The sequence below is a fragment of the Coloeus monedula genome (genome assembly GCF_965178545.1).
Source record: "Coloeus monedula genome assembly, chromosome: 14".
Classification (NCBI taxonomy): Eukaryota; Metazoa; Chordata; class Aves; order Passeriformes; family Corvidae; genus Coloeus; species Coloeus monedula.
Window position 1 is genome coordinate 7,693,978 of NC_138794.1, and position 144,179 is coordinate 7,838,156.

The 144,179-nt window shown below is 41.3% G+C and overlaps 1 protein-coding gene across 1 annotated transcript; it reads left to right on the forward strand.

Annotated features, from left to right (window-relative positions):
* Positions 1–19,417: 19,417 nt before the first annotated feature.
* On the forward strand, positions 19,418–120,106 carry MCTP2 (multiple C2 and transmembrane domain containing 2; the record flags this gene model as incomplete). The annotated part of the gene is made up of 23 exons (XM_082290357.1): positions 19,418–19,437; positions 20,205–20,792; positions 25,961–26,023; positions 27,149–27,257; positions 38,209–38,351; positions 39,160–39,236; positions 40,371–40,482; positions 42,344–42,379; positions 50,772–50,936; positions 52,292–52,422; positions 58,920–59,106; positions 59,851–59,944; positions 63,684–63,786; positions 65,488–65,590; positions 74,717–74,818; positions 75,736–75,810; positions 76,576–76,695; positions 99,604–99,726; positions 102,562–102,603; positions 112,744–112,853; positions 115,213–115,322; positions 117,713–117,810; positions 120,038–120,106. Exons 2-23 carry the CDS (start codon positions 20,268–20,270, stop codon positions 120,104–120,106), a joined length of 2,697 nt encoding a protein of 898 aa, XP_082146483.1. The 5' UTR covers positions 19,418–19,437; positions 20,205–20,267.
* Between the last annotated feature and the right edge of the window lie 24,073 nt (positions 120,107–144,179).

Sequence of the window (144,179 nt, forward strand, 5' to 3'; positions counted from 1 at the left end):
TGTCACTGGTTTGTCATCTAACCCTGAGCCAACCATCAAACAGAAACTTTGCTCCTATCAGCCTTTTTTCTGACAATACTTCTGAGATGCATGAGGATGCATTGATTAATGCTGGTAAATTCCTTGGAGATTCCTGGATACAATCCCTTATTTAAATCCCTGACTACACTTTTGTTCTACAAGTTGTCAGCTGGTCTCAGGAGCCCACAGCTCTGCTCTACTCTTGGGATGAATCAGAAGCTGAATTTTCAAATGCTCTAAAAGCTCACTGTTTGCACAAGAAACAGTCCCCAGCATTGCTCCTCAATGGATTGTCAGGAAAACGACTGCATAGATTCTGAATTATAAGTTCTGTCACAAAATACAGCCTGTTTAAATGGCTTTTAAAAGCTAATAATGAATCCTGAGTGGTTGAAACAATTGTCTCACATCTTTTTTCTTTCTCACCAGGTACAGCTGATGGAAATGTTGTCAGTGCTGTTCAAATGGTGAAGCTGCACACAAACACAGTCATGGGATTGAACAAGAGAGAAGAGGAAGCTTGAGGCTGTGATGGTTTCATTTCTTTGAAGTTTAAGCTCAGGTTTGCCCATGTGGCATTTCCTCAGTTCAGACAAAAAAAATGGTTAGTGACATTTCAGAGCAGAGAATCCAGCCCTAAAGAATGTATCACGCATTTAAGTGATAAGGTGAATCATAGTGACGTTAAGTGGGATTAAAAATATCTGGTTTTTCAAGGTAACCTGTTGGAGCTGAAAGCAAGTAGTCAAGCCATAACTAATTATCATTATTTATTTATTAATTCCAGACTAGCAATGTGCTTAAGTCTCCTAAAGTCTTGAGTGCATTTATTTGTGCAATTGCACAGAAAGGCTTAAACCTTGCAGTTGGCTTAGTTTGTGTTCTGGGAATGGCTGAACACTCAGACCTGGAGAGCAAGCACACCCTTGGTCCTGCTCCAAATTCTGCCTGTAAACCAGGTGCTCAGCTGAAAGGAAAATGAGCTGCAACTTAAGGACTTGTAATTCTGTGTCTTGGGGTCACCAGGTCTCTGGGACCCACTTGTCCAAAAGAAATAAGACATAACTCTTGCAGGAGATTTCACTTTGGGGTTTTGAAAAGTCTTTATCAGTTGCATACCTGAGAGGGGTTGTGTCCCAGGCTCAGAAATATCCCAAGCAATCTGTCAAGCCAAGTGCTGTAAACACATCAGTAAAGCTGGTGGTGAACAGGTGGGTGCAAACAGAACAGCTCAAAATCCTCATAAGGCCATCTTCAAAGCTTCTGGTGGTGCTTCCAGTGAACACCTTCTACTTGTAGGTGAGATAAGAGGAGGAATTACTGACAAGCTTTTAACTTGATTGAGCTCCAAAGACTTGTTACCAGATACACTACCAGTGAGGTCAGGAAAAGGAGTTTTAACCTACATAGCAGGGAAATTTAGGTTAGATATACAGAAGAAATTCTTTCCTGTGAGGGTGATGAGGCCCTGGCACAGGGTGCCCAGAGAATCTGTGACTGCCCCATCCCTGGCAGTGTCCAAGGCCAGTGTTGAAGTGGATGGGGCATTGAGCCACCGGGTCTAGTGAGAGCTGTCCGTGCCCAGGGCATGGGGCTGGAATTAGGTGTGCTTTCAGCCCAAACCATTATATGACTGTTTTCTTCTGTGATTTGATCTCCCTGTGCCCCTGTGCTATCATGTCTCTTCCTCATAATCCTGAAGAAGTGCTGCTGCAAACAGGCTGTGCAGAGGGGTGGGCTGGATATTAAAGCTTCACTTGGTGCCTCTCTGAAAGGTTGAAGCTGAACCTGTAATTAGGAAAGGAGCTAAAGCCATTATTTTCAGCAGCCTCACATTGATCCACATTGGCCAGCTTTTGGTAAAGGCTGATTAGGTCATTTTTTCTTTCAGCAGTCAGAATACAGGGTGAGAAAATGCAGGCAAGGAAGAAAAGTTGCGAATTTTTCTTTGCTGAGAAGACAGCTCTTCTTTCCCTTCTGAGAAAATGAGATATTCACACAAAAGATGAGTAGGATTTGATAACGCCAACTATGGTTCTTAATTATATATTTTCTCTTCCCTCACAGGAATTGATAATGACATCCTTAATAAAATCCAGAAGAAAAACACTTGTGTGCATGAACAGAAAGTGTACAGTGGCTCCTTGTGAGTATGGAAAGCTAACAAGAAATCTTGTTTAGATATACACATTTAACTTTCTCATGCTGAAATGCTTCTGTTTGCTGTATTTTTTACTGAGCCTTTTTTTTTTTTGACAATGTGTTCTACAGGGGGATTTAATTAGTGCTCATCTTTAAGTCATATTTAATGACTTACTGCTATAATAATGCATATCTTGCCTCTCAATGATGTCAGATTACATTGGATATGTTCATAGAATACCCTCACATTGATGTTTTTGTGACATTTCCAAAGTTTCACATTTCCCCCTCTCTTCTCCTTAGCCTGCCAGTGATGTAAAGTTCCTATCCCAAGCATCTTCCCAGTACTCTCCTCCCTTTCTTTTCTTGGTTAGCAGTGAAGTAACAAAGAACTTGATATTCAGCATTCTGCAGCCTTATCAGCGTCCTTAATACAGTTACATGATGCCTAAGACAAGAAAATTTCTCAAGCTAATGTTTTGCAGAGCCCATATTTGGGTAATCTTGTAACAGTTAATCAATTTATCTCTTTATTGCCACTAAGTCGTGGCAAGCTTTTCTCATTTGGGTGGATATTGGCTATGAGAATTTAATTTCTGTATCTCTTTCTCCTGTTGCATCTAAGGAGCACTGTTTCATTTTGGCAGAGGCACACACAAGCTGCTTCCCTTTTTTACTCCAGAAATCAGCAGCCACCTTTATTAGATTGCCTTTGGGTATGTTTACAGTTTTTTCTCTCTTGGCTGCAGCCTTTGATAAAACATGCACAGAACTCTATTTGATACACATTTTGTGGGATCACACACCTAAGAGAAAAGTATTTTAAAGACTTTTTTGCTTTAGTTCTAAACTTATCTAATTACCCGGAGCTGATATTTTTCTTGGTTTAGATGAAAGGAAGACAAAAACATTAGTGGCATAAGCTTGCTTTCTTCTCTGTTTTCAGCTGAGGTTGTTGATTAGTTTTCTGTTCTCAGTCAACTTCCCCTTAGATTTTTGATTGCATGAGCACAGTAAAACTGTCCTATTCAGCATTTATACATACTTTGTGAAGGTTTCTGCACTTTAGGAGTTGCTGTATACTTATAACACTGTCTGCAGTAATCAGTGCTGTTGTCGAGCATGTGCTGGAACATCAGGATCTGGCCATTCAAACATGACCTTTAAGTCAGGAGGCAAAATAAAGCATTGCCAGTTTTTTTTCCTGTTCCTCTAAAATTGCTCACGTGTTCAAGCAATAATCTCCCTGATGTCCTGAACTGATGGCTCCTGGTCCTCATTTTGTGGATCCATACAGAACTGTGCATAGGTGTGAATTCTTCATCTCCAGATCTTGTTGAAAGGATTGGAGTAATGGCTTTTATGTATGAATAATCGTTTTTATTTGATTGTTAGTGAACAATTCTTTGCACTGTGACAAACCCTTACCACGTGTCCATGACAATTTCTGTTTTGCAATGGCACAGTGTGGTTGCACCACCAAGTTTCACTCAATGGTGAGAGATGGGTGTCACTACGTCAGCTACGCTCGTAGACAAGGTGTAATTTCTGATCAGAATGATATGCATGGAATGCAAATATGTTCCATCACCAAGCTTGTCTTTCCCCTTCTCGTTGCTCTGCACCTCCTGTAGTGATACCACGCTCAAGGGAAGTTGGACACTGCAGGTGGGAGTGGTGGCTGGGTGAGCTCCCCGGGAAGGCGTGCGACCCGGGGTGCTCCAGAAACAACCTGGCACTGCAGGTGCTTTTGGGAGGTGTTTGCCTTTCCACGCTGTGGCAAACTCATGAAGAAACATGCGTAGGACCATGTTTCGGCTGCAGCCATGCCAGGTAAGCATGTCACCTTACCCAATCCTGCCTCAGTTTCCTTGCCTGGAACGCGGCTGCAGACCTTGGCTCCCTCGTCAGGCACCTGGAGATGCTGCCAATAAAACGTGTTGGGAGATGCAGCCAAGAACAAGTGTTACGTGGCAGCAGTGCTGCTGTTGATTATATTTCCCTTGGCCTGTCGCCATTCCCATAGCTTCCTTCCTAGCTCCACCCTCACCCAGGGCTCTCCAGGGCAGCGCTGCCAGTCCCCTGCCCTCTTCCACCACCATTCCCGATGCCCCTGGGGTTTTGGGTTTGGTGGGAGTGGGCGGTGGGAGTTCGGTGCTTTGCTCTTGGTGTGGAGTGGGCGGGCAGGATGCAGGTCCGAGAGGGGATGGTGATGCTCCGAGCCATAGGACCCGAGGAGGGATACTCCAAGGGGATGCCCCAGGAGGATGCCCAGGGGAAGCGGTGCGGAGCGGATGCCGGCGGGGGCGGGTTGCGGGAAGCCCCGGAGGTTCGGGGGCGGGCGGAGCGCGCAGGGAGGTGCCGGCGGCGGCACCGCCCCGGCAGGCGGGAGGGGACGGGGACGGGCGGCGGTGACAGCGGGCACAGCCACACGTGCCCGCCCGGGAGCGGGCGGCGGAGCGAGTCCCCGGCGGCGGGAGGCGATGGGCGGCTGCGGGCGCGGCGCGGCCCCGGCCCGGCCGGCAGGTAAAGGGACCGCGCTGCGTCCTCCCTGTGCGCCGCGGGGAGCTGGACAGGGCAGCCCGGCGCGTTCGGGCCGGGTGCTTGTATAGTTTGGGGGTTTTGTTTTGTTGTTTGTTTGGTTTTTTTTTTGTTTTTTTTTTTGGTTTTTTTTTTGAGATCTGGCGGGTTTCGCCCGTTTTCTGCCAAGTTGCTCCCGCTGTTTCGCTGTTCGTGCATCCCCAGGCACGCCACAGAACTAACTTCGCCGTGGGAGGCTCGGGGTTAGTTCGCTTTTTGCTGTGTGTCGCTTTAGTGATGCTGCTCCAGGGACTCGCACCTTGTGTGAATAATTCTTTTTGTTGCCGTTGGCGTGAGAAATTCTCTCCTTCCTCAGCCAACTCTCACTGAACCGATGCATCCCCATGTGCACTTGCTGACTGAAATTCAGTTGGTCGGCTGTTGACTTTGACTAAATAAATAAGCCACTTAATAGTAATTAAAAACAATCCCTAAACTAAAAACAAACAACAGAGTGGAACATTCACACAAGTGAATTGACATAGAGAAGTTGCTTTAAGGGTACTTTGAGGGAAAAGTGGTGTGTAAGGCGTAGTTCTTTTTTTCAAAAAGAGCTGTTCATGCGGTTGTAATGAGAAATAGTGTGAATTTTCATTGATATTCGCCTAGCACAACTATGACAACTGGCAAGGATCCAGTTGGTGCCCGGAGGTTTATGATAGTCAGTTGCGTAAAGCACACTGAAAGCCGAATTGCTGCTACATGGCATTAAGAAAATAGAAGTTCTCACCTGGATATCTTACTATTAATTTACTGTGATTAAACTGTAGAATTTGTCATGTATTTTGCAGTAATTCTCAGAAGATGATACTGTTGAGTGAGTCGATTTAGCTGTCAGGATGAATGGGTGTATTTGGGTAATAATCTTACTTGTTTGATTTCTTGCTGCTGTTCAATGCCATCATAAAATAGCTTATCACAAAGCAAATAAACCTGCATGTGCTGTAGCCTGAAGATGGATTCAGTATGTGAAGTTTCACTTTGCTGTACCTGTGGAAAGAAAAAAATCAAATAGTGCAGATAGGAAATTTTCATTTTATTTCTTAAAATTTTTTGCACTTTTTAAAAAATAGGAATGGTAAATTTTGTGCTGTTAAGACAAATTTAACTTTGATTATATTAAAGAAGCTATAGGATAGTTTGTAGATGTGTGGATTTAAGGTGTCAATTATAAACAAGGGCATGAGCAGGGGCATCGCTGTCAGTGACAGGAAGGTGGGTGTCGAAACAGCCCAGGGATTCCTGTAATCATCCCCTCCCGGGACAGTGTATGAGGCTGTAACAGTGCTAGAAGTGTTGCTTATCATGGCATTCAAGGTAATTAGAACCATAACTGGCTCAATTTCACTGCAGGCTTTTTTTCCCCAGTGTCTTTTGCATTTGGTGATATAAGCAGCTGCTTTTGGACAAACTGCACCTCCTATTTGAACAGATGATTGTTAAAAAATGTACCTGCTCAGGCAAAAAATACTCCTGGGGAGAATAGTGATTGCATTTTGGATGTTGAAGTTCATTGGGATTTGGGACTGTCTGTGGTGAAGCTGGAGTCCTGTTGTGTGTGTAGTTGGAGTGGGCTTGGAACAGGGGATAAACCTCACCCCAGAAGCTTCTTGGTTGCTCCCACTGACATTTCCAGGCAATACTGAGTGTCTTCTTCTGCTCCTTTAGTCTACACTGTGCAGATTTGCCCATCTCATGTTTAATTTCTCATGGATAGCTGAAGGCTGCCATGAGGCCCCCATGAGTGGCTGTCAAATTCAGGCAGGATGTGGGCACTTGTGCTGTCACTTTGTTGCGAGAATTTTGAGTTTTATCTGTTTGTTCACCATCACCTATACCATGCACTAATTTTAATATAGGGGTTTGAATTCCAGTCTCCCAAACTGCAGAGAGTGGGGGGGGTCTCACCACCTCCATTTGGCTGGGGTCCCTCTGCCTGGGCATGGGGGAGAGGGAAGCTTTACCTCAGCAGAGGAGAGCAAAGCATGCTAAGTATGCTCTGCATTTCCTCTGTGTTGTTTCCACCCTTGAGTGGAAAATTGCTCCCAATTTCCTCAGATTTGGAGGATTTACATTGGCACTCTTCCCACATTCCCATTTTACTTCCAGTTGTACTTATTAGATAACATGCTTGCATAGAAGATTATTTATAAGAAAAAGAACATTTTTCTTCAATCTATTCCTATTTAACTTAAGCAGTTAAATGTTCCCTGGGTCCAAGGGACCTGTTTCTTAAGGCTTAATTGGTCATTGCAGGATTGTGAGGATGTTGGAACCATGAGTGCCTTGAACTCTGATTTTAAATTGCATATCAGCATAACAGCTGATCCTGAGTGCACCTCTGTTGCCTAAGCTGTTGGTGCTGTAAAATGAAGTCATAGAACCAGATGGAATATTCATATTCAGGCAATTTATGTGTCTCAATATCAAGGCTTTGTGTATTCCACTGTGATCCACGTAAGGATTTAGTCCCCATCATCTTGTGTGTGAGGGTTCTAATGAAGACCAAGAATGATAAGAGAAACTGGGCCAAGTGTCCCACGTTAGATTGAATGATTGATCACCTTTTTATATCCCTGGCAATTTCTGCCTTGGAGAAATTAGCTTGGGTGTAGCTACAGGTTTGCCAGCATAGCCACAGACTGGGTTGACTACTGCGTGGGCAGATGTGTTTGGTCCAATTTAGGGATCAGTAGTAAGGCATCCTCATTGATAGAGACTGTTTCTGTTAGATGTTCTCAATCTTCCCTGGATGTTGGGTATCTTGTGAGCTGCAAGGCACTGTGGATGTGCAGTCTGTCTGTCCTGCCCTGAGTGTGTCACCTCCTAAGGCAAACTTGACTTTTGGCACCCCTGTGGCCACGTGCCTCACTGTGCCAGGGTAAACACTTGCAGGAGTATAATTGTATTTATACTAACTCATCAAAAAGCTCTTCTGGAGTGATATAAAGGAGGGTCTTGATATAATTTTTTTTTAAATATTTAGGAATTACAAATTTTTCTTAATCAAAAACTTCAGTCCTTTAAAAAGCTACACAGCCAGAGGTAATTTTCAAACCCTTTAAACTATTCTTTCAACTTAGAAATCACTTGGTAAAATATTTGTAAAGACTGTAGAAAATAAGATGTTAATTACCTTTTCTTGAAACACTCCTAGATGGTTTTGAACTTAGGTTGTTTTGCACTACATTATATATTCAGACAAATCAATTATCTCGGGGGAAAAAAAAGCCTGTGGTGTGTGCTAGTTCAGATGTTTGGATGGTGTAACATTAACCAGGTTCCTTGAATGAACCTTTCTTTCAATTAAGAGAGATCATTAGAGAGGAGAATGCAGAAGTGGGAACAATCTGAGTGATGTGGAGTAAACAGTGAACAATTATTTATAATTTCACATAACTCAAGATGTTAAAGAGGTGAGAATAAATGAGCAAGATTCAAAGATTTTTTTTTTCCTAAGGTCCTCTTCAATTAAAAAAAAAAAAAATTCTACCATAGCTAAATTATGCTTCTGCTTCACACAAGCATAATTTATCAGTGGAACTCATTACTCCAATGTCTTCCTGTTGTTGAAGATATAAATGAACTTTAAAAGTTGTTTGGCGAATTAATAGAGAAAAAGTACACCAGGGCTGTTAATCACAAAGATGCAGATACAATTTCTAGCTAAAGCAGCTCCTAAATCAGAGATTCCTGGAAACCAGGAGATTATTTTGCAGGCAGAATCACGGCATGATTTCCTGACCTTACAGTCTTTCCCTGAGCATCTGTTTTTGGTCAGAGTTAGAGGCAGCTTATTGGGGTAAGTGGATATTTGGAGTGATGTGATCCCCTTGCGTACTGTGTGTGATGGAAATTTGGATGGGTTTTCCTGGGATCACTGCTGTTTTGTCTGGAATAGTTTCAAGCAGGTGAACATTAGATGCAACTTCAATTTTCACACTTGGGGAAAAAACCTGAAGTAAGTTCCTTAAGTTTTGATTAACTGACTATTCATAAGCATAATCTGTAAAGAACACGGAGTTGACCTCTTGCAAGGCTACACTACTGCTGCAAAGCTCCACTACTGCTGCAAAGCTCCATTGTAAAATAATTGGATGGTTGTGGGAAAATCTGGAGCACGTTATAATTTCAGTTTTCATTTCTATTTTCTTAAATGCACACTGCTTTTCTAAGAAGACTCTTTTTGTTGTTGTTTTCTTCACATAAGCAGCCTGCTGACCTTTAGGCATTTTTTTTAACCCTTGCTTCTGATTCTTTTACAGTCTCCTGTCAAACCCTGATGGGGACACATTGTGTGTCTGTGCTTTCCTATTGACTTCAGCTGCTGCTTGTCTGAGGAAAACAGACCCCAGTGCTGGGAGTTTTCAAGACTGCCTTTGGAATTGAAGCTGGGACTTCCAGTTTGATCATGTAGGTGTCCAACCTCCCCTGCCACCAGAGAGGCCCTCCTGTGGGGAGGTTGGATGGACTCTGTGACCACCCTTGGCCTTCAAGGAGAGCCTCTTGGTAACAATTTCTGGTGGTCTTTAGTTCAAACGAATTAATTTGCTTGCTTGCTCCTGGTGTTTTGGTCAGTGCATGGTGAGAGCTGGAGCACAGTGACCCAGGGGGTGACTTTTCCTCCTGCCGTGGTGGGTGCCTGTTTCATGTGTATTTACACAGATGCTCCTTGACTGGCTTGTTTTCACTTTCCCACAAAAACAACTTGCTAAAATGCAAGCTAAATACTAACGTAGGTTTTGAGATCTTTGTTTGGTTTTGTTGGCCTTTTGGGATGGGGAAAAATAAAGGCTGATCTTATTCATATCCTTCCTTTCTGGGAAGTACTTGTACCCTTGACAATTCTTCCTGTTGCCCACTCCTAAGAACTATAGATGTAGTCTGTGGAGTAAATTTTGCTTTACTGGAAACCTTAGGTTTGGGGCAATTTCATTGTTTTGGGAGTTCTTGGAATTGTATAGCTTTGCTGCCCTAAGATCAGAGATCAGAGCTAATTTAGAAACAAATTTCTGCTTTTGCGTAACGCCATAAATTAAGACACAGAAGCAGCTCTGTTGTCTTTTCAAGATTTATGAGTGTGCACTTTCATTCTCTCCTCCCAGATAGATAAACCCTGCTCTAGAAGTAAGTTTCTAGCCAGGACAGGGTATATAATCTATATTGTCTGATAATCTTTTAATGGGGGTGAATGGAAATGAGGGGGCCATGCTAATTTATTTGAGCAGTCATTTGTCTGTGTTGCCATTGATGTGGAGGTGGTGATGATCAGGAGCTGTCAGCAAGGATGGGGCAGTCTCTCTCTCAGCTCACTTTGTCATGGTTATGAAAGTTCTTTTTTTTTTTAAAGTCTGACTCATTTGGGTTTAAGTGAGGAGGGATTACAGAGCTCAGTTCTTTGAAATTTTATTGGATGCAGGTTCCCCTTGAAGTAAAATCTTATTGAATCTAATGGTTTTGACAATTTCAAATAAAAATATCCAAATGAATGAACATAACTCATCCCCTTGTCGCTGCTTCCCTGGGTTTCAAGAGGAATGTTTTTTTGCTGTCTTCCCTCATGGGAAACATCTGCAGAACTGAATGGCAGATCATTAATGCTCATTCAATAGCAGGCTTTGTTCCCAGTTTCTTCGACTTGGAAACAATTAACTGGAGAGTTTTGTTTTGTCTTGTTTTTCTTTTTCAATGCAAACATCTAATTCTGGTTATATATTCTAGTGGATTTAGGAGAAGTCCTTCTATTTGGAATTGCTTGTAATTATTTTAGAATAGATGCTCCCTACCCAAATTCAGATAGTGGGAATGGTGCCTTTGTGGTTGGGGTGTGATTTTAATTTATTTTATTATATAAATGGCTGAATATTGTTCAACTCTGTAAAACTATTAGATACAAATCTCATTACAAGCGTTTGTGTTCAGTTCAGGAAGGCTTCTGGTTCCTCACATTCAATGCTTCATAGTAGCATTTAGCAAAAAATCTGTCTGGCCTTTGATAGGAAGCAAATGAAAACTGAAGAAGATAAAGCATTCACTTACTTGGGTGCAAAAATTGTTTAAACCAGAAAACCTCCAGATCTGTTTAGCTGACTCTGAGCAATTTGTATTCCAAGACACTTGCCAGATTGGTGACTCCTGTCCATATCTGCTAGACAGGGGAACTGCCATGTGAATACTCTTAAATCCATTAAAAAAACATTACTACATCTTTAAAGGGTTTATTGACACCTGTTGAAAAGTTCTGGTTTTGAGCTTTATTTGATTTTAATCCATGGGCCAAACCAGGAAATTGTATAATTAGGACAGCTGAATTAAAATACCTTTTAGTCAGTATTCACCAGAACTAAACATCCATGATTAATAAACTCAGTGTTTTGTTGGTTAATTAAGGGCTAAGTAGTCATAATTTATGTGCTTAGCATTTACTTTGAGAATATGTGAATGGGGCACGATAATGACAAGTGGTCAGCTTGATCTGTTCTAAACTATCCTGCCTGGAGCTATGTATGCATGAAAGGAGGATTAAAACAAAAAAACCAAAAACCCACTGTGGTAGCAGTGTACAAAGGAGCAGCCAGTGTGGTTCGGCAGCTGAGCAAGAGCTGTAAATATGCTTAAGGGAAGGTATTTAAAGTTTAGCGATCTACCCCACCCGCCCTATGGCTAATTTGGCCCAGATGAGTCAGGGGCAAATAGTTTTTTAAGAACTGCATAATGTGCCTGCAGGTTTTCACTGAGCGGGTTTGTCGTGTAGAATCATAGAAAAATTGAAAGTGAATTTTAAGTTGTTTCATCAGGTGTCATCCTAGCTCAGCAACACCAGTATTCCTGTTTTGTGGAGCTTTTCTGATTGGATCATTTCCAGGAACCAGAATTAACAAATCAGGCTTCACTATAGTTGAGATTCTCTGAATTTCTGCAGGTAAAATCCTGAGCACGTCACTTATTATTCACCCCAGCACAACATTCCTATATTTTAATTTTTGACCCTTTTATTCAAGCTTAAAATAGCTACTGGAATCATAGTTTGTGGTTTTCTTGATGATGATGGTGCCGGTATTTAGGGATTTCAGCTTTAGCAAACCAAACCCCCAGTGTTACGGCTTTGGAAGTGCCAAAGTGTAATTGCCAATGCACATGAGTTAAATTTACCAACTTCACCTGATCTTCTCACTGGGAAAATAGTGCTGTAACAGAACCTGGAGACAAGGTGCAGATTTCTTAGTGCCAGGAGGCTGAAAACTCAGATGGTGAATGGAAAGAGAAACCTCAAAGCCGGCTCCTTCCTGTGAAAAATGACTGGCATTTAGAGATGTGTGCTGGCATATGTTCCGTCTTTACAGTTGGAAGAAAAAGGAAGTTTAAAGGAGTTAAAGGAGTCTTTGAGTTGGTGCTGCCGTTTGTGTGCTGAACACTTTGCTGTCATGACTTCAGGGGAGCCATGTGACTGGTTTTAGTTGTATGCTTTGGCTTCTTCATACTTAAAGTACTGAATTATTGTCCAGGGTGAGACCCTCAAACACTTGACTTTGCCAAGAGATTCCTCAGGGCTTTCTCTGTCACACAGCTCCAGATATTTAAGTGCTGTTATTTTCTACAGGGAGACTTTTGGCTCTTGCAGAAAAGCAGGGCTATTACTGGTGCAATTCCCTCATTCAGTGCTGTGCTGCAACACGCCAACTTCTTTTCTCTCTTCTTTTCTTCAGCCTCCTGCCTTTGGGAATTAAAAGACTGCAGAAACACTGGTTCACTTTACCTACAGATCCACCCAAGCTATGTGGAGATGTTAAATGTGAGAGGACATTTAATCATGAAGGTCAATATAGATTCAAATTAATCTCAACTCTCCCATGTGCCCAGCTCTTATGGTGAGCTCTGAGCCTGGCTTCTGCCATATTGCTGTTGGGAAGAGGAACATGCTGTAGTAAGGAGGAAAAAAAAGGCATACCAGCAGGTTTTTGTCCTGCTCAAGTTGTCATCAGGCCATTTTTATGAATCAAAAGTGTTCTGTTTGGGATATTTTGGTAAATTGTTAAATAAAGAATCACACAGAGCTTTTAATAGATCTTTCTTCTATAGTCACTGAATTTTGATAAGAAGTATGACAGTAATAGTAGTTATTTAGGGAGCAATGCTGGCACATGGACAAGTAATTTGCATATAGTCACAAGCTTCTTTTATTGAAATATATGATTTAACTGCTAGTAAAAGGCATGGGTTGATTTGGCCTCCAGTGGAAATGAGTCTCTGATTTCCTTCCTAGGTTTGTTTTCTCTGAGAGCTGTGGAAAGGGAGGATCTATTTCTGTGCACCTCTTGTTATAAAAATAAACCTTTTGTTGTGCAGGAGGTGAGCAGGGGCTTGAAGGAGAGAGTGAGAGGAAGGAGGCTGCAGGGCTGAATTCCCAACAGAGTTCCTCTGACGAGGACCAGCTCCTTCAGTGTGTGTACCTGTCTCTGTCCTGGTTTTGTGTTGTCCCTCATGTGAACCCTGATAAACCTCAGTGATTTTAGAGCTCTTTTTACCTCATTCTTACTCTTCTTGTACCTACACCTCTCCTTCCTCTTGCTGCTCATCAGCTTTCCCTCTCCCCCTGCTCCTCGAGGTACCCTGCTCCAGGGTACCATTCCCAGGGATCTTCTGATGTGATTGGGAACAATGAGGCAAATTATAAACCAGATACAGTCAATGGTGATATCCCAACTGCTGGTGCAGCACACAGCACAGTGCCTTCCAAGAGCAGGATCTGTCCCTCCAGGATCTTTCTGGGAGTCTGGTTTGAGGTGCAATCATCACTGCAGGAAGCAGATCTTTGTGCATAGGCGTCCCTGGAGAGTTCTGATGCTCAGCAGGTGTTGTTTGCACTCTAAAGATCATATTTGATTGTCCCATTCTGGTACAATCCCATGAACTAGACTGAAAAGGTTGAAAGGGCCTTCTGGCTTGCACAGGTACAATTGCAAGCCACTATATTTTGAAGAAAGCTGAAGGAGTGGCAGGAACTTGTGAAATATGTTTGTAAAAATACACTCAAACACTTCCTCCCTCGTTTCCTCTATACATACTCATCATTTTTCTTCTGTTTTAGAAAAGACAGAAGCAAAATGAAACCAGTACTTTCATAAGCTGGAGGCAGGTGCAGGGTATTTTCTCAGTAACTTTCACTATCAGATGCTATTTTGAGATACTTGTAGCAGCTGGTCGCTCTTACTTCTCATAGTTACTGTCTGCTTATAAATGTTGAGAAAAAAGCCCTCCAGATTGTGCAGAAGAGCCTCTAAGGAGTTAAAGTGTCCCTGTTCCTCTCTTGTGTGCTAAGTGGAGAAAGATGTATGCTTGTTTCATGTGTTTGTGAAAGATGAAACTCATCCCCTTTGAGCCAGTTAAAAATCAAAAAGCCAAGCACAGGATCTAAAAGCCCAGAGGACCCAGGGATCTGTGAAAAAAAACACAAACCCAACCCAAAACAACAAACTCCAAACTTAAACCAGAAAGTCTTACTTTAGATGCCTTTATTATCTGCATGTAACAAGCAGGCTTTTCTTTAAGCTTTGTATTCACCCTGGATGTTACTTGTGCTCTTCTGCAGGGGCCGTAGATTTCTTTCACCCCACATCAAGGAACTAAAGCTGGTTTCTTTTGGTTATCTTGTTTCCATTGTAGCATATAAAATTGTCTCTTATGAAGCACTTGTACTAATTTGGCTGACAGCAACAGGTCAAGTTTCTATTATATTTTATACATTTGAGTTTAGCATCCACTACACTTTGCAAATGAATCTGTTACAACAGAAGAGCAGGATCTGTATCCACAGGCTGACATCATTTGAAGCCCCACAGGGAAGCTTAAACTCAGTGGGAAGATTTGGAAGCTGGCCAAGCCATGACCCTGCTTTAGCAGCAAATCACCTGTGCAGTGAAGTCTTTACCTGCTCTGCATCAGTGCACTCCCTGTGATGCTTGTTAGTGCTAAAAATAATTCTAACACTGATTTCCCCAGGGTAATTAGCCTGTTCAGAATCAGATTGAGATTAGACTTTTTTTTCTGGTGCCCTATCAAATTTAAGTCCAGGTATTTGCCATATGCTGCAGGGAGAAAAGGCTGTCTTAGTTTCTCCATATTGAGCTGTATGGAATTCAGTGTCTCTTGCTGCCTTCTGGGATCATACCCAGGGAGGAATGGTCTCAGGCCCACCCACCTCAGCCTTTCACTTTGGACTTGTTTTTTTCTGCAAAGGAAGCACAATGCTTGCTTGAAGGTGTTGATGGTCCAAGGAACATCCTGCCCCTGGTAAGGTATTCCCTCTTCTTTTAATAACTGGTGCTGGGTTTGTAAATCTCCAGGGCAAACTGGTAATGCTGAACAAAGGGTTACTTTATTCGGATGATATTTGCTTATCTCTGTGGCTGTTGGTGCTTAGCATAAAGCATTTCCAGATAAGGTACTGAAATAAGCCATTGCAAAGGAGGAAGTGTTGGTTTCTCTAGAAAAAGTCATTCCATTCCCAGTAATGGTTTGTATTTGGCTGTGTTTGAGCTATAATGATATTAAAAACCTGGGCTACTTGGTATGTTCTGTTATAGAAATAACCACCCACATACAGTGGTTGTCCCACCAGCAGAGAGCTATTTCCCTGATATCTTGCTTTCTCTCCCAGGGAGGACTGGTTTCATTTATGGCTCCTAGAACCAGAAGACTCAATTTCTAGCAAAAAGATAAAAGAAAAATATGAAAAAAAGTCCTCAGTCCCTTATTCCCCTGCTCCCTTATCACCTTCTTGTCAGCCTTGTCTCTCAATGCAGCAATATCAAAAATTATAAACCTAAAGGGGTTGTACTCATATTAGAACTTCTCTTAGCCAAATACTGTGTTGCATAACAGAAAAGTAATTATCTTTTCTTGTAATGTGTACAATGTCTCATGCATTAGGTTTTAAGTCAGTGAATGTGCTAGACAGGCAGAGATTGGCGTGAATATTCTATTCCAGAACAGCCAGAATCTATACAGGTTTTACCCTGAGCGAGTTCCTTTGGTTCCTTCCAGTTTGAACCGTGTTAATATGCATTCAAGTGAGGAGCATCTTCCTAACAGCCTCTAATGCATGTCTTAGTAATTTCAGCTGTGGTGGATTTAGGTGTTTATTAGCATTTAGTTGTGGCTGAAAACACACTGAATTCTACCTTAGAGGTGGCTGGCACGCACAGTGACCCAAAGTTTTCACCTTCATTGGATAAACAAATGAGTACAAGGATTAATAGATTTATGGGCACTGTAATAGTGGTGGCATGGTGCTCAGCTGTGTTTTTGTCAACTTGGCTGACTTTGAGGATGATACTTTAAAAGTATTAACAGGGAGTGTCTCAGGGTGCTTCAGTGAGCACTGTGCACTTCTGGGTGTGCAGGGAATGGTTCCATAGTGAAGAAAGACAATTTATTCCATAATTTCCAGTGTGTAAATCAATTTGGGTTTGTTCAGTTTATTTGTTTGGTTATATTGGACACTTCTATAATGTTTGCAGAGTGTCTTGCAGTGTTTCTCACTTGTGGCTTTGCTGGCTTCCTGTCAAGATAGTAAGTAAAGTGGAATTGCAGGATGATTTCTCTAAGCTTTCAATGGCATTTGAAATATCTCTTAGAGGCACCTGTTCAAACATCTAAAACAATCATTTAGCTCTAAATATTATATGAATTTAAGGGAGTACATAGTGTTTTACTGAAAGAAACCAAAGCACATAAAAAAAAATTTAAAAAGTTCAAGGACCATAATTAGAAGATACTTAAGGGAGGATAAAATGCTAGAAATATTTGTTCAGTCGCAGTGAGCTGTGACCAACTTTTCTGTCATTAATCCTTTCTTTCTTGTCCCTATTGCCCCCAAAAGAGGAGGAGATGGCAAAATAAAAGGATATAATAAAAATGACAGGTGCAATCAAAAGCAGTCTCTCTGAAGGAAGAGAGTAAAGTACATGGGTTCTTCTGAGCATTTGAGATTTGGCAGTGTATTAAAAAGAAGGCTCAAGGAGATAGACTGAAAACATTATTTTTTTCTTGTTACCTAAGAACAAGGAGCCATTCAATTAAATCAAAAACAACAGAGTTAAATTGATAACAGGAAGTGTGTCTCTGAATGGTTTCTGTTTGCAGATTTTTGCTACAATGTGCCACTGAAAGGGGAAGAATAAGGAGGCCAAGCTTAGACCAAGAATTTGGCAAAGTATGTTTTTCCCCCGTGGTTGCTTAGGGAATATTTGGCGATACAGTTGGCCATGAACTTCTGAGGCTGGGGAAGGAAGAGGGAAAACTTCTGGCCTGTGGAGGATAAGGACTACATGAACATCATGTTGGTACCAAGAACACACTTTCTACATGCAAGGGGGAATTTCTCTCTCTTCAAAATAAAATATTTCTATTGATGTTGTTCAGTGTGGAAGAGAAAAGCAGAGAAAATTGATGTAGGAAGAAAGAAGAGCTGTATGTGTGAATATGTGCTAGCCTGGCAGGGGGTACCCCAGTAATCCTGGCACCCCTGGCTCTAGCACCACGCTGGGGAGGAAGGTGGTCCCCATTCCCAATCTTCCAGTGACCTCCCCAAGGAACACATTTCTGGTCATGGTGGTGATCTGTGTCTTCTGCTTGAGCTGAGGGAGTGAAAAAAAGGCCGCCAGCAGGTGGCTGATGGCAGAGTGAATTTGCCCTTCAGACTGTATTTACCCTTTTCTCAGAACACATTGTGTATTTGTTGTTAATTGTGTATCACAGCCATCATTTTGGTGGTTAATTTATTTGTAAATACAGTACTTATATAAGAGAAGTTGTAGCTGCAGCAGGAATGTGGGTGTAAAGGCTCAGCGGCAGAGTATGGCGAAACCTCCAGGCAGTCCAGTGACCAGGGATGGGCTTATTTCTTCTGTGGCCTCAGTTCAGGCAACCTGCTGCTCCCTGTGCAGCAAATATCACTGATGTGTTGCCCCAGTGGAGGAGCTGTGAGGTGGCAGCTCAGTGGAGCCATCCCTGCGGTCTTGACAGAAACTTTTCCCCCACGTTTTTTTCCTTTTTTTATTTATTAATTTTTTTGATTCCACTGTGTTTCTGTTGGGCTTAGGGAGGACTTTGCTCCCTCTGGTTTAGATGCAAGTGGGTCTCAGAGACGCAGTGTGGTCCCTTCACCATCCTTGCTGAATGGGCATTTCTCATCAGCAACATGAGGCGATGTATGCAACTGGGAAAAAGAACATTTGACTTGGGGGAAGCAACTGGAAAAAGCTGCAGGAACAAGTCTGCTCCTTGGTAACAATAACCTCAAAGCAAACAAAATAAAAACAACGGCAGTGGGTCCTCAAAAGGAGAGGGGTGGAGAATAACAGGAAGGGAATAGGAAGCATTAAGTGCCTTGGGAAGTGGATGCTGAGCTGGGCTCTGCCTTTATTTGCAGCATCTTGGCTCCGGCAGGTTTCAGTACAAGTAGGCAAGCAATGCAGAGAGCACTAGCAGAAGATGAGTTGTTTAAATGACTCCCAACAGTGTGTTTCATAATGTTTTGTGCAAATGTGTTTAGCCTAATAACTTCTGTTGCTGGCACGTGATGTAACGCTACCAGGGAGGCCTGTGGCTGCCTTATCAAGATTTTATGGAAAGAGGGAAGAAAGAGCCTAAGTGAAAGCTCTCAGCTGATATGAGCAAATCCAGCCATGTCTTGCGAGCTTGTGCAGGGCATCAGGTGCTGCTCCAGCACGGGCATCCCTCCATCCCCAGTCAAATTGGGCTGGCATTTATGTCTTTTCCCCTCCCTCTGTAAATCTTGTGCTCCAGCCTGAGTTCAGTGAGAAACACAAAGGCATGGTGGGTCTTTCTATGGGAAATCTTCCTCTGTGAGGTTCAGAAAATTGTTTTTGCTTCTTAGTGGTGCTGTGAGGGAAAAACACAATTTCAGTTTATCCATGAGTACTTTGATATTGTGGCTGTGTTAAAATGATGCATCTACACTAACACACCTTCCTATTTGGACAACACCTGTTATTGCCTTGTGAATGCATGCAATGCCATTAAGCTTATTAATTTTTTGTATGGAATATAACAATGCTGATATTATTTATTTGCCAGTATAAATGGGGGAGGGGAGAATTGTGCAGCTTTAGTTACACAGTAATGCAGTTAGAGAATTTTTTTGTAGATTCCTGAACACTCTGCAAGTGTGGCAAGGTTAGTCATAAAGTGATTTAAATAAGTTATTAAGTAACTGATTATACAGTCTCATTCAAATTAATGAATGCAAGAGTAGATTTCTTTGAAAGCAAGCAGTAATTTCTCTGTGTGGATTAATCCAACAGTTGTTTTTCTGTTGCCTGTCTTGGCGTTTTTCCTAGTAATCAGGAAAACAGCAGGAAGTAATTTTTTTGTCAACTGTGTAATAGTTAGAAGGTAAATATGCTGTGAGTTTTGGAAGCAGCTATCATGTAGTTAATGGGTGTATATTTCTGAGGACATGGGTATGTGCTGTAACCTCTGTGTGTGTCACTGTAAAGGGGTAAATCTGCAGGTTTCACCAGCTTTTTCCTTACTGAGTTTTGATGATGATTTGACCACCTCTTTTCACAGAATAAGGATGATTGCTCAGCTGTTAACCACGGAAGAGTCTGTCTGTGAGGATATTCCTGTGCACAGAGGTGTCCCCTGCTCCCTTACCATGCACATACAGTGAGTGATTTTGTTTTGGTTCTTTTATTCCTGACTCTCCCAGCTATGTAAATACTCACTATGAATCAACTCAAAGGTGAGTCCACCAATAGGTTTTCAAAACTGATCCACCCATCCATTTTTGTATTGTTTTACTCTCAGTTGCCTACTTTACAAGGAAAAAGAATTCTGCAGTTTTCACTGACAGTGGGTTAATGTAAGGGAGTGTTTTGGGGTCCTCATGTTCAATATGCCCTGTTCAGCCTCAGCTGCTTAGTTTGTGGAGCTGTTTTCCGTATGTGCCAACAACACATCCTGTAAGAATCCATGTAGCCTTGGAAAAAGCCAACAAAACCTTACATGGCCTGGGAAAGTGGCAGCAGAAATGTCAGTGCCAGCTTTGCTAGCGTGTGTCGTGGTGTTGCATTATCACGATTTAACTCCCATCAGTAAGGTTTGTACAGAAACAGTTTCAAATTGGATAAATATCAAGTTTTCACAAATGAGGACTTGACAGAAGAAGTATAATGTCCCCTCTTAGCAATCATGAAGTAGTGGGCAGACATTGCATTTTTGTGTAGGAATAAATACTTGCTCTGGCTGTTTTCCTCCTAAATAATCAAACCTACCCACCAGATTGTATTTGGAAGCACTTAGTAATGTGACATGCTCCGTTTTAACTGTTCAGAGAAATGACTGAAAGTTTTAAGATGAGACAACATGAATCATAGTCTTGAGCGGCTGTTCACTTTTGTGATTGACTTGCCTTCTTCCTACGTTCCTTTTAGTCACCCTGGGAATCGCTGAAGCTGTTCTGTGCAGGAGGCATTGCTGAGATTCCCCTTGCAGCAATGGACTTGGATAAACAATCCGTATGGGGATCCCTGAAGCAGAAGACCCGGCCATTCCTGCGAAACCTGAGTGTGAGGAAGACGAAGAAGAGGTCTGGCAAAATGCTGGAGAGGAAGGGCCACTCCTTGGACCGCTGTCTCAGTGTGTCGGTGCCTGACATGCTGGAGGTGGAGACTCTCATGGAAGAAGAAGAAGAAGAAGAATCGACTTACTTGAGTACTCAGGTGTTGTCGAGCTGCTCCTCCAAGAGCTTTTCCAGGTCTGTGGTGTCCCTGAAAAGCAGAAACACTTCGGTGAAGGCAGTGGGAGAGGACTGGCTGTGGGCGGCACAGCAGGGGACACAGACGGAGGTGACAGTCACCCCCCCGGACGCACAAGCTGTGGGCATTCACCTGATGTCCTCCCGAGGAGGTGAGGCTGTCGGCAGCCCCGTGTCCCAGGGGAAGAGGAAATCCAGCGAGGACCTCTTTGACCTGCTGCAGAGCTCCCGCCTGAGTGCCGCGCTGAGAGACGAGGGGACAGAGGTGGGTGCTCGAGCATCGGCTCAGTGACCACCTCCTGTGGGCTCCTTGTGCTTCTCCTTAATTTTCTGGGTTGTAAAGGGATGGAGAATCCAACCCAGGCCAGATGGGACAGGGCTCTGAGCAACCTGGTGTAGGGGGAGGTGTTCCTGCCCATGGCAGGGGGTTGGAATGAGATGAGCTTTAAGATCCTTTCCCACCCGAACCATTCTGTGAGGAGAGGGCTCTCTGTTCAAGGAACGAGTGGGGAATAAAAATAAGCCTAAACTTTACATGATATACACATTATTCAAGACTAATGCAGCTATCCTTCCTGTCAGTCTGGGGCTGCAAATAACTCTGCTCCAATTTTTTATTCTTCTATTATTCTTCTATTATTTGTAATGATACTTCAGATTTTTCAGATTTGTCAGAATTACTTGCTTAAATCAAAAGTTGTTGCAGTCCTCAAGAGCTCTGAAATGAGGTGCTGATACATTTTCTTTTTAGTTCATAAAGTTAATAATACCAGGTTGCTTTGTAGCAAAATCAACTTGCCATCCACTCAAGACTCTGATGAAAGCAATAGGTGAAAGATGTGAACAAGGTGAACTCTACCTCTACCTGGAATTAACCAAAACAAGCACAGGATGGAGAACAGAACACATAGCATCGTTCTCAGGACTGTCCTTTGGGTTTTTGTGGTGATGATTTAAGGAGGAGAAAAACCAAAATGTTTTCTCTGCACTCCCTGTCTTGTCCCCCTTTCCTTCCCCCCTGCCTCTGTGGTCAGTATTTGTTTCTGGACATAATGTCCCGTGCACAGGAGGATCAGAGACCAATACTGACATGAAACTAATTCCTGCCTGGCCCGAGCAAATTGGGAATCCTGAGGAGTTGCATGATGGCTTCATTATATAGACAGCAGGTGAAGAATGTGGCTGCATGAAACACATCAGGCAAAATTTGTTTTATTTATATTTTGTGGAAGCGTGTCTCCTCCTGTTGAGTTCTCACTGGGAGGGTTACATTTTGAACTTTCGGAGGCCTTTTTCTCATTACCTGTTTGTTGCAGTTGTGGGAGCTGCTTATGTAGTCCTTCAGGATGCAAAAACAGGAACCAGGCGTTTTTGTTTCAAGTCCTCCCTTGGGAATGGGGATTTCACAGGTTAATTGTTTTTTAACTGCACGTTCAAAAGGATGGTTAGCGCTGATGTGGGGAAAACGCTCCTTTCTGATACAGACTGCTTGTTTTGCATCTCAAAGGCCTGTGTATTCCTACCAAATGGGTGTTGGCTCCCAGTCTGTTGTGATGCAAAGTGTCACACTGGTAGTTACTGACCATCTCTTGGTTTAGTGTTGCTATATTGTTCACAAATTGGTTTCATCCTGCTGGAGCGGTCATTATTTTGAGGGGTACTTAAGAAAAGCGACTGAAATAGTGTAGTGCTTTGTTTCTCTGCTCAAATGTTACTCAAAAGTTGTAGCACCTCACTCGGTATATGGTAAATATGTGGACTATCATTATTTTGGAAGTTTTTCCAGGTTGTTTTTCCTGCTGTTGTATGCCAGAAACCCTAATCTAAAAATCTACCACAGCACAACAAAGTTAGTACTAAATCCTGCTTTGATTTTGGGCAAACAGAGTGTTCTAGGAGAATGAAGTGATGAAATAGATTAACCTCAAGCCAAGTTTCATCCAGATGCACAATCTGAGTCTGGCTTATTTTCTGCAGCGCTTATATCTTTCCCTAAATGTGTATTTCTGTATTTGCTAGTGTGTGTAAATCATTTAGTATTTACTTGTATGGCAAATCATCTTGCTGTTCGAATATGCTTCCTTACTGTAATCTGCCTCCAGTGCAACTTATAAAGATTTTTTTTCCTCAAAAATAATAGGAGAGAGTGAAGCAAAGGAAAGTAGAAATGAATAAGGAATAGTGAGCAAATGTAATTATATTGAATCTGGTGAAAACCAGATTCAATACTGGAAGGTGTCCGTGGCAGGGACGATCTTTAAGGTCCCTTCCAACCCAAGCCTCAGTATTCTATGATTCTATGACAGCTTCAATATTCGGCTGTGCTTGTACTTAATTGAACAGGTACAGGATTTGTGCTGTGTGTGCCTCGGATGGGAACAGTTTGTTACAGAGGTTGTTGGCCTCTGAATGCTGGGTGGGGTTGCTGTGAGGAGCACGACGAGAGTACTCCCTGCCCGGGGAGGTAAATCAGAAGGAAGGCAGATGCCTGGAACAAAACAAGCTAAAAAAAGCAAAAATGTAGGTCGAGCCTCTTTTCCCCCTGAATTGCTTGTCACATGCCACCTACTCATTTCCTCGGTGTCTTTGGCCACCCAGTGTCGTGAGATCCTCTCCGAGCCTGGCGGGTGAGATCCGTGTGTGCTTGTGGTTTTCACGTTTGTCTGAGCTCTCGGTGCAGAGCTGTGGGCGCTCAGCACAGCCCATCTTCACTGAAGGCTCTGCCCACAGGTATCATTTTTCCATTTGTCGATTTCTGTTCTCCATTGCACCCAGCAAGGCAAGTCTGAAGAAGCAAGTGAAGAAGTTGCATTGAATCCCTCCCTGCTGGACTCAGGTTCTAAAGGGCTCCTGTAATGCCATTCGTTTTTGCCATTGGGTTTTGTCCACATGGCCACGTGTCGTTGCTGAGGTGCTCTGACACCTCTTTATCCCCTTGCCAACACTTTGCAGTGAGTCCCTGGCAACCCAAAGCCTTGTCCTCTTGCTGATTCAGTCAGTGAGTGCCCTTGTATTTTGAATCATTCTTCTGCAGAAAACAAGAGGAGGCAGAGGTGGTAAAGCTTGTCAAGAAGAACTTTCAATTTTTGTCTATTCATACATCTAGTCTTGCTTGATTTGTTTTCATGCAGATGCATTTGGGACTGTGACCCACCTGGATGTGCCCACTTTTGTTTAAAGCTGAGCAGTGTCACCATAGTGCGATAAAAATCGAGATTTCAGGACCATATTTTCACCAGGACTTTTATCTGTATTCAGTGAGCTCATTGCAGTTAGGTACCTAGAATAATAGTAATTTACATTATGTGGAGCTAAAATGAAAAAAACCCCAACTTTACTAGTTAAAATTATAATTGTTCGGTATCTGTGGATGTCATGTAAGTAAACAAAAAGCAGAATAAAGACAAAATCATAATTTTGAGGGTGATTTTTTTATTGTAAATGATATCAAGCTAGCCAAGACAGTACTTTTAAAATTATTATGATTTCAATGCAGTTCTTTGATCCCATGTTTGTGCCATGTAAAACAAGCTGTAAAGAAACCATTACCAGTGCCAATGATGATGCCTGAAGGAGATTCCTGTGAAGCCAGAGACTCCAAGAAACACTAAGTTTAATGCACACGAGTGAGATTTTATGCATACTAGTCAGAAAATTCAAAGTTAGGGTTCCCCTAGCAGCTGTAACTCAGCTCTGTTGTGTGAGAAAATTCTTCTGCTGCTCTTTATGATGATAATTTTTCCACTTTTAATGTGCTTTTGCAAGGTGGCCAAGTTATGATTACTGTGGGAACCTTAAAGTTAAATTTTGTCTGTCATGCAGGGGAAATTTTACTTGCAGTGCTGGATTACTGTGCTTCCTGATATGTAATATGTGTATTTGTCAGAGGAGGAGGAAAGAATTACACAAAGGATATTTATGTTTATTTCAGCATGTCAATACAGCTAAGATTTATGTACTTTGGTGCAGGAGCTGGTTCACTTTTAATGTTTCTGTAGTGCTCCGCACAATGCTGCTCTCATCTGAGAGGTGTGGATGTTACCACACTGCACACGAAAACGCTTTCACATGAGGATCGAATTCCACCTTGTGTGCGTTTCTGCAGACCGAGATTTATCCTCAGCATAAATCTTGGTGTTTGAATGGGCTGTGATTGCCCTGCCTTAGACCAGAAGAGCTGCCCAGGCACGTAGGTCCTCTTCTGCTTAAATGATGATCGTGGGCTGTTGCAGCAGACAAAAGATCATCAGAGGTGTCTTGGCTGATGAATCCCTTCAGACAAACTCGATTCTGGGCATTGTAGCCTCAAGTTTTTGGATGAGTCAGTATTTAGGAAGAAATGTTTGACTTCCTCTCCTATGGCACTAGATAAAAATCCTTTGGATGTTCCAGTTACTGCAGAAAGGTGGGGGAAGTTCCTTGTATTTTTTTTTTTTCTCTTTTGTCATGGTTTAACCCAACAGGCAGCTAAATATGACACAGCTTCTCTCTTACTCCCTGCTCAGTGGGAGCTGTCATATGCAGGAGAGAATCAGGGGTAAAAGGTAAAATTTGTGCATTGAGAAAAGGAAGAGGTAATAATTTTAATAATATTTTATATATTCTAATATAAATATATTAAAACACAATATTCTAAAAATAATTATATTAATTACGTATTTTATATAGTATTTTAAAAGAATGAATGTTTAAATAAGAATGATACAACAGTTAAAATATTCAAAACAAGTGATGCACAGTGCAATTGTTTATCATCTGCTGACTGATACCCAGCCAGTTCTGAGCTGTGGGACAGTCCCTGTCCAGCAACAACTAAAAACATCAGTGTGTTATCAACATTGTTCTCACCCTAAGTCCAAAACAGAACACTGTACCAGCTACTAGGAAGAAAATTTAACTCTATCCAAAACCAGGACACCTTTCCCTTTGACCATTTCTTTTTAACTTTTCCCCTGAGCATTTTTTTTTTTTTAACCTCAAACCAAACAACAAACCCCACACAAACAAAAAAGACCCCAAACCCTTAAACACCAATCCAAGTAAAAACACTATTTAAAAAACCTTTAAGTGAATCTTGCTTTTTGGATGGTGAAGGGAGAAGTTGTGGTCAAGTGTGAGCAGCCAGCTGCCAGACACAACAACCTTCAGACATCAGGAGAGTTTGTGATAAGAGCCTTCAGCACGCAGTGCTGGGGAGGAGAAGAAGAAATTTATTCTTAGCTGAAAGCAGGCACTTATTTTCCTGGATTAAACTCAAGAGACTAAGTTTAGTTACTGTAAAACAGGAAAAAGAAATACATATTTAAATTATCTATATGCATAAGTAAGAGCATTTCACTCATTACACGTATGTATGAGTAATTTCTTAACTGATACTAAGAGCATTTTCTTTCCTGTGTTGTTGTCTAATTCACTGTATCTTTTGTTTTATAGTACCCAGGTGGAGAAATGGATTTTGACTCTTCCCTGTCCTCTCAAAATTTTGATGATCAAATGGTAAGTCCTGTCATTTTGAGACTTGATCAGCAGCACAATTTATTTTAGCCTTAGGTTCTTTGCTTCTTTCAAATTTAAAATCTCAGCAGGTGAAGAAGCCATCTAGAGATTTGCCCAGTGGTGTTTTGGTTTTTTGTGGGGTTTTTTTTCCCGGTTTGTGGAGGATTTGTTTGTTTAGTGATGGTTTTGTGTTTTTGTTGTTTGGGGCTTTAGTAGTTAAAAGTGGTTGCTAATGTTTTGAATAGACCCAAACTTTCTCCATTTTTTTGAGGTACTCTATAATATCTATATTGTACTGGTAACTGATGAAACCATCAACATAAATACTCAAATAGCAGTGTAGGAACAAACTGGATTGAAGTAAATTCAGCAACTAACACAGCTGTAGGCTTTGACAGACACCAAAATCAGTTTTAGGGCAGTGTGAAAAGGCATTGGCAGTTCTGACATGTTATTTTCATGTTTGCCTTGTGGATGAACTTCTCTACCTTTGCCCTCTGATAACCTCTCAAGTGCTGTCCAGAGCTGTTCAGTGTGTGTTCCAGCTGGAGGATGATGCTGAGGTGTGTAAGAGCACCTCTGATGAGCAAAAATCCTCTCGAGTTTGCATCTGCTAAACCTCACAACAAGCACTGCCTGCACTGGGCTTCTCTCCTTTGGAACTGCATAAAGAAATGCTGTCCTCTCATCTCGTTATCCGTGTGAAATGTGTTCTTCCTTGTGAGGTTATCCCATGGGTGCAAAGGGCTCGATGATCTTTAGGGATCTCTTCCAACTTCAGAGATGCTATGAATGCACAAGAAACAGCTGGGAAAAATTCTGCTGACGAGCTGATAGGATTTGGGAAACCTGTGCATTTGTGGTGGTTTTATCACCACTCACTTTCAGGCATAGCCCTTGCTTTGTTGAACGTACTTGATGCTGACACTTAGCTACTTGCATGGTGAAGTAAAGCCTGGGAAAGAAATATTTTTTTCTTTTCCCTCTTTCCTTTTTTTTCCTCCTTCCTGTAAAAGATTGCCCTAAGGAAAGAGCAAGACTTTGTCTCTGCAGCACTGGGAGCACACCTGGCTCATTTATGATCTGCTTCCGGAGGTGTGTGAGTGATTCCTTTGTTCTCTTTAGGCTCTGGAGGAGGCAAACGACTGCCTGAGTGACCTGCCCAGCCCCTTTGCCTACCTGCTGACCATCCACCTGAAGGAAGGCCGGAACCTGGTTATCAGGGATCGCTGTGGTGAGCCCCACCTTTCCTCTGGCTTCCTTTAGAATTCACACAGCTCTCCTTTCACTGATCTCAGCTTGGCAGCAAGCTGGCTGCTTATCTGCAGTGCAACAAGTCATGGACCTGTATCTCTTCTCCAGGTCAGAGCACTCAGAGATTGGGTTTATCCACCTTGGATACACAGGGGAGGGAGCTGCCCTCTGCTTGCTGCTCCTCCTGCCTGATTGTGCAGCTGCAAAGCTCCTTCTTGGCTGCCCTTAGCACCTGTACCTATTCAGGATCTGCAAGAAATTATATCTGTGCTTAAAAAAAAACAGACTAAAAGACTATTTGGAGCTTTATTAAATGATGGAGCTGCTCGTAGGAGTGCTTTTGGGGTTATCTGCAAAGATGTTAATAAAAGGGAAACCACAGGAGCAGGGCTGTAAGCCAACAATCCTCTCTAATCTGGGACGTGACTGAATAATGGCAGCATGCTAAAAACCCAAAACCCACCCGCAGATGACGTATCAAATAAACTGTAAAATATTTGGGGAATTCCTGGAAAAACTGTGTGAAAATGCTTGCTGTTAGCCTGGCTTTTCTTCAGGATACTGAAAGAGGGAGTGAAAATGCTTAGAAGCAGCCAGCCACTTTCTGTGGAGGGAACAGCTGTCCTGGGAGAGGCTCTGTGCAGGTTGTAGGACCCTGCAGCAGCAGCAGCTGTTTCTGGACTTTCGATCTGAACCTGTCAGAGAGCTCTTCCATATGTCCAATTTTGATTTCAATTTTTTTTTTTTTTCTGCATGTGGAAACAGCTCTGATACTTTTGTCTTTCAGAATGTCTGAGCAGCTTCTTTTGAGGTGAAGCCATGGGGTTTATTCATTCAGTTTTAAACAAAATAAGGCTGCACAGCCTAAAGGCCTGTGAAGGTTTGCACCTGGAGGGACCTGTCTGATTTAGAAACGTTCTCACATGGGCTGCTCATAAGGGATTTCTGTTATCTGGTATCTCAGTTAACTTTTGCCCTGCTGGTTTTTCATGATTTCACAGTACAGTAACTTTTGGTGGAGTGTATGCTTGCTTTTCCTACCAGTTTTTGGAAGGAGTGAACGAGTACTTAGATTAAGATCTTTACTGGTTATACAGAAGCCTGTATTTCCTAACAGTGTAGCAGTTCATCAGATTTTACTAGCAGGCTGCACAAGCCAGGACACATCCAACTGCTCCTATGAAAAAGATACTAGAAATGAGCAATTCCAGCAGAGTAGTATTTCTAGAGAAGACAGAGCATACTTTGCTCTAGGCTGTGTTTTGTTGTGTAAGAAAGCAAATGCTTATCTTAGTGAAGCATTGGACAGCATAGTGAAACAACATAAGGGGGAAAAAAATCCCTTTTGATGAGTCTCTGTTGCTTTGTGGCAAATGACCTCTCATTCAGTAAACTGAGTATGTGAGGTGATGCTTCCTTCAGTAAAACTGCTGCTTTTTATTGCACAGGCAACAGGAGGGGAGAAAACAGTGACTTAATGATTATTCATCAGTCACTGCCATGCTGCAGTGGTGGCTCCTTAAAAAAAAAAAAAGCACATTGCTGGTGCCCATCTTTATAGGCCTCTGCTGTCACTCTGGTTATGTGACATCTTTGTGTGATGCTGGGGCTTGACCTACAACTACTGGGCTTTCTCAGCGTGCCTTTGAAAGCACGAGGTTGTCAGCTCTGCTCATCTCTTCAGTGTGAGAAAACCTCAGAGATAATTTGTGGGCTGGGAGCGTGTGACTTCCCTCCTCTCCCCCTGCCCTGGGGCTGGCTAGAGCTGCTGTGCTGGGGTGGTGTATCAATGTGCTCTGAATAATCTGAATTTAGGAACACCTCTGTGGCCCGTGTGTCCTGTGAGTCACACTGTGCGTGGGCTGAAGGCCAGTTAATCCTCATTCACATTTTGGGAACAGCAAACCCTAGAGCTAACCCAGCAGTGCTGCTTGGCACAGCTGGGAGAGGGCTCAGACCCTCTTCTGTATGCAGAGAGGTGCCAGAGCTCTCCAGTGTGTAAAGCCTTGATGATCCTTGTGGATCTCTTTCAACTTAAGATATTCTGTGAAAGCAGAGTTGTTGGTCCTCTGTTTTGCACCCTCCTCTGGTCAGCCTGGTGTGAGCAACTTCAGAATTGCTGTGGTTAGGTGGGAGCAGTGCAGAGAGTCGGAGTGTTTAGGTAGGACATTGCTGCTCTTGTTTTTATTCAAACTGTCATACCTTGCAGTATTGTGCGATCAGCAATTTATCCGGAAAAAAGTCTCAAAGTGGTCATCATACCCAACAGTTTACATTTTTTGAGGGAGTTTCTTTATCTCGTTAAAGATAAAGAAAATGATGTTTAAGTGTGGTGTCCTGCAAACATCTTCTCATGCTTGCACTTTCCCCCTTAATTCTATTTTACAATAGTTTAAGTAGCTCAGGCTTAGGGACTGCAGTGTGGGTGGGTGATGCCCTCTCCTGGCAGCTGAGTAAAGTCTCTTGTACTCATGTTCAGTCTGTTTCTGCCTCTGTTCTGTCCCAGCATAAGAAATATTTATCTGTGCATATATGTAAAAATAAATCTAAGGTGTGTGACCAAGGAGAAATATTTCTGCCGTTGGAAACAACTGTTGCTGAAAAATCCTGGCACTGCTCAGCAAATTCGCAGGTTTCTCGCGGAATTTACTCATTATATGCTTAACAGTTATTAATTAGGAAATAATTATGCTTGGCGGAGTAAAGGTGAGCAGGAGTTCTACTTAGAACTGCAGGCTGTAAGACCACCACAACCTCACTTTTTTCCAACTTTCCCAGTATTTTTTTCAGACTCTTTGCCTCACCGTGTACTGCTCTTTCCAGGATGTGTTCCCTTTGGTGTGATATAAATTCCTCCTTCACTTTACCAGATTTTTATTGCATTTTCTTTCCTCTTCATAGTATTAATCCTGTTAACATCTGCTTTTGCCTATTTTTCTCTTTACTTTTTGCTTCTTGCATTGCTTTTTATCTGTCTCTTGTGTCTCTCCAGTCCTTGACTTTCTGCAGCTCCTCTCCTTGTACTGCTCTCTTTAGAGAGGGTGCATCAGCCCAGGAGACTGGTTCAGATGCACGTGCTTTCTCTAAATTGCACAACAATGAAGAAAAGAAAAAGAAATCAGTGTTTCAGTGTTTTCTTCTCCTCTTTTATCTATTTTTTGGAGTGTAAGTGAAAGAAAAAGCCTCTGTACAGCAACATCCAGTATGTGTGCCCCAGCCAAGGACTCCAAGTGCTGCTAGAGCAGGTTGTGGTGAGAAGTGGAGAAACTTCAAAAACCCCTTTGTTGGGTCAAAATTAGTGTTCTCTCTAGGGATGCAGGATGAGAGAAGTGTTACCTGTTGGTCATCAGCTTGCTTGGAAAGTCTGATTTACTTGCTTACAGCCTCATGCAGTCACAGGTTAGAAACTGCCTAAGCAGATGGTAAGTTTGGCATGTTACCTGTGTGCACCTTTGGGACCAATGTTGGGCAGCACACAGGTCCTACATTTATAGTTCTTGTAGGGGATGAGCCAAACACTGAAGGTTATGGGTCTCCATGTGTATATACACAGCACCACAAGTTAAGACTTTTATGTCTTTTTTATAGTATTACTGTTACTAGATGTGTTTCAGCGATGGCAAGGAGTTTGTGTCTATGTAGTTTTAATACTGCAGGTAGCAAGAAAGAAGAAATGTATTTTATTGATTAAAGATCTGTGGAGCACTGCAGCAGCTTGGCAGAACAGAGAGATGATTTTTCTGTATCTCATTTGGCTTTAAAAAAAAATCACTGGTGCTCTGAGTGTTGGCATCTTGTCACAGCCTTAGTGGTTTTATGGCCTTGTTGACCCTTGTTTTGTGAAGCTCAGCTTCATGCTTGGAGCTGGGAGAGGCTGGAGCCCGTTTCCACCTGCTGGTTCACCTTCACAGGGCAGGGTGATGCCTCATGTTTGTTTGAGTCAGCCTAAAGAAATCTCAAAGGTCCTGCTCCCTTTTGGCACTGGGATGCTCTGACTGTGCACATTGCTCCTGGTCAAGTCACCTTTACACAGCAGTGAGCCAAGTGATGCCACAGCTGTAAGGAGGGACTGCCTTCCTTCCTTTAGGTGACAAACCCGGCTCTGCTGCTGTAAGAATAAACAGAAACTGGGTTTTGAGTGCCTGTGAGGGTGAGAAGCCCCTCCCATTTCCAAATCCTGTGCTTTTAAAGTTTTATTTTCATCTGTTAAACAGTGTGGTTTCAAGAAACACAGTTCTTGGATGTGATGTCATCTGGTGAGTGGCTGTGGTTGGCGTCTTTTTTCTTTTTTTCCCCCTCTTTAACCACATTGTTCCAGCCTGAACTTTGTGTGTGTCTCTTTCCTACTTGGTTTTGTGTTTTGTAGAACTTTTTTACGGGACCTTTGTGCCCCATCTCTGTTTCTTTCTTTGAGGTTTCATTTGTTTCCTGTTGTTGCACTTTGGTATTCCTCTCCTTCCTTTCCTCTCATGATAGAGGCAGCTGAACATGCAAAGGGAGCAAGGGGAGGTGCAGCAGTACAGAAGATGCAACGCCTCGATGGGTTCATCCTGCTTGCCCTGCCCACAGCACATCATCCTCTGCTCTCACATCTCACAGCCCCCACTGCCAGAGGGGCCTGGGGGACTCCCTGTGAGCTGTGCCAGAGCTCAGCCTTCCAAGGGCAAAATAAAAGGAAAGAAAGGTTATAGAATGACACACACTTTTAATTTTCAGCAGGAGTGAACCTGCAGGAACCCACCACTCATAGCTCTGGGCTATCCAGAAGTTAGACCTCGGTGATCCTGGTGGGTTTAGACAACTCAGGGTATTTTATGATTCTGTGGACTGCCTGGGTCTGTGCTAATGCCAGAGTGCCAGAGGAAGGGATGTGTGTGTGCTGTGCTGGGTGTTTGTCAGCTTAGAGCAAGTAATTGTTTGGAAAGCAAATGCTCAAAGCAATTAGGCTGAATCACTCTCTGCAAACACGCTGATTAATTTAGACTTTCTCTGTTTTCAGGGTATCTGCAATTAGATCATTAGGCCTTCAGATTTATTAATTATTGCGATGTATTAGGCAACTTTTTGCACTTCTTTTTGAAAGGCATAATCATGGCTAATTTACAACTGCTGAGAATTTGAATGGTGCTGAGCACTTATTTGGATGTTTTCTGGATGCCGTGTGGGTCTGTGAACAAGGGCTTGTGCTGAGAGTGTCTGTCTGTGCCAAGCCCAGTTTCTGGAAGTGCAGTGGGTGTGCCTGAAGCTTTGCCCTTGTGCACAGGGATCCCTGTGAGCATCCTGCCTGCACTGGCTGTGGGAAAGGAATGCACTGAGATAGGAACCTCAGAAAAGCAGGAGTTCAAACAAAAGCAATTTATATGTCTTCCCATCCTTGTAAAGTTAAATTAGGAAATACAGGAACGGCAGCATACGGAGAGAATATTTGGGCCCCGAGAACACCCTGTGACTCTGCTTGTGTCAGAATTGTAGTTTTAGAAAAGAAGTTTCTTAAATTGTTCCAGGTCCATCTGTTGTCAGAGCTGGGTCTTGAGGGGCACCTGCCTGCATTAACAGCTCACACTGCATCTTTCTGGGACCCTGTAAGGAGGTTTTGTTAGGCTGAGGACTCAGAATACAAGAAACAACGCTGAGCTGGGGTTGTTTAGCATGGAGAAGAGAAAGCTCCAGGGATATCTTAGAGCCTCTGCCAGTTCCTAAAGCAGTGTTAAGCTTGACTAATTCTTACCAAAGACAATTCTGTTCTTCATGTCATATGTCCCTAATGTATGTCACATGGCATTTTGGTAGGTTTTTCTCAGTTCCTGTACTTTTTTCAGTGTTTCTGAAGTGCCTTGAACAGAAAGTGTTATATCTGCATCTTTCATTCTATTAATGTTTAAGTTCAGGCATTTTTTTCCCCTCCTTCATCCTCCCATCAGCTGTGGGTTTGCACACTTTCTTCACACTTCTCTGGTCTTTTAGGTTTATTGGTTTTTTTTGTGTTTTTTTTTTTAGGTTTGTGTGTATTTGTTTTTTTTTCTGGTTGGTTTTATTTTCCCCTGGAACCTATTGGGGCTGCTTGTTTCCAAGCAATGTTTCATTTCCATCTGGCCATGTAAAACTAGCTGGGCCCAAAACTTTCCAAAATCACCTGAATTTCCTGCCAGCAGAATGCTTTTTTTTCTGATTTCCACTTTAAGCCTTGATCTCGGCTGTTTCACTACAAGGATGTAGTGGTTTTCCACTTAAAAAGAAAAATGTGTGTTCCATTTTAGAATGTCTTTTACTCCTTGTCGTAAATAACTCCAGTAATTCTATTTCTAGGAAGATTTTCAGATATTTATTCTTTACATGCATATAAAATAAATCCTTAATTTCCTTGTTCAGATTAAAATTTAGTTTTTTAACCAAAACTTAAGATGGTCTGGGTTATATTTCACACTGCTCTTTGATTTTTTCAGGATTTTAAGGCAATTTGGTGGTCATTTTTATTTATTTATTTATGGAACGAGACTTGTTTCATATGCTACATTTCCAGTAAGTTTGCTCCTATAAAACAGTGTGTGGCTTGAAAATATGTTGGGTCTTCTGGGTTTCTTGGGTTACTTTTTTCCTCATTCTGAAGAGAATGTGATCCATCTCTCGGTAGCTGCTAGAGGGCAGCAGTATCCATTTAAAGACACCATTAACAGTTTCTTGGGCTACTAAACCCTCTCCTGCTGTTCTGTCCCAGCAATTTTTTGCTCACTGAAGCTTTCTCAGGTTTTGGGTGATGTCTGGTCTGCCTCTACTCACTGCTTTTTGGCGTTAGTGGGAGAAAATAGAAGCGAAATTGGTATTATGCAAAGGAATTCCAGGGAGCATTGCTGTCGAGATGAATGTTGTTTTTCTCATGGGGAAAGAGGCCTAGCTGATGGAGTGATTTTTTTTTTTTTTTTTTTTTTTTTTTTTTTTTGTAGAGGTCAACCTCTCATTTTACTCTTATTTGGTTTGTTTTAGGGTGAGTAGTAGATTATCTTGGGTTTTATATATTTTTTTGTCCCTACATTTTATTGAGTGAGAACCTACTTGTCTCACTGCATAATATTCAAATTAGCCTCAAAGCACCTTGCTTTTCCCACCAGAGAAATATTTTTTGGGGGACAAAATTCTCAACTGACTTTAACAATTATCCAATCCCCTGTTGATGCTGCTACAGCTGATGAGTTAATGTGAATGAGACCTTGCTTTCAGAAGAGCCTGCATGCACGTGCTTAAAAGTTGTTGATTCAGTTGCCTTCACTAGGAAATGGATGCTAAAAAGCTTTTTTTTTTTTTTTTTTTAATTGGTCTGGCTTCTTCAGAAAATGATCCATTTCTGTCACAGTTAAAGGAAGATTATAAACAAAAATCCTTTTTTAGACTGGTTCATCTCTAACATCACCAGGCTCTTTTCAAAAAAAGTTATGTTTTTCTGCCTAGATTGTAGATTGTCTCTAATAAATAGCTTTTAATAGACCCAGACGTCTTTCTGAGCTTGAATCCAGAAGGCTTCAAGCCCTGAATTCAAATGCAGTCAGTAATTTGCAGAATGTGCTGTTCATCCCATCAGGAGATGCTTGTCCACCTGGCTTATTTCTCATTCCCTGTCAACTATTTTGGTCACCTGGATGCAATCTGGGGTGTCTTAAAGGAAACCAGACCCAGACACAATGAGCAGGGAGCTGTGTCAGCACCTTGGCAGCGACCCGGCGCAGGCCTTGGGGGCTGCGGTGCCACGTCCATCCCTGACATTTCTCCGCTGGCCACTCAGCTTCACCCCAGCGACCACCACCACCCCCCAGGTGCTCCATGTCCCACCGCCGGGGTGACAGCCCAGCTGCTGGGTGCCACGGAGGTGCCATCCCGTCGTTTGTAGGACGCGGGAGCCGCGCTCCCGTGCCGACCCCTGGCCCCCGCCTGCCTAGTTGAGATGTCAGCCCCGTGACAGCCCGACAGGCGAGCGCCGCAGGACCCCCCGCCCCGCCACAATTATTTTCCCTCACAATTAACACCGGTACTAACTTGACACCTTTCCCTTGTTCGGCTTTTGTAAGGCGCCGTCCCCCTCTCGCCATTAATTCGCGGCATTAATATTTTCCGCGGCGCGGGTGCCGCCGCTCACCCGTGAAGCCGCTGGAACATTATGGAGCTGTCAAGATAGCGAGGGATTACCCAGGCTGCCTTGCTGGAGAAAGTGACACCACTGAGGCCCCGCTTTGAGATGTTTATTTTGAGAGTAAGCTGACAAGCATGAAGGCCTGATCCCAGAGTGGCAATCTTATTTAATTAAAGGCCTCTTTTTATTATAGTTCCCCCCCCCCCCCCTTCACTGTTTTTTTTTTTTTTAAATTGTGCAATATATATTTTTATATAAACAAAATATATATTCCTTTTATATATACTCCTTTTATAGGCATATGTATGTTTCTATATATAAATGTGTGTAAATTTAAAGGAAGAGTTTATTAAAAATAAATATGTGGGAATGATCACTAAAGCCTGGCTCGCATGAGCAGTGCTGGGCAGCCCTTCCCCTTTTATTTTCCCTTACTGTATAACAACCTGGAAAGCTTTGCAGAGCAATAATGCAATTGGGATGCTTACTTAGCTATAGTCTTCCTGCTTCCCATCCTCAGAGAAAGGGCTTGGAGTTTTCTGCTTGTGGGTGTTGAACTTGCTGGCTGTTTGCTTTCATTCTGTATCTCCTATTTTTCTCTCTCTTTTCAGGTTTTGCCCTTTTTCATGGGTTTTCTGTCCCAAAAGCAGATGAGTTATGGCCATAGACCACCTGCCTCCATCGCCTCTTCGTGCTTTCATTTCATCAGTTGCTTTCCTTGTCTTGGCCAATTGCTATTTCATGCACAGAATAGGTTATGGACATTATCATTACTCTTATTTTTAATTATGCAGCTTTGTCCAGCTTACCCTGTAAATAAAAGTCAGGGGATATTTTGCCTTTGTCTTTTTAAATCTTTCTGAAGTGACACCAAAGAGCTCAGTGCTGTTATTTCTTAATTCTGCATCTTTTGAGGACTGCTGCCGCCCATGCTGTGGGGCTGTGATCTATCTGTGTGTTCCTACTCCTGGAAATTGTGCTTTGTATAGAGTATAATCATAGTTCTGAGAAATTTTTAGGGAAAGGTCTAGTCCTAACACACTGGGAACAGTGAGAAGCTGCCCTTCGACTTTCCTGGCTTTGGATCAGGCCCTTATTATTATTCTCTCTTAGAAGAGAAGAAAAAGAAAATTCTATTTAAGAAGTCTGCAGCTTTTTTCCTTTTTTTTTTTTTTTTTTTTTTAACAAAAAAAAAGTGTTTTTTTCAACAATTATTATTCAGGAAAAGGATCAGCTGCAGACAGTTATTTGAAAACCAAGTGATATTTTCATTCTGTGAATGAAACACACTTTATGTGCAGAATGGACCAGGTTTTACAACTCTTCCCTTTTGAAATTAAGGCAGAATAAAAACTTCCTATAATTCTTATAATTCTCCCAGGAGCACAGTTCTTTACAGTGCTATGTAATTCCAAATAGATGCTTACACATAATTGTTTTTTCTTGAGTTTAAGTCACATAACACTGATCAGAGCTTTGAATGTTTAAATACGGATTTTTCACATCCTCACAGGTGCACCAAATCATTGGCAAGACTGGGTATTGCTCTTAGGCTGGGTTACCCTGGACTGCCATGTGTTTGTCGGCCAATATCTCAGTGGGAGCCAGGGAGGACAGGTTCAGATTATTTCTGACTCTGAAGTCTGCTGTAGAAATCAGTTTTTTCCACTGGCAGCCCTCGCTGCAGGCTGGGGGGCTGGCAGGACCATAACCTTAACTGTTACCCTTCTAATGAAACTGAACTGTTAGGAGGGAAGTTTAATTCCAAATATAATGTGCAATACAGAAAATGCTGGATATGACAGGTGAATGGCACCTAGGCTCAGTTAATTGTAGATGCTGCTACATCTCAGTTGGATTTCCCCCCCCCCCCCTTATTTGCAGCTTGTGAGGATTTTTTTGCAAAGTCTATATGAATAACTAAATCAACCATCATCTAGTTAAATCCTCTCTGTACCTTGTTCCCCCTCTTATCTGGTGTCCTGCACAGTGGTTGGCGTTAGTGCAGATGCCACCAGTTTAATAACAACAATAAAAAGTTGCTTCCCTCTTCTGTTTTCCTTTGACAGATGCAAGTCTTTCTGTTGCTGCCGAGTGGCACGAGCCTCACGCTCTGTGTATGGACATCTGCTCCATAAAAACACAGAACATTATTGCCATGGCAAATTGTGCCACTTGGATTAAAAAACGTGTTACCTGGACAGTGCTTGTTTTTACAGAGTCTGTTCTCTGTGTGGTTTTTATCCTGAGCTGATGAATAATGTCGGTATTTTTTCACTGAAACCTCAAATTGGGTTTTAAGTAAATTGGCAAAGTGACACCAGTGATGAAATCCTGACGGGTACTTTAGCTATTGTTACTGGTTTCCTTGGAGCTCCTATCCCAGTTACGATGCTTTGGAGTTCTGGTCCTTTGAATATATTCATAGTCACAGGATCACATTTTCTCTCTTCCACTGTGTCGTTAGTTGGCCTGTAAATAGTGCTTCAATGCTTCTTCTGTTTGCTCTTTTACCAAATTAAATTTTTAACAGACTTGTTAAACAACAATTATTCTTTAAAAATAAAACAACAGAGATCAAGCAAACTACGAAGATTTTTTTGTTGTTGTTGCCTGCTTTCAGACAACTTTCTGGTTCTGTCTATAAATTTCTGGTATGAATGAGCAATTTTTATATAGGTAATTAAGTATATGCCTGTGTATAAAATAGATAATTACCATTGATTGTTTTAAATTATTTTATGAAAATATAATTTAAGGTTGCGGAGTTGCATAGGGGCATGCTAATTTATTTTAAAATTAATTATCACAGGTACAAGTGACCCGTATGTGAAGTTTAAACTGAATGGGAAAACCCTCTACAAAAGTAAGGTAGTCTACAAGAACCTCAACCCAGTTTGGGATGAAACTGTTGTGCTGCCCATACAGACCCTCGATCAAAAACTCTGGATCAAGGTAAGTTTTGGCCTCAGATTTTTGAAAGACGGGCCAATATTTTTTTAAGCAATTATTTTCAACTTTAGAAACATATTGATTTTTATTCGCTGCAGCAGCACGGCGTAAAACACAATCCAGTTTAAGAGCTTCAGCAATTTCAAATTAAAATGCACATATGTCTTTCCCAGATTTTACTTGCATGTTTTGCTTTCCGTCTGCAAAAACCCAAGTTTGAAATAAAACTCCTTGACTGGATCTGTTTAAAGCCGTGGAGCTGAATTCTGCTCGCTCTCTCTCTCTCTCCCCCCCGTGCTTGTGCAAACTCAGGGAAACCAAGAGCAGTTTCAGAAGCACGTTTTAGGAGTGTAATTTGGCTGGGCTGCCCAGAATTATTACCTGGGATGCAGCTGTGACAAGTAGCAAAGCCTTTTCTGGTTATGAGTAACGTTACAGTTACCAGAACCGCAAGCTACCAGTTGTGAGCACTAATTGCTAAAACATCTGTAAGCAGAAGTACCTGATTTTTGTGCAGCGTTTCATTATGCTGTCGTGTGGAGTGTAAAGGAGCAGGCACAATCCATAGCAGCACACATGTCTCTGTTTACATAATATTAAGAAGATACTTTCAAAATGCTGGTTAAATATTTAGCTAAAAATACAAATTAAAGCAGGGAGATGGAAAGTGATCCCTGAATTATATCGAAGCTTTGATCTTTCAAATACAAAATTGAACTGAAAGGGCTTAAAATATCTGTTCTTTCATCGCCTGGGATAAAACTGGCTTATGATGTGAAAATTGGAAATATTTGTCTTATTTTGCCACCAGGTGTACGATCGTGATTTAACCTCTTCAGACTTCATGGGTTCGGCATCTGTAGCGCTCACTGAACTTGAACTCAATAGGTAACAGATTATTTCATTAAAGGTTATTAATGCAGCTTCATTGAGAAACAGAGGGAAGTAATGAAATGCTTTTTGTTCTGGCTTGGAATTTGTCTATTTGTGAAAACTCCTTTTTGATAGAAGAGAGGGGAGCACAGTTTAAGAGAAATCACTTGAGATAAATCTTCTGCACACGTCTTTATCCGGCGTTATGCACTGGATTCAAATCCAGCCTGGACGCAGCCCAGTTCTGGGACTAAGAGTTTCTGTGTGCAGCATTGTTTAAGGAGAGCTGCACCAGGATGATTTATGGAGGAAGAGGGGGGAGAAGGTTGGGAGCTGTTCTCAGCCCCACAGGGCTCGGGGTACCTTTCTCTGGGGCTGGGGAGCGTTTTGCCCAGCTGCTGCCAGCGCCCCTTTTCCAGCCTCCCCCCGCCTCCATCCGTGCCTGCAGCAGCTGCATCTGGCCCTGATTTAGTGCCGAGGCAAGCCCTGTGCCTTTTGTCTGCTGCTGCTGCTTGGGCTCAATGTGGAGCTGGAAGCCAGGAATTCAAGTTTTAGTTGTTTCTTTTATAGTCCCTTGCTGTGTGATGACTTTTTTGGGGAAAATGAGTTCTCCCTGTGCAGGGGGAATTGTAGCTTCCCTGGCCGTTGTATCTGAATTTCTAGAAATGTTAATTTATCCATGAGATAGTGCCACCAGGTAAATACCAGCATTCCTGTTTTCAGCAGGGGAACAGAGTCATGGAGAGGGATTAAAAGCAGGCAGAATAAATATCTCTGGAGTCAAATACAAGCCATTAATATTAGAAAATTCACTTGGATGAGTTTCCCTGTCACTCTTCCCTGTGAAGTGGAGGTAGTAGTAACTTAATTCAGTGTGCACCTGCATATGGAGAGTTATGACTAGTGAGCAGTGCTGTAGGAACACTGCTGCATTATTAAAAGAGGGGTGTATTTTGTCAGAACCAAGAAGGAAATCTCCAGATTTCCCATTTTAACATTTAAACTCAATATTGGGAATTTCAGACAAGAAGCTGAAATTTGCACAGCTCAGCCTGACCTTTAATAATCAACTCGAGTTAACTGGAGTCGATAAATGCACAACTTTTTTTTCCTTTTTCTTTTTTTTTTTTTTTTTTTTTTTGCTTGTAGAACTACTGAACAGGTTTTAAAACTGGAAGATCCCAACAGTTTAGAAGATGACATGGGAGTGATTGTATTAAACTTGAGTCTAGCAGTAAAGCAAGGAGACTTCAAGAGAAATGTAAGTGGCTTAGGAAATCAAATTTATAGCTGGAATTTGTAGGGGGGAGAAAAGAAGAGCTGGCATAATCTGATTTACTGAGAAATGCCACCTTTATTTTCATCCTCTGAGATGCAATATTGAAATCGAGATAGAGCATAACTTTTAGAAAAAAAGCCCCATAGTTAGCTGGGTTAAAATTGTGTAGACATTTGTAGTTGGATGCTTTTGTCTTGGGCGTGTGTCCAGCACTGCAATGGGCAGGTTGAAGAAAAGCTATTATATTTCCTTTTTTTGTTGTGGCTTTTAACAACAATGAAAAAACCTATCCATGTGAAACCTAAAAACTGAGTGAGCTTGGATGTTAAGACTTAAATTACCCCAGTCCTGTGGAGGAACACGCAGGCTGAGAGGAGGACCTTGCTTGTAAAACCCCGATCTTCCCACTGACAGTTTCTTCACTGAATTAATTGAACTTGGCTCCTGATGCAGAAATGTGGTGATTAGTGATGTTAGAAACCCAGAGAAGCTGTTCAGAGACTGGCAACACCATAACTGAAGCTAATAGTTTTTTTAAATTCCAGGTCCTGCACGTGGCTTTTTTAAAGATTTCTCCTAGTGTTTTTTTTTAAAGATTTCTCCTAGTGTTTTATACAGAGTGTGCAGCACACAAATATTGGTGAAGTAATCCTGCTCCTGGCCAGCAAGGGGTGGAGAATACCTAAGATCAGGCAGTTACTTGGACTGTTAAGAAACAGACCTGATTTTAAATATTTGTAATACATATTAAGAGAAAATATTTCTACATGTTTTCTGCAGAGTTGAATATGAAAGTTGCTGTTTATAGCACATTGTTGAATTATAGGTATGGAATTCCAGCCTGAATGGGATTATTTATAGAAACATAAATGTTTCAAGGGGTTGGAGAGCAAAATGAGAAGCAGCTAGTGTGGGATATCTGCTGTTCGTAATTTATTTTTCAAATAGATGCCTTTTTGAGAACTGTAAAATCTTAGTTAATAATAAGGTGATGATAGGCTTTTTTTGACCTCACTATATGATTATTTAAAAGCTTAATGGCAATATTTAAAATAATGTTGTATTTATAGATCTATATTATAAGATGGTTTTTATTTGGATTGTGAACTCCCCTCTAACTTGTACAAGAGAGCATTGTTGGCATGTGTCTCTGGATTGCAGCAAAGATGTAAAGTTACTTTAGCAAAAAAGTTAATTTAGTCAGAAGAACCTCAGGAATTCTGGGATTTTTAGGAAGGCCTGACTAAAGTGGGCCTAGCTGGTGAAACAAAGCTTATTGGTTTAAGTAGCAGCTTGTGGTACTCTTGGGTGCTTAGTTAACATTCAGAGTGCAGATGATAGAAGATCTGGTGCACACTGTAATCTTTTTAAAGACAATGTTTTAAGCCCTCATATTTCACATGCAGATTGCTCAGCCATTTCCAATGGAGTCAGAATAGTGAAATAGCTCTGTCCACATTAGCACTTAACAGCAAGATGATTTTTTTTTTTCCCTTTTTAAATTAGCTTACTGTAGAACCAGATGGCACCAAAAGTATAAGCCATGTTTCTTACTATTGGCTCTGGGTCCCTCCACTTTTTATTCTCAATTACTTTTTTTTATTGCCTCTTTTTTTGGTGCAATGCAGGTATTTTGAGTTTGTTGATTGTTAAGTTCCATGAGGCAGGGAAGGTAGATGGAGATGCAGTTGTATATCTAGCCCCCTACTTTGTAATAGGCTTTTCTAACTCATTTGACAAGCTGCTGTTTGAATTATTTTACTAAACACTTTCTCCATTTTACTCCTTATCTGTTTCCTTTCCCTGGATTCTCTTTGGTGCAATAATGGGGACTCATGAACAGAGATGGTCAAGTCGAAAGAAACGAACTTCATCCAAGGTAATCCATACTGTTTTGTTTCACTTAAAGAAAATAAAGGTCCCCACCCAAAATATGTGCCCTCCTCTGAAACAGGCTAAACAAAGGAGAACCCCAAAGTGTAGAGGCAACCTGTCATAATGTGATGGCTGTGATAACCTTTGCTTTTTTGATTTTCCTTTCCATTGTGATGGGAAATTGCTGCTGTTTTCTAACTGTAGGTGCTATGGTGGTGTCTAGTGGCAAGAGAAACAAAGACCCCGTTCACAAAGAGCTGTAGAAAGAGAGAAAAACTTTCTGTACTAAGGAAATGGGTGTAAAATCAACCAAAGTGAAAGGAGCTGTGGAGGGTTTGAGTTGTTTCAGAACACCCAGAAGGTGGTTGGTGCTGGAGTTGAACGAGGGTCTCCTGGATCCCAGTCTGTCTTTGGGGCTGCCTCTCACCATGGGTGGAATCCTGTGAGGCAGTGTTTAAGTGAGTCTGGTTGCCGCCGTGGGTTTTGAAATTCCTTTTGTTCTTGGGATAGAGGCTGAGCAGGGAGTTTCATTACCTCTGTTGTAACAGGATTTCCAAGATTTGTGTGTTGCCACTTGTCCATGTAACTTGCTTCCCTCGGTCTCCTGTAGGATCCCTGCAGGCTTCCATTACTTCTATATTCCTGTATCATTTTTGCGTTAGATTTTAACTTGTTCAGGAAGCAGACTGTGGCTTTTTATGTGTTCTGTAAAGCTTTAATTTGCTATTGAGTAAATAACAATGATACAGACACTGCAAGCCCCAGTACCCAGCTTGAGAGCTGTACAGACTCACTCTCTGAAAAGCAGAATTTGGCTCTTAAGATGAGTGTGTTCTCATGATATTTTCCCTCTGTAACTATCGGTTTGTGCCTAAATAAATTGAATCATTAACCTCCTCTTGTTTTATTCATTACAACTGTGGTGTGCCGTGTAGAGGAGCCAACCATCTCAGGTATTGTGCCAGCAAGGATGTTTTTGTCGATAGAAGAAGTGCATAGTACAGCCTTAGGAGCCCTGATTGCAGGGATATTGCAGTGCAGAGAGCTGCCAGGAATCCCTGAATGCCACATGATAGAAAGTGATGGAATAACTGAAGAGCTCATCACTTTAGTTTTTAACTGAAACTCTGGAAATTACTGTGCCCTCACTCAGTGTTGCTTGATCCTCCTCTTTCTCACACAGCTGTCCCTGGATGCTGGTTGGCTTTGGGACCTGGGAAAGGGAGTCAGGTTTCTAAACTCAGGTTCTTTTTCTTCAGAATAGCCAAAATTCTGTGTTGGTTGCTGTCACTGGAAGTTCTAGTGTGTATTTTTTTCATTTGTTTAGGGTTTTTTTTTTGTTTGGTTTTTTCTTCTTGTTTTTACACAGTATCTCATTGCATTTAGTATAATTTTTTACATACGTGTTTTTGGACCTTTAGCTGTCAGCCTTTCAGCTCTCGAGACTCTGCCTTGTGCCTTAACACCTTTCAAAATAAAATTAAGAAATGCTGAAGCGTGGTGCTGATTTAGGAGACATAAAAGTGTTGTTTAAAAGGAAAAAAGCTTCAACCCTGTGCTCTGTTCTGTTCCAGTCACTAGAGGGTAGGAGAGCTTCAGCTCTTCCTAGGGAAGACACAGTTCATGCTCCAGTGTGATCTCTAAAGAAAACCTCTGTGACCATCCAAAGGCAGTAAAAAATATTTCCCAGCATGCGCTGGAAAAAATCTGACAAAGCAGTATTTCCTGGTTTATTGATTCTGCTACTGCACTAAAACACTAGTACTGTACATCAATAACCATCTTTAGTTAGGAAACTCTGGTCTCTGGAAGCAGTACTAGCAGTTTGTGGCAGAACATAAAGGCTGGGAAGAAAAATTGTGTGCATGGGGAATATAGGTGTCTAGGGAAGGCACAAGAGGTTATGGAAGAATAGCCAGAGAGTATGATGGGGTAGAAAACAATGTTGCTGGACGAGATAAAGATACAGGAATAAGAAGAGCAGGGGAAATGGAGAGAGCTCTGTAATGGATACACAAGCTTGTCTCTTTTTTGGCTCCTGAGCTGACTCTGGTTGGGTGTTGCAGGAGGAAAACACAGTATACTTTCCATTTGAGCAGCTGAACTGAGACATCTAAATTTCCTCTCTCCAGGTTTAGGCAAATAAAAGTTTTCTGTTTGAAATAGTTTTCCTGGGATTTTTTTTTATGTGCTGAACTGCAGCTGACCCCTATTGTAATATTTAGCTTTTCCTCTTCTATAAATACAGGGAAAATGACTTATTTTAAGGATGGACAAAATGAATATAACTTTCACAGCTGTTTTTTAATCTGTATTGCCTACATGAAAGAAATCTGATTATCCTCTAATTTGACCATTTTATGTTGTCTTAATGCAGATTTGGCACATCAGTGTCCTAAATGAGTCTTTTCACATTAATCACAGGATTCTTGCTGACTTCCCAAATTTACCCCAAATGTTGATGGCATTGATACCTGTTGCAGCTCCATGTCAGACTGGCAAAGGGGCTCATGTGGGCTGTTGTGGATACTGTACTCTCTTCATGTGTGTTCTCTGAGCTCCCTTGCTTTTTGAGGAAAGAGCTGCATTTCAGACAACAGCAACAACTGTGTCAGCACAAGATGTCCAGTCCAGCTCCAGTAGCCTCATGGTCATTACAGGGAGTACGCAGGAAGGATTCCAGCAACTCAGTATGGTCTTTTAAATCATTTTGGAGCAAGAGCTGTTGAACTGCATGATTTAGGTATCTCTTGATTATTATGCAGTATATATTTTTCACTGCTGCTGGAAGGGAATCATTGCATATTTGGGTGGATTCCCAGGACATGGGCAGCACATGGTCCCTCATTTTTCATGGGAGCTGAGAACAGCATTGTCCTCCGTGGGAGCTGTTTTTCAAGAGTGTGGCTTTCTTCTTTTCCTCGTGGAGGGTGGCATTGCAAAGGGAAGAGGATGCTGTTAGGCAGTATTAATATACTCACTCATATCTGTGTATTGACAAGCTCTCCCCTCTGTTCTGCTTTCCTTTCTGGGGCACAGAGGGAGTTGGTAGCTCTCTTTTCTGGAGCCCAACATGCTGATGCTCAGTACCCTTGTTTGTCCCGGGTGGTTTGAGTCTCACCCTGAGTGCCCTGCATGCTATTTCCAGCATTTGTACAGCTGAATAACCTTTAAGTGTTGAACATCTAGGAGGCAGATAAGCAGGTCTGCTTGGGGTGGATTGACCTGCAGCAGCTCAGTCCTGAAACAAAAGTGACGGAATTGCCACCTTGATAGCCTACGCTGATTGAATAAATTGGCTGAAAGGCTGACCGGACCCAAGTGCTCTTCAAGCATCTCATCGCAGGGGAAAATCCCTCACTCTCCTTTTTTTTTTTTTCCTTTCCCCCTGTGAGGGCTGTTAGGTTTCATTTTTGTCTGCCTCATTGTGTTTGGCTCTCTCCCCCAGTCCCCCGTGGGCAGAGGGGCAGCGGAGCTCTCCAAGCGCTTCGCGGAGCGCGGGGACTCTCTCGCCACAGGGTCACGCGTCGTGGCGCCAATCTTGTGTTGGTTCACTTGCCTTTCCTGCTGCCCTCTCATCTTTCCCAAGGGGAAACTGCCTCTGCAAAAATGGTTTCTCTGCCTAATGAGAAGAGGTCCGAAGAGTCCTCCTATTTGTGTGTTGTTGTTTTCTCAAATGGCAAATTACGTGGCCCAGTTTTGACGTTGACCTCTTCACAGGGATTGCAGCAGGCTCTCTGTTGTCCTGTCTCATCCTTTTACATGAAAGATGGGAGAGATGGGCTCACTTCACACTTGGCCACCTCGCCGTGTCATTTAAATGTACAATTTTTCTGCATCTCTTTATTGCTTCAAAAACAAGTTTGAACTTGGGGCATGTATGTGTGTGTCAGGAAAAGAGACAGATTTGAAAGCAGCCCTGATGCACCAGAGGGGATTTGCTGGGTGCCTATAGAGGGAGATTATACACAAATGGAGTTATCAGGGAGACTGGAGCTCCTAAAGGATTTGTGAAGCTGGGTCAATGAGCTGGTTCTTTCCCCTCCAAAGCTCTGTCATTCTTGTTCAGCTCCTGTATTTGGCTCTGTAAGGCCGAACACAGCCCACCTGCTCATTCTTTTTTAAACCAGAATCAGAAAGTGATAAAAAATTGAAAGTTGATGTGAAAAACTTTTATATTCATTTTGAAACCAGGAACAAGATTTTGAGAATGGTGATGTGAGCACTGATTTTTAATTTTTCTGTTCAGAGCTGTGGGATGGTTTTTGGGCAAATGTCCTTTCTAAGCAGTTGGGAGAAGAACCATCTTCTGATCCTTGTGTGGCAGGGTCCTGCTCTATAACCAGGCCATACTTTGGCTTCAGAGATTACTCATTACTTACCTGATGTTGCACAGTGCCTAAATCTGCAGTAGACATGAGTTCTTAGACTTACAAAACATCTAGTTTAAGGAATAAGGCTCTCTGGATATGTGTGCTTATTGTCTGGGTTTTTTTTTTTCTGGCTGGCTTGTTTGAAGGATGTCTTTAGTTCCAGTTTTAATCTATTTTACAGCAGTGAATTGCTCATAAAGGTGACCTTTATGGTGTTACTACTTATTTGCACACAGAGCCCAGCCAAAATCAGAGCTCTGTCTAGAGACAACCCTCAAATTCTGGTCTCAAGACTACCTTGATTTCAGAAATGATGAGGGGAAGAAATAAGCAAGCTTGTCCAATGCCTTGTGCTTGGGACATGTGCCAGCTTCTATCATAAATCATGTGTTTCTTAATTTCCAGCCCTGTAATTCCTGATCCCAGCTTCAGCCAACATTTTTGTACCTCGGCAAGGCACCTTTACTTGGGTCTGGGATGTAGCCAGAGTGTGAGCAGAGAGCTTACAGGAAAATATAGCAGGAGAGGCCTGAAGGACCTGGCATCCAGTGTGGGAGCCCAGCTGGAAAGGGCTCAGGTTCAGCAGGGGAGGAGCTGCAGTACCCAAGTGTGGAGGCATCAGTAGCCAGAGAGGTATTAGCAAAGGGAAGAGCTGAATGGATAAAACACTTCAAAATTGTCACTGATGAAGCAGTTATGTCCTTATTTTCTGGCCAGTATGGACCGGGGCTTTGGCTTTCCTGGTTTCATTGTGAAGGCAGGTTAGGGTAATGGTGGCTGGAGCCAGGGAGAGTGTTTGGGGTGGTTTTTTTCGTGCTTGTTTTGCCCAAGTAACTTTGTTGGACTAATGTCTGTGCTACTCTGTGCTCTGCTCTGCAATAGTTTTGCCAACTCAGAGGGAGGCTGTGAAGTTTAATCAATTAGCTCTGTGTAAATCAGTCTGAAATGAGTAGGTGTGGGGTATCAGAGAGGAGGTAAGACTTCTAAAATAAATAATGTGGTATCATTTTCTTGTCACCTGGGAGGCATTTTCCATAGTGCAGACTTCCCTAGGCAGCACTAAAGTTGACTCATTGAAGGCCTGGGTCTGTGGGTCTACCACACATCTGATTTTCCCCAGACGTGCTTCCTTCCCGAAACTGTGAGTGGAATCTGAGACACTGCCTGTTTCCCCGGGATTTCCATCAGGGTGGTCAGAGGAACAGCCTGCCAAATACCTGGGGAGGCTGGAGAGGTGGCCACAGAGCAAGTACAGAGGGGCTCTTTGGTGCTACGAGGCACAGGAAATGTGCCAGACCTGCTGAGCAGACTCCGTGGGGGTGACCTGGGCATGTCCAGGAAACCCAGAACATTCCTCATGTGATGTGTCTTGCAGGGGTGTAAGGCGAGCAGTGCTCTGCTTGGAGAGAGGCTTGTGCCAGTGGCAGGGCTGGACTGGGGGAACTGGGAAGCTGGGGCAGTCATGGAGGCTGCGTGGAGCTGCTGCAGGTCAGCACTGTGCCCTGAACCAGTTGCAAACATCTTGGCTCCACTCTGCAGTGGGATGCTCTCAAGTGATGCTGGATCTCATGCAGGTCCTGTTAGCTGGAGACCAGCACACCCCTCTTCTGAGAGGAGCACAGTGCTTCTGCAGCAGCACAGCCAGAGAAGGGGGTGCACAAGGCTCCTTGCTTGGGGCCACCTGTTTTGGGAGGTCAAGGTTGGTGCATTGCAATGTGTTCCAGTAATACTGAGTGCAGGTGCTGATTTTTCCTGTGTGGGACTCTGTGGGATCCAGGCTGGTTTGGGTACCTCCCAACAGTCCTTTGAACTGTCAAGTCAGCAGCTACAAGGGTGGGGTTATGTGTGCTGTAGAGCTGGGGTAGGAAGGTCCCCAATGCTAAGTGACTCCCTAAAATACTGGCCAGGATGAAAAAAAGAAAATAATCCAAGTTTGATTTGAAAACTGAGTGATAACAACTGTCTTTTGTGTTCAGCCTGGAAGCTTTGAAGAGAGCTGGATGCTTTGTTTTTAAAAGAAATTGTAACGTGGATAATAAACTTCATCTGTTTTTTGTGGTTTTTTTTTTTTTTTTTTTGTGAACTAACATCAAATACCTCTTCCTCCTCCAAGGAAGGAGCAGGAGGGGGAGGGAAAATCCTTATTCCTAAAGCAGCGAGTACATCACATCAAACATGACTGTGTTAAATACTAAAATGTTCAAAGTACAAGCGAGATAGATAAAGGCTTTGATGGGAAGTGGATATTTCCCAGGGACATTACAAGCAATAATCCAGATGTTATGGTGTAATGCAATGAGTGTCCATGGATAGATGGGGAGCTCAAGCCAAGCAGCGCCTGCTGTAGGCCTTAGCCCTCCACTCCCATGCTGTTACGCCATATGGAAGCAATCTCCAGGCCCCCTTAATAGCCAGCTTTGGATTCCATTTTCACAGGGCTCATAGAGCTAAGTGGAGCTGTTTTATGGACAAGTTAGATAGAAGCCTTTCCAAGATAAACATCCAATTCGAAATTAGGACATACCAAGCTGCAAAATTATTTTAGGGCATATTTCATGGAAGCACTGCCATTTTTCTAAGGCGATTGCCAGACTGTAGAATGCCCTTTGATCCCTTGTGGACATTACTCCCTTTTTTATAAAAAGGGTTTTGAAATAGTTGCAGTGTTTAGGGAGGAATATATCTGCTGGGACTTTGAAGTATGTCCATGGGAACAGTCATGCTTTAGCTTTTTGGCCCAAAAGACGAACTTTAAAAAAGAAAAGAGAGAAAAGAAATTACATTGCAGCTGGATTTATGAATCAAAATCTCATTTTCTTTTTAAAGGTAGGAATTTTTACCCATTGCGCCAGGAAAGCCAAACGGGGTGTTTAAATAGAAGTATATTGATATGCTTGTGGGATTCAGAATTCGGTATTTTAACCAGTAAAAAGCAAGTAAAAAATTTGTGAGTTCACCACCTATGATTTAAGAATTTTGTTGCCGGGTAATTGATCCATAAAAAGTAATCTTCAGACATCAGGTGCTTTTGCAATCGTTTTATTTAGCAACAACATTTCTTACTTGCTTTTAAAGCTAACACGTCCTGTTTTAAAGTGACTTGTGAAATCTTCTCCTCCGTCTTGCTCCCACCTGTACATGACATGATTGAAGCTCCAAAGTGTGGCGAGTTAAAAGTTGCTTCAGGAGAATAAAATATGGCAGGATTTTTACTGCAGGAAGAAAAGTATAGCCTTGAGTTTTAATGTTTCCAGCTCACTCCCCCCAAATAAAGGCCTATTTAATCATCCTCTGTCCAATAAAATATTGCCAGTTAGCAAACTGTTAGCGCAGCCGTGCTGTGCAAGATGAAGCTGCGAAGGTAACAAATGTGGCTACCAGGTAACCATAACTCCAGATAAAGAGCCTGGTGGTGTCAGTGTTTTTTCAGCAGGCATCAGTATTTTTGATTCGTGGGCTCAGTTTCTGGAAGCAGGAACAGCAAAGGCAGCGGGCAAAGAGCTAACGCAGGCGGCGGGTGGCTGAGTGATGGAGGAGGTGGAAGATGCTGCTCAGCCTTTCACCTGGCCATGGGCTTTATGGTCCTGGGCTGCCTCCCCAGAAAGGACAGACCCGCGTTTTATGGATGTAGCTGGAGACATTTTAAGAGTTTACTTTAGTTTCTCCCCTGTTCCATTCCCCATCGCTCTCCCGTGCCTTTCCCTGAGCCAAGGTAACAGATTGCTCTCAGTGCTTGAGGTCTGCTCTTGCCAGGGCTCAGCCAGGGTAGCTGAAGGCGACTTCTCTGGTGGTTTAAGCAAACCCTGCTGATTTTGCTGTGACATTGAGCACCAGCCCTTCACAGGGCCAGCTGTAGTACAGTCAGACAGAAAATCCATAGCATCCTACTGCCCTCCATTGCATGCTCACCCTTGGGGAAGCGTGGTGTCTCTTGTTCCTGGTGTGCTTTCATATCACAGTTAATGTGAGCATGAAAATGTCTTTGGGTCTTGAAACATTTCATGTTGCTGCCTTGCTTTTCAGACGAGTTTCACGCGGAACATGCGGCTCTCCGAGTCTCTGCGCAAGAACCAGCTGTGGAACGGGCTGGTCACCATCACCCTCTTGGAGGGGAAGAACATGCCCAGGGGGGGATTGGCAGAGATTTTTATTCTCCTCAAACTGGGGGATCAAAGATACAAGAGCAAGGTAAGTATTAAGGATTTCCTTGAGATGTCTGAAGTCAATAAGGTGCTTGATGTTTCTTTTACCGGTGTTGCTGCCTCAGATGGAACTATTCTTGATATTCTTTTAGGTAAGTGAGATCAACACCAGGAGACCAGTCCAGAAGCATTAACATTTTGCTCTGTTTTCATGCCAGTAGAGAAAGAGCAAGTTAGGAATATATTGTGTGTTATCTGTGTTTTGTGTGTTTAACATACTCATCATGTTGATGGATGTTTGACATTAATATGAAATGAAATAAAGCTACATGCATCACACATCTGTTTTGTTCTCTGCCAGTACAGAAGTTGGGTTTCCAGTGTTAGGTCTGCTGGAGAAGTAGACCTGAAATGGTTTCCAATGCAGGGGAATTATTATTCTTTTAAAGTTCCTTTCTTGAAAAATATGTTACATATTGCAGAACCTGCCCCCTAAACAGACAAAATGTTCCGTGGTTTTGATATTAATTTTTATTTTTCTAGGCTGTGTTTATCTTTATACAGTTCAGTTTCATAAGAATCTAAGAAATGAATGGGGTTCCCAAAGATACACATTTCATCTGCAAAGTCTAGTAAGAAGAGAGGCTATAATTAAAATAATACTCTGTTGAGAGAGTAAGAGCTCTGCATGTCGTGAACTGGAAGTGCAGAGGAGGAGAAAACAAACCTCCTCCTGTACAAAATGTACAGAGCAAGTTCACAGAACATAACATTTGGATGTAGGCTCATCTGAAACCTGCACTCTGTCCCTCACATCAGACCTCAAACCAAGGTCATGATATGTTTTTTATTTAGGAAAGTAGTTTTGAAAAATAACAAATGGTTTAGTTACTTTAGAATAAATAGATGTTATTCCTGTTACAATCCCTTTTCATGCATCTCTCTAATGGTCCATAGATGTGTTGTGAATCTGCAAGGCTGAGCTGTTTGCTTAACACACAAGGGTAAAAAAATACGGCTTTGGGTTCCTTAATTCATTCAGACCTGTTTCCAGGTGACTGACCTCAAAAGGGTTGTTCCTGATTTCTTCCAGTGTGTGATGGTGAATGATGACCACAGCCCACTGGAAGTGGAACTGGTGGTCTACCTTGTATTTCAGAATTTCTCCAGCCATTCATTCAGATAACAGCTATCTGTTGTAATGAGAGGGAGGAAAGAGAGTATTTAGGAAGATGAGACTATATGTGATGGGCTGGGGGGCTTTGGTTGGAATGACATTAGTGCTTGATGCTCTAACATCCAGCCTTGTTCTCTAGAGTTGATTTCTTTTTTTCTTTTTGCTTTACTGTGAAAATAAGTACTGTTTAAGAAAAGTAAATATTATAACTGCATGTTTTCTAGACACTGTGTAAGAGTGCAAATCCTCAGTGGAGGGAACAGTTTGATTTTCACTACTTCTCTGACAGGAAGGATATGTTGGACATTGAGGTGTGGAGAAAGGATAACAAAAAGCACGAGGAGCTTTTGGGAACGTAAGTTGGGTTTGAGTTAGATTTTTTTTGTTTTGGTGGGGGGAGAATGGGGCAAGTACAAAAAATAAAGTGATTTTGATTATTCTTTTTTTTAACTGATCAATTTGTTTTCATTTACCAGCATCATAATGTATTTTTCTCTCCTTATTCCAGTAATGTCCAGGTTATGTTTACATTATGTTTATTAAAACCTATTAATAGGTAATTGATTAGCCAAAATCTGAATGCAGAGACACCCAAGCTGCCTCTAAAACCCTAAATATTGTGGGGACTCAGTGGCATTGAGGAGGCAGGATTTTTCTGTATTCTTGTGGTGATATTGCTCCACATCCTTATACACTCTGCCAGTGCCAGCCCAGGGATCTTTGTTTTCCTTTGAGGGTGGTGTCCCTTTTTTTCTGTTTACACTTTGATGTTGTGTTCTTCTATGATGCTTTAATTCCATTCCACTCGATCTGAATTTGTACAGTGTTATTTTCTTAGTAGTACCTCTCCCTTCCTTTGGCTTTCAGCATTGTCCTGTGGACCCATCTCCTCAAACAGCATCTGTGCTCTTGGGTACATGCAGCAGCACCAAGAACCATTCACTTTACTGGAGACCCTCTTTGTTCTGTCCATGCTCATCTGCTGGCAGGATCATTGCCACAACTCTAAATTTCCTGAGGGTGGGGACCCTGCCTGCCATTGTTTGCTGCTCTCACCTGGCCAGGGTTTCACAGCTTGCTTACTAAGTAACAGTAACTCATAAGAACATTCTCTTACTTTAAGCATTCAAATAGTTTGAAACTATTCACTGAGAAGAACAATGCCCTTTGGCTCTACAAATGTTTGTGGTTTTGCAGAGCAGGAAATTCTTTCTGGCTGAGTGCTGTTGCTCATCACATGGAGAAGTGGCTGAAGATGAATCTGTTCCTTCCATTCTCACAGTTACTTCCATTACTTCTGATATTCTGTTAAGAGTTAAGAAATAAAGCAGTGTTTGCAGCTGCCTCAGGTCAGTCTCCCTGATGCTGGAGCAATTCTTCCTTAGGTTTTTCCCCTTTATATTAATTTTTCCTTATGTTTCCCCCCCTTATTTTCCTACTGGTTTCTGGCAGGTGGTACTTAGTGTGGCAAAAACTATCAGTGAAACCCTTTTTCTATTCAGCACTGGTGAGGTCTGTGTGGTAGATTTACCTGAAAGTAAAGGTAAATCTTCCAGGGTAAATCCCTGGAAGTGTTGAAGATCAAGTTGGATGGGGCCCTGAGCAGCCTGTTCTAGTGGAAGGTGTCCCTGCCTGTGTCAGGGGGGTTGGAACAAGATGATCTTTAAGATCTCTTCCAACCCAAACAATTCCGTGATTCTATGTTTAAATTTATTTTTGCTGTCTATGTGGAGAGAAAATTTTCTGCTTTTGTTGTCTTAAGCACAGCAAATTGGCTGTAGCATCAAAACAGGAAAAAATACACTAGTTTTTGAAGAGCAATTGGGAGAATAGGTAAACACCAAATGCATAATAACAAGTATTGTTTTTACAGTGTAGAAACTTTTTGACACCCTATAAATAATATTTTATGAAGGGCTCAAATGCAGTCTAATCTGGAAAAGGATTCTGTTGGAAAAACAGCATTATGAGGTGCCATGTTTATTGTCTCCATGATTTCCAAGTTGAGTTGTGAGATTTCTGGATTTCACAACATCATTGTAAGAAATATTCTTTAGTGAAATGTTTGTGGGTTATATTCGGTCATTACACACAGCAGTACAGCCAACTGCCCTCAAATAATTCACATGGTTTTAAGGAAAAAGCAAAATTTTCTGGATCTGAGTTAATAATTTTGTGGTCTATTTATGAATAGAGTTAGAATTCATTATGCTCCCTTCCAGCCTGTTCAGCCTTCAGCTGTGCTGGTTAAATCTTTAAATATATGCATGTTTTTAATATTTAAATGAAGTTGGAGGTGCTCACAGCGGAGTCAAATCTGATAATCCCGACTGCAGAACTTTTGTGGCATAAAGACTCCTGTTAATTCCTTTAGACCCAGGATTTCAGATAGTATGGATGCCTTAAGCCTCTGGAATATGGTTCTTCTCCCAGGCATAATTTGGTTTCAAGGTAAAATACTGCTCCTGAAATAGGACCTGAAGTGTCTGTGGAGAGCATGGAACATGTAGAATAAGGAATGCCTTGCACCTCTGGTGCTGAGCACAAACACCTGGGGTGTTTGTCTGCTTGTGAATTAGTGAGGAAGCATTTCATGTCACCCTTCTATCACAAAACAAACCCTCACTGTCAGTGCACATCACAAGCTAAATTATTACATTCAGCCTACCTGCAGTCTCCTTAAAGCTTCAGCTGGGTCCAATTTCTCTTCCTCACTTAAAATCCCGCAGCCCTGAGTGGTTCAGCTGCAGCGTCTGGCACTGAGGGCTGGCTGCATTTTGGTGCTGGATGAAATAATCCCTCTATTTAGTCTGCACAGGACTGTTAGTAACATTTATTGAGTGCTTTTTGTGTCCTTTGGGATAAGAGGCATGCTATAAACAGGAGACGCTGTTAATGTATATGAATAAACAAAGGTGTTAACGTGTGCAGAATTTGTCCAGGCAGAGTTAAATTGTTTATGCCAGGTTGTTAGTGTTTCTGCACTGGGGGATATGTTCTGAAAAAAGAGATGCTGCAGAACATTGACAGGTTTTCCTTCACATATTTACCTCAAGAAAGAGGTTTTACAAAAATTGCTAAACTTAAGCCCATGAGCTCTGAGACTGGAGTGCATCCAATATCTTTATGATGAATGCCTTCAGGAAACTGTCTTTGCAATAAGAAACAACCCATGTTTTAAAGGTTGTGCTGTTGGGATGGAGCAGTAAAATCCCCACTATGGCTTCAACCAAAACCTTTACTTAAGTTTCACCAGGCTCTGGGATGAATCAGAAAAACAAAATTTATCCATGGAATAAGTCATAATGAGACCTTACTAATTGTTTCCCTGACACCTGTGGTATTTGAAATTCCAGGTACTAATCACAGATACATCTTTCTGTACTTTGTGGTAATGATCCTGATCTCTTTTGTGAAGGGCTTTCAAGGAGTCTGCAAGGGGTAAAACGGCAATGTTCTGTACAGATTTTTTTGTATGTATTTATATATATTTAAAGATTCCTGTCATGATTTAATTAATTGTGAATGGGAAAGTAAAATACAACTCCATGGCTAGTAAGAAGCAAACCTCAGCACTTTTTAGTGAAATTTTAACATGTGATTCCCTGATAAACAGATGTTTTAATCCCAAATTTACTGTGTACTGTCTCGAGTACTATTCCTCTGCAAAATGAATTAAAAAAAGGGGGAAAAAGAAGCTACAGGTGAGGGCTTTAAATCAGAAGAACAGTCTTAAATGAAAACTAAAGCTCTACAGGACTAGAAGCTAATATAGGGGTGTAGACCTCAATATTGATCAGGAGGTGGAAGGACAGCATTTAATTAATTGTGGTTAAAAGAAAGAAAAGTGTTACAGTTGTGTGCACAATGCATTCTTAACTTAGAGAACTGCAGCCCCTATAGGTTGTGCATGTAGCCACTTGTGTGAAAGATTATGTCTGAATTTAATATGTAACATAGCAAAAGATGACAACAAGCAGAGCTATCCTATCCTGAGACAGGATTACTGTTGAGGATTTAACTCAGGAGATCATTTGTATCACCTGAAATACAAATATTCTGAGAGTTTTGCCCTTTGCATTCAGATCAGGCAACTTTTAAACAAAAGTTGATTACCTCCATTAGTTTGATTCTGTGCCCATCTCAATAATCTCCTACTACTTTCCTGTGAAATAATTATCCGTAATAAGATCTTGCAGATAGCTGAGAAAGAAAGAAAGGAAGAGTTTCTGTTTCAAGAGAATGAGGGAAGTAGTTTGAAAATCATTAGACTCGTTTTAATAGTGTAGAAGTGTTTGTGTGGAAATTGCTGAATTTGTATAGCAAATTGAATGTCTAATTGTTTTACCAAGCTGCATCCTTTGCAGTCTGATCGATTATGTTGTATAACCTAAATGAAACAGGTTGTCTTTTTTGTTTCTTCTTAAGCCTTTTTCCAGTGCAAATGTGGATTTTCTTTTCAGCTCCTCACAAGAAAATAGAGGCATACCTTGAGTGAACACAGATGTTTTAAGGAAAGTTAGTTTGCACAGAAATGAGACATGATTTGAGGAAGAAATACTTACACTCCACCTCCTGCTGTTTTCCCTTCCACATGTGTGTCCCTCCTACCCCCCCCACACCCTTATTCTCCATCTTTTCTTTGACCTTATGCGAATCAAATTCTTTTAAGAAGAGAAGCAATTCCAATTTGCCAAAACAAGATGGAATTATATTTAACTTTGCCTTTGACATATGATGGAGTTCTGAGGTTATCTATTGGTGGGAGATGCACTGTTGTCCGAACAAGTTGTGTTTTCTGTCTTACTCCATGGAAAGTTTTAAACATAAAAAACAACTGCGGCTTTTCCCAGTTGTGGACTGTGTCGAGTGGGTGGTGTATGAAATGCTGATGTGGGAGACATGGCCTCTCTTGCCAGTTGAACCACAGACCAGCTGGGTGACCTTCAGATTTCCCCTCTCCTTCCTTCAGTTTCTTCATCTGGAAAAAAAAAAAAAAAAAACCTAACAAAGCAAACTAAACTCCATGATAAGGATACATCCCCCCTTTTGTGCTGATACCCAAAGTATCACTGAAACTTCTGCAGCCTGAGACACAGTGGTGTTCACACAGCCAGGGTGATGCTGACCTCCACTGTGGAAATGATAAGGGCTTTTTCTCAAAAAGAAATAAGGTCTTTTCTCTCTCTTTGTTGTTGTTTTGTTTTCTTTCCTGCTGTAACTTTTCCTGTCATATCTTTCTGAAGAGTCTAGGCGTAGCAATGAGCTTTAAATGCAACCTCTCACACTTGGAAATGGTGTTGAGAGGCAGCCTACGCGCCGAGCCGTCTTGGTACTCTGCCTGGTTTATTTTCCTTCTCTTTCAAAGCACTTGAAAGCAGTTAATAAGAGTAAACTTGAAACCTGTTGTACCTCCAGAGCAGTGGAGAGAAAAGAGCACACTTAAGGCAAAGTTGTTCCCGTTAATTGTGGTCAGAGGAAGCTTAAGGAGTTGTGTTGTAATACATGGAGCTACTGGACAACTTAGAAACTCATCAGAGCAGTGGCTTTTACTTCCTAACACGGTTTCTTGGGTTCTCAGGCTGAAATGTTTTGAGATTTTTTTTTCCTTTTTTTCCCCCTTTTAGCATTCACAGAAAATAGGCTGTTAAGAAGCGGAAAGCATGCAATTTATAGCAGATGGGCATAAACTGCTCCAGCTCTACTACTGGAATGGGATCAATCAGGAACACTACATGCGCCATTTACCCAGAAGAAACCCACCTGGGGGAACCCTGTGGAATTTTAGCCTATTAAGACAACACCTTAACAAGTTTAGTTTAAATAAAAACTTGTCGGCAGGCATTAAGCGAAGCAAAACCCCCTTGCTCTCCATCATCCACTGCCCGTCCCTTTGAGAAATGTCCCTCCTCTTGCAGTGTGGCAGCAAACCTTCTCCTTCCTTATTTTTGTTGGTTTTTTGGTTTGTTTTATTTTTTTTTTTACCCTTTTTTCATCTGCAACTTTTGCTCAGCCTGTTCTTACAAGCCAAGCCCCACGGAGGTTCAAGAAAGTTCCACTCCATTAACTGGACTTCTAAATAGAAGGCATTTAGCTGAGCCAAGTGATTAGGCTTTTTGTTGCATTTAACCACTCCCTTCATGTATAACTGGCTGCCTGGTGATCTCTCTGCTTTAGCCCATACTCATATTTTTATTATTGTCTCTTATGAATGTTTCTCTTTTATCCTCTGTGTTTTATTTTTGGGGGAAGTATCAGGTTAATGATACGTATTATGTGCAAGGAGTGGGTGGGGGGGGACTTTTAAGACAATCCTTCCCTTTGGGAAATATAACAGTACACTGAAAATGTAGCTCTAGTAAGGCTTGTAAAAGAGATTGGGGCATACAGTATAATGTAGCATAAAATGGACTATGTGACTTTAAAGAAACTAATCTATTTTAGACTAATGTTTTAAATTTTGCATTTGCCCCTTTTCTTTTCCCCCCGGTGAAATAAAATTGTGTTTCAAATCCATGACAAAACACTGGGGGATTTTAGAGGGGAGGTGAGGCAGGCCAGAGTTAAGTTTTCCTCCTGTACTTGCAGCCCAAACCTTTTACTTCCCCTTACCAGCAGACGGACCAGAAAGCAAAACTTGACAGTAAGTGCAATGGAAATTACCTAGCTGGTTTCCCGTGTTTAATTTTGAGATTTTTTTTTTTTTTTTTTTTTTTTTTTGCATTCTTTCCATCTTGAAGAAGCAATAAGTTTTGGTGTCTGCTTGCTACTGAAATCAATACAAATGTTGTTTTATTATTATTTTTTTTACTATCTCCTTTTCCTTATTAACCCTTGGCAATGTCGTTCCAGGTGCCACGTTGACATTACTGCCCTGCCAACAAAGCAGACCAATTGCTTGGAGCTGCCTCTGGAAAAACATCCAGGGTCCCTGCTGATGCTGATTGCTGTTGCCCCATGTACAGGAGTGTCTATCTCTGATCTGTGTGTCTGTCCTTTGGGAGATCCCAACGAACGACAACAGATTTCTCAGCGTTATGTGAGTTCGTGTTTCTTTTTCCTTTTTTATTTCTTTCTCTCTCTTTTTTTTTTTTTTTTTTTTAGTTTTGAAATAGTCAAAATTGCAGGGCAAAAAATAAAATTCTCCAGTCATAATAACATGTCCCCTACCAAAGAAAACTATTAAATGGAATAGTTGTTGCATTTTGAATGACAAGGAGATTGGCAGGGCAGATAGACCCAAGCAATTTGGCTGTTTGTATTTGTTGAGTTTTAAACTAATGCTGTTCTTTGCAAACTTGAATTGTATTAAGAGATTATCGTGGGGAATGAGACACTGAATATCATGAAGAGATAATAATATACTTAGCTTTATTTCTTCCTCTAGGGAGGTTATTTTCTGGACTTTCAAATGTTGGGAGATAAAGCTATATGATGGCTTCCACATCCTCAAAAGCTGCTCAGGAAGGATTAAGTGTATCTCAAGTTGTGCCAGGGGAGATTTAGATTGGCTATTAGGAAACATTTCTTCACCAAAAGGGTTGTCAAGTACTGGAACAGGCTGCCCAGGGAAGTGGTTGAGTCATCAATGCCAGAGATATTTAAAAGACATGTAGATGTGGTTTTTAGGGACATGGTTTGGTGGTAGGCGTGGCAGTTCTGGGTTAATTTCTGGACTTGATGATCTTAGAGGTTGTTTTCCACCTAAACGAGTCTGTGATAAGTTATTTAATAGTTTGGTAGTTTCTGTTGCTTATATATCTTTGTGCTTTTCTTCTTGCAGTGTATAAAGAATTCCTTTCGGGACATAAAGGACATTGGCTTCTTACAAGTCAAAGTTTTAAAGGCAGTGGACCTGATGGCAGCAGATTTTTCAGGTATTTTATTTCTGTTTCACAGCATATGATGCTATAATATATTGCAAATGATAGACTTTGTGCAGAACTGTCAGTTGATCAAGGAAAAGTGAATCATCCCATCATCTCTCCAGCGGTGAAACATGCCTCGGGGAACTGAGATTCCAAATGGCTTCGACTGCCAGAAGCATGTGGGAAGGTCCAGTGGATGGAGATCTTCATTTCCCTTTATACCTGAGCAGTCTGACAGATAACTTTCCAACAGCACGTCATGCTAAGTGGTTTTTTCCATCAGGAATATGTAAAATAAAAGCTGATACAAAGCAATGGTGCCTGCAAGGTGCCTGCAAAGTACCTGCAAAGCAAAGCCTCTCCGTCTTTTATCTGGTATCTTGTGAGTTTGGAGCAAGACTGAAAGATTTTGGGGTGTCTGGTGTGGTGCTGGGTGTGTGGGTTTGGTGATGCTGCAGGCTGTCACCTGAAAGAGAAAGCTTGTCAGCAATGGGGCTGTGAGTGCGATGCTTTCTCTTACAGCTTATTTGAGGCTTCAATTTGGGATGACCTTTTTGGTGCTCTTACTCCATGAAAAGTATGGATTTTCCACTGATCTGTACCTCAAGTTGTGCTTGGTCCTGACAGCAATGGACACTAACACCTTTTAAAACCACAACTTTATATTGTACCTCCGGGGAATGTCTAGGAGGTTGATACTTCTCTGTAGCGACTGCCTGGATATTATTATTTTTATTATCATCTTCTCCAGGATTCTGGAGACCTTTTAATTCCCCTCTCTATCTCTCAGCAGCTCATAATTCACAGGCACAGCATTGTGTGTTGTGTATTTGCTGACATAGTCATTTTTTTTAAGATAACTTGTTGATAAAGGCAGGGAAGATGCTAGAGGGAAAACACTCTTGCCCCATTCTCTCGTATTTGTGAAGGCATTGTTGCATAAGAGAATGCTGCTCCTAAAAAAAGGAGCAAAGGAGAAAGCCCATGATTAATCATGGTACTATTTTAGGGCTATATTCAATTCAATGCTTAACCCCGAAGTGGAAAAAAAACTTCAGTGCAGAGAGTAGTACTTTAAGGAACTGAAGAACTTAATTAAAAAAAACCAAAACCAAAACAAAACCTGTCAATAATGAAAGGAAACTTGTAAAGAAATCCATAGCTAAATTGACATAAGGTGTATGTCCATATGGAATTAGGAGTGCAACTGCACCTTGCTGACTAATTTAATTTAATAAATGTAGCACAGCAGAGCAGCCCCAGCCTTGCCATGTGCCAAAGATTCCATCTAGAAATATGTGATGTTTTAATATAGACAGTGTTCATGGAAAGAGCTGAGCCCAGAAGGTTTTTTACCCTCTGGAAAACTTTGCTGATGCTAAAGCAGTTGCATCACTGATGGATTTGGCCCCCTTTCCCTCAGTACTCAAACAGGAGCATGTGGGTGGATAATGAACATTGGAAGAGACACGCAGGTTCTTGATTCTGCAATTCAAAGACTTTTCATACAGAGTATGTGACACACATTCCTTGTGCATAGCACAGAATGAAATTCTGCTTAAGTAAAAGGTTACTCAGTCTGTCATTATATTCAAAATAACCCAGGCTTTGAGCCTGATTCATGAAGCAAATGACAAATTGTTTTTCAATGGCAGTGCTGAAAATATCCTAGTATTATGCTGTAATAGACCCACCAAATTGCAAAAGGATGCAGCCATTTTAGGTAAAAATAGCATAATTTCTGATCATGAAATGAGAGACATAAAGATTAATTATCTGTTCTGAGCCATTCATAAATGATTAGTGCAGCAATTATGGGCTTCCATAATAGAGCCCTCCTAGAGCAGTGCCATATTTCCTGCATTGCCAAGGAGACTGCTCAGATTTATTGTTATTGATAAAAGTAAATTCAAAGTCCCAGCTAAAAATCTAATAAAGGGAAAATCGCAGAGGGAATCAGAGGTACAAAGATTTCCAAGGGTTAATAGAGGAGCAGTGTGAGCAGGTAGTGCCCCTTCCCTGTCCCTTCCTGTAGCAGTCATGAGTCTTATATCCCCCAACTCCTGCACAGCAGTGGGGGTGATGCCACCTTATACCTTATTCCCATAGTAAAGATTGGATTTTGCTGTGATTGGGATTTCTGTCAGTTGCTTGTATGTTGTAATCATAGATTTTAATTGCAAGTTTTTAGCCTGCTGTAATGATAGTGATCAGAAAACACACAGTATCTGCTTTGGTTTCGGACAGTGTTCTGAAAATCCATATTTTACTGTTTGACATAAATTTTGGGCTGGTTTCCAGACAGCTGTATCATATATGTAGAAGCTCTTCAACCACAGCTAGTCCAGTTTGAGCCTTCCATGCTTTTATATTCCTAGATAATAGTTTTGTTGACGTGGAAATGACTTTTTCTGCTTTGTTGGATGTTTTCTGTGTACGCATGAGAGTTCTTCTCAAACACTGCATTTGCTCACTGACCAAAAAATAGCATTCAGAATACCAAATTATACAGTGGGATTGTTTTTGGCATATACCAGTTTGCATTTCAAGCAGTTTCTCTGAAAGGCTACGTGCATTTTCCACACTTATCAGGGAATGGGCATGTAAGCTGAAAAGGAGAAGACAAATATATTCCAGTAATACACATGGTCTTTAAACTTTACCAATATTGACTAGTTAATACCCACTGTTTGCATACGGGAAAAATTCCTGTTTAGTTTATAAACTTCTGAGAGTAAGACCCTTAAAAGCTCTGCATTAATAATAAGGATTAAGAAAAGGACAGCTTTTGCTTAAATATCTTGTTTGTCTGCTATCTAAATCCCTGCATTGCTGACATATTTAGTTGCCTACATAAAAGTTAGGCTGGAGTGTCTGTGGCTGAGTTGTACATGAGCGTTGGAGATGAGATTAAATCAGACACTGAGCCAGACATGCTGATAAGGGGCCACTCTGCTCACAAAGGAAACTGCTTAGCTCCAATGAATTGGGAAAACTACAAATTCATGTAATGTGAGTGATCAAAAAATACATTAGCCAAACATGTCTACAGCTATCAGATTCCATGTTGACATCCTTCTTTACAGAAGAGGGTTTTTTTTTTCCCTTTTTTGTTTTCTTGTTTTGGGGGGTTTGCTCTGTTTGTTTCCTGTAAGTCCAATACCTGGATCATGCATGGATTCTCCAGTTGATGTTGGGTTTTGTTTAAACTGTGTCTTGGTGTAGAGCCTTCATAGCTTCCAGGACTTGCTCACATGGAACTAATTGAAGAAATGCTGCTGATTCAGTCAGTGTTGTGCTTCTTTTCTCCTGATGTGGATACTTAATCCTGTAATCTACTGAAGAAGACAACAGGCTCTAAGCAGAGGATAAAATAGGGAGTGTAACTGCAGCACTGCTGCTTCCCTGGGTCAGAACAATGGTGCTGCTTTCCTAAGGGCATCTGAGTAATTAATTGTCAACATGAAAAGATCTTTCTTGCTGTAAAGACTGAGAGATAATTCACTGGAAGTCTCAGAGTTCAGGTATTAGAGTGAAGCCCCCAGAGTGAGCTATAAGGTGAGTGTTGGAGTTCTCAGAATTGGGGATGAGTCACAGATACTGTTTCCTTGGCAAGTCATTCCAACAGAACGGAGCACTTTGCAGTTGCTTTAATGGATCTAATTTTATTTAACCAATTGCTTCCTCAGCCCTACTGCATACTAAATACCATAATTGGTCCACTTAATTTTTCTTTTTCTTTCCCTAGGCAAAAGTGATCCTTTCTGTGTCTTGGAGCTGGGAAATGACATGCTTCAAACGCACACCGTTTACAAGAACCTCAATCCAGAGTGGAACAAAGTTTTCACATTGTAAGTGGATTGCTTTGGAAACCGTGCAGCAACTCCAGTCAGCAGCTTAACTAGGAAAGCTATTGACTTTGAGAAAATGCAAAGGTCAAGTTTAAGATATGTCATTTTTTCATAGTCAGAGAGGATGTTGGAGAAATCTCAAATATAACTTAATTAAAGCCTTTTGCCTTTTACTAGTTCTTGCATGGAGTTTATTAATAGAAGTCATTAAAAGAAAAATTACTGTGATATTTATAGGAAGAATCATGACTACACATAATGGAGTCATAGCTTGATCCAAGATATAATGTAGCAGAAAGTTGAGACCAGATACTCACGCCTACATTTTCCGTAACTTAAAATAAAATCTATTTCATTGTACCTTGGTAGAATCCTTGTTTAATTTGAAATAAGCAGAGCGCTAGGGCTCATGTTGGTTTTGGTATATCTTCTGAATTTAAACTAGTCAAACATGCTCCAAATTCGATGCTAAAATTTTTATAGAAATCAAGGTATTCTTTTTTTTTTTTTGGCCACTTTATTAATATTAAAAGTTATAATTTACGTATTGCTTTTAGGCAGCCCAATTTTTTAATCTTGCTTTATGCTGACAAAGATTTTTGTGAATAAGCGAATGAGATAAACATCTCCCAGGACTGCAGCAGTCTATGCAAGGAAGGCAGCTGAAAGGGCTGGCAATGAAACATTTGTGACATTTGCATCTGTCCACTGGAAGAACAGTTTGAAAATTACCAACTTCTTGCTGAAGCAACATTCGTAAATACTAGGCTGGATGAGAACACAAGAAAAACTATCTGATTTCTTTTATAGAAATACTTTGCTGGATTTCTGTTTAATTCAGAGGTGCAGCTGAATGCTCGTCCCTTGGAGTCCTTTCTCATACTTTGTCTGTTCTCAAGAAGCTTCCACTCATCACTGTTTTTTCTGAGACTGTGCCAGCAGATGAGTCTTGTTGGATGTTCAGCCAGCAAAATAAATCCAATAACAATCCAAATTTATTTTATTTAAAAAGAAAGTTTTTGTCTATACTTCCTGTGGGTCTCAAAAATGTCAGCTATGGACTCTAACTTTCTTACTAATGTTGCCTGGTTAATCCAAGCACCAGATCTGCAGAGCCAGTCAGGCACTCGCATCTCTCCTTAGATTTTTGTCCATTAAAAAAAAAAAAAAAATTAAACCCCTTAAAAGCTATTGATGATTTAGATTTGTTTTGGAGCAGTGTGGATTGTTTTGAGTGGATGAGTCCATTTCAGCTGGAGCTTTCAATACCACCAGAAAGCCCTCCACTTTATATCCAGGTTTTCTGCAACACACTTATCTGTGTGTGTGTGTCACTGTGCAGTTTTAATGCAGTGAAGCTTGGGTCTGAATTCAGCCCTTGACCTCTCCCAGTCACCAGCTTTCTCTGTTGGAGAGCTGAGTTTTACATTGATAGCATCACCAATACAAAAAGAAAAAAAAAAAAGGTCACTGTCTGTTAGTTTCTTCACCTAGTTATGCAACTGAAACATGAGGGGGAAGCTTGGGGAATACCCATCACTTGATTCATTTTGGGGGGGGAATTTAATTAAATGCTGGTTATATACTCCAAGGTAATACAAACTTAATTAGTAAAACAGTAGTCTCGGATCTTTGTGGAGGAGGCTGTGTGCATGTGTATTGAATATTATTTTTTTATGTGTCTGCACGTTTTTGTTCCAGCCCTATTAAAGATATTCACGATATTCTGGAAGTGACAGTGTTTGATGAAGATGGAGATAAACCCCCTGATTTCCTTGGAAAAGTTGCCATCCCTTTGCTGTCTGTAAGTTACCTTTACCGCATGTATCATGGTTGGCTGGGAACAAGTTGCATTTTTTGTCCCCCCCTGTAGCACAAACCCCCACAGATTTAAACAGGTTTTGTGATCTATACATGCCTTAGCTGGCAGTGTTTATAGTTCTCCTTAGTTTAACGAGCGCTGTCAACCCATCTTAGTACAAATTTGGCTGATTGGAAAGCAAATTGCAGAAATGTCTGTACTTCATCAGTGCCATGTAGGTCTGAAAACATAATTGAGTTGTTCTGTATGTTTCCACATCATCTTCCGAAGGTAACATTTTAAGCATGTCTTTGTTCCGTCTTGCTTCTTTTTACTCCGAGAAAGTAATTGCACATCGCAGTAGGATTGACTAGAGATAGCTGTTGTTATTGGCACAGCTGAATAAAATTACCTAAAAGGGGTGTTTTCCACTCCATAGTGCTTTTAAAGACTGGTGGCTTTTGTTCTGTAAACAAATATGTGAGGAGTGAGCGCTACCATGGGAGTATAAAATCAAAACTGGAAACAAAGCGAGCTCAGGGGAAAGTGGTTGCTCTGGAGATTAGAGAGTTGAAGCTTTTTCAGAAATAGCCAAAAAAGGCCAAGCTAAAGAGAGTGGAACATGAAAAGATCATTAAAAGACTTTAATAGAGAAATGGGGGGAAAGCAGCTTTGTGTTTGGTAAGACTGATTTAATTTTGAAACAAGACTGGTAATAATAGTGAGCAAACCAGATCAAGAGGACGTAAACAGCTCCATGTGTACGTGCAGTGTCACAGAAGGTTCTTTCTGGTAGCTTTTAGAGTAAGGCATAGGAAGAACTTTCTAGGCTGTGACTTATTAAATCAATTAGTAGATGAGGCTTGAAACATCATGGGACTCTTGTGTCATATTAGTCAAGTTGTGTAAACACGTTTAGCTGTAAGTGTGGGGGTTTCTGTGAGTTGTGAGGCAGATGCCTTGCAGGAGGTTCCCTGTGCAGAGGGGAGCCTGTGACAGATATTTGTGCAGTTGAGCCCTGTGCAAACGTGTGGGGAGATGATCTGTTGTGCAAACATCATGGTGTGATTCTTGGGGTTGTCCCATGCAGGAGTCAGACTCAAGGATCCTTGTGAGTCCCTTTCAAGTCAGGATATTCTATGGTGACATTTATGCTTTCCATCTATAACCTGATTCCAGCGCCACAGGCTGTGGTGAGATGCTTTCGGTAACGCTCGGTGTGATGCTGTGGGTAATAGCACTCTCAAATAGGCAGATGGTGGATCCTGATTGAAATTGCAGAGTACAGAATTGCAGTATTGTTTTGAAACATGCCTGTGAAAGCATATTCACCTCTGCAGAAACGCTGGCACACATCTTCCAGGGTTAAGGCAAGAATTTGTCTTTGAGTTTTAGAGGTTGGCTGCTGCAGAAGAGGCAGTGATGGATTTGTGGGGCTCTGTCCTAGCAGAGGCTGGAGAAATGGGAGATTTCTAGAGGGAAAGCAAAGGTCCCATCTGATCAAGGCAGGCCATATAAGCCTCACAGCATAAGCACAGTTGAGGCAAGGGACCTGATCAAGATCAGAGAGAGGGACTGAAACATTTGGTATTTCCAAATAAATAATAAACTGCCCAAAAAACTCTTAAACTGACTTAGAGGATATGATCCCAAACTAAGGAATGCTTTATAGTGGGAAAGAAATAGGTCTGTGTGCTCCGGTTTTGTTGTGATTTTGTCTAAACAAGTGTATTTCTTGTATATGCAAATTAAAGGCAATGTTACTTTTGAATCTCTTCACAAAAGTGTGTTTGCTTTCATCCACCCTGTGCTCTTTACAGTTCACGCTGGAGTCTGAAACAGGGGAACCCCAGCAATTTGGGGATATAAAAAGCCTAAGATATAAAATGTGAGGAGTAAGTACTGAGCTCTTGGCGGCCCACACGCTGTTGTGAGCTTTACAATGCTCTTCCCTCTGTGGCTAAGACTCTGTGATCTTTTTGGGGATATTTTAGATTGTTTGTCTATTTTTGTAGCTTGAGTTGTCAATATCTCCTCTTTTAGAACAATATTAGAGTCAGTTGGGCATGGAGGATTATTTGATGTTTACAGGGAGGAAAAAACCTCTTAACATCTTTTATTCCATTTTTGATCACTTTGCTAATTTTTCCCCAAGTCCTCGTATCTCTGATGTTACTGGAAGAGAGTGGCTGGAGCAGCTGCTCTCTTGCAGACCCAGTGCTTGCCAAATGGCCTGCATGATCGGCAGCAGGCTGTGTGGGCTCACAGTGAGGAGATGTTAGATTTGGATTTTCTGTTGATTTTATAGGCATTTGTCAAGTATCCCTTAGGAAGCATGTAACAAGGCAGAGGAGGGGAGTGCATGTGTGTGGTAATGTCCAAACTATTCAGTGTAGGGTTTTTTGTGTCCAAGGTTTGAGACAAAAAAAAAAAAAAAAAAAAAAAATTGTTTATGCTTTCCCTTGCCAATTGATCTTCCTCCTTCCCATCCAAACTTCTCTGCCTCCTATTTCAGTCAAATCTAGTGTAAATATACTCATCTCTGCTTCTGATTAAAAACATTTTGCACCTATTAACTTGGTCTGCTCAGACAGAGAATTGGAATTTTCTAAGCTCTTTTTCTTGAAATGGGAATTTCAATGTATGTTGTAATTTTGACTTTAACTTTGAATGTATCCTTTGAAGCATTTAGATAAATATACTAAAAGAGAATGGACGTTAAATACTCAAAGAAGCCTCACAATCACGTAGATTTAATTTCTGTATGTAATCAGACCTAATATTTGCCTGACATTGAATTGTCTTTTGAAAATAGATGTGCATTTGCCATTTTTTTCTTGTTAAAAATGCACAAGTTTGACTTGTGAGCTGTCAGCACGTGAAGTAAGTTTACTTCAGGAATTGTTCATGGATGACTAGATTCTTTTCTTAATGAAAAATTGCCTTGAATAAAGTATATGTTGGAGGGATATGAAATGTTTAATTAATATGACAACGAATTTTGGGTTAAATGTGTTCAGTAGTCCCACACTGGCATTTTGCAAACATGACTACACCCTCATCATCACATTAACACAGGAATAATCTTACGGCGGAAAAATTCAGGGATAGTGAAATTACGTATTCTTCCCATTCATCCTTGACTGTGATCTAGGATTACTGAAGGAATCAATTAAGAAAAAAAGCTGGGCAGTGTGAGAGGAGTTTTAGGGTGCCAAATGATGATTAAAGCTGCAAACTTCACGTGCTGGTAGATGTGATAAAGCAGAATTGAATAAATGCACATTTTGCTAGCAATAAACTGAATTTGGGGACAGAGAGAGAAGTTCTTTGTGGTTTAGCTTTAACTTTTCCATGTTGGTCAACCTATTGTACTTTTCTTCTCCTGTCCTTTTTGTCAAACTACTGTCCTCCTCTAAAGCATGTGTGAGACCTCATCTCCAACACTGCTCTGGTCAGCCACATTCACAGAAGCACAATTTAATCTAGAAAAGACACAGATTACTGCTACCAGGGTATCCAGCAAAATGGATCCCTCTCTTGCCAGAGGTGACCCATAGAGTATGGCTGGGCCAACCCTTGGGCTAGGAGGGAGATCCTGGAGCATGGGGAGTGGAAGGGAAGCCCATGTGCACTGAACAGAACAGGCTTTTGTGCCAGAAACTGAAGAAGGACCTGGGGAACAGAGAAGTAGGGCAAAAACTTTATTACTTCAAGAAAGAAGTTTGATAGGTTTTAGAAGTTTTGTAGGTTCTGGGGGACTTGAACTAATTATCAAAGAAGTCCTTTCTATCTCTGTGTTCCTTTGTGTCCCAGATCTTAGTAAAGGCAACCGTGTGTCTCTTTGTGAGGGTCTGTCTTTTTTCTTCTGTTTCAAGAGACTCCTATCTCCTAGAAGGCTGCAAGTTATTAGAGACATGGGAGCATATAGTGTGCTTCAATGAATTTGAAAGCAGAGTATATCAAATATCCTCATGTAGAAAAGCCTTTGAGAGAACAGTTGTAGTGCAGAATGGAATATTTTTTATCTGCTGGATTATCAGCTCAGAGTAGTCCTCAGCTGCACCCTTTTTTTCCAGCTGACAGGAAGAGGTCTATGAAATATTTCCAAGTGCCAGGCAAGGTCAGTAGCCAACGACCACTGAAAAAAAGGAGTGTGCCTTTGGCATGCTTAATTGTCTAAAGGATGGCCTGGATTCAGAGAGCAGACACCTGACGATTGCACTTACTTAGCACTTGACCATAAGTGCACAATCCATTCCAGGAGAAAGTTTTAGAGTTTGAGAGAAGTGGAATTGCTGTGTTTATGCAACGGAGGCAGCTGTGAAGTGTGCTGTCTGTTCTGACTTTTATCCTCATAGTGAACCAGGACTTTTGGAATGGGGAAAAATCCCCCACATCTCTTCCAGGAAAAACAATGTCTTGTTTCTGACATTAGATTCTCTCCCAGCCACTCACTGCTCGCTGAAAAGGCATCAACAGGGATGTTGTCTCAAGTATCACCTAGGATCCTTGTGCTCCAAGGGTTTTCAGCTCCTCCTCAGATTGGCTCGAAGCCCTTGTATGAGAGCCCTGCCTGCTTTCTTTCAGTCCATCAGCTCCGTATCTCCTTGGTCTTTGGATAACAGTCCTCTTCTAAGAACCCGAATCTCCATTCCACTTTGGATCCCACAGAAGGTTATTCAAAGTGAAGTGTTTGGGGTAAAGAGTTTTGGGGTGAAGAAACAGGCATTTTGTACAAAATTGGTTCAGTGCATATGGTAAGACTCGGGGGGGGGGGAACAAAAACTTCTTTATTCACGTACAGGTGGATCAAATATGTGGCTTGCTTTCATCTTTTCCTGCGGAAATACGTCCTTTGATAAGGGGAGGTGTGTGTCTATTACAAGACAGCTTTATGGTATGCAGGGCAAATGGGATGACATTGTGCATCAGCAATGAGCTCAAGCAGGAATATCAGAGGTCCCAAATGCTTTAGATGAATTACCCTTGGAGAGTAGCCATTACCCTCTCCACACGTCACGGGTGTTGATGTACAGAGGTTTAACCTAGCGTTCTTCTGTCAGGTCATCAATATATGACATTGAATCTGCATCAAAGCTGTATACAGAGTGAAGTTTTCTTAAAATCAATGTAAAAAAAAAAAGCCACTAAACCATATTTCTTTGAGACAAGAGCAATGAAAAAACACGCTTTGCTGCGTAAGGGTCCTGTCTTCTCCGTGTTTTGTGTCATATCAATCTTGGCTTTTGCTATTTCATTAAAATTCCCAAGCGGTCAGAAGGTTGTTGCTTAATAGATTTAACATTGGCTGGATACATCAATACTGTGTTTAGTCACATTTGTTTTACTGGGGACATCTGTGCAAAGAGTTTAGCAAATATATTCATCCGTTTGAGAGGAACCTGGTGCACTTTGGACCTTGACTGGATGGTGGTCTCGTGTACCTCAACATTTCCTTTCGTTAGAGGCAACTTCAGGGAGTGTTTTGCCTCAAGTGCCTCTGTAGGTCGAAATATTTATTGCAAAAAAGAATTTCAGCTTTTCTTCCAACTGATAATTTCCTTTTCGTGGTCCTGTATGGGGAAGGGATGTGACATAGAATATACAGTCCATTCTGTGAAAATATGGATATGGTTTTGTCTGTGTTGACTCAGAAGAGGAAAATATCATGCCCCAAATATCAGGAATTCCCATGGGATGAAAATCCAGACTATTTTTTTTTTTCTGATGGTGACCTTGCAAAATGCAGCATGTGGGTGTGGTAGACATAGCTGTCCTCACGTTAATCCCAGGGTTATGGGCAGTCTTGCTTGGTGGTTGAGCCCCAGTAAGCTAATAAGAAGCTTTCAGAGAATGCAGGCATTAGTATTCAGTGAGGATATAAAGCATCATCAATAAAGGAATAATATTGATTATGTCTCTTTGAGATGCTTACCTGCAGATATTTTCACATTTAGTTTGAATATTCCTTTCCTTTCCTTTTCCCGTAAGTAGATGTTAATATTCTTAGGAAAGATAACTTGTTTTAGATACAGCTATCAGAACTACTCATGGAGTCAAATCTGTGTGACATCATCAGCAAAAGGTGTTTGGGTGACAGAAGAAGCCTGATCTTTCTGACACTGAGGTTCATCCTACAACCCCAGCCCTGGCTGCTCTTTTACATGGCTGGAGAGAGCATTTAAGCAGTCTTTGGGAATAGCAGAGACTGGGGGAAAGTACCCAGAGAGGAGAAAGAAATAGATGCAAAATGAATATGACTGTCTGTCTTTCAGCACTGGGGGAGAAGCTGAACAGAATCTGACTCTGGCCCAAGAACAGGATGCAGTGAAAATGAGGAGTATTCGAGGCTCTTCTGCATGTTTTCTTGTGGGCACAGTCGAGACATGCCACCAGTGTAATCTCCATGCAGCTGTGGGTCTTAGAATTACCTTGTACCTTTTGTTGAACCATGCTGCCCTAGCACAGTGCCAGAACTGTAAGAGAGTCTTTTGTTTGACTTCTTTTTCAGTTTTTTTTTTTCTTTCTATCCAAACGAAAATGCAGTGGAGACAGTTCATAGCCTGTCGTTCTTCTCTTGTGCTTTTTTCTTGCTGAATAAAGTCTAAAGCTAAAATACCTGTATGAATGTTTAGTCTTAGGCTGAGTTATAATTGCACATCTTTTTCCAGGCAGTTGGAATTCTTAGAATTAAATATGCCAAATAAATTGGATTCTAAAACTTTATTTGCACTGCATTACTTCCTGCCCTGTTCAATTTAAGAATAGCAGCAACAATAATAATGACACCATTAAAGAAGTTTCCCAAGCAACCCTTATTTGCAAATACAGGCAGAGCTGGAAATTATTTCTTGCTGATTTAAAGCTTTCTGTGTGAAAACACCTGCAGCCGCACCCGAAATGTTTGATTCAACTCCAGCTCTTAAAATGAAGAGTCTTTTCCCCAAAGCATTATTTTTTTGAGTGCAGAATACCCCACAGTATTAGGCTTAAATACTCAGAAATGTTTCTTTTCCTTTTTCTATCAATTTAGCTCCTGTGTCAGATTTCTTTTCCTTGTGGGTTATGCTTTTGAAAGATGTTAGAATATAAAGAGGCCATCCCGCTAGCTGTTGCTTCTGGTGTAACTGAATGAAATGCCATGAGAAATATGTGTGCCTGAAATACATGGAAATTCAGCTCCAAAATTAATAACTATGGAGGATCCAGAATTAGGATATTGTGGTATATACTGGACATCTGCACCTCTGCAGACACACTGGGAATAAAGTACATTCTATCCTGTCACAGTAGAATCCATGAATCAAAGCTCAGGCTAAATGTGTTGCTGGGGCATCCTGTTGGACCAGTGACCTCAAACCAAATCCTTCTGTCTCAGTGTCCCTTCCATCAGTAAAACCATTTATCCTTTAATGTGTAAAATTTAACAAAATCTTTCATTTCCAAACAAAACTTTGTTTTCATTCAGTAAATTTAAATTTTTTGCCTTTTTTTTTGAAGGGGGGAAAAGCAAACTGGTGAAAGAGCAGAAACCTTTATGATGGGTTGACAGTGCTGTATGTGGCAGCTGGCCTGAGGACCTCCTGATGCCAGTCCATTTGGCCCTAGAAAAGGGTCTAATCACTTTGGCAGCTCTTCTGTTTTGAGGCTGCAGGTCTGAAAAATGTTTTTGTACCTGTCCCTTCCCTGGGAGCTGCAGCATCCTTTGCTGCCAGCTCCACCACTGTGTGTACTCTCTTGTGGTGGAAGCAGAGGTGCTTTGTGATCAGTTTAGTGCAGTGCCTGTTGTTGTTATTATTTATTGGTGTTCTATGAATTCCACATAAGTCTCTGTAACTGAAAAGCTTTGGATGAGAGATAATAGCTGGAGTTCCTGGTTTTACACCACTGAGGATGCAGAGTTGGTCCTTGTGAGAGCCCTCTTCCCTTTCAACCCTTAGGCAGAAATCCCATCTACCCTTTGACTGTTTTGGTATGGAAAGGGTGGAGCAACATTGGGAAAGAGAGTGACCTTTCCCTTGTCTTGTGAAATCACTTGGTTCCTTATTACACCTTTTTTTCCCTTACTCATTTCTACCATGTTGTATGAGTGCCTCTTCTAAATGCCAGAGCAGCAATAGCCATTTTAAATATGGTTGCAATTTCATGCCCTCAAATTTCCTCCGTTATCCTTAATCTTTGATCATTACAGTCCCTCAATGTAGCTTTTTGGTAAGCTGCAGTTTTTTATGTTACTGCTGTTAAGAATTAACTGGTCTGCTTCCTAAAAAGCCAAATGTTTAATCAATACATATCCTACTGTGTATAATAAATACATTTCTGCCATCATTTTTGAAGTGAGAATGCTTTTGCTTTGAGCCAAATTGTTTACAAAATGGCAAGGAAGGTATTTTGTTGTTGGGCTGGTTGGTTTTTTTTTTAATAGATGCTTAATGAGATAGGGCCAACCGGTGGATCAGAGCAGAGAAATGGTATTGAAATTCAGGGGTGGGGTGGAGGGAGAAGTCTTTTATATGAATTAGTTAATTTTGAACATTTGTTACATTAGCATTCACTCCACTTCAGCTGATCCATTTCTTTGGATTGCATTTGTTTGCTGGGTAATAATTTGATAACGTTGCAATAAACTAAGCATTAAGAAGTGGTTTCATGTACTGGAGTGTGCAATGGGTAAAGTTGTTGTTTGTGGCTCTTTTCTTAAGCTTTGGAAGAAAAATCCCATTTTAAACTTGTAATAACAGAGGCTGATTACTTCCCATCAACTCACTGGCTTCCAGGGCAGAATTTTCAGACTGGTTATTGCATGCACTGCTCTACTATAAAGTACAAGGTCTGAAAATTAAAGTTGGACCATAAGAGATTTAATCTGCAATTTTATAGGTCTCTAATCCAACGGTTGTTTTGTATTTCAGGCTCCAAGTATATTATCAGGGTTTAGGGGAAGGTTTTTTTGCTGTGGGTTTGTTTTTTTTTTTTTTTTTTTTTTTTTTTGTTGGAGTGTTTTTGTTTGGTTTTTTGTGCTTGAGTTATATTTAGTTATTTGTTTGCCGTGTCTTTAAATTATATTGAGGAGTACAGCCAGGAAAATATTGATGCTTTTTCTCCCCTCCCCACCCCAAACTATAGATTAGAAATGGTAAACAAAGTTGTTACACACTGAAGAATAAAGACTTGGAACGTGCTTCAAAAGGAGCAATTTACTTGGAGCTGGATGTCCTGTTTAATCCAGTAAGTTGAACTATTTTCTTTTTGCTTATCACTGGTGTAAGAAAAGTACAAATTTTCAAGGACGAGGTGGGGGTGATGCTTTTAAAGCCAGGAGCCAAGCCAGAAAAGTCCTGTCCACATTGCATGTGGTGGTGGAGGCATGTTTGATGTTGTGAGTGAAGAAGATTTGGGCTATCAGAGCTGTGGCCCCTCCAGGTGGATGGGACAGAGAAAGGGGCATTTCTGGAGGGACAAATAACCACAAGCACCTTAGGAAGGAGGTGCTGATTGCTGCGGCCAGGGCTTCAATTGCAACAGCCAAAAACCAGCTCATGTTCATCTTATTATACATTATTTTTAACACCTATTTCTTCCCCAAAAAGCTGACCCAGGATGTTCTCTTCCCAGGGTGTTGACAGGAAAATGAATGAGGCATGGACACAGTGCGCTTAGTTTTTAGGTGGCTGAGTCAGTCTCAATCGTTTATGCCCTACAGCCTTTTACTGAGTTTAACTCCTATTTATTAAGGCCATCATGGGCTGTGCCACAGCTCTGCTCCTGCTAAAGTGAGTCCAGCCTTGCCCAATTTAACTTGTCTGCAATTTTGTGAGCATGGAATCATAGAGTGGTTTGGGTTCTTAGGGACCCTAAAACTCATCTCATCCCATATGCCCTGCCATGGGCAGGGACACCTTCCCCTATGCCAGGTTGGTCTGAGTCCTGTCCACCTGAATGTTTCCAGGGATGGGGCATCCATCCTCTCTAGCCATCCTCACTGTAGAAAATGTGTATAAAAAGCAATTCCTAAGTCACACAGAGTCTGAAAAGAGCGAGAGATGCTGAAAGACCTGTTCTTCCTGAGCAGCACTGGTGATATGAAACTGAAATAACTAATTGAAAACTACATGGTGTTATTTTTGTTAATTTTTTTTTTCTAGATAAAAGCAAGTATTAGAACATTCAAGCCCCGAGAAAAGCGCTTTACTGAGGAGAACCGCAAATTTTCTAAAAAGGTGAAAATTGTGTCTGGGCTAAGCTTTTGCATCTGTTTTGGAAAGATTTGAATTGCTGTAGCACAGTTGCTAGAACAAAACCTATTTATGCATAAAATGCTGAACACATGTAAATTCTGTATATTTCTGTGTATATTAAAAGGTTTGTTTGTGTTAACACGAAATTGCTTTCTGATCTGGCTTGCATCAGTAGTTCTGCTTTGTGCTTCGGAGTGGGGAAAATGATAGCTGTGGGTTTTGCACAGTTCGCAGCACTTAAAGCTCAATGAGAGCCTTATTCCCTTCTTCGGGAAGGAAGAAACCAGGGCTAAATTCCTTATGTAAAAAGTCAATAGGATTTTAGGACAATGGTCATTATTCTTTTTAAAATCGAGAGGCCCTATAATAAGTCTAAAAATCCCTATTTGTTTCTATGGACTAGTCCAAAACATGTAGAAAAGGGGATCAGACTCCATTCTCTCTGTCCCTTTGCCTGAGACATTGATGTATTTTAAGAATACATCTACTGTTTTATTTAGTTTTGGCATCAGTTTGTGCCTTTTTTCTTTTTTTTGTAAGACCTGAGGAAAATCTGGAAGGTTTGGGTGTAATCAGAAGGCAGACAGGAGCTGGCGAATGTATCTGAAATAGAGGCTTTATTTGTAATATGTGCCCTGGCATGCATTTGTAGCTTAAATTATCCCTGTTTCGGAAGCAATAGTAGGATATTAGTGTGTTTGATTAAACTCTTCTTCTCCTCCCCTCCTCCCACTCAATATTTATCAGATCTTATCAAGAAATGTTGATCGCGTGAAAAAAATCACCATGGCAATATGGAATACAATACAATTCCTTTGGAGCTGCTTTCTCTGGGAGTCCACAGTAAAGAGCCTGATAGCATTTGTGGTAAGTGGATTTCTTCTTTTATTGCATGTGGCTAAGTGATCTGAGATCCTGGAGTGTTCCCGTGCTTTCCTCCCCACCAGCACGAAGCCCCTTCTCGTTTGCTGGTGTTGTTTTGTGGCTGTGTGGCTGCAGGGCAGCTTGGGCCACACTGGGCCTGATGGGGATGGAAATGAGACCTTCAGGAGCAGCCTTTCCTCGCTTGGAGCAGAGGTATTCACCACCTGCACTGAGCACTGAGGATGCCCATGTCCGTGGTGGGTGATGTCACTGTGTGGCGCTTTTGGAATTTTTAATTATTTTTAATTTGAAACATGGCAGCTGGGTGGCAGGAAAGGAAGGAGGTGGTGGCCAAGAGGGTGATGCAGGGAGATGCTTTTGGTCTGGGTGATGCAGTGAGCTGATGGGTCTTGTCCCTTCCATCTTCCATTGCACTGAGGCATCACTTCACTGCAGCTTATCAGTTCCTGCTCTGCCTGTGTTGGCATTGCCTGTTGCAAATTGATTCTCCTGACTGTAATAATATATTGTTTAAAAGAATAAAAAAAAATAAGGCTGGACAGTGAGTTCTACTGCACTCTGCAAACAAAAAGCCAAGTTCTCCACCTGCCTATCCCGCTTTTCATCTCTCTTCTTTTTCCTCTTGGTAGTAAACACCCCATTTGCAGTTTTCTCATAATCCACTCAAGCACAAAAAAGATTTTGCCTGCTCTTTATTCTGCGGTGTGACATTTTCTTCATGCTTGAAATGTTTGTCGTGCCATTAAAGGTTGCAAAAATCATTTTGTGGTGGTCCAGCATGCAGAAAGAAAGTTTTTGAGTTGAGTGTTTATTAAGCAATACAACATCCACATCTCCAAGATTTTCTCCTGTGTTTACTGTCTGTGAACTGTAAGATGCTTAAAGGCTTTTTTAAGGAAAACACTTCAGTGTATTTGCCACAGATGAGTAAAGTAGACCATTCCTGACTGAAAGAAGCTTCAGAGCAAAGACAGAGGAGCTGTCTTCACCCTGTAGGTCAGGGGGACTGCTCACACAGATGAGAGGGCAGGATGTAGAGGCTCTTTTCTCTCTAATTATTTGTTTTCCTGTTGCTTGAAGTTCATTTAGAACATATATATATTATATATAGTTAGTGGCAGGAGAGCAGAGTAGCTGGTACCTCACTGAAGTACGTGTGGCTGTGCAAAAGAGTTCTGTGACTGTGTCCAAGGGAATCAGGTGGCCGTTCATGTTGGGGCTGGAAAGGGAGGGTAAAATCCCAGTGTCCATGTCCTGCCATCACTGTACAGCAGGAATCTAAGCACATATTTAAAAGGATTGCTCTTTTTGCACCAAAATGCTTGTGAAGTTACAGCTGTCAAGTTCGGTTTTCCAAACCTAGGGAAAGTTTGGAAGGGGTGGAGAGGCAGAAAAATAAGAAGGTGGGAAAATGGGTCTAAAGACAAAGGAATTTATTCCCAGTGAAAAGGAGTATGAGCAGGTTACAAGTTACAGGTTGATAACATCTTTACTGGATACCATAATACTCCTGGTATCCTGAAAGAAAGTGGGTAATGGGAAAGGAATAAAAATACTCCATTCTAAGAATAATTACCACAGGCTTCTTCTACAACCCAAAATTTAAGTCTATCTGATTTTTCTCACATGGAAATAATTCAGCTCTGGCACTAAAAATGAAATGCTAATTATATATCTCTGTCTCACTATTTCCAGCGTGAGTGTTCATAGTATTGAAAATACGCACACAGCACGGTAGGTGCAGCATCCCTCCCTGCCCAGTCTGTGTGGAAAATCCACTCCTTATGTGCTGGTTAAAAGATGAGGTGAGGAGGATGCACAAAGCTTCTCCACCCATTTTCCAGCTGGATTCATGAAACCCTCCCTGGTAGCTTCGATACCAGCCAGGCCCTCAAACCAGAAAAGGCATTTTTTAAAAATTATTTTTCCTTACAGATGATGTCCCTTGGGCCCCTGGCAATAACCATTTTGATCTGGTATTTCCCTTGGTTTCCCTCTACAGGTAACCCATGCCCCTTCCTCCAAGGGGGAATGAAGTGAGGGAGGAGGAGGAGGAAGACAAGCAGACAGTATAATCATGGGAGCCTTGTTTTCTTAAGCAGTCAGACACAACCCACTGCCAGGCAGATAAAATATTTGTGAGGTTGTCAGAGGACAGCAGTAGCCAAGGACGTGGAATCTTTCACCTTCCTGTTTTAGTCTTCCCTCCCCATTAGTGTGACAGCTTGTGTGTGACAAGGACATAGCTGCTTTTGGGGGTGTAAGAGAAAAAGAGGGACAGGTAAAGAGGGAGGAAACAGAGGACAGCACAGGCAGGACACAAGTGAATGAGAAAAATGCTCTCATGCTGTTTCCTCATTTATAAGATTCATCACCCCAAGCTAAATTTCTTTATTAGGATGTAATGGTGAGAGGAGACAGTCCAAGAACATGTGAATAGATGAATTTTTTTGTGCTATAAAAATGTAATCACATTTTTCATCAGTGTTCTGTGCTTTTAATCTGATGATTTTTCATCTGAGTTAATTGTATAGTCACAGAGGACACTAGGCTGTGCTGAAGCACATGTAAAATCAGAATTTTTTCAAGCTTAGAGGTTTAGGAAATAGGGTTGAAAGGGAGGTGAGATGAAAAGCAGAATTTCACTGTTGGTGATGTTGGCCCGGTGCATAAAGGGTTTGGTGGAAATGGTGCTACACAACTAGAGAAAGCACCCTGGGTCAGAGGCAAGGATCACACACAGGATTTCTGGGTTCTTCATAGTGTACCTCTCATCACTGGTCTGGTGTGAAAAATGGACACATCGTTGTGTGTGCCTGGGAATATCAGGATTATTCCCTCATGTGAAAAATGTTGCCTGTAGGGTTGAGAGTGTTCATATACCAAGAGATACCTTTAAGCACTTTGTGTATTCTTCTCCATCAGTTCAGGGTTTGGGGGGATTTGTAGATTTAAGACCAAAAAGACAAACATTCCTTTCTGTTTCATCTTGGTATAGTTATCTCTGTATGCAACGTGATACGCTGTGTTTTGATTGAAACATACCTCTCAAAAAGGTCTTTATTTTGAAGATGCCTTGACACATAGTCCAGTACATCCCTGTGTGGTCCTTCTCATGTGCCTGACACACTTCACATCCTACCTTGGACAATTTTCTACCAGTTTCCAGTCTCAATGTTGTAGTTTTAGCCTGGTCCTCTTTACTCCTTCCTCATCACACTTTTCTCCATTGAGACATCACTTCTACACAGTGTTACTGGTGTCCAAAAAGCTGGAGCTGTGTGGTGTAATGTGCCTGGGAGAATGTCTGCTCACAACTCAGCTTATGTGTCTGATTATAACCTGTTCATTTTTCCCACTCATACTTACAAAAACTTATTTTCTTACCTTCCTGTTGTACACTTAAACCAAATTTGTGAACCTTCTGTCTGTATGCAAACACTCCCTGCCTGCTCTGCTCCCCCTTTGCTTGTTGTGGAAGTGAAGTCTATAATAACCAAATCATTCTTACTGTATTATATGTATTTTTAAAATATTTTAAAAGTTAATTTTAGTCACAATGATTTTCATGAGGAATTATGCATCATTGCACATTGTGCTTGTGATTTTATACAACATAATTACACCTTCTATTGACAGTTTTCTCTGCATTAATGGTAATTATGCCATTTAATGAAATTACAGTAATTGCATAAAAAAATAATTGGTACGAATTAAAAGGATATATTGACTGGAATTTTTACTATCATATATATACTTTTTTAAAGTTTGTATGATAGTTGCAAGAGACATTGACAGGATCAGGCAAACAATGGGAAACCAGCCACTGGAGCACCTCTGGTGTGACTGGCAGTGCTGCTGCTGAATTCCTTCAGGGTCCCTGCACACTCACCCATGCCAGAATACTTCATTTTTACTGGCAGCATTTCCCACTCTGTCAGGTTTAGGCTTCGTGCTGATCCAGGCTGCTGCCAGGGTGGGTGCAGGTGGGAGTGATTTTCCAGCTCAGCCCTCACTGGCAGCCAGGGCCAGCCAGACAAGGAATTCAGCAGGCACAGGCAGTATTTATTTATTTTGCAGTGGCATTGCACTGTGTCTACTAATTATTTTATGATGGCTTAGTGTTGGGAGGAAGGGGAGGAATATGTGGTGATGCAGCATAATGTGTTGGAAATGTGGAGCTTCTGGTCAAACTCACTGCAGCTATTTAATCGTGAGTAGCTGGAAAAATGACAGGCATGGGATTGTTTTGGAGCACTTTGGGCTTCCCAAAAAGCCAGCTGATGCAAGAGCAAGGAAGCTCTGTGGGTGGTGGACGCAGCAGCAAACCCAGACTTAAGCTTTTGTGCTCCTTGCTGCATAGGTGGGATTTTGTCACTCTCCTCCATTGAGATCTCCAAAGCTCTTTAAATCCAGAGAGAGAGCCCCAGGGCTGGCTGGGTGAGGCTGCAGGTATGTGCACTGCTCTGCCAGTTTGCTTCAGGTCTAACCTGGGGCAGCAGCAGAGAGAGAGAGAGAGGACAGACCTTGCAGCCTGTGAACTTCTGGGCATCTCTGCTGAGTGTGTGATTGAACACTCTGCCACTTCAGCTCGTGATACAGGAGCTGGATCTGAGCCCAGCTAAACTCATCTCAGAGAGAAGATACCAATCATCGTATTAGACATGAACAATTTTTGATCCCTGTTGAGCTGGGCTATATTTATAGTGATGAACTACGGGCAAAAGGCCATTTGCTTGTTGACAGTGTCCTCTAAAATTGCTAATTGCCTATCAGCAAGAGGAAAATGTTCTTTATCCCCTCAGGAAAGGTATTTGTTAACTTGAAATCTGAGCCTTCTGGAGTTTACTTGGGTAAATCTCTCATTCTGTATGTGGATAAGTGTCTCCTGCATGTTCTGGTTTGGCTTTCCCGAGCAAAGCACAGAATGTTCCAGCCCTGTTTGTACTGAGCATAATTCAACCCTGGACATGACAACAATATAAGGGTAAAACATCCAATTTAACTCCTGCATTGTTTTGCAACACAGTGATTTATTTTACTTTATTTTTCCTTTGATAGGAGAGGAGTTATAGATCAATAAGAGGAAATTCTTGGGATGAAAGTTTCACAGGGAACATGAGAATTCTATGGAGAAGGGAGACCAGTAGCAGCTATGAAATAAGATAGAGACCGAGTCACCAAACCTCTCTTGGACCTTTGGCCAACCAAGCAGGGGATGCAGGTTTAATTTAACTGAGTATTTACCAGTAGATGGTAATAATTCACTCTTCTGTAGGGTGGAGAAGGAAGATGAGTTCTCACATGAGCTTTCCTAAAATATTCCTTATTTTCCCCATGGATTGTCTGCTAATTTTGAACAAGCAGTTCCCTGATACAAAGCACAAACCACCCTGCCATGACTACATGTGTAACTGATGAGAAGGGTATAGTCTTTTTTCTGCCTTTTTTTTTTCTTCATCCTCACAGCTGAAGACGAAATATAAATCATTGTTCCCAAACTATTCGGGAACAGCATTAAAGTAATGGTAGATTAAAATGTCTCCACATTAAAAAGCTAAATAAAATGAATAGATGTAATCCTAAAGAGAGAAGAATGAGTATTCTTCAAACACTTGAATAGGGACTTGGAAGAAGAAAAAAAAAAAGAAGAAGAAAAAAGTATTAATGCAAAAGAGATGGTCTTTACATCCGCTTTACTGCAGAGCTTTTGCTAAGGGCTGTTCTCAGCCCATTTGCAGCTTGTGTTTTGCTACAGTTTTAAAGAAGCAGTCGGCAAAGGAACGAAGGCAGTTTCTATTTAAATAGGGGAGCTGTAAAATAACACTCTGGTACAGAAATTCGTTCGCGTTAAGGCTAGAGCTGGTGCTGGAGGAGCAGCAAGAGGCAGGTTTCAGGAATTTGACCTAGTAAGTAATTCTTCAGAGCCCCCAACATTTCCTCCCCTCTTTTCCCCTGCAAATCCCTGGCAAAGGCACATCTTGAAAATTGTCTTGAACTCCAGTGAAAAGGCTGGAGTGGAGAGGTGTGTTTTTATTTTGAGCTGTTACACCCCAGTAAAAGTATTTTCCTAATGATGGAGGAAACGTTTACATCCTGCTTTCTCCTGGCTGCTCATGGCAGAGCCTGTGCAAACGCACCAGCTCTCTTGCAAAGCTGTCAGGAGCACGTTACCTGACACAAGTGGCTGCTCAGATGAGAAACAGGCTTCTCCAGACAATTAAAGGAGATGGTTTCACCCTTTTCCCAGCAATTTTTACATATCCATTATTATTCTTCTGTGGTTGGGGGGGAATACAATTTAAGCTTGAGATCCCAGACTTTGCTTTGCTGCAGCAGTTAAAATTCCTGGAATAGCAACAGTGATATTGACGATGCTGAGAGACACACAGCAAAGTAAACACATGTTATTTCCAGCTCTTTCAAAAATGCAAGAACAAACAAGGACAAAGTTAATAGGGAAATAACCACTTAGAGCCTTGACAACACGATAAACAAGATTTAAAAAGCAAAGTTGGAAGCTTTGGAGTCAGGGTGAGATGGAACTGAGCAGAGACCAGTACAGATATCCCTTTTAACTTTGAAAAAGATGGATGGCCTTATGTTTCCAGCTCAGGAGTTTTGGGGATTTGCTTTTTACCAGTGAAATGTTCCAAAATAAAAATAAAAGCAAAACTATGTTTTGCATCTGAGGAATCATTTCCTCTGGGTGTGCTTAACAAGGCATTTACCCTATATAGCAATTCCCTTGATTTTGGGGTTGGGGATTTTCCTCTTAAATTATGTGGTGCTGATATTTTTGAGGCTTTCTGTGTCATGTACTCAAAACTTGAATGCATCACATCAAAACAATTCCCTCAGCCATGGTAATGAGAGAGACCTAAATCATTGCCTCTCACTCTTTAATTGCATTTTGTTGGGTTTAATTGGTGATAAAGTCTTTTAATACCTTGGCTGGGTGTGTTAAACTCTGTGGTCCAAGTATTTGGGTGAAAGAACAGTCCTGATGTAGGATAAGCCTCTGTGCAGCTGGTCAGCAGGAATGTGTGTGCAGGCATCCAGTCGAGAGTTAAGGGAAGGAGAAAGAAATTCAGCTTTGTTATAGTGTGTGGATTTATCCCTAGAAGGTGTTGGTGCTAAGATAGCTAAATAAATATGTGTATCTGTCAGTCTCCTGACCAGACTGGAAATATAGTTTTCATCTCTTTGGCTATTTAATGACAGCCCACAAAGCCAAGATCAAATGTGGAAGCATTTTATCTAATAAAAGAAAGGCAAATGAGAAAGGGCTCTTTCTAGCTAAAACCTGAACTAACTGCATCCACAAATCCTTCTGCCTGCCTTTGTGCTCAAGTTGCAACCTGTTGGAGAGCTCTGCTCAGCGCTTGCATTTCCAGCTAATTTGGTATCACCTTTTATTTATTTTATTTATTTTATTTTTTTTTGGTGGTTGAAGCTTTGTCATTTGTTTCGAAGCTGTCATTTTTATTAGTCTCCCTGGCTGATCTTTTTGGGCTCTCGTCAGGTGGTGTGTGTTCTCCATTGTCTGCCTGGTCTTGGCAAGCAGTAGGTCCTTTTATTGCCATATGACGTGGGCGTGCTTGCAGCAGTAGCCTGTAATTATACCCACCACAGGTGACAGTTACAAGAGCGCTTTGGTAATAATTTTAGCTGCCTGATCTGATGTTTATGAAGAGCAAACCCTCTTTGTGGTCTGGCTGGTGTTTGCTATATTGTGTTGTACTTTTGCCGTTTGATTTATGAAGCCCTTTTTTAAATTTTTTTTTTTTATTTATTTTTCCTTAGTATATAACATCTTGTATCTTTTGAAGTCCTGAAGTTTTGCAAAAGATTATTGTTGATCTTGTGCTATTTTGTACTTTTCCTGTTTATTTTTGTGTGCATTGTATTTATTTTGCTTTGTTCAGCACAGTAAAATAGTACTCCTGCCTGTTGCTGGGTTTATTTGTATATTTAACATCACTGAACTCCTGTGTCTGATGCCTTGCTAGCAGATATTCTGTGTTCTCCCAACTGTGAGAGTAATCACACATTAGCATTTAATTATTTATTTATTTTTACCTTTGACTACTATTTCGCTGTTTTAGAAAAGGTGAAATTCTCTCTCCAGGAAGGCAGCACTGGTTCCTTTGCTCTCAACAAAACGGCAAAACTTGGATTATGTCAAAGGTGAATTTAGCTCATGATTTTTATGGTTACCTTACAAACCCCCATTCTGATTTTAGGAATTTGCCCTAAAAAAAAGAATTGGACAAGGCTGATATGCCCACTACCTGAAAGCTGGCTTTTCTCTTGTGCTGTACTTATTTTTGCAGTCTTGAATTCTTTAGAGGAACTTCAGGTTAAAACTCTTGGGCATCTTCTGAATTTTGGATTCTTATCTCAAAAATTCTGACTTGTAATTCTTCTGAATTGAATGGTAGGTTGAAAGCCAAGAGAAATTTATTTGTAACATTTGCTATCTTATCTGATCCTAAAGAGATGATTTTCCATGTTAGGATCCAGTCATTTTCATTTTCCCAATTTGCCTGTTGCTTTTTCTGAAAGTTCACTTTATTCATAGACTAGAAATTGCATAAACAAAGACGAAATTAGTATTCTAAGTTGAATGAATGTTGCATCTGCGTGAGACTCATTAAACAGGAGTGTGAGACAGAAGCTACTTACCCACCACTATTGGAAATACCAGAATTTGAGAAGCTTATTTGTAAAATTCCCAAAGTTGGCGTGGATTTAGACTCTGCAAGCTGTATGGAAAAAACATACGGCTCAGCCCAAACAAACAAACAAAAAAGGCAGGAAACCCATGGCATGTAGGATGAAAAAGGTATATATTAGGAAGTGAAAATGCCATTAAAATGAAAGATTCTTATACTTGGTGTACTCTTCCCCCCCCCCCCCCCCCCCAGAGCCACAGGTGTATTGATTTTCTTTCAGTCAGCATCTGCTTGGGTTTTGCTCATTATTCACATTACTTTGACCTGACACCTCTTAGAAAGTACTTTAAAGCACTCAGTTTTACAGGAGAATTGTAGACATCGACTGTTATCTCCCATGTCATTGGTGGAACACCCCTATCAGTTTTTTCTTTTTTCCCTTTTAATTTTAAAAAGGTAATTTTTTTTTTTTTTAACACAGATGTAAGCTTAGAACAACACTGCATTCCCCTGAAGCATAGAGGAAGTTTTTAGTCTTCCAAAACGAGGGAATAAGTAGAGACACGTCTGTAGGTGGTTTAAATCACTGTAACTCCATTAGCTTCAGCAAACCTGTGTTATTTAACATCAGTTAAAAATATACATACTCGTTTTGGGCAAAAATCCTGTGTGAATAGAATTACCAGGTTTTCTGAGAGTAGGAAAAGCCTGTAGATGGCGATGGACCCTCAGGAATGAGCCAGCCCTGGCATTCAGGCTTTTGTCAGATTTTTTTCTGGCAGGTTTTCTTTCTCTTACTTGAACTGTTTTATTTTTAATTTAATTCACCCTTTCTCTCAGTGCTAATGTAACACTAGTTGCAGAAATCGTGACAACTGGAAGAAATTTCCTATTTGAAGGTAATGCAACATTTTGGTTTTATGATGGAGACAGATACACCTTGAGGGATTTCTCTTAAGGCGTTCTGCTTGTTGGGCTATTTTTTTCTTTTTTACTTTAAATAAGAAAGAGTTGGATCTTCTACAAGTTCTGAAATAAAAAGATATTGGTAGGGAAGCTGCACAGCAAATACACTTTTTAAAAAGCCTGTTCTCATTTAGCTTTACTTTTCTTTATTAGCAACTAGGATGTGCTTTAACTTAGAGGTAATTCTTAAGTAACCAGAAAGTTCTTGGGTTGTTTGAGGATAGCACTAATAGTAAAAATACCTTAAATCAGGATATGTCCCATCCTTTTTTTTTTTTTTTTTTAAATATTCAGTTGGAAATAGACCTGGAGCAATGGGATGACTGCAAAATCCCAGAAATCTGATTAAAAAAAAATCTTTACTATTAATTATGAATAAATTTGACTTCTTCCGCAGTAAAGGTTTGCCCTGCTACCAATAACATCAATAGAGTTTTGATCTCTTCCCCCACAGCTTCATGAAAATTAAATCTGTTACTCTTAATTGTGGCATCCACACTGTAATCAAGCTTAGCTGGTTTCTTTTGTTTCTTTTGGTGTTTTTCTGTGTGTGGGTTTTTTTGTTTTTTTTTTAAAGGTAGTGCTGTGATTTTGAGAAGTGTTAATAAATATGTAAAACATGTAGTGTTTTGTACCAGTTTAATATGCTGATTTATTTTACCTTTAACATTACCCATGTAAAGTCAGCGTGTTTACTGAGAGATGAGTGCCAAAGGTGAGCAAAAGTCTTCACTAAAACAGCCTTTAACTACTTTGCTTGCTCAGGTTCAGAACTTTCTCCTTTTTTTGGGGGAGAAGTCGCTGTCTTCTGTACTTCCCTTCAGCTTTCATCTTTTAATGGAAGAGAAGAGCAGCACATCTCTGTATCAAAGCCAATTGTCAGCTTTCATTAGATGCATTCTATTGTTTGTTCAGATTAGAAATAACTGCATTACACTTTGACTTTGAAGGCTTTCTTGTTTTTAAATATACTGGGTATATGTGACCTTTTGTCATTTGTGATGCACTTGGCTTGGCAAATTTGAGATACCCATTTAAACAGCAGCCAAACATTTTTGTAATGCAGGTACTCCACAAAAAGGCTCTTTTTGTAGGTCTGGAAAAGTGAAACAAAATCCTGCTGCTAATGAAAAGCATTAATAGGCTCATCTAAATACTTTTAGCCAGTGCTGTACCTCAAATGCATTTCAAGGGGGGGAGAAGCCCCAGTGCTCAGGGAGACTGCAGCACCCATTTTTTAGCAGTGGGTGGGAATCCAGTCAGCTGCTTTTATCCTCCCATTGTGAATTGGTCATAGGAGATGTGGCCTCTGTCAGAACATGATGGCAAGAAAGTCTAATTCCATTAAAAAATTGCATGAAGCAAATTTTCTTAAAATGTTTAGAATATTAAATGGGAAATGCATAATTGATGCAGAGATATTAGCCTTTTTTTTTTTAACTGAACATGCCCATCAGGAATGAGATGATGACTTGTTCTAGCAGTTAAGAAATCTTCCCCAGATACTTCCATGTACACATTTGGGAAAACTATTTGCAATGATATATTTCAATTTCCTTAATAAACTAGACCTGTCTTCCTAATTCCCTTTCCCTTAAGTCCCTCTGCAGGGGTTAAGAAATGAAGTATTTTGAAATTATTTTCAGATAACTGTTTCTATGAATAAAACACTAATCTAAGCCTTTTAAAAAAAAAAAAAAATAGATTTATATTCCAAAGCTGGGAAATAAACAGTGGCAGTAGAAAGGAAATATGAGATTAATAAAAATGAAGACGTTTTGCAGAGCTGCTCTGGATGGTTTTAATCTTGTTTTGTTTCTTTTTTTTTTTTTCTTTTCCCCCTTCTTCTGGGAAGTAGTACTTCTGCAGCAGCATGCATTGCAATGAAAGCAATTCCTGCTTTTCTTTCTGAAAGTTGTATGAATACTGGCAGAGACAGTGGTCCTTCAGTGCCCAATGAATCCTGTCTCACACAGATACCCATAGTAAGACACACAGAGTGACGATGAGATCAAATGCTCTGGTTAAAAAGCCTTAGGGAAGCATTATGTGTCCGAGGTCTGATCTATTGTCTGGGAGGTCGGAGAGTGTTAATGCACTCTGCAAAGATTAGACTCCCTCTCTAATTGCTCCAACACTTCCTTAAAGGATTTAAACAGTCAGGAAAGGTGATGCTCCTTGTCAATTTTTGTCTTCTGACAGCTGTTGAAGTTTATCTGTCTTTCCATGGAGACCACTAGATCATGCAAACCAAGCGGTGGCAAAAGCACAGACCCTGAATTAGGACTGAGAGCAGTGAATGCTACTATTTACAACTCATTTCAGCTTTTAAATACTTTTAGTCCTGGGGCCAGGGTTGCTCCTACATTGCCATGCCACTTGCTTTTGGTGATCAGAGTTCCTGAAGTGCCAGGCAAGGTTTAACTCCTGAAAGTGGTGAAAAGTCACCCTTTTAATTCAGAAGTGGTCACATTAATGTCTCCATTCCTTACTGCTGGGGAGCATATCTCTGTGGGACCGAGTCAGGCACACACAGCCACAGCTTGTTTATCCCAGGGCAGTGCCACACCTCAGCTGCTGTGGGGCAGGCTGCTATTTACTCCCACATTTTCCTATCCCTCACTAAATCTGATTAGGATTTGAGTTCTCTTGGTCCACAAAGCCTGAAACTGGTTTACTAAAATTTACTCGGAAAGCTGGTGAAGCTCAAAGCAGGAAAGTTTTTTTCCTTCTGAACCAGAACGTCCAGACTGATTTTATGATGCAAAATAGAAATTTGCCTGATGGATCAGAACCATTTAAAAGAACCAGTTTATTATTTGGCAGTCTAGATATTTGAAATAGCTTACCTTTGCAAAGGATGCTGGTTTAGCTTGGAAAGTACTTTAAGGGCAAGGGATGGAAAAAAGGTAAATGTTACTGAGAAAGGAGAAGGCTCCACCCCAGGAGAACTTGGGAGATGGAATATTTCTGCAGCAAGGCTGTGGTATCCTCACATTCACAGAAGGGTAACATTACTGTAACAAGAGTGGAATTTGACCCATCTTTTTAAAAATGCTCGTTCCTGTTTCACAGACAGATGTGTGTCCTGTTTCACTGCAGCTCACACGACATGACAGGTCCTGCCGACCAGAGAGCCATCCTGTAGTTATTTTTCCTGGTGGATCAGAAGCTTTTCAATTTGATAATGTCTGTGTTTTTGCTAGTCTTGCAGCATCTAAATGTGTTGGTGTATCAAATCCATTTCACACATAAATGTATAAATATGACCTATATAAATATACATATATTCAATGCCTCTTTTCTAGACTCTGAGCAGATGACTAATACAGCTGTTCAAAGGAGAAAAGGATTTTTTCTTTCTTTCTTTTTTGTTTTTTTTAAAGCCCTCTTGGCTCTGAATTGGAAATTGAGGAGCAGAATTCATCAAGTGTATTCTGATCGTTCTCACATGGGTAGTTCCTCCTTCCCTTCCTGCATAGCATGTTCCTTTGCACTGTTGCTATATTACATGAAATGTTTCATCTGTATATAAAAATTAAAAATTCAAACAAAAATCTGGCCCACATGAAGAACAGGCCCTTTGGGCATATGGTTCATTATGCATATTCGTTTAATTACTAAAACACTTGGGATGTCTCTACTGCCCTTGCTTTCAACTTGTAAAGTTGGATCTGTTCTGCAGCACAGAATATGTTGAACAGGCATGTGTCATAAAGGACTTCAGTTTTCTCCTACTTCAAACTGTATATAATGTTCTTGGCTGAATCGTTAGAATTTACTGATTATTAGTTCAATCCACTGCATCAAAACAGCATTTCGGGATCTCTTTTCTCTAAACACCTTCTCTAACCCCCAAAAAAGCAAGTTTTACAGTGGTTCAGAGTTGTGTTTAGTATCGAAGTAATGTGAGACTCAGGATTTAGATTTCAGGCACATTCCCACAAAGCACCTAAAGCTGCATGTTGAAGCTGTATAACTTTTATTAGCTAGGAAGGGATTGCTGTGATAGTGTGACTTTAATTGATTTTCAGGGCAAACAGGTGGTGATGGTTTAGGCATCCCCCAGTTTCCTGCCATTCCTAATTTGGAGTTGCACATATAATAGCTTTATTAAAATAAACAATCTTCTGGCTTTAGTTTTACCTGAACAGCTGCCTGAAATTGCGAGAGTCTTGCAACTTTTTAATTTTTTTTTTTTTTTTTAAATATTATTCTGTGTTTTGGAAAGCAAGATGCTACAGGTCTGCTAGTGGAAAATCTCTATTACATAGTCATGCTGTCAATATGCAAGGGGGTTTTTTTGTGTGTCACTGCTGTTAGCTTACAATGGTAACATATCCAGGGTATAATTACAGTGAGCCTCAGTCAGCTTCATGCATTTGTTCTGTAATGCAGCAATTTTGTCACACTGCAGAGTATGAACCTGCTGAAATTGTTTAAGTGTTGTGTAATCACACAGTTCCTGGTGTCCTGGGTGTGTGTCAGGTGTGGAGAGAGCTGGGGTTCAGTTATGAACTACATCTCTCCTCTTCTCTGTGGGAAATCTATCCCAGGTAGATGAAGAGACCTTCTGGGCTCTGGCGTGGGGCTGTGGTGGGGAATCCCAGGTACAGCTTAAGGACAGAGAATAATCTGGAATTCTTTGCCTGAAAGGATATAATCTTACTCCTTTACGTGTGCTTTAGAGGTGTTTTTAGATTTCTGGGTTTGTGATCTCGCTTTACTGGTTTGTTGGTTTGTGGGGGTTTTTAAATTATTTTTTGTTCCTTTGCTCTGTTTCAGTCTGGAAATGGTTTTTTTAGGACTGGAGGTTTTGGAAAAGAGGGTACCAGGCAGTTTTGAACCAATTGTTGTTACAATCATCTATTTCTAATTTATCTGGGTTTACTGCCAGGTTCTACAAACCTGTCCTTTGATTTTTCTGTTCCCCCCGTGCCATAGCTGGAGATGCCAGGGAAGTAACCTGATGTGTGATTCCCACTGAACACTGAACTAGGTCTAATTTCACATGTCTGCTTTGTTAGAGAGCCCTTTTCCCTTTACTCATTCAGCTCTAATTTACATTATGAATGTGAAAGAGGAGTCATTAAAGTAGTTTAAACATATCATTTAAGACTCCCATTTGTTAACAATTGGAACCCAATTGAGAGCCCAAATTTAAGAGCACTTCCACCAACACTCCTTCCACTGCTGAACAATTACGTCACCATCTGTCCCTCGCTGCTAATGTTTCTCAAAATGTTAACAAATATATCTCCAAATAAGTGGACATTTATCAGCTCAGCTAATGATAATTTTTTTCATGACCCTTTTAAGGTGTTCACCTTATCCAGAACAAATAAAATTTGCCTACATTTCTGCCTTCTTTTAAGTAGCACAAATATTTTTTCTGACGCTTTTGGGAAGAATTATTTACTTTTAACTTGCATAATGCCTGTCTTCCCTGCAAATAGATTATAACTTTGTGTATGAGAATAATTCCAAAGCTATGACCCCACTGATAAACAAACCAAAACATTAGAGTTAAAAATGACCATTTAATTTATCTATGATATAAAGCAAAAAAAATTTTTTTCTTGCATGTCTCCTCCTCTTTGTTTTGCGATCTTCTCCAGTTACCTTGGTCTGTCATAGTTACCCCTTTAGAAATAACAAGCAGATTTATTCCCCTGGCCCATCCCCAGAAGATTACCCCAAAACATAGAAAACTGTTGTAATATTTTTTCCTTTTTTTTTTTTTTTTGTTTTGTTTTGGTTTTTTTTTTAATTCTGATTTTAAGCTTTATTGCTTGAGGGTCTTAACTGTATTTTACTTGGCACGGGAAATGTAAAATACGTTAGATAAAAGCATGAGGGAAAAATTAGACCAGTCAGCATGTTGGCAAACAGCTATTTCTTCAGTGTCTGCCGCCTAAAAGGATTTGAAATCTTTTACTCTAAAACTGTTGTACATACATAAATATAGAACCCAAAACTCGTGTTGTAGCTGATTTTGTTTTAACCTCTTTTAGGGATTAGGGATAAAGTAGCAGCCACGAGAAAATTGGCCAGAGGCACCCACTAGACTCGTGGGCATTGGCTTTGGGGGTTAGATGCACATGTTGTAGAGGACAAACGTGACACCCCCAGGCATGCACCCCCTCGTGTTGGAAATTATCACCCACACTGACCGATGTGCCAGGTAGTTTTCAAATAGCTGGAATACAATGTAGTGATCTTAACTTACACATAGACTTTACAGGTGATAAGTTCAGTGAAATAAATTTAGACAGAGTGCCTCTTCCCTGACCTCCTCATTGCAGAAATATATCTAAGGATCTTGGTGCCACTTTTCTAGGCTGGGTAACCTCATTAACGTAATGAAAATAATCAGAATAAAAGAAAACCATTGCTTTTTAATTAGTTTGGTTTTTGTTTTGTTGTTATCACTTTCTGATTCCAGGCATTGTTATGAGTAGGGGATAAATCCATTGAACATGTTAATGACAACAGTAATTCAGGCTCAGAGTGGGGACATTTTGTAAGTGTTTGCAGTCTTGAGTGTAGCATCCCAACCTTCCCTGATGGAGTTTCCGACGGCAGTATCCCAAGAGGATGGTGGAGAACAGATTGCAATATTGTCAGCTCTTCTGATTTCTCTGCGACTTTTGCAGAACATGCTTCTTCTTAAAGCACCATTTCTTAAGAGTCCTGTGATTGCACATGAATCACAGCTTTCATTTAAAACACAAATGAGTCTCTACTTCCTACCAGCAGCAGAGAAAATGAGATCCCCCTGAAGAGTCTAAATCAGGCAATGACAAAAAAGGCCCTAACACATATTGACTTAAACAGTATGAGTTTTTTAGCGTGTTTTTGGGACTATTTTTGTTGGTTGTTTTGCATCTCTTCTTTGTTGGGAATGAGGAACATTGTTTTTTCTTTCGCTTTTGAATATTTGGAAAAATTGTGACCATGCTGACCAGAGTTCCCATCCTCCACAGGCTTTATTCTATTACTCCTTTTCCTTGTTGAATCCTCACACGTGATGTAAAATTGTCAAGCACAAGTCTGGTACCTCCCAACAAGTTGGTGCCCCTTTTTCCCCCTTGAGCTCATCCTGGGCCATTCACTCAGCAAGGTGCAGTTGGGAAAAGAAGAGCTGGGATGTGGATATGGCAGCAGGACATGGCTTTGTGTCATTTAGTCCGTGCAAACAACTGGTTTGGGCAAACATGGCTTGTTGTTTGTTACCCGAAGCATTACCTGAGAAGAAAAAACATTAGGTAGATGTACGTGGTAACAAATTGTGCAAACATATCCTTTATTTGCACTTCTCGGTTCTGTGCAGTCACAGGTTAGGCAGACTGAGGTTTTTTGGGACACAGTTCAATTCTTTGGTTTGGCTTTTGGGATGCTTAAGTGGATTTTTTGTGTCTTTGTTTTTAGATTCTGGTTGTGTTTACACTTGCTTCAAAGAGCTTTTTGCCTTGTGGTACACCCTTAAAAAAATCAGTAAGTTGTACTCTGGTGTGTGGAGCAATGCAGAGATAATTTGTAATGTGGCATAAATATTTAAAGAGCTCTGTTCCTTGAGGTCATTTTTGATTTTGGTCGTTGCCGTTCAATACAGCGCACGTTCCACGCCGCCGTTGAGATGCTCGGCGTTCTTCTGCCGGGGACACAAAAAACAAATTGAATCCAAAGTAAATAGGTTTCCTCTGCCAGTGCTGGTTTATTTAAGTATAATTTCTCTTCCTGCCACGTTCTCCATTATTGCACTGCAATGAGGGAGTGACTCTGCTCAGAACTGACCCTCCTTGAGCTCCAGTTTAGCAGCTGTGAAGTGCAATAAGAGCGCACTCGGAGGTCAGGGAGCATCAGGTGGATGTGGGAAGGAGAGTATCAGTCAGAACGACTCTGGAATGCATCTTTGGAGGAGGATCTTTTGTGGGAAATACATGCTACATGGTTTCCTCAACCTTTTTTTGCCGTGCCTTGAGATAGGGGTGCATAAAGCTAATTTGCATTCTTTTTAATGGATTCTTTTTGTTAATATTCCCACTATTCCATGCAAAGCCAGCCCAAGAGCACAAGCCTTGTTGGTGCATTCCCATCAGTCTGGGCCCTCACCAGGCACCCTGATTTTTGTCAGTGGGGGCTCAGAACTGCTGTGTTCCTGCATCCATATTGCCCATATCTGGAAGAGATGGTTCCATATGCACAGCTATATATGCACATATGCACAAATGTACTGTTCTCTGTGTGTGAGTGTGTTCATTCTCTCCTCTACTCTTGTACTCTCCCTATCTAAGGGCAGGAATAAGTATCTGTCAGAAATAATTTGTTGTTGACAGGCTTATTGCCTCCAAGGGATTTGAGTGCCCTTTTGGGGAGCCAGTATCTTATCTTATTGGCTAATATCCTGTATTTTGTTTGGAGCAGAGAGACTGAGAGCTTAGAAACCCCAAAAAACAAGAGAATTTGTCCCTGAATATTTATTTTCAAAAATTTCTCCTTTTTTACAGAGTTCATTTGTGCATACGTGGCAACTTGAAACTGTGTAGACTAGAAATAAGTTAGCAATACGGAATTCCTCTCCCCTGTAAATAAAGGGGAGCACGTCTTTCTGGCTCAGATCAAATTCACTGACTTGGTTTAGTTTAGTTTAGCTCAAAACCGAACTTGGACGTTCACAGCAGTATCAGCCCAGGTTTTCTTCCTGCCTTCAGAAGTTACACAGGGTGTGTTTTTAAATCACAAGGAAACTTTTGATGAAGCTTTTAGGAGTTTAGAGTTCAGTTAAATTGTGGGGTTTGAAACTTGGAGTTTCAAATAATATTTTTCACAGCTCTGCTGATGAGGCATTTCATTAGCATTGGAGCCTACATTGGCCGAGAAAATAATTTTTTACCATAGGTTCCTCGCATGAATTTAATCTCCTTTCACTTTTATTTCTTCCATCTGATGGAATGTATCACTCTCCTCCCATGACTGTTGTTGTCCAAGAGCTATTCTGTCACACAAAACAGCATCCTTCACTCCACCACAAAGGCTTACCGGGTCAAAAAGAGCCTGTTTATTTTACACTTAGAAAAACTGTAATTGCTGTGTAGAAAAATCATGCAGAAAATCCTATCTTATGCTGGGTTTCTAAACCTCTTAAAACTGTTCTATCCCATGACTGTGGGTTTGCTGGTGACAAATGTTTTATGGGCATATTTTAGTAGACACCCGTCTAAAATCTGGTCTTAATAGTCAGATGCTAAATTGGAACCAGAGCGGCAGAAAAACCAGATTTGAAACGTGTTTCTAAGGGTTTGTTTTTACTTTCAGTTGAGGCTGCCTTCTCTCATCTTTTGTACTGCTGTCAAAAGGGCCACTCTCATGGTTGTTCAAACTCCATGCTTCTTGACAGGAACAGTTGGACCCCTCTTCAATGATTTTCAGATGAAACAGCTTCCAAACCTCCAGAGCTTTAACTTGTAGTTATTAGGCCCTTTGAAATTGCAACACATTAATCAGCTGAAATCAAGTGGTCCTTTCTCCAAGGCTGTGATATTGCTGTTGTCTTTTAGGTAGAGCTCTAGTCTAAATATTAGTTTCAAGAGCTCTTTTTTTTTTCTTTCCCTCTAGATAGGTCTATCCCATTTCTGTTTCTATTTTGATCATTGTTTTAGAATGCTGTGAATTAAAGTGCTCACTTCTATAACAGGCTTTTATACTCCCAGATTGTATTAGAAGGAGTACTGCAGAAAACTCACTTAACTCTTGGTTTAGAAATTGGCTGCTGTGCTTTTAACTTCTCCCATGCACAGTGTGAAGCCCAGCAGAAAAAGTATCAATTATGTAATGGATCATGTCTGACAGCACTTGGTCTAACAACGTGAAACATCGAAAAAAGAAATGGTTTGTTGAAACTGCATCATTTGAAACAGGGTTTTGGTGTGTGTCCCTGACTTCTGTGGTATTGGGAAAGTGATCTGAACCTGTTAATGGATTCCCTTTCTAGTTTATGATTAGACAAAAAGCAGACTGGGGATGACAAGAAATCAAGAAGATACTGTTCCTTGCATTAGCCATTATTTACATCAGCAGCTGAAGCATTCTTGAGTTTTGGCAAAAAAAATATTGATAAGGAAATAATTTAGGGAGCATAACTCAGGACTTTCTCCCAGGCATAAAGTATCACTGAGGAGAGAGTAAAAACATGCATGATTGAGGACCTTGTCATTTGGGGAGGGGGTATCTGTGTCACAGGGCTGCTGGTGCTGTGGTCAGTGTCAGGGAGCTGCCTGAAAGTTGATAAAGTAGGACATGGGCCCGCTTGGGATCTGCTTTGAAAACTGATGCCACAGAACTGCTCAAAAGGCTGTTAGAACACAGAAATATTTCTATTCACTCTATAAACACACTCTGAACTTTTATTATGTACTGTATGTTCACAGCAATCATTTCCCATACCTCCGAGGCTAAATAATTTCTGAATAGCTAAATCAATTTGTCTTGTGTCTGTGTCGTGTCACAGTAATGAAAGTTTCCTGTACTGTGGCGGTAGCGGCAAAGCAACTCTTGTTAAGGAGATGTGGGAGCTCTATCAAAGCTTCACTGTCTGAGCTATAACTCAGCAGCTGATTAACCAGTCAGGATTAGAAAGGAAGAGACAGCATGCCTCAGCTACCCATTGAGCCTACAGTGAGATTTTGTAATTGAGGCTGAAGTTTTATTTGAGGTCTGAAACTTAATAATACACAAAATGTACTGTAAGATCTAAAATCACCAAGGTCTTGATTTCGTAGCTTCCCTAAATGACCTGAGATTGCAAGGTTGTGTTGCACTTGCAGCCGAGCAGAGTGATGTTCACATAGGATTGTGACAGATGCACTAAAATTGGGTCAAGTCCTGCAATTGAGTGAATGAAGAGAGGTTCTTCAAGAGCTTCATTGACTCCTTGTAGGACTTTGCTGGGCTGGCTGCTGGTAGGGTCTTTTTGCTGCATCAGGAGAAGGCTGAGTTTGCTCATACCCCAGGAAGGTGATGCAAATGCAACACCCTCCCATGGGCTGAAGCAAATGTTTTGAATGAATACCTGGAAATAGCAATTTCCATGAAAGGAATTTACATAAGGATTGGATGGATATTTGTATGTATGTCTTTTTTTTAATCTTTGTGTACCTGAGAAAGATACCTGTGGAGATAAGTAAAATAACAGGTCCTCGTTCTTTGGAGTGACATTTAGAGTTGGACAGAAGCTGGTATCATCTTCACTTTGTCTTAAAAGACAAGCATATATTCATCCCAGGGAGCTGGAATAGCTTCAGAGGAACTTTTTTGGGTTAGAACTTCTCATTTTGGGAGATGTTTTGGCTGGGAATATCACGATTTTTGGAGGTTTTATTAGCTAAAGTTATGAAAGACTCCTGTAAGACAAATCAAGTACCAATTCTTGGCCTGGATTCATGTGTTTCTGTTGCCTTGCTTACATGTGAAATGTGGCTGTGTGAATCATTATCACTTCTAATTTTTTAGTATGTTGAAAAACAGGATCAAAAAGGAAAAAAAAAAAACCCAAACCAAATTGTCTTCCACACATTCCTGTACTGCAAATCAATAGCATGGGGATATATTTCCTGGATGTCAGCCCATTTTATAAATGAATATATCTCGAAGTTTGCTTTACTGGCCGACAAATGCCAAGAACAGGATGACAGTCTAATTCCTTGCATAGCAACAGCTAACATGAAATCAGGTACACTCTGGAAAATGCAAGTGCTGTTTGGGTAAGGTTATGGATACAGGCATTATTTCTTGGTTTATGTTTGGCCCATGGTAGGTATTAAGTGGCCATTTGTCTGATGTCAGACAAGTCTTTTTGTTTAAAAAGTTAAAACAGCTGCTGTTTTGTAGGGGTATAAATTCTCACGCTGCTGAATGCAATGGGAAGTGTTTCTTTGGTACAATGTGGTTACACTTTCAGGTCCATAACACAAAATACATTGCCATAAATATCCCATTCTACAACTGCCAGCATTGTCTTTATATGTAGTATCTGGCAGGCCAAGGATGAGGGGAGGTAGAGATTTAGCTTCCTCATCACCCATAGGGTTTTCCCTTTGTTGTTGTTTGAGATACTCTTACTGGACCTGACTCATTTCCAGTTACCTGTATTATTGTAAAAATGTGATTGTTGTTTCTGATCAAACCAGCTTCCTTTGGGGGAAGAAAAATCAGAAAAATGTGTTTGTGCCTTGTCTTTGAAGGAGATTGCTTAAAATAGCTTCAAGTTGCTACCAGCATTAGGCAGTTGTTCTGGAAGCACTGTGTAAGAGTAGAAAAGGAAATGGGATCACAACATACATTTTATGGTAGTTCTGGATTTAGTTTATTAAGTTTGCATTGCCAACCCCTCCAAGTTTGTCTGTTCAGGTGTTGTTGGTACTTGTAAGATAGGATTGCAGTTTGCCTTGATACAGTTTTTTTGAAAAATCCTATGCGCTTTTTAAATCCCCATCACGTTATTTGTGTGTTTTGCTGTTCCAGCTTGGCTTCTGGTTTTGCTGTTAGTGGGTTTTGTCAGGTACCAGTCCAAACACACAGACTTGTACTGGATTTTAGGAAAAGAGACTCTATAAAGAGCTAGTGAAATCAGAATATGCTGTGCTGAAAAATGGCAAGAGTATGAGAACGGAGACTAGGCTGACAGGATCCCTTTCCAAAATAATGCATCATGTGCAACCTAAGGCCTTGCCTTCTGGAAGGTGACAGTCCTTTCTGTGTGCTGCTGTGCCAAGAGTATAGGTGGATTAATGGTAAAGACGTATTTGCTGATCATCCCCTGTGGAGTGACAAGGGAGCTCCAGGGCTCCTGTTGCACAAGAGGAAAATGCTCTTCCGCAGCCTGGGAAAGACCCCCTGGCAATTAGGGTTTGATGAAGTGGAGCAGGTTTGCCTCTCTAAGTGCATCTGTTATACACTAGCACTAAGGACAAAAGGCTTTCAGGCTGGAGGGGTCCCCGGAAGGAGTGGATAAAGCCTTTGGACTGACCTTATGTTCATGGCCTTCTCCTTCCCCGGATACAGGGGAGGAGAAGCCAACAAGCAGCAGCCTAATGAACTCACACAGAATAGAGAGAGCAGATTTCTGTGCCAAAATAATAGTCTGAATGAGGTTAGCAGAGATTCAAGGATGGATGTACAGGGTGATAATGACTGACAGCCTTTCTTACGTGTCTTTCCCTTTAAACACTTGTTTGTATTCTCCCAGGTGTTTGTGGTCACCGTCTGGACTGTGGAGCTGTACATGGTGCCCCTGGCTTTACTGGTGCTCTTTGCATACAATTTCTCCCTCGTCACAACAGGGAAGGTCAATAATGCCCAGGATGCCCAGGCAAGTCGAGTGACAGTAACATTGCTGGCAGCCCCAGCCTGCCCTGCGCGAAGCGTCACGCGTTTTAATGGCATTAAAGTGGTTGTGTAGTTAAACAGCGCTTCTATTTCAAAGTTACTGAAAAGAAACCTCAACCCTCTCAATTTTCATTATTCAATTAAAGCAATAAACCATTCAGAGTAGTAGGAGAAGAAGACGAGAGTGTGTAGGAGGAGGATTTCACTTACTAAATAACTACAAAGGTTTTTAAGTTGAATTAAGAAAGGCTTGCAAAGCAACAAGTTCCTAGAAGCCATTCCCCTCCTGCCATTACACTTTGCAACACACTAATGATTCATGTTTCACAGAAGAGGAAAGTCAATTGAATCCAAAAGAGAATGGAGTTCTTTTAAGCCTTGTCCTGTGATCTGAGGTTTTAAGAAGCTTTTATTCCTCCTTCCCACCCCCAGCTCTTAAAAGACAAATTTTTTTTCCCCCAGAAATTTAGCCTTTGGTTTTTAACTTGGGAGAAAGAAAGGTTTAAATACAGAAGTAATCACCAAGTGTGACAAAGTGCTACTGTTGGGGTATGAAGTGCTGTTTGATGTTGACCACAGTCTTCACTCCCATAACGATGGTTATTACATTTAGAAAGGAGAGTAAATTCATGAATGTCCATAATATTTTCTTTCCAAAAGTGAAATAAATACAGTAATGAAGTGGAAGCCAAAGGATAGCTTCCCTGTAACTTTTGATAAAAAGATGATTGACATTAGTAGCCATGAAGAATACCTTCACCTGAGTGAGCCAAGTGGATTTTACACAAAAACATAATATCCTGGAATTAAAAAAGTCAATAGCTGGTTTATTAGTTTCAGTGTGAAAAGTTGCTCCCAGTTTAGTTTTCATCCACTCCCACGTGGAAAGATTCCTAGAAAACAGGAGAAGTTGCATTATCCAGACCAGGGGAGGGTTAATTTGAAAACATGATAAAAGAAATGCTTTTCTCCAGTTTCAGCCAAGTCCAGAATAATGCAGAAAGATACTGTGTGTCTTCAGTGACTACTTGATTTCATCAAGAAAAGCAGAACTTCCCACGTGGGAGAATTGCAGGCAAACAGATGTTTTTGTTTTTAATACAAAAGGCAATAAAAAATAACAGTAATAACTTACCCAGAAAAATACACAGAGTGTACCTTCCAGCCCCTTCCCTCATCCTGTGGTGAGTTTGTTGCATGTTCAGGTGAGGAGAGTCTTGCATCAGACACAAAAATTGAGCAGAGCATCATTTAGGTGGACACTGCAAAAAGGCTATTTCTAAAAATACAGCTAATTGTGGTTATACTAAAGAAAGGTCCATCAGGAATTTGGCTCTTTTCCTGTCACATATTCTGTAAGCAATGCCATGCCATGAAATTCAGGGGTGCATTTTGCATAAGCAAAATCACACATCTGCCAAAGTGCTTTGCAGGATTGGGATCATATGGAACAAGTAGTCAAAGTGCCTTTAATATTACCTGATTCCTTTTTTATGTGTGTCTGTGATTCTAACCATCTGTAGGTCAAAAATAGACAATCAGGTGCTAGCCCCAGTCACATCTGTCCTGCAGATGAGAAAAGGTTTTCTTGAAAATACCAATGCTTTTCACACAGTCATTTATTTATTTTTTGCTTCTTCAGGCCTTGGCTGGATATTCACTGCCTTTGGTTTTTGTGTGCCAGCACACACATTTTGTGTATACAGAGGAATGCAAGCAAGAGTCTTTGCAAAAGTGAACCTCAAATTCTCTCTGATTTCTGTGCTATAAAATGTGAATAACAGTATTAACCTTGTATTCCTGATCCACTTGCCAGGAGCTAAATTCGTGAATATTGGTAAAATGTTATATGATTTACAGATGGGGAGCTTCTATAGAAATTTAAACCATGATTAGTGTTAATTCATCTGCTCAGGGTATTCCAGAGAGCCAGAGAATAAATCTGGGTGTCTGAACTCTCAGTACCTTTTACATCTTAGATGCAACTGTTTTTTAAGGGAAAAAAAAGAAATTAAAAAACCCCAAAAGAGAAACACCCAACCCCCCAAAAAACCCTAAATCCAAACCATCTTTTTATTGTGATTCTTCACATTCTTTGCATGTTTTCTGTATTTAAACTTGTAGTACACAGACTCAAATGTAGCTATTAAATAACCAAGAAAAAAACTGGAGGACCCTGTTAAAGGCTCAGTTTATTAAATACCTGAATTGAAAGCCAAGTGCTCCTAATTCCAAGCCTTCGCCAAGTCTTTTGTTTTCTGTCCTACCTGTCAGCACAGAAGTTAAAGGGAGGAAATAATGCTGCATAGAAATCTGGCTATGATTCTATGTGAGATTGATTATGTTCATATGAATGTGTTTTCTAAAGTCTAATGTTTCAGTAATGGCCCTAAAGGGAGGGAGCAGTCATTGTGGCAGTGGGGATGGAACAAGTTGAGTATAGAGTCCTCAGCCTTGACATACCAGTTGGTTCATTTGCAAGACTGAGAACAAAGCTGTTTACAGATAGTAAAAGTTGGCAATGAATTTGAAAGCCTGTTGCCTTCAGATTACTGGACACAGCCACAAATGCTTTATTTAGACTTAAAATTTGTATAGGGTATTGCATGCTTGTTCAGAATGCCATAAAAAAAAGGGTCCTTGAATACAAAACACTGTTTTGGAAAGGAAGAAGTGGTGGGATTTTTTAATGACTTGCAATAGAAGTGGGAGAAAATTGTGTAGTGAAACGTTGTGGGAGTATCATAAGCTTTTTGAACATTGCCTGTCACTAAAAAATAATTGTTGTGTTTTGTAATATGGACATCTGCTTCTGCAGGAGCTTATGGGCTTGGATGAAGACGAGGATGAAGATGATAAGGTAAGCATCTCTCACGATTGTGTTGGCTAGAATCAGAAGGAAGGTGGGAGAACACAAACAAATCTTCTCTCCATAAATCTGTAGTTATTATCTGTATTAACTGGGAAAACAGTTGTCAGCAGTTTTCTGCTTGGCAAGTTTGAAAGTAGGAAGGGGTTGGTTTGTGTCACCTTCCCCAGTGGCGGTACCTGTGTGAGCCCTGAGCACCAACCGAGTCCGAGCAGCCCCAGTTAGTGCCTGCCCTTGTAGTGGGCACTTGAATGTGCACCTAGAGGGGGGTGTGTGGGTGGAGGAGGTGCAAAGACTCACACAAGGATGCACAGTCCCCCCTCGCTGCCAGTCCAGTGCTGGACGACGTTCTGTACTAATGGCTTTCCCCAAACGATTTGGCATTTCCACTTCAGTAGGCCAGAATTGGTGTGATTTGTGGAGGGCTGCTTAGAATTTTCTCAACATTTCTTTCAGAGCCTGGGAAAAAAAACAGTTTTAGTTCAGGGCTGAAATGTGGAAAGAATTGGAATTGGCAAGGCCTGTTTTTTATTTTATTGGAACATACTTACTCATTCTTCTCACTGTGAAAAATTCATTGGATTTTTTTCCAAGTTTATCAAACCACAGTGACAAATGATAAAAGGATTAGAGGTCATGACATATGAAGAAAGATTAAGAGAACTTAATGTATACAGCTTGAAAAAACATAAGTAAGTGAAGGAGGATCTGATAATCTATAAATACTTTAAAGCTAAAAGGTGAGGAATTATTTAACGAGCAACAGCATGCAAAGGAACATTAGCTGTTAGGAAGAAAATGTTCACGAGGGGATGTGAAACTTTCAAATTGCATACTAAGTTAATGAGACTCTTCTTGAATATTCTATGTTTAAAAGTGTTACAGTGAAATTGTTGATCATTAAGAAGTAAATCAATACCACGGCTAGCAAGTGCACCTTAGCTCTTCTCAGTCACAGCCCCTAGGATTGAAGCTCAGCAGACTAATTGATGGGAATAGTTATTTAAATTTAACTTGCTCTTCTGTGGTGGTTATATTTTAATGAGCAACCAGAAATCCGTCAAAGTTATAAAGTGAAATTTAGGCAATCCAGCTGAATTACAAGTTTCTTGCAACACACAATAGTTGTTTAAATGTTCTAATTTATAATTTACTCTTTGCATCGTAAAATTTGTCAACTGAACGGACCAATATCTGAAACTCATCAGAAGTTGCTAAATGAAAGTTGCATCTTTTTCAAAGGAATACTGTGTATCTCTGAAAGTCAGTAATTTCTATTTAGTGGGTACCTGGTTCTGGACAGCTGTAAATATTATTTGTATGATGCCTAAAGGTATAACTTATTCACTGGAACAATCCCATTTACTTCCTTCTATTTTAATATTCCTCTTTTTCCCTTGCAAGTGCTGAGGTGGGAAAAGAGAAGTAAGAATGTATTAAATAGGCATCAAATCCTCTGTTTCCTGTGGTGTGCTGTAGATTCATTGCTGCAATGCTAAAATATTCTAGGTTACATCTACCCTCCATTTAACTCCAGTGACTTTGGTTCTCTACAAATACAACTGGGTCACTTTAGCATGGATTTAGTGACTTTGCATTTTTGCCTCCTCCTGAACAGCTTCACTGTCATTCCCTTTCTTGGTTTATTTTAACTAAATATGCAGGTTTGGGAAAACTCCCAAGAGTCACTGTTGAGCTGTTGATGATTTGGCCCTACCATTTTGGGAGCTGCCTCTCTCTCCATCTCACACATACTCCATGGCTCTCTGACACGGAGAGCTGGTAGCACTGGCTAAAGCCTCTCACAGTAGACACCCCCAGCAGGCTTTCTCGTGAAGATAACACTTTACATCCCAACATTTCAGTAATTATTCATAATTCATTTTAATTGTTATGGGTCTATGGAATTCTGACACAGATTTGCCAGAAGAGGAAGGTGCCAGCCCCTACATTTGTCCCATGTCCAGTGCTGTGCAGAATTGCCTTAATGTCTTTGTCGTGCCCTGTGTGTACCCCCGTGCAGCAGTGATGGGCCGTGCTTGCACTCCCATGACTTGCATCTTTAAGTACATTAGGTTATTCTAAGCCACTTTTCCAAGTCTGAGGGTGGCCAATGCTCTCTGGGGAGTGTAAGAAAAATGTAATTTTATGACGCTATCTCATGGCAATGTCAACATTTAAACAGACAACTCTACTTTAAAAAGAACTCTGTGTATTTTTTTTTTTTCCTCCCTAATACAAGAGCTCCCAAAGTTGAAATCTGCTAGTTGGGTTGTGGTGTACAAGGTCACTGTTTCTGTTTCCTGTCATCCTGCTGTATCAAAATACTCGCACACAGAGCCCTTCTGGGTTCTGCTGCCTGTTAGACATAACAGACCATGCTTCTGGGAATTGTAACACACCCTCGAAGAGATGAACTGTTTACAAATTATAAATACACAGACACTTAGTTCAAAAACCCAAGAGCAGATTAACTCCCTCCACCTAGACTATCTGTCTTAAATGACAGGGCTTAATTGCTGATTTTCCCGTCCTTTCCCCCTCTGCCCTCCCCACATACCAGCATGGAGGGCTGTAAAAGATAGCAGTGCTCTGTCCCTTTGGCATGAGCTCTTCAGTGGATAAATGCCTTCTCGGATTTGTGCCATCTTGGACACGGAGCTCAGGCTGTGTCCTGTCAGCTCTGGGGTCTGTCAGGCTGAGTAAGCGTTGTTTTAAAATTACATCACTGAAGCATCTTTAGTCTGACAGTAAGAAGGTATAGACAAGCTGCATGCAACTCAGTTTAAGTTGTCTGATTATTGACTGCTTCTATTTATTTTATTTGTTTTTTCTGTTTCTGATAATGGCTGTAGAGTTCCAAGAGCAGACAGTTACCCTGTGAGTAACTGTGTCATAGCACCTGACTGGAAAGAGCCTTGGAGTCTTCTCCATTGTCTGAATAAAAGTTTACATCTCCTCCACAACAGACCAAACTTAATTTACTACTATTTTCAGGTCTGATAACTGATTCAAAAGAAAATCAGAGACAAAATTAAATCAACAACAATTCCTATGTGGGAATTTTCTTGGTTTTTTGGGGTTTTTTTGGAGGGTTTCTATCCTGTGGTGAGCCAGTGTAGCCCTGCTTGGCTAGTGCAATGTAACAGGGAAGGATCAAATGATACTGTGGCTTTAAGCCAAGTTATTTGGCACTTTCCAAGAAATGTTTAGTATCTCTTGTATTGGAAAAAAGACGTAAGTGGAAAGAAATCCCCAAAGAATAAAAATTCAATGTCTTTAATATATGAAATTCTCTGTCAAAAATAGGTACCAAAGATATACAAAGTTTTATGAACACAATTCAAAAAGACTCCAGCCGAACAAATTAAAGTCAAATTCATCCAGTAGCAAACAGCTGACATTTTCCATTTGAGTTAGATTCAGCATGTGGAAACCTTCCGTATGGATCTTATTTGTACGGGTGGATTACGATGAAAATTGCATTAATTTTCTCCGCAGTAAAGGTCAGTAATTGAAACATGAACCAAAAGTCTATTGTGTAAGATGCTATATCCCCATACTTAGGAAAGGTCATTCAAGACAATATCATCTCATTGTTTTCTTCCCTGGAAGTATAAATAATTTCATTAGTTTTTCTTTTTCTCTTCAATACAACAATTGCAATATGATGTTTCAACATCCCCCATTAAGATTGCTGAAGAGAAATTATGGTAAGGACTGGAAAATGCCCCATGATACACACGGTATGTTCAGACTGATGAGGAGCATCCATGTCCTCCACAAAATTGTGGGCAAGATGGTGTCATAAAACAACTCAGTTCAGGGGTTGCTGTGGTTGTGCTTTACTCTTTTCCAGGGAGCCTTCTTTGTACAAGAAACTGGAGGTTAAATGGTCTCTTGTTATGTCTTATTTGCACTGCAGCATTGTCTAGGACTGATCTTATCCATAGACATCCCATAAACTGGCACAGTCCTTATGTCAGTGTCATGAGCCACCCATTCATAGGTTTAGAGGTGATGGGGAAAGGAGTTTAAAGGCAGGACTTGCAGAGGACTTTCAGATATCCTGGGCACTGTGGTATGACTCTCCTCACAAAGGATCCTTAGCAGCCCTGTGGCACTCCAAAATTCTCCCTCTTACAGAGGATTACCTACCTAGATGTAGGTAAGCCAACACTGTAACTTCTCTAAATCTCTGGTGAAATATTAAGTGGCACTAGGCAGGTCACAGGACCAAGCACATGAACCTCAGGGAGTTCTTGTCCCGTAAAAATTCCAAATATTTAAAATGTTATTAAATTTTATTTTGAAGTGGCCAGATATATGAATAGATCTCTCTTTCTCCTGGACCCCAAATTGCTAAAGATCATTACCTAGATGATAGGTGATGATCCAGTAGCTTAAGTCTAATCAGCATGTGACTGTTCTTAAGTCTCATGTTTTTCCAGCAGAAAGCACTTATTTTAACAAAATTTATTTTCTTTCCATTTTTTAAATCGAAGATGACTGATGACTTTGTATTTCCATTCAGGATTGATTCATGTTGCTTCTTAAGCATGTGTTCCTCACCTGAATTGTGTTTTATTCTGGTGTGACTGCAGATATTGCTTGGAAACTTGTGGCAATACCAGTGGATTTTGGGTTACTTTACATGTCTGTGAAAACGTGAGCAAGTACATAAAATGCTTCTTAAATCCTCTGCATTTCACGCCTGTGCATAGAGAAAGAAACAGAATTATGACCTAGGGTTTTTCACATAAGATTTTTCTTGGGTTTGGCTTAGGAGATTTTTGCTGGTCCCCTGTGCATGGATGAAATTCATCTAGTGTAGGCAGAGAAAGTGCAGGCATGGCTGAACAAGGCACGGAGTGGTCATCTTCTGCCCTTCAGGCAGTGTTCCCCAGCCTGAGCTGTAGGATGATGTGCTATTGCTTTCCAAATGTGTCATTTTAGGACTGATGCCGCTCTCCTTCATACCAGTCTGAAGTGATTCTATTGGCTATGGTGGAATTATTCCAGATTTCACACCTTTTTAACTGAGAGCATAAATTGACCTGTATGTGTTGCATTTCCTCTATTTGGTAATTATTTCAAGTACACTCAGATTCGCTAAATTTCCACAGGCAGGCACATTTGCAGCATGGTGTTAATAAACAAAAAGATCCTGTGATGCACAGTTTCAGGACTGCACGAGGCAACTGCTCAGAGTTTGGCAGCCGTCCTCTGCGGGTGCCCATCCTCCTGGAAGTGCTGGGAGCTCTCCTCGACACACAGCAGACTCTGCAGCACAGGGCAGGGCAGTGACTCAGCAAGGCAGATTGCTGGGCTCCTCTCAGCTGCCTTTGGCTCCCACCGAAGGCAGGATCCAGTTCAAGGTTGCTGTGGTGACTGTTTTTAAAGCTCTGCCTGGAATTCATTTTAGCTACCAAGAGACTGTCTGTCACTCTATGGCTACCACCTCCCACAAGAGCTTCATTCTGCTGCTAGACTGGAGCTTTTAGAGAAGTGCTCCCTGCAGACAATAGAGGCCAGTGGTCTGCTGTTTATACCCAATAAAATCCTTTTGCTTTCAGAAGTACTTCATGGACGAGTGTTTTGGCCCTAGGATGTTGTTTGGCACAGGTTTTGCTGGACACCGGTAAGGTCGGAGTTGTGTAGTCTAGCAGAGAGCAAGTTGCAAATTAAATCCAACTTTGGCTAACTCTGCTTTTCTCTAAATAACTACAGCATGTTTTGTTGAGTTTTTTTTAAAGCAGAATAATAGTGGAGCAAAAAGGAATGCATGCCTGAGCTATTTTCCTTTCTTTTCCCTTTCCATCAATCTTGTTTGTTGCTAATACATGGAAGAATTAATAACTGGTACGTTAGATAAATCCTGGTAAAACATTGCCCTAATGTGCTTGTAGCAGCAGTAGCATAATGAGACAGCTACTGTAAGAAAGCTAATCCTGAAAGTTAGGCCAGCCCAGGGCTAGGCAGACTAATTCTTTCAATCCCCGAAGATATTCAGAATTTTCATTCCTGACTGAGCTGCCTGTATCCTGTTTTCTTCCTCCTTTTGCATTAATCTGTATTTATGTTTTCTCCTCCCCTTTTCCTCATCTTTGCCCCCAAGTGTTCCTCAGCTTTATATATTGAGTTTCTCTTGGCACGCCAGAAATCTGCTGATGAATACCACTTGTTTGAAAGTTGCATGCGAGATTTTTCTCTGCAAGTGTTTTCTATGAAATCCAAGTGAGCAAGTATTATGTAGAACTAAGCCGTGGCTTCGAGCCTAACTTTTCGTTGTGTGCATATGATATTTGCAGTATACATCAGAAATACACTTAGAGAACAACAGCAAAAGTTGTCTGTGCATTTGGAGCGTTGCTTGCTGGTTTGGATGTATCCAGGGGAAAAATATTTGAAGGATAGATTTAAAAAATAGGAAACAGCTTTCTGTAAAGATGAAAGCTATTAATCTTTGAAACAAATGATCAAAAGAAGTTAGGGGATCTCCACCATCCAAGCTTTGAATTCAGTAATGGATGCTTGGCTGGAGAAGAAGCACTAATGGGTGGCATTTGGCCTTTGTTCCAGAGCAGATGATTGAAGAATTTTGCCTTCAGTGTCTTCCCCCATAACTCTTAGGATTTTCCCTCGCCAGACCAGCTCTGACTGTTGTAGCTCACCCGTTGTGACTTGCTGTGTTAGTGCTGGAGATGTCCTCTCCTGGCCTGCCCCATATTCCCACCCTTTTAAAGTCTTTGGCATTGGAAACGCCTCAGTGTTGTGGTTGTGTGAAGGTTTCTTTTGCAACTGACCCTAACTGTCTCAGAGCAGCCTAAGTTCCTTCCAGGGAAGGGAGATCCCAGAGCTGTGGTAACCCTTTAAGTGTGTTTATATGTCCTGTTTAACTGTTACATATTTCAGAAATAGAAAAATCTAGGAGCATCTTCCAGAGATTTGGTGTCTTCATTCCCGAGTTCAAGTTGATGTATGTTAGCTGGAGACAAAAGACTTAATTTCTGAAATTGCTGGGTCTTGGTTGGTGTTGGTTTTTTTCCCCTCCCCTGACATGCTTAATCTTTTGTAAACCCCCTTTTGTGGTTTTGTTCAAGCAATTAATGTAGAAATGAAGGTTTCTTAAATGAGGATATGCAAGGAAGATTTGAAGTAACACACTGATTATATAATTAATTCTCAGTTGTAAATTCATTCTGATGGAGTTAATTCTTTCCCAGAGGCTGAAGACTAGTTTTGGTCCACCCACAGTGCTGTAATCAGCTAAGAAATAAAGAAAAAAAAGGCCTTAAAGGAATGGAAGTTTCATGACTGGTTTTAGGGAAATAATGCCAGAAACAGGCAGGATATTTCATTTTCAATTCCTGCAATAGCTTCTAAGCTGTGATCTCGAACTTTCGGTATCCAAATCCAGTTTTCAAGCAGTATAGTATGTTGAGTCCAAAAGAAATCAGAAAGGAACGTTACCTGAAGAGGATGGAGAAAAATTGTCTGGGTGGGACCTTGCACAGATGGGGAACTGTGTTTAGTAGAAGATGTATTTTGGATTCTTTTTTTACATTTTTCATGAACACAATAGTGTTCAAATATAGCTTTCTCTGTGACAGTTGCCCATTTACTAATAAAGAGGGTCCAGTGACTGTCATCCTGATGGACTCTTACTGCTTCTGACAGTGTTTTGTGAGGTGCTGGCTTCACAAAGCATAAACAACACTCCAAAACCTAAATAATTTGGAAAATCCTGTTTGCTGTACTTCATTTGTCTGCTTCTCTTAACCAGTGACCTAATAATCCTGTCCATGTGTTTAGACTGCAGGTTTCCAGAACAAAGCAACAATAACAAAGAAATGATGTTGACAAATTCCCAGGATTTTCAAATGAAAATGCACACCACGCATGCTGCAGGGACAGTTGCAGCCTATTTTTCTCTCGAATAACTGATTTTATTTACAAGGCTTTCTCATCCCCATTTGTCTCTGCCTTTACATTGGTTGGCCATATTTTGTATCAGAAATTGAAAGCACTGTTGTCCAGGGGTGATTTTAGCGTGCAGCCAGGTGAGCATGGGCATGCAGTTCTCATAACATAGGGACTGGTAGTTTCTGGTTTATTTTCTGGCTCTGCTTCGTGGCTGCAGCAGGAGTTGTGTTGTGTTGTGTTGGTTAAACTGTGTTATCACCACATCTCTGAGCTCCATCGAGGACGTGTAAATGAAGTCAGCATGATGCAGATAGAGCTGGCAGATGATCTGCCTTGCAGCTCTGGGCAGCAAGAGTAGGCTTGCCCTGCAATATCACTTTATTTAAGTGGTTTCTTTACCCCTCTGCCTGAATTTGGACAGAATGAAATTCCCACTGTCTGGTTTTCCATGAGCTGCTCCCCAGCTTCTGCTTCCAAGTTTGGTGAAATAAAAGCCATCTATGGACTGATGTACCATTCCAGTGAGGAAATAGTTAAATATAATTTCAATGTGTCATTTACATTTGAGCCTAACGAGATTATAACTGGAGCTGTGTGAAAATGACTTTTTGGTGCTATTTTCACATAAACTGACTATTTATTTATTTATTTTGTTCTGGGGTTATTTCACACCCCAAGGGTTTCATTTTTGTTGGTTGTTTTATTAATGTAAAAATACTCATTTTCACACCCAAATGTGTGATTATTTAAAATGCTGCTTCTATTCATTGTGCACTGACTTGCAACCTAAAGGCAAATATTCAAATGTCTGGAGCTTGATAACTCCATGGTGGTTTTGGCTGGCTTTTTAAACTCAAAAATTACTGGGAAGAGAAATGGACAGTAAGTAATTCAAAGTGGTATAAGGGCTGCATTCCCGTGCCTGCCTCTCAGCATCCAAGGGTGGGTCACAGGTTATTCCAGCACGCTCTCTAGAGTGGTGCCCTGTCTCAGGTGCACACAAACTCTGTCCCAGCATGGTAGTGCCAAAATTCTGGAGCAAGAGCCCTCACCTCTGTGGTCCTGTGTGACTTTAAACAGCCTCTGACCCTGTCCTGCATGGAGGAATAATGTGGATGACAACACAGAGGCAGAATTGCAGCAGCGTTGCTGCAAATGTCTCTGGCCCTTGCTCATTCCCACCCTCCCTCTCCTCTACCTTGACTGGTGTGGACCATGGAGAACAGGAATACAAAATACTCTTTGCCATCATCTCCCCTCTCTGGGAACAGATTGGTTAAAACACAGCTTACAATGTTTTGTTGGGTTGGTGGTTTTTTTTTTTTTTTTTTTTTTTGGTAAATTGGAGTGATTTTTAAGTGTCTAAATGTGATGTGAAATCAGTGTCCAGGGCTCTGCATTTTGTAATAAGTGAATGTTTTGCTGATTTCTTGCTAGAATATCTGCAACCACACCAATTTGCATGCCTGTATGTGTGTTAGATTGCTGGCAAAGAAATGCTGAATGCTGATAATTGTATACTGGTTTTCAAGCCTGATTTAAGTAATTTTGATTTTTAATTCATTCTGTGCTTCCTTTTTATTTCTGCACATGTGTAGTAATGTCCTGTAATGTTGTTGCCTAAAATAAGCAGTAAGAAATGAAGTTGAGATGGCCGATGTAAAGGGAAAATGACATTTTTTTCCTTTGATTCTTTTTTTTTCCCAGTAAAAGAATAAGTCTCTGTATACAGAATGTTCAAAAATACTGCATTCACGGTCTTGCTGCTAATTTATATACACAAAACATCATGGCTGTGGGGAGCCTACAAAGCTCAGGAAAGTGATATTTAGAAGTTCTGCACAAGAATATTTTTGTTCTTGAGGAGCACTGAGCGGCCAGCACTCCACACCAGAGGTGCTCAGCACCTCTTGTGCTTTGGCATCCAATTGTGTGAAATCCTGGTTGAGATCCTGCAGTCAAGTTGTGTTGGAAGGAGAAGAAACCTCTGTGCATGTGTTGAGGAAAAGGAAGAAAATACAGGGATCTATACAGATAATGTTAGTTCTGTGTGATAAACCCAGGGTGTTTATTCTCTCCTTCCTTCAGTGAAATACTTGAGTTCATGGATGGATCAGCAGTGCTGGAAATCTTACTTTCACCACATATCTCTGAACACCCTAGCAAATTATTAAAAGTTTTGGTTTTCTGGTTTCTTTTGATTAGGAATCTGAGAAAAAGGGGCTAATTGAGAGAATCCATATGGTCCAAGAGATCATCATAGCTGTTCAAAGCATCCTGGAAGAAATAGCATCATTTGGAGAGAGGATTAAAAAGTAAGTAATACATTTTTCTTGCTTAGCCATGATTTGCAGTGAAGCAGAACCAGGAAAATCAAGGTAGAGTAAATGTCTTGCTCCAAAAATGATGCAACATGCAGCAGGATAGACTGGCCAGTCCCACCACTGCTTGTTCACTTACAGTCTTTTATTCCAAAAAAACCTTTGCAAAGCACAGAGAAGAGGAGAAGCCATGAGCTTTATTGATGTAGCTTTCATGTTTGCCTAAACTTCTGGTCTTGCTTGTTTGTGATGGAGTGGGGAGTCATGGATGCCACAAATACTGCTTGAAGATGTGGGCACAAAAGCGTCAGGCATTTATTTTCAGTCCCATTACAGAAAGTAGGTCCTGATGGTCAGTGTTGCCTTTCCCACGCCCTCCCCATCCTGACCTGGCTGCAGGGGTTACCAGTCACTTGTGCCAACACATTGATCTTCTTCTGTCTTTACCATTTTGAGCTGTCTGCTTCCTGCTGGTGCCACGAGGAAGCCCAAAGGGGGTTTTCAGGGTCTCATTGCAAGGGGGGAGGCACTGAGGGTATTCCTGACCTTAAAAAGGAGGGAGGTGAAGAGCCTAAAAAAAAAAATCCCACACACAAACACACACAAACCTTTTATAACTCAGTCTTTGTTGGAGCTTAATTGATCCATATTGTCTTCTGTTTTGAACACAAAGTGATGGTTTGTGACCAAGCCTCACTTTAATGAGGAGCTGGGTTCAAGCTAAAAATACAGCAACCGCATGTGCTGTGGTGCCACGCCGGACACCCCAGCTGGGGTGGAAGTGGCCCAAAGATGTATTCCAGTCTATGAACAGGGCACTGTTCTGCCCAGCTGCATGGCAGGAAGACTCAAAGCACTTAAACACTATTAATTCTTGTATTCATTTTGTTAACAATGATCTTAAAGAACACATTGGGTATTAATGTGGACGCCCGATGTAATTTCAGAAGAATTCTGTTATAGCTCGGCAGTGATGTGCCATTAAAAAATTGCTATCAAAGTTTTTTTTGTAAGTGACAGACTGAATTGTGCTACAGTTTCCGTCTGTCACTCCAGTTACACAATCATGGGGAGTTTTCATAGTTTAACTCAATTGAGCTGTTTTGCTATTTTTTTTTTTACTTTAGCTTAAGCTACATTGATTGATAATGATGGGTCCTCTCCCACCTATTTTTACTTAATATTTAGTATGTCTATTGAAGCTTAAATGTAATTCTTGAAGCGTCCTATTAATTTTATCTGTCAAGGGAAGTTTGTCTTATTTTATAGCCTGATAAGTGGTCCAGATTTGTTCTCTCTTTTTCCTACTCCCCGTGATATGATGAAGTCAGCAGGCAGATTGTATGAAACAGAGATGCCCAGATCCATAAATCCACCTGTGGTCTAACTGGCATCCTTGCAGTCCAAGTATCTCAACATCTGGTGCAGGCCATAGGGTTATATCTTAAAAAGGCACAAGGGGACAAAGGAATTTCAAAGATGTGTTAGCAGTAGATCCTCACCTTAAGTCCATCACTGACTTGCAGATGAGAGGTCTGAGTGAAATAAAATCCTGTTTTTCACTATAATGTGGCCAAAGCCTGAAATGCTGTAGTAACTGAGTTTTTCAAGAGTGCTCCTCTTGGGAAAAATCTGATGAGGATTATTGGAATGCAGAAGCGTGGGCTACTGCTGGCTTACTACAGTTTATCCAAATCAGCCTCCTTTATCCAGTATAGTAAGGAATTGTTGAAAATGTAAAAAGAAATAGGAGAAATAGTATATATATGTAGACAGATTTATATAGAATATTATGGCCCTAATGTCATACAGAGAAATTACTCGAACTGCTCTTTCACAGTTTAGCACCACAGTTAATCCAGTGCCAGTTACTTGTCAGGGTTGACTCTGGCTACCTGCCACGCCTGAGCCGTGCCCTGGCACTCATCTCGAGTCATCTCCAGTGTGGCCCAGCGGAGCCAGCTCCGATGGCTCGGCCCCGGCACGCCTCGTCTCCAGATCAGATAATCTGCTCATGAATAATGGAGAGCTGACTGGCGAGCAGAGATGTGTAACAAGTGCAACACATAGAAGAAGAAACAAAAACAACTCACACGCCTAACAACTTCACTGAGCTCCCCAGGGTTCCTCTTCTCTTTCCTTGTCATGATATCTGCCTCTCAGATATCTCCCTTAATCTGTTATAACATCCAGATGTAGGAGTCTGCTTATCCACCTTCCAAAGGGTCTGCAATTTACAGCATACGACTGCACCAAGCACTGCAAAGAGGTCATTAAATTATTATTGGGTAGCAGAGCACAAACAGTGTCCAAAACCAGAAATGTTGAGAAGGATTGTGTTTTTTCCTTCCAGCACATTCAACTGGACGGTGCCTTTCCTCTCTGTCCTGGCCTGCTTGGTCCTGGCAGCAGCAACAGTTATTTTGTATTTTATACCACTGAGGTACATTGTTTTAATCTGGGGTAAGTACTCCACTGTGTCTCATTTGTATGAGATAAATACAATATATGTCTACAGAATGAAATCAAACAAGCTTTAAATGACCTGTTACACAAACAAGTGCTGTTGCTTCGAGGTGAATAAAGATGTTATGAACTTCTTAAAATTACCATTTCTCCCCCCTGGGTTATCCGATAATTTGCTTTTTTTAGGGTTCTTTATGGATTTCCAACAGCACCACAAGAAGAGCATTAGCCTAGATAAGCTACTTTCAGTGTTATTATTCTTCTGCAGGAAAGTAATTAGCTTCCTGGTGCTGGAGCCCTCCAGCTGGGAAATGGTAGGAAGTGGACAAGATGTGTTTGCAGAGCTGGACCACGTAGATTTGGACCCTGGGAGCCTTTTGGGTCTGCGTATTCTGGCAGTCAGGACAGGCTGTGCCCAGTGGGACACACTGAGCATCTCCTTTTGCTATGGGTCAGAAAGTATTTGTATGAAGATACATCATGAACTAAAAGAGGAGCTTTTAAAAATTAAAACTTTCCTGGTGTTATGAAGAAATGTGAGATCATCTTTCACAGAAGGAAATAGCATTCAAGGGCATAGGACAAAGGGGAATGGCTTTAAACAGAAAGAGGGCCGGTTTAGATTAGATGAGGAAGAAATCCTTCACTGTGAGGATGGTGAGGCTCTGGCACAGATTGCCCAGAGAAGCTGTGGGTGCCCCAGCCCTGGAACTGTTCAAGGCCAGGTTGGGTGGGGCTTGGAACAACATGGTCTGGTGGAAGGTGGCCCTGACTGTGGTGGGGGGGTTGGATTGAAATGGTCTTTAAGATTCTTTCCAACTGAAACCATTCCATGATTCCAACTGCTGAAGACTTTCTACATCTCCAGATAGCCTCCTGTCTTATTTAGGGTGCTAACTTTTGCCTCAGCCTTGAGGTAGAACACAGTGCAGGTAAATCCTCACTGACCTGCAGAAGCTCAGCCCCGATGTGCCTCTGGGTTGTAGGGACCCCCTGTCACCCCTGGGGCTGAGCCATCAGCTGCTGTCTTGGCTCTCCTGGATGTAGAAAAGGGAGGGAATGAGAAGGTGGCATTAAAAAAAGCCATTCTTGGGCAACAGCAACAAAGAAATAAAGGATTAAATCAAACAAAAGAAAGGGCAAAAGGAAAGGGGGGAAATTGCTGGGAGTAAAAAGTTCAGTAACAAAATATTGTTGTTCTTGTATGGAAGACATGGTGAGTACATGAAAACTATACATCCATTCAACATCATCCAGAGTGACAGGGCCTTCAAATATGATACATGTTAAACAACTACCCTGTGGCAAGGCCTCAAAAGACCTTATGGTATTTTCTGTTTTTAAAAAATCAGGTACACAGAAAATTGTGTTGTCATTTTGCTACAAGTATATGGCTTAAAAGCTGAATCTCAGATGTGAAGCAGGTACATTTCAGGGAGAGGAGAAGGCTGGAGCAGCCATCACATTTGAAATCACTTTCAGGGAAACCACGATGAGATTTTGGACAGGGGCATGATGGAATTGAATGCTGTATTATGAACCTCAGAGGCAATGAACATTTGAATTTTTTGCTGTTCTTTAAAATGGATTAGCTGATTATCTTCACCTAGAAGACCTTATGCAAGGCAAGAGAAGACCTTATGAACTCCACAGTAAAATGAACATTACGCTCCCATGGATCTTCTGTCCAGACTAGGGACCACCTCTGCCAACTGAAACATACCTAAGTCCATGGAGGTGGACTGCTATTGCTGCAGTTAATAAGCCAAATTATTCACACAAGGATCAAACTGAAGTAAACCTTGTGATAAGGGTTTACAATGTCCCATAGCATGATAATATGGCTAGTTTGGCAAATGTGGCTCTGCAAGAAGGGGATAAGCCATGATGGATGGGGAAGAGAAACTTCCATTTTCTGAAGAAATGGAAGGAAAAAAAAGCCATTTTCCTGCCCAGTTTTTTTCAGGGTCTTCCAGTTGCCTGGGCAAGAGGAGAGGGGATGTTTTGGTCATGTAGGGTAGCAGATTTAACAGAACACTTGATTTTAAATGTGTGTATTCTCCCAAGAGTATCCCCCAGAATGAATTCATGCTGCAGTCTCTTTTCACCACTTTGTTGGCAACACATGATCCTGAAAGTAGAGAAATATTTTATCAATAATGTCCCCTACTTCCTCCAGGAGGAACTTGTGAGTGATTCCATGTGACAGGGAACATGTGTGTGACTTTAAGTCTGAGGCAAGGTTTTCACACTAATTTTTACTTCTGAATTCCCCTTCCCTTTTTCACCTTGCCTGAAAAAAATCAGAGGGAGGGAGCAGAAAAGGGTTGTATTATTTTGTTTGCCTTTATTTATTTTTTTTAATTTTTTTTTTTTTTTTATCCTAGGCATAAATAAATTTACTAAGAGGCTTAGAAATCCCTATGCCATCGACAATAATGAGCTACTAGATTTCCTCTCCAGGGTACCATCTGATGTTCAAAAGGTAAGTAATGAATGGCCACAGCCAACAGAGGCAAGGAGTGACACTGAGAGCGGCTGGGTGCTCCGTTTGGGAATACAATGCCAAAGACTTTTGAATAACGGAGATAAGGAATCGGGGGAAAATCCACAAAGGGAGGGGGAGAGAGTGTTAGAAGAGAGGGGAGCCAAAATCCTTTGTCAGAAGGATAAAATGATTGCAGAAAAATTATCCTGAAAAGACCTACTTAAAAATGATCTGGAAAATCACTCAGCGTGGTTACTGAGCTATGGTTTTCGTCACCTTTCTGCTCCGGTATTTGTACAGAGGGAGGAGAAAAATAGTCTCTTTGATAGAGATAACCATCCAAAAGGATTTACTGAATTCTTCTTTTTCTTAAGATAGGGGGAGGAATGGGGGGAATTATTTCTGTGACATTGTGCTTGAGCTCCAGGCCTCCTTTGGACAATGCCCCGCTCATCTTTTTCTTTAAAGAAAACCTGAAATGTGTATAAAATACTCCAGAGTTGATCAGATCAATCTTCTGCCATTATGGAATTATAAGTTTTAATCTAACCAGAATCTATCCTCCCTCAGTTTCAGTCAAGTCTTGTCTCTTCTCCCATTTCTTTGAAACAACAATACTGTCTTCAGCAATCTCGCCTATCTTCCTGGAAATTATTTGAACAATAAGTCCTTTAGAATGTCAAGATCTGTTTATTTCTCTTGGAGGAGGGAAAATAGTCTTGCTGGGTAATGAAGCCACACAATATAAAGGAGTCTTTCTTTTGTTTTAACTAAGTGGAATCTGTGTCCCCAGGCCCTGATCCTGATGCCCTGGATCCCTCTGACATTGTACCTTTCTCTGTGAATCCTGGCACTTTTCCTGTGAGGTGCTGCTCACTGGGAATAAGGGAATCACAATCTCACCTATAGTGACTTTATGCTGTTGGAGACAGAAATTGAACTGTTCACATGCACTGTTGAGGCATCTGGTAGAAACAGGGTTGGAAAAAGCTTCTGGTGGCATTTATCTCAAGAGGCCACCAGACTGATTGGTGGCAGCACTAATAACTGGAAAGAAATCTCCCCATAGTCTAGTGGGAAGAAAAATGCTAAGCTGGGACAATCATAGGGCCATTAAGCTTCAGTGTATTTTTATTTGTTGTCTTTGCTCTTGTAGAGGCCACTGAATTTGCAGTGATGGTTTGCATATGCCCTTTAAGTGTTTATGTTTAAAGATAAGTTGGTTTTCTATTTATGCTTTATTTAACATTTGCACTTACAACATTTCCTTGAGTGGTTTCTGTCATATTGGGACCCTTTGAGCTCTCCAAAGTAAATGATCACCATTTTCTATGGGAGGAATGATAAAAGTTCCTTGGATGGGACAAACCCTGGAGTTTTCCACTAGTTCTGAAAATAGTGACAGCCACACACTTCAGGGACAAATCATCTATGGAAGCTCCAAAGCCCCTCTGTCTGCTTTGTTTTACGTGCTGTCAGTGCATCAGCATTTGACTGCAGTGCTGCAATGAGTTAGAAATTACTCCTGTCTGTACAGTACCCATTTACAACCACATGTGTTGGACAGAAGACAGGAGGAGTGAAAAAGATGGCGTGTTCAGCCAAATTTTCCCCATGATTTCAGTGGGAATACTTTTGTCTAGCACAGCAGACAATTTGGAGATTACACCATCCTTGACAGTTTACCACGTGTTTTAACCATTATATTGTATATGATTTTTTTTTTTTTTTGAAAGGTGGAGGTAGCTTTGTCCAGGTTCTATTTGGGAGAATACTTTCCTTTTTTGAAATGATTAAGTATTTCAGCATCCCAAGGTCTGTGTATGGTTTTGACAACTGTCATCTTACTGTCTATTGGGAACCACTTGAATTGAGACTCCTGAGAGAAGTTTATTAAACTTATAGGTTAATGCCAGAAAGATAAGAAAAACAACTCCCAAACCAAAACAAACCCAAAAGATCTAGCCTACATTGCTGAAATCAGGTAGAACCCCATGTATCTCATTAGAAAAATCTGCTTTTAATATTTTTGTTTCAAGAAATGATGCATGACTTCTCAAATCCTTCCTGCAATTAATCCCCCATGTTCCTGTGTTTAGAAAATGATTCATTACTCTTGAACCTTCCTTAGTTTCCCTTGGTTTGTCCTGGGGGAGCCATTAACACACGCTGTAGTGAGCTAGAGTTACCTAAGTGCAAACGTCATGTCTGTTTGTTTTTACAGGTGCAGCACGCTGAATTGAAACCATACAGCAGCTCCAGCCCCATCAGGAAGAAGCGGAGCGCGCTATAGGATGCAGCGGGATTTCGGAATGCGGCATCTCCCTCCCCGCACATGCGTGCACACACAGCACCCCTCTCCTCCTCCTTGCTTCAGAACAACACTAGGATCACTGCCACAGACTTTCTCTTTCTTGGAAGATGTGGGTTTTGATAAACACCTATCTCGGGTTTCTTTTCTGGGTTGTCTCTTTGGCATGGAGTCCCAAAAAAGAGCAAGGTGAAATATGAATTAGTTTGCGGGGTGGGGAGGAGAATGGGAGAGGATGGTGCAACTGCACCTTTTCTTTTTCTTTTTTTTTTTCTCCTGTTGATTGTAGAGACAAGGCTGGATGTGGCAGCACTCCCTGTGTTATGTAGGAAGAGATAATTCTGCTTAGTGTAGCAGATCAGCTGAGCTGATGTGAGGAGATGCTCTGAACCAGTTTTTAACATATCCAACAGATTTACATTAAGATATGAAAGCTATTCTTTTCTGAGTTAAATCACTGTGCCTAGAAAGGTTTAAGCTCTGAATTAACGAGTCTTTGATACCCATCTTCTGTTCAAGCAGTGTACATTTAAAAAAGTTTTTTATCATAATTAGCAGAAAGAGCTAGGAGCTCCAACAGTATCTCAATATTTCATCCAGCACTTGTGGGTTTTTCTTTTTCCTTTTTTCCCCTTTCTTTTTTTCTTCTTCTTTTTTTTTTTTTTTTTTTTTAAAGCCCAGCCTGTGGTTAACTCTTTGTGTACTGGAATCATTGGAGATCCATTGCTGGCAATGGATGCATGAAAACCTTATGCCATGAAAGGATTAAGAGAAAAGGCTAACTCAGTGACCTGAAAAGACTCTGTTGGCTTGCCTTTTGTAATTCCATCTCATGAGATATTTTCAGCATAGCTGTTGTTTTCCTGTCTAAATCCAGAGGGGTCAACACTACAGATCCAAGAGAAAAAAAACACTTTATAGCCTTAAAGAAACAAGTGCTTGTGCAGAAAGAGAGCACGTGCCCAATGATGTGGTTGTGCAATAGTGTGCAGGCTTTGGTCCACCACTGATGTCTTCTTGCAGTCTTTCCTGGTGGTTCACAAGGAGAAGACCCGAAAGTGAAGTCAAGTGGAAACTGAGAAATGAAAAGACAGAAGAAAGGACCCCATTTTGTATTCTGAGGAGAATGTGATTTCTTGCTTGCTTACCAATCTTTTAGCAATTGTGCATTTCCTTTATATATTTCAGAAAACCAGCGTCATTCCCCAGTTGTTTGACTGGGGAAACTAAAACACAGAATCATGTGTAAAACCTGCTTAATTTTGGTGATACTGCAGCCCTCAGTCCTTTAGGTGCTGTGGGACATTTTGGGAGTGACTTGTCACCACAAGTCATTGGTAGCACGAGAGCTGGAGTTGTTGCTTTTGATTCCCAGGCAGGGATTACCACCAGCATTCCCTGGGGGTAGTTGACAGTACAAAGAAATAAAGAAACCTGAGAGATAAGATTCTTTTGGCCAAAAAAAAAAAGGCTTTGAAAGTCATCTAATAGAAGGTAAAATGGTTAAAACCTTGCTTATGGGTTGGTGATCCAGATGGAGTTGTGTGTGGTTCCATAGCACAATCTTGTGGGCCTGTTGCAGGAATTTGAAGAAGGAAAACTAACAGCAGCCTATCTTCCACTGGGTTTTTAGCCAGATTCAGTAATTTTTCATAAGTTTATTTTTCGAAGTCCCACTGTGCCTTTGAATAAGGACAGGCACATTTTCATATACTTGATTGGCTAAAGAATGTATTTTGCTCATGCAAAGCTGTGTGTAGCTGCAAATGGAAGGATTGAGGAAATATTATCCTGGTTTAAAAAGCCACAAAAATGCCTCTTTGTTTGCACGTGTGCTTGTGTACCCATACATATACAGAGTTGTGTATAAAGAGTACATGTATAATGTATTTATAGGCGAGTGTGTGTGGGAAAATGGGTGAATATATAGATTTTAAAACCTTGAAAATGTTTATGAAAAATGCCAAAGATTCTAAAGCTTATCATCTTGCGTCTGTTCTTCTTCATTTTGTATCTTTCCCGGCATGTCTCTCTGGCTGAGCCAGATCTCTGCATGATTTGATTTACTTCAACTTAATGAAGCTGGTTGGAAAGAGCCTTGTAGAAATTACAAAATCTCCAGTAAATCTCCTTCTTGTACATACAATGGATGTCCACGGAACCCTTTTGTTAAACCAGTTTCTCAATCTTCTCTGTAAACAATGCCTCATTGTCTCGCTTAAAACTATCATCTGGTTTATCATACTGTAATCTTGTCATTTTGTGAGGACCAAAGTCAGGCATATTTAAGCAGGCGTGTGGGATCTGATCGTTGATTTGAGTGAAAACATTCAACTGCAGGAAAAACTATTTATTTATTCAGAAATTCAGATTGATACTTTAGCAGTTTGGGGGTTTTTTTTCTGTAGATTTTTCCACGTGGAACTGATTTCTTTTCAGGAGACAGGGTGATGTCTTTTTGTTCTTTTTTCTTCGGTGTAGATATGTTGGGTTTCAGAATAATTTGTGTTAATTGTTAGGCTGGAGACATACCAAATGAAAGGGTTTGGGTGGTCCAGTACCTATATATTGTTGTGATGAGCTCTTTGTTTTGATAAATACTGTTTGAAATGCAATAAACATTTGAGGTTAAGCTGATGCCTTTAATTTATCTGGATTAGGAGATATGTTTCCCATTCTTTGCAAAATACTGTGCTATAATATTTAGTAATATTATTGGTAATATATAGGTAAGCAAGTACATGCCTTGGCAGTGCAGTGTAACAATTAACACTGGAGTTTGCTTGGAGTAAGGAGTGTAAGTGCATCTTCTGCTGCAGCAGAAAATGAGGTAAAGCCTTGCCCCACCTACCCGCAACTCTTTAGTGGGATTTTCTAGACTCTAGTTAAAGGAAAAGGGGGTTATGTGCACTTACTGCAGAGCCCACTTACCAAGCTCTATATTCAGATTTCTCTTGTGATTCTTAAAGCAAGAATATCTCTCTGTGTGTCCATTTCCCTGTGCAAATTACCAGTCTTTGCATTTTTAATCTATTCAATGTATAGCATAGAAATAAAAAACTTGCATTTTTACTTCAAGGTAGTCGTTTCAGGGCATCTGCAGTCTGAAATTTCTAAGACCTGAAGCCATTCAGAAGTTTCAGTCTAACTTCAGGTCTTTTGGATTGCAGAATCATGGAGATACGGAAATGTGAGGCATGTCCACTAACTGTACAGTGTGTGAATAACTGTGTTTGACATATATGTGCAAATGCAGTATTTACTCACATTTGCCTAAACACAAGGTGCTGCTGAAGGTTTGATTTTTTTGGAATATTCATGAATAGGACTGAAGACTTGGCTTCCCTATGGATCATTGTTAGTAAAAGTCAATCACTGAAACACACTTTGTGGGAAGCAAGCAAACAACTGAGTGAAGCACAGCTGGAAATGCCACACACCTTTCCTTTTTCTCTGCTTGAAAATCTCCGGTTTTAACCTTCAGCTGCAGCTCTGTTTCCCCCTCAGTCGCCTCCTGAGCCACCCACAAAGCAGAGGAGAGCCCAGGCTTTGTCCTGCTGCTCAGGGATCCCACTGGAGAGCCCTGCCCAGCAGACCAGTGCCTGGCACCTCTCTGCATGGGGAAGGGAAACTGCTTGTCCTCTAGAAATTAAACTGGCTGCTGCTAATTCCCTGCCTGGGGTAAGAGTACAACAACTCCGTGTACTGGGCTGTCCCACTAGAAAACAGAGGCTTGCCATTTAATTTCCTGTGCTCTATATGGGGCTATGTTTTATTTTTAATTTGGAGGGCCTGATTCTGCAGGCGTTACCACAAGTGGAACCGGAGTTATTTTCCTATCAGAACAGTAGGTTCACACCAGGAAGGAATTTGGCTTCTCTGGTACCTTAATTAAAAAATTGACTAAATACATTCTAACCGAACCTTAACTTTTAGATTTTCCATCCTTTAACTAAGCTGATAGACTGTTTTGGAAATGTTAGCTTTGGCTTTAGAGACTATGGCATGTGTTAGTAGTGAATCCTCTTCTGATTTCATATTGTGTGTTGTTCTATCTGTAAAACTCCATGTGTGAGGCTCCTGGTGCATCTACCCCTGCAAATCACACAGAGGTCTGATAAGAGTATCTGCTCCTCTGCATCCTAAAAATTACCAACTCAGAAGGAAGCTGAGACACTCCAAATGATTGTTAGTTTGTTGCAGATGGAGTTTTTTAATCATTCTCAAATTTGGGTAAATTAAGCCAGGTGAAATATGATTTTGGGACAAAGTATCTGCCTGAGAGTTTATCAGTGCCGAAGACCCTCCCTCAACAGTAATTGTATAATTAAAGGAAAATGTGAGCAAAGGATATATTTATGTTTAATGTATATATTTGCAAGCATTTAGGAATAGTGTTGGAGTGAAAAAGAAGCCTTGTGAAATTACAAGATTTCATCTACTTTCCTCTGTGATGCTTTGACTGAAAACAATGCAGCATTTCAAGACAATTTAGAGGGTCATTCTGTTTTGCATAAAAGTTGTGTTCATCTGACATAAATCATGAAAGTGAGCACGGGGAAGCAGGAGGTGGCATCCAGGTCTCAGTGTTTGCAACAGCAGCAGCACCTGGGCAGGCACGAGTTCAAATTCTCAGTGTGGCTTTAACCTGAGGGCTGGTGATTCTTGTTAAATTTTACGTGAATGAACGTTGCCAATCGGTTCCTGCGTGTTGGATTGAGCACCTGCAAATTCCCTCTTGGCTGAACAAGATGGTGTGCCTCTTACAGGGGAAGAAAGTAAGAGCTGGAAGATTTGCTGGCATGAAATTTGTGCTGTGCAACAACCTAGTGCAACCATCCTTCTAAACTCTTGAGGAATTCCTTGTAGAAGAAAGGTAGGACAGGCTCATGGACTGGGCACATACATCTGGTTCTGGTCTTACAGGGCCAGCTGTGGTCAGATTTAGATGGTCAATAGACTTTGCCTTTCACTCTTTAATTATTGTCTGCTAGAATGGCTCAGACAGCACATTTAAAGAGTGGCTTTCAGTCCAAGAAGGAAGCATAAGGCCCTGGCCTTCATTGGTTTGGGTGGTAGATGGATGGGTAGGGAAGCTGTGCTAGGGAATGCTTCCCCAGGGAACCTAGTGACTGCTTAGCTGGGGATCTCCCCTCTACGCTGCATTTGTTCTGATCAGACTTCTAGCAGATGAAAGAATAATTTTTTTGCTCTTGATGTCTGCATTTTGGTAAGTTACTTTTATGGTGGGATAAAACATTAAATGTTGAACTGTCATCTGCAATCTGAAGATGATAAAACCTAAAGACTTCGGCCTGCCACTTCCAAATGCATGATGAGCCTCAATTCTCCTTCAGTCCTAAAGGATCCAAATGCCTTCAGGACAGGGCAAAGTCTGCTCACCAGTAAATGGTACAGTGCCTTCAAAGATGCTGGTGGATAGTTCAATTTCACGCTCCGTACTGGTAAGTGAATATAAGGGGAAGTGTCTTAGTGACACTACTCTTTATTCCTACCCTGGGTATTTGTTTTTAATGAGATCACATGAAAAGAAACAAAACAAATTATTTCTATTTCTTGAGCAAACTTGCTGCTACTTCTGTCCTAGTTACTGTGTGTGGAACATGGGATTTGACTGGTCTTTGATCTCTCACTGTCACATAGGGCAACTGTTTTTATGGGCCTGAATCTGCACAGCAAAACCACGTATTTTTCACTTGCTCAGTACTGCCACCTCCTAAAGTAAAGAAAATCTCTCATCCTCATTTTCAAAAGAAGATGCACAGTGGAAAGAGCATATGTTCCTACAGACAAAAAAAGCCTGTTAGATTCAGTGACTTGTGTGCTAAATTTTGCTTTGATCATGGCTGTCTGCTTTCTCCCTCCATCTTCTGTCTGCCTGTGGCCGGCTCATTCCAGAGTGAGTATGTGAAACCACACAGCAGCTACAACCTTAGAAGAAGGGGTGGGGGGGGGGTGAAGGCTCCCTCCAGCTCTGGCAATAGACGACTTTACTGAAAGTCAATGCCATTCCCTTGCATTTATCACTGCCACTCTTGCTCTGCATATTTTTGGTATTCGCCATGCATTGTTAGCGGTGATTGTCATGTAATTAAATCACTGCTCATCACAAGAGCCTATTTTTATGCTGAGATAAGCATCAGAAGTCTGCTGCAGCGTCCCCCAGATCAATAAAGATGTTCCCTGTAGGATTACAAATAGTCTGGGGTTGTACAGGGCACTAGAATTAATTAGGAATGATTTCTCTTTTTCTTTTTTCTTTCAATACATTTTTAATTGTTTATCCATTTTCGATGGGCTTGTTTTTAACTCTACCATGATGGCCCAGACGCCTCTGTTCAGACCTTTTGAGCAGGATATGATACCAATTTGGGCAATACCATTTGATGTAAGTAGTCACAATTATCATCATCTTTCCACAGCCATGTGTGACTGTTACTTCAAAATATGTTTTTGAATGAGGCATTTGCATCTCAGGCTTTGCACTTGAGATTACAGTTAAATGGGTTTATCAAATGATTGAACTTTGAGATCCAAACACAATGAGTAACCTTCAGGTGCTACCCTGAAGATTTTGGTATTTTGATCAGAAGGCCAGAGGGCAAGTGGAGAAACTCGAGCCATTTCCTGAGGAAGCATTTGCCCGTGGTCACAGAGTGTGTGGCGGAAAGAGCCCCCTGGATTATTTTGATTTAGGCTTTCCTAGTCTCAGCTGTCCACTTTCCTTTGCATTGTTTTTACATTTTGTTCTGCTTGTGCAGCATACTGGTTGTACCACCCTCCCTGGGCCATGATCCCCAGGAGCTGTGGACTATGTGAGACGGTGTGTGGTGAGACAGAAGAGTCTGGAGAGTTTCTATAAACAGAGTGGGAATGGCCATGAATGGATGAGGCACAGGGAAAGTGAAAGTCTTCTTTTCCACTGCCCTTCAGCCAAACAGCTGAGTGCCTTTTCCTTCTGATCCAGCATCATCAAAAATGGAAACAACTTCTTCAGCTGTGCTGGTGAGAGGGTGTTTGCCCTCTCTGAAGCACAGGGAGAAAGTAAATTCCTTTTAGGGAAGAGAAGCTGTGTCAGGATTCCTGTAGGGAACTATCTCTACCTGAAAAAGCAATGAACAGTTGATGTTTTGCACTTTCATTGCTGTACTAAAGTGGTGTTCTTCATGAGCTGCACCTGAAATCAAATGCCTGTGGAGCTCAAAGGTTTTGGATCAGTCTTCAAAACTCTATGAAAGGGATAAGTAGTGGCCAAATTTGCTGCTGATAAACTAGGTGCCCCTAATGCTGAGAAGATGGTGATGCCCTGAAAGAGGATTCCTCACAGCAACACAGTGTTCCGTGGAAATTATTCTCCTACTGGTGTTAGGATTAGGAGATGACATGCCCAGATCCACTACAGGAGAGATGAAATGCTTTAATTTAGACCCATTAAAACCCAAGTTATGTGAGTTTACTGCATCACAAACCAGCAGAAGGTGCCTGTGCCCAGAGCATGATGTGATGCAGCTCCTGTCAGGCAGCCAAAACCCATCTGCCCAGTGTTGGCATGGGCCAGCACAGAAGATCTGGCAGTTTCTGAACATCTCTGGGTTAAAAGCTTGCTGAGAACACTCTGAATGAGCTTCTTTTCATATGATCAGTCAGGAGGGATCTCCTGCACAGATCACAATCTGCAGTAGTGGCTTGTTCTGTCCTCCACTGCAGCACTGAACATTAATAGTAGGGCACCATCATTCTGCTTGTGCCAGCTGAGCCTGGATGATTTCAGTACTTGCTCCTGGCTTACCCCATGCAATAGAAAATTCAGTCTCACCTCTTTTCCACTTGCCAGCCCTCTGCTTCCCCAGAGGAAAGGAGTTCTGGGGGATTTTTTTTGTCCCCTGAAGCTCTGCAGAGCTGCTGCTCACCAGAGGCAGTGCCCAGGGGTGCAAGGTATGAATGTGCTCAGAAAGTGAGGGGTCTGCCGAGTGGGATTTTGGCAACTTTTCTATTGCACGTGCAGAGCGTTAGGCTTCTTTGCAGGGAATCTCTTTCCAAAATTATTTTGTGTTTTCTCACATGTTCAGTCATTTCCATCATCACAGTGTGACTTGGATTAAGGTAGTTCAGAACAGGACACTCCTATAAAAGCCTCAGAAATTTTTATGAGAAATAATTCTTCCAGATTCTAAGGTGAGTTTGTCCATTTTTTTTAGTATTATTATTAGAGTTCAGGTGTATTAGATAATTTTAACATTGTCATACATTTTGGTTGACTGCAGATTTTTGGGGAATGGTTGGCATCCATGCTCCACCAAAATGCTTGATGTTATGGAAAACTGGATTACTTAACTAGAGGGGGAAGTATACTGAGATTTCCAGTGGGTAGTTGCCTGAAATCCTGTGAGCACCATCCCAGTCCTGCTGAAGTCAATGCAACTCTGCCATTGATCTGAAATTAGCCCCGGACAGCCTTGCTGGGTGGTGACCTCTGTGGCAGTTGCACGGTCACCTCATGGATAATTTGCAAATTGCCCATGAACCATGTGTGCAAACGTGTCTGGCATGGTGCTAATTTACTGGCAAGGTCTGGGAACACGGATCCAACACTCTGCTCCAGGGGAGCCTCAGCCATGCCCAGCAGCGAGTGTAGAGGTTTGATTTCTATGCAGCATGTCAGGGATATCTGATGGATGGGGTCAGCCTCTCTTTCACATGTGTTTAGAGATCTCCAGCCAGGCCAGAATTTGTCAGATGACCACAGTGGGGAAGGCATCAAAAATATTTCCGTAAATATAACCCCTCCACACCCCCTGAAATTTATCTAGTTTGTGCATGGATGTTACAAACCCTTGTTCAGGGCTACAGGACATTATCTGTGGCTGTGTTCCGGCCGGGTTTATTTTGGGGTGGTCAGAAAGGAAATCCTAGTGGAGAGGCGGGTGGAGCATTTTTGTTGAACTGATGTGAAAAAGAAAAATACCTGGCTATTTGAAAGGGTTTGAACTCTTAGCATAAGGCTCTGGGAGATGGATGAACGGTCAGAGGGAGGTGACGGGGGGGTCAGAGGTCCTGTGGCATAACTCATCACTGTGAGAAATCCCTATCTCCCAGTGAAAGTCTAAGGACTGGCTGGCAGCAGCGTGACCTGTGGCAGCCAATTCATCAGAAGGATTTCCCGTCTGAATATGCGATGTGTGCACAATTATTTTACCTATCTTCACAAACAGGGTCCGTGTCCCTGCACACTTAAATAAATCTTGGCACTGTCCTTTCCAGGAGGCATTTTGGGTTCAGCCTGGTTGCCTGCATCCTGCATAGTTCTGTTCAGCAGAGTCCTTGCAAACAGCCCGTCTCCTCTTCCCTTTCCGCTTCCCCTTCCTCCTCCTCCCATCCCACTGCAATCACTGCTGCCCAGACCCATCCTTCACTTGCACAAAACTGATTTCTGTTTATGGAGCAGCTGGCAGCAGCAAGGCTTGAGCACTGAGCGATGACTAAGAAACAAGCCCACTTTTCCCTTAGCTGTCAGGAGCTTTTAGAAATAACACCCTCCTCTGAGGAAGTCAGAATAGCAACAGGAAAATAAGTAAAACCTATTATAAAACAGTTGTCCAAGAACTTAGGCACGGCGCGGGGTAGAGATCAATATGCTGTGAAGGTTAAATCTATTTTCACACTGTGTTCTATTTCACAGTTTAATGGTGTTTTAATGTGTCTGTCACTGAGCCCCCTTCATGTTATGCAGGTAGAGCCTTTACAAAGGAGAAATAGCATTGGCTTTACAAGCTTCACAGTAACATCTTATTTACCAGCTGAGATCTGACACTTTCCTCTCTGGAGGTATGCCAGGGCTAGACTATTTTATTTATTTTATTTTATTTTATTTTATTTTATTTTTATTTTTATTTTTTTAACTTTTATTTTTATTTTTATTAGTACTTTATTTAGTCCTTTTTTTACTTTTTAGAAGACATGATGTGGTGTAGCTTTTGCAATAATTTTAGATGGCTTTTGGGGAATGCCTGTAGGGTTGGGAGCAGCAGGAGCATGTATGTGCCTGTGTAGAAGGGACAGAAATATCTACTGCTGTTTATACAAGCTAAATACATGGAGGATATGCAGAATTCCCAGGCTTGAGTTTGCATCTAATTCACAGTAGTATGTTTGAATGCTTTAGCTTGAACTCAGCTGATGCTGGGATGTTGGATCAGGTTTGGGAGGAGCATGGAGGACAAAGTAAAGGTTCTGAGAGAGGATGGGGGAGAAGGAGGGCTGATTTCAGCCTGTGCCATTGGAGAGGATGGAAGGAGAGAGAGAGGGAGCAAAGGCAAAGATGGAAGCATGGTATAAAATCCAGGCTGTATGCAGTGCTAAAGCACACAGACCTGTCCTCTGTGTTTGGGGTGAAGAAATTGATATTTCTAAGGCTTAACTCACACTCTTTGTTTAGAAGAGGAGGAAGGAAAAAACACTCTTCTGCTTTAATTATCTCTCTTGAGCTTCAGCTAGGGAAAGGAGAGGTTGGGATAGCCTAGTCCAAGGGCACTGCTGGTTCTGTGCTTCTGCTGGGGAACAGGGCAGGCAGATGCTCAGGTGTGCTGACCTGCTCCATGGGGATGCTTTGACAAACCTCCCCCTGCCTGCGGCTGAGCCAGCAGCTGGACACAGCCTCTGGCCATTCACACCCCCCTGCAATGAGGCAGGGCTGCACACACCTGTGTTTGCTCCCACTGACAGGGCTGAGAAAGCCACAATTGAGCAGCTCCTCTGGTTTTGCCACGAGTGAATCGGAGTGCTTGTGTTTTCCAGAGGGACTTGCTCTGGACTCCTCACATTGTGACTTATGTGTGGTAGGACAACCTGCTTGTGCCAGTGGCTTCTCCTGTGTGATCTCTCTCCCATCTTTTCCCTCACCAGCTCCTTCACATCTCTGGGAGAGCAGTCTGCTTCGCCTCTCTGTTGCCTTCCCACCTCTATCATCTTTTGCTCCCTCAGTTGCTCTTTACCCTCCTCTTCCTTTGTCTCACAGCCAAATGACTTAACTCTGCACAGCCTCCTGGGAGGGGTAGGCTGTGAGAGGGGAATGCAGCAGAGAAGGAGATATAATATTAAAACTTCTTAGGAGCAACTTGTTAAAAACCTCGCACTTCCCCTCAACTGGTTGCTTTGCCAGAGTAAAAGCCTTTGCTCTGTCCAGGTCTACCAAGGGCTGGTGCTTGTCAGAGCATGAGCTTTTAGACTTGCAGAGCATTGACTTGGCTTAACCTGTGTATCCCACCACAGCAGAAATGTCTGCGGTGTGTGTTTTGGCTTTGGTGTACTGCCTGCTCTGAGTTCATCTCTTCCCCCCTTCCGTTTTCCATTGTTGGAACAACAATCTTCTGCTGGATGCAGAGCTCAGCTATCCCTGTATTGTGGGGCCAAAACAAACTCTCTGCTAGTGTGTTTTCCATCCTCCACAAGTTAAAATACCAGTGCTGAGAGCAGCTGCCCTCCCGGGTGGGGAGCCTGTTGTCCGAAAATCCAGTGACTGACTTCATGGGGCAAAACTTTGTCTCAAGCTATGCTGCTGAGAAATGAATTTGTATCCTTTGGAGCTGAGAGTGACTCACCTTTGGAGGGCTCCAGCGGTTCCCTCCCCAGCTGCCACAGCCACCAAAGTGCAGCCTGGTGAACTAAAACATCACCAACATTCTGGGTTGCAACTTGCAGAGCTGAGCACTTGCTTTATCTGTGCTTTCCAAATGGATGGAAACCTCTGAGAAGGTCAGGGCTGGGGACAGAAAACTTCAGGGAGAGTCCCAAAGGGCTGCCAGAAATAGATTCAATCCATTTTTCTGCTCCAGTTTTTCAAGTCCAAGGTAGTTAGGGATGGTTGTCACCCAATATCCCTTGCTCAAATTCCCTGACACATTCACATCTGGCCTTGTGTGAAATGGTGAGAAAAAAATATTTTATGCTTGGTAGCAGAACCTGTTGTTTGAATATTTTGTCTTTGGGTTTTGGTTTGTTTTGCTTTTTTTTCATTGTCCTTTACTGTTTAGGGATTATTTCACCTGCTTCAACCACTAAAGCAAGTCCATAAATACCTGAATTACAAGCTTGAATGTACACTCTGAAAATTTGTCCAAGAGAGGTCACCTTTCTGAAAATAGAACTGGATACCTGTTATGGTTCTAATATTTAGGGACTGAATTTATGCAAGTATGCCACCTTAATCACAGAGTTTTAGATTAAACTGGAAAGTTGAGAAAGCTGCCTGATCAAATGGCTTTGAAGTTTAATGATCATTTTTAGAAGCAAAACTTTGATGCCTTGGGCAATCCATGGCCAGGTGCCTCATATCAGGTGCTGGGTTTTTGGAAAAGTGATAAAAGCCACACTGAAGCAGAAGTGCTTCATTATTGTAAACTCAGTTTCTTTCCTGCTTTATAGAGGAGACTTGAGGAAAATAAAAGTTTGGTTTTTTTGTCTTGTTCAAAACAAACTTTTACTGAGGTGATTAATGAAATAATCTGGTTTGTTTGAAACCTCAGATTTTCTGTGGGTTTCCTCGTGAAATTTTGAAATGCTGAAATCACAGATTAGAAGTAAAGAAAAGGTTAGAGACAGGAAGATATCCAAAATCATGTGAATTTTAAAGACATTTTTAACACACAGGGACATGATAGTTTAGTGTTGGCTAATTCTTATTTATAGAAGCTAATAGATGATTTTCTATTGTGAGAGAATTAATCTTTCTGGTAGCTGAGCGAAGAGTTTTGCATCTCCTGCTGTGAGAAATTCAACATTCCATTGGAATTAGAGGGTTTCTCCATAGGTGGGTGTTTGCCTGCCTTAGTTGTGTTCTTGATGCTTGCTGGAGATCATTTGCAGGGTCATGTTGGGAGCAGAGGATGGTGGCAGAGGGAGACTTCAGAGATCTGAGCAGCTCCTGGAAAAGAAATGGGTCTGGTTGCTCCCAGATAGAGGGACAAGAGAATTACTGAGCATCAGCCAGGACAGAGGCTGTGGTCCTGTCCAGAGAGAGAGAACTGCACAGGTTTGCTGGCACAGTCCATGGAAATTAATAATTTTTAGAGTATAATTTAGGCTTTTCTTCTACATATTCTGTTGATTGGTTTTTTTGTCTTGTGCAAAACAAACTGTGAGGTAAAGAAGTTCTTCAGGAGTTCATAGCCACTGCGTTGCATTTCATGTAATTTCCATTGGACTCTGACTTGTGGAGATTTTTGGCTTCTTGCATACATTTTTGAAGTCATGTTTCTGACACTGATGTTAACTTGTGGCTGCTCATATTTTCCAAGTGTCTAAAATTTCCTTACTTCACATGAAATTCTCTCCCTGTAAAATTGACCCTATAAAACACCCAAGATAAAGCACCACTGAAGCAACCTAAGTGAATCTAAATATCTGAAAAGCGTTGTTTAAAACCCTCACCTAGACCTAACACTTTGTGAAATTTAGTGGATAATATACATTTGGGATACTTATAAGGATAAAATCAGTTCATAACCTGGTAATAAGCACTGTGATACAAATTTGTACAGTGCTCTGAAGTGCTGAGACCTTCTTGCCATTTCTAAATTGGAAAGCCATAATCTTAGTTATGTTTTATTTACATCTCCAGCTATGTTTTATTGCAAGACTTTGGAAAATATTTTGTAACAGTGCAATAGTTCTGACAGTAAGTCAATGTAAGATATCATAGAAAAAAATTCTCAACAATTATCCTTCCCACCCAAACCTTTTCTTAGAAGCGGTATTAGAAAACTTTAATGGCATTTTACTCCCACCACAGGCAAAAATAATTTTTTTCATTGACTTGAAGGGAAGAAATGTTTAACCCCTTAATTTTTGCATTAGCAGAAAGGAGCAGTTGAGCTCCTTGAGTTGAGGTGGATTTTGGATTGAAATGGAGTTACAATAAATAAGCCCAGTTCCATTTAACTGGAATTGAGCAGCTCTGCAGCTGAGGTTCTCTTTCTCTGCTTGTACCCCCCTCTAAAAATATATGCCCAGGTGCCATTCTGATGCAATGAAAAAAAAGAATCCACTGATTAGAAAGAAGTTGCTACTCTGCTGCAGGCGATGCAGAGGCTGAAACATGATAGTCCTGGCCCTGACACGATGCCGATGGGAAGCCGGGAGCTGTCAGAAAGGTCAGGATTTCAATGATGTGTCTGTGCATTTCCAGTGCTCACTGCATTCCCTTCTCCTGCTCTGTTCTTTCCTTTCCAAACCCCAAGCACATCCTTTCAACAGACCTCCCTGGACAAGCAGATGTAGATAATAAATAAATGGGGAAAGTTTCAAAGTCAGAAATCTCCTTCGAAGCCTTGTGGAAGGAGATATATTTTGGAGCACGAAGGCCATTCTGGATCCTTGAGCTTTATCTCACAGCTCTCTTTTCCATGCTGAAAATCTTGTACCTTTTCTTTTTCTAAAAATTTGCTAATGCTCTTCTTATCCTCTGTCCACCTGCCAATTCTTCTCACAGTTGTTGCATTAAATGGCACATTTACAAGGTGTGATTGACCAGGTTCAGGTCTGAAATTCAGTCCACTACACTTAAAACTCTGATTCATGACTGCAAAATTACATCAGCTCCAGTGCAAATTTGATAAAATCAGGATACCAGTTCTCACCTGGATTTCAGCCTTACTTGAGAGCATCAAATCATTATTTACACTTCTGCTATGAGAAATCAGTGTGGGCTGCAATCTCTGTCTGAGGAGTTGGAGATGTAGCAGGGTTAACTCCTCCTGAAATGGATCTGACCAGACAGCCCAGGTCACACAAGACAGCTGTAACGTGTCTAGGGACCAAGCTGTGGCCTTCTCTAACCATGATAGCATCCTTTTGAGCAGATTGCTGATTTTTTTTGCCACTCACAAACTCACAAAGCATTACTAGTGGAGATGAAAATTTCTGTATAAATGCAAGTCTGTGAGAATGGGCTTGATCTTCACAACAGATTTTTTGGCTGTACATCCGTATTTCCCTTCAGGTTCTCATGTTTAATGGTTTATTTGAAACCAGTTGCATACTTTTTATCTTTGCCTTTAATGAAATATATACATTTCTTCAGTGAACACTGAACAAAGTCACAACAATTAAAAAACACTTAACAAAAGCAAAAATATCCCCCATATCCACATCCATAGCTAGTCATTCCAAGCAACCTTTTTTTTTAGACATGTGTTTCTACAGCCTCTTTATTAGTGCTATTTTTCCAGATTTGGTCTTCAGCTGAAGCTGGAACTTCCCCGTGTTGTGGTCCCACCTTACAGCTCTTCCACAGGATGCACAGGAGTGCAACAGCCAAGATCTTCTCCCTGGAATCAGGTGGACCTCACTTTGACTGGAGCAACTTTTATCCTGCTGGTGGGTGCCCTGTACAATGAAGTGTGTGTGACAACATGAAACATCTCATTTTCATCCCTTACTTTTGTCCATGTTTGCTTGCTTCTGAATTTGGTAATAATTGCAAAGCAGCAGCTGGGAAAAGTCATATCTCTTGAGTAGTACATGGAGGATTTTAAGCATTGCTAAAATCAAAAGAAGCAATGGGCCAATCTCAAAAAAAATCACCAGCAAAACATCAAATGACCAGTAGGATTTTAAATGGCCATTTGTTCCAAGAACTGGTAGCCATGCTTTTATGTAATCATACTTAGATGCATCATCATGTTCAGAGGGAGAAGGCCCACTCTTAGGAGGACTGTTAGTAAACAAGTAAGCCAAGGGATGTGAGGAAAGATAGTATCTTTTATTTGACACACTAATCTCAGTTGTGGGCAGGGAGATAAGATTTCGAGTATTGAAGCCTGTTGTTGGGTCTGAGACAACATGCTGGTTTTCTGGTTGCTGCTCTCCAGTTCAGGGCTGATCAAGTCTGATTCTACCTCAGCACATAAAACCACTACAAGGAGCTGCAGATCTCTTTTAGGGGGAGTTTCTACTGGTAACACAGATCTTCCATTAAATTCTTTAAGAATGAAGAATTATTCACAGCTGCTGGATTATGAACAGGGCACAGCCTAAAAATGAAGCTAACTTTGACTTTCAGTCTTTTTCTTAGCAAACTGGTCATGTGTTTTCCCAGCAGGATTGCTGGAGTGAAAGTGTCCACTGTATTCTGGCCCAGTGTAATCTGCATTTCTAATTAAGGCCATTTGCAAGTCCACTTATCTGACATGTGCAAAGAACAAATAATAAAGCAATGAGAAAGTAGCAATCAGCAATGAAACCTTTGTTTTAAATTTCCTTCTTTTATCTCTCTCTCATATGAATGTCGAGTGCAGATAGCACAAAGGATGCCTTGGCAGTGGCACTCACTGCTGCAGAGGGTTGGGGCACTTTTGGCTGTTCTGATCTGCTTTCCATCTCTAGGGAGTTCCCCATTTGGGCACGGGGTGTTTGATAGAAATAGCTTTGTGTGCTTTTAGATCCGGCTGGTTTGGGGTAGTTCAGCAGCTTGCAGGGCTGGGTCTGTGGCTGCAGCTTGGCATTCATACCCCATAATGATCCTTCCCTCTTGGAGCTCCATGGTTGGTTCAGGGGCTGGGCAGAAGCACCACTATGTTCAAAACCAGAGCTTCCTAAATTGCTCACTTTTCAGGTTTCCAGGTTTTGTTGTCTTGCCACTCTTGGAAAGAGAAGTGGATTTTGAAACTCCTAAAACAGTTTATACTTCCAGCCTTTTTTTCCCCAGCCTTTTCTTTTCTCATCACTTAACACATTTTTGCAAAGAGTCTCTGCTTGCACCTGAAGCCTCACGTAGAAACTGAGCTTGTTTCACCTGCCTTGCCACCCTTCCTGCTTGGTACCTCATCACCAGCTTTGGCTCTGATGTTTGCTGCCCATGTACCACACTCTTAAAGTCCCAGGCTGGGTGAGAGACACCCAGCCTGCCCCACTGCTTAGGCTGGTTACCTCTGAGTTGGGAACTGCTCAGAGATAGGAGAAAATTAAGTGGAAACCAAATCTCCAAAGGTGTGAATTGTCAAGGGAAAGGTTAAATCCACCTTCCTGGGGTGAGGATTGCTAATAATTCCTCTGAGAGTTTAACAAATGAAGTGGTTCTGGACCAAAACTGAATTTAATTGGAAAAGAGTTTCCAGTGGCCTTTTGTTTTTCTTTTCAATTTTAAGTCTAGAAAAATGCTTCAAAGTGTTTAAACACCACATTTTTTCAAGTTGCCTAGAGCAACTGAGGCTGTTAATTTTTTTTCAATACAAAATTAAACTGGAGGTAAATTTTAATGTTTATTTTCAGATTTACATTTCCAGTGCTGAGACAACAAACGCCTTGAAGATGCATTAGCAGAGGAGTGCCCTGAGACACCACAGCCTCCCTGTGCATCCAAATGTTGGATTTAGAGGAGAGTTTATTTCGGGGGTTTGGTTTAGCCCTTGAGACTTCTGCTGTTGCAGAAGTCAGTAAAGGCATGACCTGCAATATGAGGTCTCAGAGTCACTCTGCAGAGCTTTTCTCCTATGACAATTTTTTTCTGAAATCCCAGTACTCAGTCCTTCCTAAGTACATTATCTAACCTGATGTATCCCGGTGTTCAGAAGTTGCAACAGGTTTGTCTAAATCATGAACTGCTTTTAAAAAAAAAAGAGGATTTCAAGCTCTGGTTTTTTTTAGACTCTCTCTCACTGCTAAACCTTTAGCAGTCCCTTCATTCTATTATTCATGATTTCTCTGCTGTTCTCATAAGAGGTTCATGATGATTTTTGATTTTAGAAGGCAGTGCTATAAAAAGCAATTAAAAAAGTCAAAATATCAATAGACTTGTGATATATAACCGCAAGACTTGGCAATACTTCATTTTCCTTCAAATTTAGTGTCTTCTTCTCATGCACAGGTTTTTCTCAGATTTCTTTTGTGTAGAAGCAAGTCCAGAGCTTCAGTTTTGCTGGGCATAATGTAGAAAGAAGAAGAGAGGAACAGTGGATTTCTGCTATGATGGGGAAACCTAGTTTGTGTCTCAGTCCTTTGATAGGTCAGTGCTGGATGGATGGAGAAGTTTGCTCTTGTGATCAGATGGAGGAAAGCTGGAGTTGGGGTGTGTAACCTGACAGCTCTTTTCTGTGAAGAGACGGGAAACACAACTGGAGGGAAATATTCAGAAAAGAGGTAAATAACCTGTGAAGTGTTTAGTCTTTGTCCTGTTTGGGCTGTTTTGCCTATTCACTGTTGTATTACTCTGTCCATCCTTTGTTTTGTTGCACCTGAATTGTACCAAACACAGCACCATTTGTCCCTTTCGTGATTCCCTCTACCCTTTGGCACTACAATTTGCAGAACCTCTTGGTGAACAGGATGGGAGACAGATCTATTTTAGTAATTTCTCACCTTATGCCTCTTTCCATGGTCTAAAATTCAGCAGGATCTCATCTCTGGTATGATCCATAGCCAGGAAGACAAGAACACAGCTGGAGGCTGCAGTATGCAACAGGTATGAAAAGGAAGGGAAATATTTTATGCTGCTGCTATCACTGAAAATAGATCTGTAAGACCAATAATGGAAACCACCAAGACTAAATACAAGTAAGAGAGTGTAGAGGTGTTAGCTTTTGTTGGCTGCAGAGAAATAAAGCTTAGGGACACAAGGTAATCCCAACCTGTGACATGCAGCTTTTATTTTCAATATAATCTTAAAACAATAGCATGTAAAAGGAGAATTTCCTGCTTCTTCCAGTCATTGCAGAAGCCCAAACCAAGACAAACCACCTGTGACCCTTGGTAGATCCGACCTGAGTAAGTCTCACCCACTATGTGAGGACAGGGAGAGCCCGCCTCACTTGCTCATCACAGGCAGCAACGCTGGATGCATGGGGGTAAAGATTTCTGAGACCCTCCGACTGGGAAAGGTCAGGAGAGCATTGCCATCTCTTCCAGGAGCTCCAACACCAAGGGGAAAAATAAATCACACAAAGCTTAAATAGGAAACCGCAGCTGCTGTCAGATTAAATCTGTTACAAGTGCATTCCACTGCCTCGCTGAACAGTGTTTTATTTCACACCTCAAAATGTGAGGCCCTGTGCCACGGACTTGCTCCTTTTTCCCTATTCCCCCTAGATGACTTAACAAGCTGAAAGTGCAGCTGGAAATTAATGCTTCCTGTATTTTTAAATAATGTGACATTGAAATCCTGGTATTTAATGCGTTGGCATTTAGCATGCCACAATATTTCAGTTACTTTGCAATGGTTGGGGTGCAGAAGTGTTATTACAGCTGTTCTGAAATTCTGACAAAGAGGTGCATTTCTCTCTTCTTTTTTTTGTTTCTTTTTTTCTCTACTCTGTCCCACCATAATTGCTTTTTGCTGCATCTCTGAACCGTAACCATGGCGATCCGCCACATTCATCAGAGGACCCTCTTGTTGTTTTGCTTGTGTGAATGTAAGAAGGGGAAAAAATACAAAAAATAGAAAGAAAAAAGAAAGGAGGCATAAAATATTTGCAGAACTTTCCAAAAAAACTACAGATTTTTCTTTTTTTAATCCCTCCCCCCCTTTTTTTTTCTTTTCTTTTCCTAAAGACAGAAGCTGCATTGGAGAAGTGGCCTGGCCAAAACACCAAGGACTTGTTCATAGCCTAAAAAAGGGAGAGGAGGAGTCTGGGTCTGGAGGTGTCACTCTTCGTGGAAAACAGACCTTGATAACTGGAGCTTTCAAGCCATTCCCCCCTGAAAGGAGGAATTGTTATATGCAGAAGGGGCAGGAAAGGTTGACCCTTTTCCATTTCTGTCTGATGACAAGCTGGTCCTTGTTTGGAGAACAAGTTCATGCAGAACATCATTACCATAAACTCAGGCCATTTCTGACTGGGGAAGGAGAAACTGCTTGGATTTGGACAGGAGGTACCCTTTTCTGGGTTTGCTGGGTACATGCTCTGTTCCTCATGCCATGGGTGGTGAGGAAGGAGAGATGTTGAAACCATTGGCTGTGATGAGGCAGGCAAGAGATGAAGAGGGAAGGGAATGTTCTTGCTCTGAAATGTTTTCCTATGTCTGACACCTCAGCGTAGTTCTCTTTAACTGCTTCAAGGACCTTTGAAAATCAGCCTGGAGACTTTCATGTAGAGGGATTTGGGCAGTTCATCTTTGCTCCTGTCCTGGAGCTACTTAGAAGGGATAAGAAAGCTGTCTGACATCCAAAGTGTCCTTCAACAAGCTTTGGCCACCCAATCCATCACTGTTGGTGGACTCTTCAAGACACAAGGAAAGAAAAGCCAGCAGCGGTAGTCAGAGGGTTCCTGGGATGCTGTAGTGTGGCACATGGGATATGGCATCATTTCCAGTGTCCAGCCTGTCACAGGAGATGGCTGGGGATGAGGGTTTGGTGTCCTGTAAAACCTGGCTGGTTTAGCTATAGAAGGGATTTGTCCCCCTGCAGAGGTAACACAGCTCATTTCCATGGAGTAGAAACAACTACCTGACATTATTTTGCTATCCTTCAACATGACAGCCTGGAACAGAGTGATGAAGCAGCTGTGCTCTGGATCCTATGGCAGCACTCACAGGGTGATTTTGAGAGATTTCCTAAATGTCCTTGCTGTGGCAGTCATCTGCAGCAGTACCCAATTGTCTTGTAAAGCAGTAGCTCTTGACATAAAGCTTCATCTGAATGAATAATTGCATGTTCCAAGGCTGTACATTCTTGTAATCAGGGACTGGGCTTTGTTTTGGCTTTACAGCATTTGGCACAGGGTCTCTGGTGCCTGGGACTTCAGAGCAGCAACAGGCTGATGAAATTCACCCCCAAGCCCAGTTTGAAACTTGTTCAGTCTTGCGCTCATGCCCTGGTAGTGCTCATCAGCAGTGACTGTGGAGCTGTGACAATTAAGGGAGTTTTCTCCTCCTCCTTTGCTCTCCCTGAGTCAGCTGCACCCTCTCTAACTTCCTCAGCAGTGGTTCTGGTGGATCAAAACCTCTGTGTGTGCTGCCAGTGTCCCAGTTCACAGACTGGGATCTCAGCACACGCCCAGCCCGTGTCAGTGGTTTCTGCCAGCTCGCTGGCCGAAGCAGGGGCACACATCCCTCCTGCCATCAGCACAGAAAGCCTGGAGGAGGCAGGAAGGTTCCTCAGGCAAAGCTACTCATTGACGTGCCTCAGCGTGGGCATTTACTGGCGAGGCAGAGCCACCAGAGCATTGCTCAGTGACCTGAGAGGTATTTGGTTGGAAAATGTCTGGTTCTGTTCTCGTCTGGGAGCCATTTGATCCGTCCCCAAAGATGCAGCATAGCAAAGGCCCTGGGGCCCTCCCATGGGTGACAATGGATACATTGGGGTCTGCAGAGCAAACCAGGCTGACTACAAGTCAAAAAGTCTTAGAGACCCGTTTGTAGGTGGGATTGTCAATATAGAATAACAAAGCGAAAAACACTCCGGGCTAAATGTTATCAGTGATTATTTTTAACTTTATTTTTACTGTTTCTGATGTGTTCTTCAATCTGTCTTGTTGATGTTTATTTTTCCCTTTGCAGTAAGGGTCATATGTCATGCCTCCCTTGCATCAGGTGCCATACAACCATGTACTGTCCTTCCCCCAAACAGTTCACAAAGTCTTTCTCTGGGGATGAGATCTCACTGGCACTGCAGTCACTGACTTGTACATGCCCTTTAACAGGAGTTTCTTTAGAGGGTGTAGGATCCCTTACTTCTCTTATGAACCTCTTAATTGGAGGTAACACAGCACATAAAAACTGCAATAACATTTCAAAATATTTTCCATAATCAAAATTCATAATAATTAGCAACACCTCAAAATCCAGTGATTTAGATATTTAATATAGGGAAGCTTATTTGGCCTGCGGTTGTTTTTGTGCTTTCTGCCCTGTTTTTTCCACATGCTTCCACATTCCCTAAAACCTGGGACCTAAACAGTAAATTCAAAGTAGGTTTTCAGATATTTATCAGCCATAATGTAGAACTTTCAAAATGCTGAAAATTCCCTGTTGAATTCTGAATAAGTGCTTATCTATGGAAGAATGCTCTGTATGTTGTTTTGCAGGGGGCAATCAGAGGACAAAGGTAGAACCTTTTATATGAGTAGGACCTGCACTAAAGCCTGTTCCACCATGTTTAAGGATTCATTAAGTATATATCTGCAGATGTAGAAACCTACTAGTGAAAATTTATATTAAGTTAAACCTACTCACTAAATAACTCGCAACAAGGTAAATCAAGTGATGAGTAATAAAAAGTGAAACAGCAACTTTTCACTGAACAACTGCCTTAACATTGTTTTTACGAGGAAAATAGGACGATGAAGGAACTATGTAAGGTCCCACTGGACCATGTGAGGTCCATCCTGGGAAGCTGCAGGAGCTCTGGGAATGCGGCAGCTCATCTCAAGTTAAAATGGCCACAGGATGAGGTGGGCTTTGGAGATAGTTGTGGATGTGATACAAGCCTGAGGTGCCAATTTAAATTTAACTTTTTTCCCCTAGAAGTGAGCAATGCCTAGAGTTTTCACTCTTCTGCAGATGAAAAACAATAAAGAAGTTCTACAGGGATGTGTCTTGGTGGGACTAGGAAGGTGCTCTTTCCATATTGCTAATCTCTGAAGGAATTGCTCTAGTATAAGGTAAGTTCTGAGACACAAATGATTTTCATTTTTTTCAGCTCTGTTTTGGTTGTTATGGCTGAACACAGAATAGGGCACAACAGGGCCATTTGGTGGAGCTGCCATAGGCTTGAGCTTTCCACAGAGCAGCACTGCAGCGGTCTGTGTGATGAGTACCAGAAATTGTAGTGCCAGGTAGAGCAAATGGAACTCAGAGCTGAAAATTAAATATTTTTAATTAAAATCCACATCTGCAAGCTGCTCGCGGAGAGCCAGGGTTTGGCTGCTGATTTCTGCTGCCACGCTGGGATCACCAGTGTCAGAGACAGTAATTCCAGAGAGGCAGCCGGCAGAACTCACTGGTTAATATTTAAAAAGGTGCTGGCACCCGGCAGAAAATGTTTTGTGGAATACCCTATCAGGAGTGATTGTATCTGCTTGTGAGTAGTGTCACAGGTGGGGAGCATGGCTCTCATTTCTGTCAGGGGCAAGCCTGGCCTTGATGCAGGTTCCGAGATGTCTTGGTGCTCTTTTGATGCGAGGGCCATCATTTGGTGTTATGCCAGCAGTGAGCATAAACTAAGCCATCCTCAGAGCTCTTCTAAATTGCTCTGACTGCTCTTTCTGTGGCCTTGGATAGCACCTCTTGACCATCTCTCTCTTTTTATGCAGGAGGAGGCTGAGGAGAGATGGATAATGTGTTGGTAGGCTTACCAAGCCAGAGGTTTGTCCTTCGGGTCCCACGTGCCCCACACTGCTGCTGGCTTGTGCCCCTCCATTTCCCCCACTGCTGCCTTGGCCACCCCACAGCATTCTCTGAGAAGGACTTGTGCCTCTGTGTGCTCTGAAGAGGCACTCCGGGGCTGAAAACACATGCCAGGAAAGATTTCATTTCACCATCTTTTTTTGTTTTTAACAGAATAACCGAATCAGTCTCACGCCATCCTTCCTTATGCAGCTACAGAGGTAAGGGAGAGCCGAGGAGGAGCTAATTACGTTCCTCTGCACCTCTCTGTCTATGTTACAGGCTGTAGGAGAGCAGGTTTGAAGCCTGTTAGGAATGATTTCAAAGCCAGAGAGTAGAGCAGCATATTCATAGCTCGTTAATATGCCTCAGCTGTCATCAGCATTTAGAAGCCCCCTACCCTGCCTGTACTGCTGTGTTGTTTTTCTCTGCAAATGGATCTAATAGTATGTTTTTCATGAAAAACAGACAACAACAAAACCTGTATCCTAATATCTTTTAGCAGGGAAGGAATAACATCAAGTGGCAGATTAAGAAAAACATGCCAGAAATATTTAGAAAGGCTTTGGGGAAGAGAAAAGTTAGAGTTCTCTGTTCAGTTCTTTAATTTCAGGTTCATTGTTTAGGTTTGTGTCTGCTTAAATGGAGAAACAGGAGTGGTAAGAGAGAGATGAGAATTTACAGAATTCAAACATGAAGATCTCTGCAAGACGAAAGCTTG